A 106,759-nucleotide genomic window follows, 5' to 3' on the forward strand; every position below is an offset into this window, starting at 1 on the left:
TACTGATTATTTTCTGAACGGTCTAATTGATACAAATATATTATATGTCTCTGCATTTTCTTTATACCTTTCCTTCCACAAAACCAACCAAACAGTCTTTGGTCCTTAAATTACAGAATTTAAGATTCTGTCATCCCTTCCTGTCTCAGACCCTACCAACTGACAACTGTTTTTTCATAGGCAGAGGTAAAAAAATCTAATTGCAAACACTGCAGCCTAAGAGCATGCATTAATATAGCAATGCTCATTTTTGAAGTAAACAATCTCAACACACCATTAGTGGTTGGAAACTGGAGAGAAGAGATGAAGGGCACCATCCTACTTCTCCATTTGGAAGTGTTTCTCCTGGTCTGGGGTCCACACCCAAAGCCAGGACTTACACATCACATACACGATTGGGTACGTCTCGTTTTCCTGATACTCTACAGAGAGGTATGTCTGCACATATATGATGACGATCAGAGCTTGTGCATGTTTTCCTTAGCTTTTAATTTGTTCCGTGTACCCCACCTTCAAGGCATTACTTTACAACAGAGAAAATTTGTTTTTAGAAATAGCACTCAAATGTGATTGCTACCTAGAAGTTTGTCTCTACTGCTTTCAGTGTTGCATATGCTATTTTATTCAGAACCAATTTTAGCACGTTTTACAGGATCAGAGATGACTTTGCGACAATGTAAATGAAATCTCATTTGAATGCATTGAGAAGATAGTCATATGTCATAGTCAAAGGAAAGCCTAATGACAATTTTGTGTCCCGCAGTTTTTCGGGAAGCTGCCTTGTGTCTCAAAGTATAGGAAGCCCTGCTAGGGGAAAAAGAAATACTTTGATACCAGGCATGTTTCCAATGTACTTCCAACCATCTCATGAGGGATTCTGTAAAGTGGAGGTAGATTAGGTAATTTGCATGAGAAGACTGACACAATAAATACTGGTTTATATTATTTCCCCCAAAATTCAAAATTTTTCTCAGTTCCACCGCCACTACTCTTGCAATGCTTTTTTACATTGACCTCCTGTATTCTGGTATTAGCGCTTCCATAGGCACGTAGGCATCACTCGATGTGCATGCCAGCTCCCTGACTGTGAAAAGTACTGTATATAAATTCACCACAGAAGTTTAAAATTATAGTATTTTCACATTATAATTGCATTCAGCACCCTAAGATTAAAAAACCCCTATGAATTTGATGATTTACCAAAACTTCCAGCAAAGTTTCTGCTGACTTCTACCCCTCATGTCTTAAAGAAAAATAATATATTAGAAATATTTTACAAATTACGTAGTAAACAAATTTTTTTCTTATAACACAAAGATAATTCTTCACTTCAAATGTAAAACATCATTGAAATTATACATACTGGTTTGCAGCCTTGATAGCTAGATAGTTTCTTTATCGTCTGTTTTTTCTAGTTGTCTCAGAATACCTGACATGAAAAAGGGGTTTAAGCATCATGTACACATAAACATTTTCCTCCTATAGAATAGTTTTAAATAGGATTAATAACCTGAAGAGTGTAAGTGCAAATCATATTAAAGATCTTTCTGAAAGCATACGGCTTCAATTTTTTACTTTTTGGAAATCTATTATTATAATGATCTTTAATCACTACTCCTTAGTTCTAACACTTTATCTATTCATATTTTATTTTCATAGCACCTCTTGATAGCCAATAGTTTTTAGTGATGAAAACAAAGACAGAACAATTAAATACAATAAAAAATGAAGTCTTTATTCTTTTGGCTCAACTGTAATGTGGTTTACTGTTCTTTATGGTAATAGCATTTTCCTGCATGCAGTTCACCGACACACGAGTCAATATTTTTGTAAAAGGAGGAGTCAACATCAAATTTTTGCTTGTGTAAGAAACACAAAACATCCTGATGTGATCAATTATACAAGTTTGCTATTCAATTCCTGTGGAAAAAAACCATTGTGGATCCCATATTATAGTTAGAACAGTTCTAGTGCAGCATGAATCAACGAGAATAAGAATAGTCTATGTAAACAAACACTGGTAAAGATTTCATGAATAAAAAGACTACCTTGAAACTTCTGATGCAGGCAGTGCTAGAATTTTAAACAAATCTTCCCACCACATTTCAATTACAAGTTATATCTATTTGGAAGCAAGTGCATTTTGGACTCAGTTTGAAACTTATTTCACATTAAAATGTGTGCAAAAATACAGTACTAATAAAAAAGCAGAAACCTAAAGCTACCCCATTCTTTCCTTTGTTTCTTATTTTGTGAAGTTCTTGAATTAAAAAGTGCTATGGATATAAAGTAACAAAAGTGACAGTGACATCAACCTGAAGATAATTCTTATTTCTTATTTTATGTACAAAACGCTGAAAAATAAAATAAAATGGTATTTTTTACAATATTTATATCTTCTTAGAAAATTCTATCCATGTATTTTTCAACAGATTAAGCAGTTTGCAACATATCCTGTACAGTCTGACTATACACCGTACAGTAGTCACTTAAAATTGTAGAATGCAAAGCAAGAAGGTCCTAAATAGCTGCAAACTATTGCTTGATGTGAAAGAATGATGACCGATTGAACAATTTGTTTCACTTAACCACTGAGATATGGCTTCCCATATTAGACTTTTAACAGTGGAAGGAGTAAAATTACAGCAGCAAAGGCAAGAGAAACATGCATCAGTGATAGCTTCCAAACTATCTATAATGGTACAGAATACTTCATACTAGCTGTTGAAAGCTTGCAAACTACACTTACTGTGGTACATATTTGATGCAATAAATATTGTGCACAGGTCATTATTTGTTTGCTCAAACATGCACCACGGATAAAATAACTATTTACATAGACGGTACTTTTTTAATCAACACATACAATGTCAACCTTGCTGAGAGCAGAAGATGGCTAAACGATACTGCAGGGTGAAGCAGAACAACTTCATAACCCTTAAGTTTTGCGGGTTTTTGGTAAATTCAATTTCCCAAGTTCAGGTAAGCTGTTTTCTACAGAAAAATACTTAAAAATGGACTCTGTGTCCCTCGGTAAATTTTTTAATGCAGTTTGTTCAACTACAGTTAAATGACTTATGAAAAAATAAAACATCTGTTCTATTATTGTAGACTCTATGGGACTTTACAGGCACATTAAGATTTGTCTGGATGAGATACTAGATGGATACTGTTATTAAGCACCTCAAAATACAGAGCCACCCTGAAACATGGAAGTAGTCAGACTCTGCTGCTTTGTGCGACGTCATGTTTTTCCATGCATGAACTACAAGTGCAGCATGCCTTCATGCAAGTCACTTCTGTCTGTACATTATAGAGAATCCGAGAGTAGAACACCTGGTTCTCATACCCCCTTCCCCAACATAAAACCCATTTACAAAAATAGTCACATATAATAGTAAACAACCTGTGAATTAAAAAATGAGAAGTTCACCAACACCGATTTTTGTAAAAATATGGCGAATGTGGCTGTTGAAATGCAAACAGTGGATACAATTTCTGTACTGCGTTTCATGTTAAACACAGGGATTCATAGGTTCGCACCTTTTTTTCAACTGGTCCCTACAGTCTGATTGGCCATTTTATCTTCTCTTCAGCAGTGTCAGCTGGTAATAAAAACAACAACCTCCTGTCAAGATGTTACCCTGTTTTACAGAGTTGCAGTTTGATGACGAGGGGTCACTGTCTTGTTATAGGCACTGACCTTTTATATATATATATATAATTATATATATATTTATATATGTAAAAACCGTCAGTTTGGCATGTACCTCCTACAGGAGTCCTGTTGACACAAATACATACTTTCCCAGGCTGCAAACAGTTTATCACAAACAGAATTCTGTGTTACTTTTTACTTTCCCTGCTGTCTTTACCTTTATCTTCTTTTTCTGATTTGTCTTTTTCATATTTATCCTTGTCTGGCTTTGTTACACTATCATAGGATGGTGGGGAGGTTGTGGATGGGGTCATATCTGTTTTTTCTGGAGTAGAGTTCTCATTTAGTTTATCCATAATCATATCTTCTTTCATGGGCAGATCATCCTCCTCTTTACCTTTATCCTGATTAAATATACATGAAACTTTTTTGACTTTTTGTCTTAAAAGATGACGTCTGTAAGCACGCTGAATAATGACAGCAGATACTTCCTCCTGTTTTCGTTTTAATGTGGTTGTAATTGGTTCATAGGAGACTTTAGAAGGATTGGCTGCCATAAACCGATCTTCCATCTGTATTCTGAGGGCGTCCATCTCCCCACTTTCCCCCAAAACACGCTTTGTGAAAGCAAACAAGATGTCAAGGCAGTGAATTCTGTCACCGCTTACCATGGGCAGATCCATTGCAATGAGCTGGACTTTGTTTGGTTTTGCTATTAGAAGAGGAGGATCTAACGAAGCTGCAAAGTCTGATAGCTTACTGAACTCTATGAATTGTGTTGCATCAGGATCAAACTTCTCCCAGACTTCATAGAACATCTCAAAGTCATCCTCACTCAAGGGTTCAGCGCTTTCTTCAGTAGCAACACTGAAGTTCTCCAAAATCACAGCGATGTACATGTTCACCACTACCAGAAATGATATGATAATGTAGCTGACAAAGAAGAAAATCCCAACGGAAGGGTTGCCGCAGTCACCTTTAACAGAGCTCCCCGGATGATCTTTATGGGGGTCACAGTCTGGCTCCCCACTGTTAAGAATTGGGGCTAGCAAACCGTCCCAGCCAGCAGATGTGGTAATTTGAAATAGGCAGATCATGCTGTTGCCAAATGTTTCGAAGTTGAACATGTCATCAATCCCAACTTCCCTCTTAACATAGGCAAAGTTGGACATGCCAAATATCGCATAGATAAACATGACCAGGAACAGCAGCAGCCCAATGTTGAACAAAGCAGGAAGAGACATCATCAAAGCAAAAAGCAGAGTGCGGATTCCCTTAGCGCCTTTAATGAGACGCAGGATTCGACCGATTCTGGCAAGTCGGATGACTCTGAATAGTGTGGGGGATACAAAGTACTTTTCAATCATCTCGGCTAAAAACATACCTGTTGAAAAACAAGTTAAATTAGTAAAGCATATAATTACATTTAAAAGCCACTGCTAAAGATTTATCCTACAAACATTTTAGAACTTTAAGAAGAATATGGTATTTGAACAGATTTTAGAAACTAGCCATTCAGTTGTTTTTACAAAACGTTTACAGTTTGGTATGCTTTGGAAATCCATAAATCCCAATATAAATTCTGAAGTAATTTGCAGAATAATGAAAAACTGCATCAACTATATTTCTAAGTATTAATTGTATGACTACATATGCAGACACACAAATACACATCATCAGTCTTTTTTAGAACAAATTGATAACTAGTGCAGGTAGACTAGCAAATGCTGAGAACAGAAGAACAGCTTTCTGTTTAACTGTAACAAAAATAATCTCAGTTAATCTGAAGAAAGATAATATTTATAATAGTATTAAAATGCCATGTAATCAAGTTATGGTATTCAAAGAAAATATGTTTATGAAAATATGTTTAAAGAGAACTCCCACATGAAATAACGTGACCGCAAGTTTAGTATTAATAACACAGCAATTCCAAACATAAACAAACTGATAATAAAAAGGCTTCTTAGAACTCACTGAAGAGTAAAAGAATTGAGCATTATATTATGTGCCTCAAAGCAGAAAAATAACTGCATCCTGTTTCCATACAAAAATGGCAAAACCAATTTGCATAGTAAGGAGTTCTGAGAAGTTAAAATGACAGAATTTTTACTCAAGTTCTTTCAGATTTTCTGCTCTAGATAAAGCAAAGATTAGTGAAGCCATGTATTTATTACTCCATCTGCTTCAGCTCTGCTTCTCTGGTTGCTCATTCTAGCTCAGGCATAAAACCTCTCAGGATCAAACAAAACTCTGAAGTAAGCTGAGGGTTTTACCCTGCTGTCTGGGGTGCTTGCATGCTAGCCTAACAACAGTCCCACATGGATTTTGGTCTTGGATTTTGGATTGCAGGATTCTCTTCCTCCAACTGCCACTGTTAGTTTATATCAAAATTGCCTTTCATGTATGGGTTTGTTTCTATGCTGAGAAATTTCTACTGAATTCAGAATAAAGATCTAATTTCAATAGAAAAGTGAGAGTGTATGAAACCTATTGCTAAAACATTTCTTACCATACTGTTCAGTTATTTTATGGATAATAGGAAATCAGAAGAAAGAAAAATTGTAGTCACACTTTCTAGGGACAATGATGAACCAAAATATAAATAGACTTTACATGCCAGAATGTTTCAGTTTCTACAGAATTAGCCATTTCATGAAAATGAATTGCTCTTACCTACTATGGAGAGAATCACAACTACAAAATCAAAAATATTCCAGCCTATAGTGAAGTAGTAATGCCGAAGTGAAATCAATTTCAGGACACATTCTCCAGTGAAAAGTACAATAAACACCAGGTTAATCCAGTATAAAATGTTTTCCATGTCTTCACTCTGATCATCAGTTTCTACCATCATTGTGACCATGTTAAGGCAGATAAGTATCATAATACTGATATCAAATGCTTGTTTTGTTACAAAATCAAAGACCATGCCTTGGAATTTGTTCTGGGGGGGAAAAAATAAGATTAATTACAATATGCATTGGGTAAAATTTCTTTTTCAAAATTGCTACAAATTATTTAAATCTAGTATGAAGGGGATTTCGCATCTTCCATGAAGTCCTCCATTTGTATGAATTTTCCAGTTCATACATGTAAACACAAATTAAATAGAAATGCACCTGCTGTGTTTGTAAGCATTAAAGGGACAATTTCAAAATATGCATGGTGTATTTTTTTAAAGTTGCAAAGGAGACATTGCCACCCTGAACTAGTTCACTGTAAGCTTTTGAGAGACAGACTGTTAACTGAATGCTTAGCTTGGCAAAATGTGAAAAAACTAAGCCAGGGTCGGGGAGGTGGATGTAAGCAGGCTGAGAGTTAATAGCACCTCATTTGCCATAAAACTTACAAAGTTTTCAAGCCCAGAGTTCAGTTCTCTCTATGCCACCAAAACAACCTTTAAAACAGTATCTTCCATTTTTCAGCTATAGAGAATTTACTGATGGTTGGACAGGCCACTGAGCAGGTTCCACAATCCAAAGCAGAACTGCAGAGCTGGGGTCACCATCTGCCCCGGCCAAACCCTGCTCTGTAGCGCTATGGGAGCTCTGTGCATTTTATGGATTGTGCAAAAGGAATGTGAGAGGCAAAAGGACTTTTTTTTCAGGCAATGATACGGTAACTTGCCCCCATACAGCAGTTTCAGAGTCTTCCCCGATGACTGAAAAAGCCTGTGCCCTAGGGCTTTCATGTATCTTGACAAATACACTGCCACATTTAATTGTTCTAGTCAAACCAGTGTTTTGAAAAAATGCCACATAAAATGTCATTGCCATCAGCAGAGAGAAAATGAGTGGGAAAAAAGGAAAGGGAAGAATCCTCCATGTTCAGATTACAAAAGAGAAAAAAATTGGATTTCAGATGAATAAGGCTTTTCTTATATTACTTGGTTTTTAAGCTTGCAATGTAATTCAGCCTAAGGCATAACTGAAACAATCCCATTTTTAAATAAATGTAAAAATAACAGAAAAGATTTTTATTCTTACTGCTGGTCGAGGTATAGGCTTTTGTGGTTTCTTTGAACCCAATTTTTTCATTGCATTGTAGTATTTCTTCTGTTCTTCTGTCATAAAAATGTCTTGACCTCCAAAGTAAACCAAAGAGACAAAAACTGGTTACAATCACATATCTCTATTGATACTTATAAACAAAGATACTGAATAGTAATAATCACTCTTGTTCACATTCTCACAGAATCACAGAATCAACCAGGTTGGAAGAGACTTCAGGGATCATCGAGTCCAACCGTTGCCCTGACACCACCCTGTCAACTAGACCATGGCACTAAGTGCCATGTCCAGTCTTTTCTTAAACACATCCAGAGATGGTGACTCCACCACCTCCCTGGGCAGCCCATTCCAATGTCTAATAACCCTTTCTGAAAAGAAATGCTTCCTAATGTCCAACCTGAACCTCCCCTGGCGAAGCTTGAGGCTGTCCTCTTGTCCTATTGCTAGTTGCCTGGGAGAAGAGGCCAACTCCCACTTCACTACAACCTCCCTTCAGGTAGTTGTAGACTGCAATAAGGTCACCTCTGAGCCTCCTCTTCTCCAGGCTAAACAACCCCAGCTCCCTCAGCCATTCCTCGTAGGTCAGACCCTCCAGACCCTTCTCATCTGTGGCAAAAGCTAGGACAGACATAAAAATCCCCTTTTTGTCGTGATTATTAGTACTTTGGTAACAGAATTGCTTTACATACTCCACTCTTAATATTTAGGATGTTTTTTTGAGAGGTTCTTGAACTTGCATTGTTTGTGGTAGACCTCTGCTTTTTACTGGGGAGAGGGGAGGTAAAGGAGGGGGGCCTTTAAGAAGGAGAGGTGCTTTTTCTTTGTTCTACTAAATTCCATCAGTTATTACAGAGACACAAACTAATAAAATATTCCAATCCTCTTCTCTTGTTTTTCCTCTCGGGCAAATTTTGGCAAAATTGAGAGCTGACATCTATGATACCAAAGGAGAATTAGAAGGTATCCAGATGGTCATATTTCACAACCTCTTCTTCTCCCTCCACTGGGGCAGAACTTGAAGCACAAGATCCTGGAACTACTATGTGGAATGAATAGGAAAAAAAGCCAATTTCTCTCCATCTCAACCCATTTCAGGACATGGATCCAACAGCACTTCCACCACTACAATAACACTTTGTGTAGCCAGATACTTTAGTTAAGTTCTGCAGCTGAAACACTGATATCTTTTGAGGCAGCGTTAACAAAATACAAAGACTAAAGAGAGTACAAATGAAGATAATACAGTGTTTATTGTATTAGAATTCAGAAATCTACACTGCTGAGCTCTAGGACATGAAGGTAGTATAGCTAAGAGTTTTTATAGCTACATTTAGTTATTTCAATGTTTAGCCTTTTTATGAGTCTATAATAGACTCCAGCCCCAAATCCACATCGTACGAAGATGACATTGGATAGTTTACTAACCATGGACAGACATGTGGTGTCACTTGTCCATCAAACCCTCATCAAGTCAAACTGTAAGCTTTAATAATTTAACATATTTAATATGCAGAGCATATGTTAATTTATCATAAAAATTAAAAAGTAATATTTTATTAATAAAGTTATTGTGTGTGGGCCAAAAATAAGCATTTTTTTAGCTTTCTTTTCAGAATAATGATGAAGTACTTATCTTCTTTTTCTGCTGGTTGAAATTGTCTATGATGACACCAATGAAAAGGTTCAAGGTAAAGAATGATCCAAAGATGATAAAGATGACAAAGTAAAGATACATGTACAGGTTATCTTCATACTTAGGCTGATCCAAAACCTGCAAAACAGCATAGAAACTGAGTCTTAGTTTAACTGTGAGTACAGAATCAAATATGTGCTGGCTAGAATTTAGGGCTCTGTCACTCTGATCTTTGCTTCTTATGGTCAAGTTCGCACATATCCAACCCACTGATCTTCAATCTATGAAGTTATGTTCTCGACAAAGAACTTTGCTATTAAACTTGATATTTAATTTTAAAAATGTAACTGGCCTATATGAGCATAGAATAAATACTGAAGACACAACTCGTTTGAACTAGTATAGTACCATCTGAGTCCACAGACAACCAGAAACACCAGCTCATAAAGCTGCAAACTTTTCTGTATATCTTGTGGGAGGCTCCCGATGTGGAATTGTGGAGCTTTCACTGCTGTAGGCACTTAGGAAACTGCCCTGGATTATGGAAGAGAGGCATCCAAGCCTTGTTTATAGTGAGCATGTTTTCTTGGTACAGCTATGCACATTTACAACAGGCCTCCCACTCTGAGTGTAGCTTACCAAAAAAGCTGGAGCTTTACTAGTATAGTTTATTCAGTTGTCTACTTACTTAGAACTAGAGGACAACATGCACCAAGGGAGCAAGGGGAAGGCAAAAGGGTAAGAAAATGCACAGGCTGAGCTAATAGGAACTGTGCCCTGAAGAAAGGAGCCAAGCGGCTTGCAGAGCACAGTGAAATTCTCGACTTTAAAAAAAGATCAGTAATACAAAAAATCATCTCTAAGCTGTGTATCAGTGCCTTTTTCCAAAAGTAAATAATGCCTCAATGCACATAATGAGAGGAGGAATAAGCCATTTCATGGCAATAGTTAAGTCTGCTGTGGAACTGAGGAATTTTGGTCCAACTGCACCATAGACAAAAGGGAATCATTTATGACTGCTCCTCTGCTTTCTTCGCCTCTTGTATTTTTCCTGTGGTTTCCATTTTCTTTAACTACAAAACTATAATAACTCTTTGTTCTCTTATTTGTACTGTTATTTCTGAAAGATGTTAAAATTACATTCTTAAATCTTAGAGCTCATACAGGCAAAACAAATGGAGTCAAGGGACCATACTTACATTACGAGAATCCACAGCTGCGTACATGATATCCATCCATCCTTTAAATGTAGCCTATAAACAGAAGAATGGTGTTTACCTCATGCTTGTCTTGGAAAATGGCTTGACAGAAACATTGTTTAAAAGCTGAAGGCTAAGTGTCTTTAGGGCTTATCATAAACACCAGCACAGAGCAATGTTAACAGGTGACTCTTACCTTCTATTGCATGATTTATTCATATACGAGAATTGCAAGCAAATTCTAATATCCCACCATAGAGGACACAAGGTGTATTAAGAACTTCTATCAATTATGAATAATATCTCATATAAAAGTTATTTTCTGTGTATGAGCAAAGCAGATGTATTTGATATAGATTCAATGCAGCTAAGGTGATTTAGGTTTGAACTATGTATTTTTTCTCATAGTCAGCATAGCCTCTACTCTTTGTATTATTTCTGTAGAGCCATGGATTTATCCCACACTTTATAATTCCAAACCAAGAAGTGAGACACAAGTTTTCTAAATGAAAGAAACAATGAAAAATTACTTTTTACTGTTACAAGTAAACCATAGAGATATAGAAAGAGAAATAGAAATTAAGGAGTGGTGACTTACCACCTGAAGCAGAGAAAGATAACCAAGGCCTACATTATCAAAGTTAACCTTCACATTCTTCCATCGGGCAGTTTCATTGTTTTTTATGAGCTCCTCACATTGACTATAGTTGTTGATTTGGCTGATATCAAATCTCTCATCAGTTGTAGTGTTAACACAGTAGTAAAATTTTCCAGCAAATAGATTTACTCCCATGATACTGAAGATCAGCCAGAATATAAGGCAAACAAGAAGCACATTCATAATGGATGGAATTGCTCCTAAGAGGGCATTCACAACCACCTAGAGTACAAATGAAACCAAAGAGAGACCACGTAAGAACACATGCACCAGTATCTGACAAATGCTTCATCAGCCTTTCTTAAACGTAACACTCTCTTTTAATTCTACTATACGTGTTACACTTTTTTAATTGTTGAGAATAACAAGTAAGAAAAGCAGTATAGAGGAAAGATAAAATGTCAACATAATTAGAAGGAAAAACATACAAACAGTAGCAAATGGTAGCTTTAAAGAAGGAAAAAAGAAGAATAAAAAGGTAAAATAAACTTAGAAAAACAAACAGAAAAAATCAGCATTTATTAATTCTTTTTAGAATATTTACTTAATGTATGTCTGCAAAATTGTATACATAATATTTGTAATGACTGATTGGATCAAACACAACAAACTTTTTTGTATTACATGTTTACTGGAAAAACATTCCAAATCAATATTACTGAGCAGATTTTTAATTGAAAGTAATTTTAAGACTTCTTTTAAACAAAAGAAAACTCAGGGCCATATGCATGTTCATTTGGATGCTTATATATAAAATCAGAAAAGCAGACACTTTCAAACCAGGAAACTAGCTGAGTATCTGAACACAGAAAAGCCAGTAGTGTTCAGGTGAGTGGCAGATAAGACATGAAGAAGGAAGAGACTTGATTTAATTCCCGAATGAATTTTGGGGAAAATCAGGCTTCAGGAAAGAAAAATGTGAAAATTAGTTCATGTATGATGATGAACAATGATTAAAAACATGCCAGAATAAAAATAAAATAATAAAGAAAACAAAATTAGGGAGAAAGTAGGTCCATTATGAATGAGAATGATTTATTTAATGATGAAATCGATGAACTCCTAAATTAGTTAACTCCTAACAATATAAAATTTAATAACTATGGAGCATTGCTGCCAATTTTGCCAAAACAACTGAATCAGGTCCTTAGAATCTAATGAAGATTTTGTTTTAAAAATGCAGGACATTAGGTATTACATAAATGAGATTATTTATAATTCATTTAGTTTATATGATGTTAGTACTACAATAGATCCTCTAGCACACTATGCTATTTGTTTCTATCTGAAATACAAATATGTAGCTTAAGCCTGTTAAATATTTTGGCATTACGTTTATATCTACAATTAATAAGTACCATAGAATCAATTACTTGTAAAATTAGTCATCTAGGTAAATCACCTTTCATTCCTTCCTGTTTTACACAACAGAAAATAAAACCTTCGAATGTTAGAGTAGGTGATGAACCCCCACCATGTATACCATATAGTAGACTTGGGCTGAAGGAGAGAGAAATACTTGTTTTACTTTCAGGGCTCCATTCCTGCTAAAACAATACCTCTTTGGGGTGATACATACTTGGGACAATGCTAGAGATCCTATAGGACTTCAATGATATTGTTATGTTAAATTTAGGAGCTGGACCAAAGGAAGTTCCTTTCAATGTAAATTACTCTATGACTCTATAAAAGCACAGAATGGTGGATAAAGTCCAAATCTTCCATGCTTTTTTTGGCCACATATTTAAAATCACATGTTGTAATAAGTGTTTCCTAATGGGGAAATAAAAAATAATCAAAATAGTTTCTTACTCATACTAAAAATCTCCTTAGCAATACCTATGGTAAGTCAATAAGCAAAAATAATATAACACTTTATCACTCATCAGCCTGGCAGAGAGGATTCTTTGACTTGATAAATCTCTTCTGACTATTTCACCAGTGCTGTCTTATGCTGACAGACCTGTACTCTCAGCTTTGTCAATGACATGACTGTGGAATGCTACCAGGAGTAGTTTGACCTAAACAAATGAATAGTCTAAAAATAATGCTGAATTAGTTTAAATTGGAAATCTACAAACTCACTGATTTTAGTGGGAAGTTTGACTGGAATAATAAATGGCAACATCATTTTCCAAATATATATTAGTTATTATTTTTACATTATTTTTATTTAAAGTTATCTCAATTCTTCTACTTAAAAATATACGTAGATTTCTTAAATGTAATAATATCATCCATCAGGAATAATTATTGAGATATAAAGGGAGAGTTAATGAAGTGAAAATATTTGTCCTTAAGCTTTCAGTCTCATTACACCCGAGAATTCTGTTCCTCTTTCTGCTGCAGCTGCAGGTCCAGTTATGTTATTCTTTCTTTAATTGCTGGATTTCTACAGCTGACCTACTTTCTCTGTTTTTAGTCTGAGTCCTGAAGCTAGAGTAGGACCAGCTTGTAATACGAATCATTTGAAGGCACTCAAAACATACTGTTGAGCATCACTGAAAACACTGATCCAGACACCTCCTAGCTTCCACTGGTAGTAGGGGTGTGAGAAAAGAGAGCAAGGTCTGGCAGCAAGTGAAAGAAGGGAAAGCATTAGAAAGACATTAAAAGCATTGTTTACTGGTTAAAAAAAAGGTAGTATGTGCCTAGCACCATATAGCAGTGAGTGAGACTGCTTGGGACAGAGCATAGACAGATTAATTATACTCCCACAGGCTCCTTTCATGAAGTCCCAAGTGCAAATTAAAGTATATTTTCCCTAGCAATAGTAGTGGTGGGAAGATGCAGGAGAAACATCATGTTTTACACAGGGGGAATGTTTTCTATTAATTATTAGTTTGGGCAGGCACAAGTCCTGATCCTAGAGAATAGTATGGTGGATTAAAAATTTTAGATGTGTAGAATGGAATTTCTTGCCTGTATATAGGAAGTATAATGCTCACTGGAAGTAATTTTAAGTGCCTGTGCAAATACATGCACGATACTATATTGTCATATTTTCAGTTCATAGATATTAAACACCAATGAAATTACTATGACGTTATGAACAGACATCTTGAATTTCCATGTATCAGACCTTAAAATCTTCTCATACTAATTTCTTCACTAACTTGAGCTACTCTAACTTTAAAGACAATAAGCCTGAAATTAATTAATTTAAATAAGGCAAAATTCATTATATCCATAGGAAAATTTCAATGGTTAATTGCCTAACTATTAAAAATATAGGTCGCATTTCTAGTCTGAAGTTATCTAACTTAATCCACTACTTTTTATTATATCTTTTGCTAAAGTCATAGATCTCCTCCTTAGCTGTGTATTTTACAAAGAGGTACAGTTAGCAGATCAGGATCAAATCAGTAAGTAAAGATTACACCAACATGGAAGTTATGGGATTGAAAATTACCCATAAACCTTCATGACAAAGTGATTGTTTTTTCCTTGCCGCATTAAATTGCCACTTAAGCAATTTACTGTGCATATAAAATATATAATATTTTGTATTCAGTTTTTTTGCTCATCATTCTCATAAAAAAACAACAGTTAATGTGTTTTTTAGTGAGATACTATTGAGGTTTTAGATAGGCCTTATATCTGATATAAACATCCCAAATTTTCAAATTTGCTTCAGCAAAGTTCCAGAAATTTGTTGGAATTTATAACCTTTCATCAAAGCCCATTTTCTTTTTGGTTGAAGTCTTTTACTTTCCACACTCATAGAGCATCCCATTTCTTCAGAAGCTCACCAGTTTGTAGTTGACTTATAAGTTTGCTAATCAATTTATAACTAATGCTAATCAGTGATTGCAGTAGGGAGCTCACACAAGGATCCTTTTTAATTACAGCAATAGGATTTCAGCTCAGGTGCATCTGCTGATTCGATCTATGGCAATATGTCCAAGGCAGACAGATGAACCCTGAAGGTGTAAGTCAGACACCTTCTTGTGTCTGGAGCTAGAAATATCTGCTATCCCCAGCTGTTGACTACTGCCCCTAAGAGAACCATTTCTAGAATGGCAGAATATATGAGGTCTTTGTCCATTTCAGTGCACTAAAGAAGAGATCTAAACTAATCAATCTGACTTTGCATTGGAATAGACTGAGAGCACCCAGTTGGGCAGCTGAGGGTCTCAGCTGTGGTAACTGATATGGTGATAACAAACAGCTGGGGACAGTAATTTCTCAAATATAGCCAACTGTCAGCAAAAGTCTTCTGTCATGTTTTGAGGCCACTTAGTGCTCTATAGATTATAATCAACATTTTAAAATCAATATGGAAAGCAGTAAGCAACCAATTTGGGCCAGAAATCATAAAACAAGCTCCATCTTTGACATACTGGAAAAGTTGTCTTAAATAGAATGCAATAGTTCTAATCTGAAAGAGAGAAAGTATTTTAACACTGCCAATTTATTTATTAACGTAGGAATTCATTAAAAAACTTCTGAATTGTAACAGAAATTCCCAATTAATATTTACAGAATAGTAGATTAAAGGATATTTGATAGACTACGTGTGATATTCTATACTTGTATGAAATTCACATGTGCATATCTATGTGTGTATATGTGCACACACTTTTATGAGGAAGTATTGTTTTTTTTAAACTGTTCTGACTATAGCAGGATTTATTTGTATGGGATAAATTCAGTTTTGTAGTAACATTTCATAGATCCATGCAGCTGATAAATCCTTGGCCCTCCAGGAAAATATGAAATAGGCTGAAAGGCCAAGGAGCCTAAATAGGTGTAACAATGTGTGCAATAACACATGAATTCATATAAGCAGATGAAGCCTTTTGCTTATATGTTAGTGATAAATGTAAAATATATAGCATGACAGTGTAGCATTTCTGCATGGATTTGTCATTGATTATTCTGCATGCATTGTTTTTGTGTATGCATGCATTATTTCAGATTCTTTCATGTTGTCTTACCCTCATCCCTTCAAATCGCGACAAGGCTCTTAGAGGTCTCAAAGCTCTTAGTGTCCTAAGGGATTTAATCGCACCAAGTTCTGAGTAGCCCAAGGCATTAGCTGTTAAGCTAACCAAAGAGACCTACATAAAAACAGAAAGGCAATATTGCTCATTCATCTTGTATATCCTTTTGATACATATGGTGGGAATGATGTGTGCCCTGAACTTCTCAAGAAGATTCAAGGCTGGACCTCTTTCTCCAGGAATCCCTCTATAATGCAGAAAGATCTTTCAAGTCAGACAAAGCAGAATAAAAGTATATTCTAGGTACCTGTTGATGAAACCATGTTGGTAGAATGGTATAAAAATGGCTTCTAAATTCACATAAACCAGTCAACATTTGGTGGTATTTAAAGAAAAATGAAGTCACATGCAAAAAGAAAACTCCCAAAAGTTGAGTGAACTGGACTGGTCAATTTAGGTCAGGACTTCCCATGATATCTTCAGAACTTGATGAGAATGTAAAAGCTCTCAAAAACCACATCCAGACCTGGCCTTTGGTCAAATGTAACTTTCTAGTGTCCAGAAAATCTTATTCAACAGCCATAGCTACCAGTGCTGTTCAGATTTAACCAGACTAATCAAGACTGATAACCAACTGTGTGTTAGACAATGGTAGAAGCTTCATTGTTAGGCATATCCACACTTCATTACATTCCCTGTGACTCCTTTAACCACTTCATCAATTCTGGCTTGCATAACGCTGGTCTGGTCTGCAGGCAGATGAGTAAATAAATTAGAATAGCTGTAAAATAAACAATACAATTATCTCTCATCGATAATCCTTAGAAATGTATTTATAGTAAACCATTGGGAAGGAGTGGCCCTAGTAAAGAAAAAAAACCCAAACCATCTTGTTTCCCTCCATTTAATGCCCTTCCCTTCCATCCTTCCTGTTCTCTCTTAATTCTTTCATTTCCAAATTAATCTTTTTGCTTTGTTATCTCAATCCTGTGACTAAAGATTTTTTAAAAATGCTTTAGAGATTAATTTTTTCCATGTAAAAAATTGCACCAGAGTAAGGTTGCCATGAAAAACTAATAAAGTTATTTATAAATTTCACAGAAGTAACTAAAGCACCGATTATCAAATAAGAATTAAATATTTGTTGATAAATACAATAAACATATAATGACAATGTAAAGTATTGTCCACAGGGTCTCTGGAAAGCTCTACTGGTCATGGTAATTTGCAGATCTGGTAATTGAGCCAATAAATGTTTTACAAGGGTACAGACTCAACCACAGAATACTAACTGTGCATATAATCACGTTTTATCACAGGATCTGCAATGCTGGTATGGATTTAAAAGTTATAATGTTTTCCAAGCTCTGTAAAGACTTCACGGTATATCATATCATTGTAGTTTTAGGGAGATACATAGTGATTTCTACAGAATTCTGCTGCTTTTCAGAATGAGTGAACAAGTGACTCAAGACACATTCTTACCTTGCATTCCATGGGAATTACATATTTGGAACTGAGAGATACCCTGTTAGCACAGACAGATGTAGTCCGGCTATTGGGGATGGAAGGGAAATAAATGTCTGCTATATGGTTAAAGATCTGTAGACTTCCATTTATGCTACCCAGTACTGTGCATACATTGTTAAGCATGTAAACTTGAAATTATAATGCACTTCTCACTAGGTCTTCTTCAGACGATGTGTATCTGCTCCTTGGTGGTGCAGCCTTTCGAAAATCATTTGAGAACCCATTCTAAGGGAGCCCATCTGCAGTTCTCCAAGTGTCTCTTTAAGGTCACCCATGTGGTGCCATGAAAAGTGCAAGAGTACTGAATAGTACAATGGAACTGCAAGTTCCTAACAGTATTTTCCTTTCATATTACACAGAGTGAGTCACAGGACACTTACAGTAATTGATTAGAATGTTAGAAACCTTTAAAGAAATTGCTTTGAAATATTTAAATTCCATATACAGTAAAAACTGAAGAGGATGAACAGCATCCTTTCCACACTGCAAAAAAAAAAAAATAGTAAAAAGCATCATTTCAATAAAGCATTACAACTTCATAAAACTAGAGAATATCAACAAAACATCTCTAGTGTAATAAGTGTATTTAAATATTTTTTCTGTTCTTAAGAGAAGTAAAAACCATACCACAACAATAGTTTAAAAATAGATTTCCTATTGAATAGAACAGAAAGGTTATCCTGAAAACATAATATTCTGATTTTTAGAGCCTGTCATACAAGACATGAAAAAGAATACATACATCAACAATCAGGAAGTCCAGCCAGCACCATGCATTAGTGAAATAGGTTTGAAAGCCATAAGCCACCCATTTTAAAAGCATTTCCAGAATGAAGATATAAGTAAAAACTTTGTCAGCATATTCCAGCATGGTCTTGATAGTTTTACGTTGCTCTATGTATATATCTTCAAATGCCTGTGAAAAAAATTTTTGAAGATATAATTAAATGTCTTGCAGTGCGGTATATAGTAGCCAAGAAAGAATTTGAATTGGAAAGATATATGTGATGATAAAGCATATATCCTTCCCTCAAGCACAACTTCTGCTTTCACTCCATACTGTAGTCTTTTCATAAAGCTGGGTCCAAACACAATATTCAGCTTTCAGCTGAGCTGAACAGTGATCCATGAAACTTACTGTAATACCATTCTCCAAATCTCATTTTCATTCATTTCCATGGATAGCAATGGCTTATTGACATAAGGATTTCCTTTGTGGTAGCTACAACTTTTTATCAAAATTATATGAGGGATTTAATAATGACTCTGTGATATAGAATTTCTGAGGAACTAATAATTGAAACCAAACTATACACACTAACCCACAAAGCAATCCTGAACAGAGATTAATAACTCTCTTTTCAAAAGAAAATGTCTACACTGACAGTGGATCACTGTGCATTGACCCAAGTGTAGCAAGTACACTATATTTTGCTCCTGCTATGAGGAACTAATTACTTCAGTACTCAGTTAGCACACCTGATTTAACATCAGTCTGGTAAAATACCTGACAGAATCACGTTGGCATCTTATATTTCAGTTTGACAATTCAAGTTCCTGTTGATAAATTCCTAGCTCAACTGTGCTTTATTTTAAATGTGTATAAGACAATAAAAAAAACTATTATCATCAATCTGAAGACATATGAATACCAGTCTGATATACTAATTTCTTATTTCCATTAACACTACATTTTGAACTTGCCAAATAATTTGTTTCATAGCCTGTGAGCACTCTTAGGTGTCATACAATACATGCCAAGTACTTGTCGATAAATGTTGACATTAGAACATTTATGAATTGGATATTAAATTATGACATGTTACCCACAGCTATATAATCAACTGTAATTCTAAATGCTTGCTGCTTACAATAGACACAATAGTTCCACACTGAATTTACCAGAGCACCGCTGCTGAGAAGAATCATGAAGACAATGAAGGTCTCAAACCAGTTGTGTTCAACAATCTTATAGCAGGTTTTCCTAAGATTCCACCAGATTTTCCCTTTCCCATCTTCTACACTGACTTGACAGCATTTGAATCTCCGCACACAGCCTAAGTGCAATAATAAATTTTGAGATGTCAGAATAAGGTAAATATTTATTAGGAATCACAATGAACAGAAGTCATTTGGTTTATTTCAGTACTACTGCAATAGATGCTTGTAAATAAGTATATCCTATTTGAGGATTTTTGTTTCAATATTTGAAGTTAAAGCTTTGTAACTCTCATAATGCCTTCCAAGGAGAGAGACCGAGAGCACGACAACAGTACATCTATGGCAGTACCTCTCAAGGAGTTACTAATACACACAGAAAATACAACTATAATCATAAAGCTGCTTCTTGATTTTGAATAAAAATAGAATCCATCCCAAACCACCACAGTTAGGTCTAATCACCTTACATATCTTTTGCTTCACTTACCTTCTGTAAAACAAGCCTCTGGCTCCAGAGATTCTTCAGGTTCTGCTTCTGGCTGTTCCCCTTCTGGAGGTAGTCCGATATCAACTGTGCTGCCTTCTGATGAACTGGATGCATTTAATTTCTGTAAAAAAAACCCCACACAATTATTTTTTTCAATTTTATTTACGTTGAATGGAAGTTCATGTTTGAAATGCATACCAAAATATTTTGTGCGTATTCCGTGCTCTGACATTAAAATAATTTCTTATCTACAATCTATAATGCCAAATTGCTCTACTACAGGTGAGGTCACAAGATTAGAAACTACACCATGTGCATTTTCCCTATTGAAAATATTTTGATATTTTCATACAAGGAATTGCTGAAATTATTAGACTACTCTTCTGAGCCACATATAAGAATTCTGAAAAGAAATTTCAGTAAGTTAGGAATGGGTGCCTTCCACACTTCGTACTGTTTAATTATTCCAATCATGTGGCTGCATTTTAGATTACACTTCAGATATCATGTGTTAATACAAATAATTTTCCAACGTCATGACCAAACCAACAGCAAGCTGCACAGATGTATTTTCATGTCTCAAGTAAATGTTATTCTAACAAGTCCGTAAAGTCAAAAGGTTTGAATATAAACTTTTCATTATCATTGACATGAAAACACATGTTATGAGTTGTAAAGGATAGTTTAATTCTCTTTATTTCCAAAAAAGCAGCACATTACTTTAAGAGCAGTAGCTGATATTTTGCATTCTCACTTGCCAATGCATTTTCTGAATTTATTGTGCATTTTGAAACTACTTATTACATTGGTACAGTACACATACATGTCCAATCACTATAAAAGCCAGAAAAAAATCTTTACTTTTGAAGGATTAAAGTGAAAACAAATGCTTTTAAAACAATACTGTCATAAAACAATACTGCACCAATGAATCATACTGATAATATAATCCAAATCTTCAAAATGATTCTTTCACACCATCACATTATGTTGGCAACAGACAAATACGAGTACTGTAATAAGTAAAAGTAGTTTGATCACGGCATTCTATGACTCTTCTAATGTTATCACTATGTGGAGTATAACATCAGTAAAACGGCTGCATTGATAAGTAGCTAATTTTATAAAGGGAATGATGTAAGCAGATTTAGAATACAGTCTATAAGGAATTAATATTAGACAGAGAGATGGTCCATGGTAACATGAAAGATATAACTTTGCTGACACTTAAAACTTAAGTTAGAGGCATTATTCCTTTAATACATGTTTGAGAAGCTCCAAATTCTATACAGTTTTCTGTAAAGGAAATGTAAACAATATTAGTATGTGAATACAGAAAGTATTGTAAGACTTCAATAGAATTTTACATTGCAGACAATATTAAGTATGTTCTTCAAACAAAAATAAGATTAATTCCTTTCTCCCCCACTCTGATTTTATTGAATCACACTGACAATATATCGTGTTGTGATTTTCACGTAGGCTTAACTTTGATTTTTGTGTACCATAGTACACTATAGCCCACATTTTAAAGAAAGACCAAACAAATGGAAACATTTATTGTAGGGTATATTATGCACATAATTTCAGTGATATCTGAACACCCATTTCCTTTACATTTCTTTGAAAATCCCATCTTACATATTCATGTCTCATGTTTGTACATGAGCTTTAGCATCTATGAGGTTAGGTCCAATGTACAAAGACATGGATGCACACTTGTCTGCAGATTATTATTTACAAATTTCCCATTGCAACGTATTCAAATTATAGATAATGCACGGCAGTTTGGTCATTGTGGAATACTGCCTCTAAAATGGAGAAACTGGAAAGTATGCGGTGAATACTGTAGTCCTCAAGTAAGGACCACAGCATGTAAATATCAGTGGAAGTCAATCATCAGTTTGAGGAAAGGCCAGAAATACCATAAACACAAGGTACATTCTACAGAATTTATGTATGGTGTTAAAAATTAACGTTTATCAATACAGTACAGTAAATAATTTTTAAACGGAGAAATTACTATCTTTTGTATTATGTAGAGTTTTCTTAAAATGTTGCTTGCATCATTCCTATCTGGACAGCATTTCTAGCAGAATGCTGCAGTAGTAGCAGAGCAAACAAAAATTATGAACTGGTTAAACCATGAGTTTGAAAGACCTACTGTCCATTCTTTTACAGGAAAATGAAGAGTTCAGTAACTCAGATATTACCCAGTTAGTTTGATCAGCACATGTTAATTTTAAGAAGGGGTAATGAATTCCTTTTACTGAAATTGTGTTAAGACTAACAGTTAACTCAAGATGGAAGATTAGAGATATCCACTATAAGGCAAGATCAGGTAGAAAGGGTAGAAAATTATACAGAAGAACAGTCAATTATCAGGAACATCAGAAAGCCATCTTTATTTATGTGGGGCAGTGTGTATGGTGAGTTGATCTTACAAATCTCTTCTCACTGAAAATCTGGTATGCTTCTTTTAAAGAGCTGTAATAATAATCACAGGTGTTAAGCTAAACAGAAAAATCCTAAACTGAATCAACAGCAGCTGATACTTGAAACACAATTAAATGCCTTAACCCACTGAGAATTCAGTTACTCTCTTGTTGATGTAACAGAGTATTTCCTTAGCATACTGTTCTATTATACCTGAAGTTAGCTCCAAACTGATCAGTATACAAAGACGCATATTATAAAAGTTATTCAATATATTCAATCTGTAATAGCTCAGTATCATTTGGGGAAGAAAAAATTAAAAATTTTCAACAGAAATAATAACTTTTTTTGTTTGTTTCTTTGTTATTTTTAATATTGAATTTATTGTAAGGCATTCTGTACAACATTTATAAAATTTAGTATGCATTACAAACAGCTAAGAAGGTTTTATGATACATCTTAAGATCTTGCCAAATCAATTAAGTTCAGTATGCTAGGAAAACTTTTCAGTAACAATCACATATTTCCACAGCAAACTCCTGCTCTGGTATAAATCAGCTGACCCAGGGATGTATTGATTTCTATGTATTCAACACAAAATCACCTGGGAATGGACCATGTTATTGTTGATTATGTTTTGTCCATATTCTTTAACACATAGGAAGACTTTTTCTACGACTTACTGTGACTTGCCAGTTTTCACACATATGTAATCCAACTCGATAGCTAGACTACCTCTAATTGCAAACCCTGATATGTTAGGTACATAGCATATGTCCCAGTTCTTTACATTAACATATCTCAAAGTTACCTTTGTACCTGACAAATTCTTCTCTGCTCACCAGCATTACAAAAACTGGATTTAGGCAAAGCTACATACTTCACATATATACAGCTTTAAAAAGCTTTTTTAATTTTTTTAAAAAAAATTAAACCTGTAGAAACAAGATAATCATCAAACCCAAATGTTATATTTGATACAATAGTAAGTCCTTTTTAAGCCTCAGAATGTACATACTCCATCTCCTCTTCACAGAAGACAATAAGGGGACAAAAGTACTTACGTGGTTCTAAAACAGCAATATACTGATTATCATAGAGAGAGATATATCTTTTACGTCACACGTACCAACAGCATTGCCAGTCATGCTTTAGTCAGCAATACAGTACAGTATGAGATACAGATTTTAGTTTAGCTTTCAAGATAGAAACTGAAAGTGGAAAGCAGCTTGCCTATCAGAGCAGCATTGCAAAAAAGCAGCAGCCAAGACTAGGTCAGGAAGTTTTTGACATAATTACTTTCTGAACCTCGACAACATCTCATAGATTTATACAATTCTGCTTCACTTACAGCCAGGCCACTTTGAGCTTCTAACATTTATTTCTTTCTTTGTTTCCAAGATGATTATCTGCAAGTAGCTGAACAGCTCTTAGTTTAACATTTTTAAAAAGCCTGAAATTTCATGATTGGCCAGGATGCCACTAATAGCTGTTGAAATCATAATTTAAGGGACTGAAGGAGCAAAGAGCAGAACAGACATAAGCAGGAAGATGGTGCCAAGAGAAACCACCATTTTGGTTTTTCTTTTAATTTCCTTTCCTCCCAAATACCTGTGAAAATGTTAAATAATGGAAATTACATTGTTTCTATTTTCTCAGTGTTGTGTGGATGTCAGTATGAAAATGAGTTGTTCTGTGATATAAATGGCAATATTGTATCCAAATTTATCCAGTCTTTTACAGTACAGCTGTATCACCTATAAAATCGACCAAGTGGTAAATATAATTATAGTTCCACTGGTATAGTTAATTGGAATCTGAATGTCACTCTTTCTAGTGCTTATGCAGTCAGGCATAACAACTCTACTAGTTCAAAAAAACAGAACATTGTATATCAAAGCAAAACAATTCTGTGATGATTACTGTTTGCAAATGCTGCAAAAACCCAGGATCCCTAACTTATAGTCCACTCTGTACTTTATTGCTATTCATAATTACTTTGATCTACTTACGTACGAGCATTTCATAAATGAAAATATTTACAAGAATGTTGGATGAAAGCAAAAGCATCATAAGTAGCAGTGGAAATATTTCCAAAAGCACTCCCTCTGGAAGCTACTTTAAAAGGCTCTTTAATTCACACAAGCAATAGTGAAAGGATATTTCTGAAACACAGAAAGGGATTGCTGTTTGTAAAGATTAATTAAGCAAACTCCAATTAACTCTAATATTAACAACTTAATATCATCCACTATGAATCACAATATGCCAATACAACGTGACCAATTCACAAACAAACCAAAGCCTAAATTCTTCAGAGTATCTGAGGATTTTGAATAATAAATATTTTTAAATCAAAATACGACTTATGAAATAAATGATTCCTTGCAAAATATAAGACAAAAGCTATGCAATAAGTGTATTTTAACTCCACTGATTCACCAAACTGAAAGCAGCATCATACAACTATGGTGTTGTAAATATTGTGGCAAAGCTTAATAGGTGAGATATAAATCATACTGAAGCTGGGGACTGTTCGGTTCGAAATCAGTAGCTTATTTACTAGACTGCTGAACCTTATTTATTACTGATAAGATGAGAATAAGTTGAAGTTTCTCAAGGCAGACAATTATAGATGTTTGGGGAAGTAGACAATGTGTGAGCATAAATTAAAGAGCTATGGTAAGACTGAACTGGGACAGATCTTGCTATCAGTCTTCTCTTTGCACCTCTACACTTGTAAGTGTGGGCGTAAGTAAGAGCAGAAGTGATCTCTGAATGTTTGACCAGCCAAATACCAGTTTTGTATGACCTTTTTTAACCAAATGATGGCTACATGCTTTGACTGAGGAAATTACATGAATTTCATGCTTAATGGTGCTTCAAGTACTGCATATTAATCTCCAAAATAACTAAATGATTATACAAGTACTGAAGAAAAGCATTTCTAAGAAAAAAATTGTGAAAAATAAAAATGTGACTATTATGAGTTTGCAATTTACCTCCTTTATAAGCTAAAATACAATAGTATGAAAGTTTTCCAAAACAGCTAGCAGCCTTTCATTATCAACACAATTTACAGATGGACTTACATAAACTTCTGATGAGAAACGTAGCTTATGTGTTACATATTCTGTCTTCCTTCAAAAGAAAAGAAAACCCTTCAAAAATAGAATCGTGAAAACTTTACCATTGAGACTGGGAAAGGTACATAGCATGCACTGCAAAATACTATTGAAGTATCATGGAAAGTATAGCGTCTGAACCACAGAAATATTGGGGCTGCGGATCTCGCCTGACCATGCTGTGATGCGAGTCCTGTGACTCAGCAGAGAGCAGCTGTGCATGTTTGTATTTTATTGCAATGAATGGGACAGGATCATAGCTGAAGAGCATGCAGGCCAGTCAATATCCGTTAAAAAGTGATTATATAGTATATACATATAGATGTATAACTTGCTTAGGTAACCTGTGTAAAATTGGTGACTCGATGCTCTGCCTCGCTAAAAGGCACCAGAGCTGCCCGCTTGACTGATCCAGCTTGGTTCTACTCCTGTGAGAAGTAAGAATGGTAGGAAATGAAGTTCAGGACACAGCATCTCTGCTTTTTTTGCACTGAATACTGCTTAAAGTAAAATATACGTTATTAAAGTGTCTGCAATAGCATTAGGAGATCCCATATTTTTCAAGGCATTTAAAAATATCTTGTAACTTGGTATATCTTGGAGTAATTACTAGCCTAGAAGTTACACTTAGTATAAAAATCTAAGTATTACACAGCTATACATGCACTACAAAATTTTCTATATAAACTATCCCTGTCATACTTAAGGACCTAAAAAGGAAAAATTATTTTTATATCTTCTACACTGGAGAGCAGTAATGCAGCTCAGGTCCACGGACTTTTACGTGTATGACAACAGACTCAGCACAGTGGCCCCATATTTATTAATGGTAAGGTTTTATTTAGGATTTTCTAAGGATATTCTCTAATTCCCTTATTACATTGTATTCCCCCACTACCATTCTTATGGACACAGTGTTCTCATAATTAATTCTGGTTTAGGTTTCAGGCAATTTTCTAGAAAATTCCCTGTAAATTCACACCTACTAACATGTACAATATTGCATGTATTGTTTCTAGAAAGGCATAATCTAGTTAACATTTCCATCAAAATACTGGAAAAGATGCATGTTATAATAAAGAATTCACCAAACATTAATATACTTAATTAAAACTTGCTAATAAATCATAATTACTTTGTAGAAATTCAGTTCATTGCCCTATACCACAGTTAATACGTGTATGCATGTGTATACATAGAGAAAAAAAGCACACAAACACACAGTAATTAGCATCTGGCTATATTGTGCAGAGTGTTCTTGCAGTACAGGGATGCCTAAGCTGCCTTTCATTTGGGATACTGCTAATTGAACGTGGTTTGGTGGCAGTTTCTAACTTCAGTGCTTTTAATTTGTTGTATCAGCAATGAAGTGACTGACAGACTAACACCTGGCAACAGCAGAGTCATATAAATGGGAAAATATGAGAGGGAGAAATGCAAGGCACATTATGGCATGACAAAAAAAAGAGGAAGCCTTGAACAAAAAGCCATTTGTAGTCACTTTTTTAATTAAAAAAATGCCTTCTTTTGCTATGTATCATTTTCATTACAAGAGTGTTGGTCCTGTGACTAATAAGCCATCACTCTTCTCTATATCAAAAACCATGGTGGATAAGAATTATCTAGTGAAGAGTAGGAACTAGGATTAAGATTGAAAAAATGCACTTTTGCGATTAAAAATCTATGTGAAATTTAGGCACTTAAATAAGAAATATGCTCACAATGTCTTTGCTTAACTGCTGTATCTCTCTTGAAGGTGCCTGAAATTTGTTAACCATTTCCCTTGAATTTTTCATCTTCAACTTCTGCAAGAGTAAGAAATTTTGGTCCTGAATATGCTCAGAAAGTTTCAGGCTTGACCAGTCAGTACTGCTTGGCACTAGCTCATTCCTGACTGAATATGCATTTCTTTGTCTTATCACCTGATCAGTTTGCAGTTCCTGAAGCATGGTTAACACACACATTTACAGGATTAAGTGCCTCCAAGAATGCAATGAGGACACTGTTTTCTTTTAAACATTGTATCTGGAGCAGAAAGCCTGTCTTTTATAGTGGAAGCTTAATGACTGGAGCTTGTGTCTCAAATGTGGGATAATCGGCTTTAAAATTTTCCCTATAGGAATTCAAACTGCTATTTTTGTCACCTTGTAGAATAACCCAGTTGGGATCCTTCCATTGGGAAAAGGAAAAATCTGGCTAATGAAGACAGTGAGCAGTCATACCATCCCATTATGCAATGAATAAATAGATGCACCATTGTCACTGTGGTCATACTCAGTCCTGCTAACCACCAGCCTATAGGTTTGAATGAGGTACATCCTCCATCTCTTCTCATAATGCTCTTGTGCAGTAAATACTCAAAGATTGAGTGGACTACAAAAAGAAGCAAAAGGGAGAATGTTGATGATCAGGGAATTCATATGGGAAATTCAGGTTTCAGTCCCTATTTCAAGGCAGTTTCTACATTTTAGCCACTGACTATTGAATGCTAAAAAATTATAAACAGATTTTGTAACAGGGAAAGATTTAATTCTCAAAATAGATGCCTTATTCGTTAGACACTACCAAAAGTCATGTTTGCCTTCTTGCTACCACTGTGCAGTAAATCACAAATTATTTTCTGCACAATTGTAGCTTCAGCATAAGAAATGGAGAATACTCCGCTAGTACAGAACAGTCCTGTGATTACATTTTTTAAAACACACTTCAGCAGCTAATTAATCTAATAATTACTAATGAAAATATCTAAATTACTTATTTCTCAGTCATTTTAATAACATATAGTATTTAAATTAGTAGACTCCAATTACACTTCCAAATTACTTTTTGCAGAGAAGTTGCCAATTAAAAATTATCAGAGCTATAATCTATTTTGATAGAACTTCAATTAATACACATATAACTTCATAACTTTTAAAAAATAACAAGCACAGAAAAATTATATGGGACAATTTAAAACATGGTTCACTACTACCATGAGTAGTGTATCAGAATCAGTAACATTATCAGAATTAATCTGATATGGGTAGGAACTCAAAATAAGAAGTGAAGAGAGGAGAGTTTTCCTGAGTGCATACTTCTGATTGTACTGGGACTTCACAGTCAACATCTCAGACTGTATCTGTGTCCGAAGATTTTCTTTTAGTGTCATTCATACAGTAATATCATCTGAAGCATCATTGCCAGTTACGATATATCTGCAGAATAAACTAACAGTATCTTCTTTACACTTTCCAATCAAGCATTTAGAATGTTTTATGAAAAATTATAGGTTTAGGTTGATAGCACCCTTGAAAATTATAAAAATACTATACTAACTTTACAGACAAATACAGAACAACAGATGGGTATTTGTTATTCCACCAAGATAGCAATAAATATTTTGTGATGAAGAAATCCAAAGTATTCTGTTTCCTAGTACTAAACTTTAGCTTAAGACACTTTATTCCCAAACTTTCAGTACATCTTCTGGCTATCACTAGTTGCTAAGCAGGGAAAACACTGAAGGTGATAGAGGGACTTGAACCTGATCAGCAGGAAAAAAGAACAAACCCAGAAAGAACAGGCCTATACCAAGAAACTACGATTTACAAAAAGACAGAAAAATAACCTGTGCCATAACTGTGATATGCAATTATAATGGATGATCTCACTGATAGGTGGAATTTGACCAGATCAGCAGTAGAATTTGCTGCTCCTTTGGCAGCAGTATGTTTTGAAGCTGTTAACAATGGGATGATAGAACAATGGAACAGCAGAACAATGGAAGGATAGAACAATACAATAGCCCTGTGTGGTGTAAAGGTGCCTGAAGAATCTTGTCCTATGTACAAAGATAGAACAGAATCAACCAAAATCCTACATTCAGACCAAGAAACTTTCATATAATCACCCTCTTCGTTACACAGAACAATTAAAGTTTAAACTACAACAACTTCTACTTTGTTCTACAACCCAGCCATGGTTTTGAAGAGTAAGATAAATACTAATACAAACAATCTGCATAAAAGAAATATTTTTAGAAGCAAAAAGATAAGAAACAAGAAAATATGACTAAATATGTGATGCAGTCTGTACAAAAAAGAATCTCAGGGTGAGAATTACTAGAATCTTATCCATATTTATACCCTCAGGTTCAAGCTTGAGGAAATAACTTATGAAAACCTTTATGTTAGCTTACGTCTACACTGTAGCATGCAGTACTGTTCAAAAATACCCATGCTAATGCTGAATGAACTAGCATCAGTGCTAAGCATAGCGTAGACTTACTCCACTTGAGGTGGTGTGCCTCCACCATGTACAGTTGTGCAGGACAGGGCCCTGGGTTAAGACAATAATAATGACTTCAGCATCCACTGTAACTCACTAAGTGCTAGCTTGGATTTGTCCTTTTGGCACCACATTGTGCCAGAAAGAGGTACATTTTATTATGGTCACAGCAGGTAACAGATTCAAATATCTTAAAGCTTTAAAAATGACAATGGGTAGCCGTTTGAAAGGATCTTATACTGAGATATAAAGCTTCATAACTTTTTTTACCATAAAGCTATTACTTCACTTCTTCAGTGGTTCTGGTACTATCAGATGGATTATTAGTGATTTACATGAACTTGTTTAGTGATGCTGGTCCAGTATTCAAATGTACTTATGATGTATCTAGATGTATTTTGATTCTATCAAAAAGGTTAAAAGCATCAGAATGAACTGTTAATTTGACAGCAGACACTCCAGAAAGCAGACAAGAGAGTAAATAAACTGCACTGATTAAATAAGCATGGAGAAACTTGCACAAGCCCCACACATTTTGTAAGACTTCTGGTATCCAGGGCTATTAAATTGGTTCATTTTCTTGTTAATGATTTAACTAAATAAAATAAAATAAATGAATAAATAAAATAAAAATAAATAAATTTAAATAAATAAATAAATAAAAGTATTTTCTAAAAAATTGTCTTACTCATCTTGATTATTACTGTAAATGCAATACAGTAGTACCATCTCATTCAAAACCCGTAACCTTACATCAATTTACCTTAAATACCATTACAAGTATGTATACACTGTTATAGAGGAATTAAATAGAGATTTGAATTCAACACTAGTAACCTTAGGAAAAAAAGAAAAGCATCAGAGTATTTTAAATATAGAAATAGTCGTACCTCTTTGCTTTCTTCCAGGTCTGACTCGCTGCTGAACTCCTCTGTATTTAAATTTTCAAAGTCCGATTCCCCGACAGCAATGGGCACTGTCACAGTGAGACTTGGGTTGTTTATGAATGACATGTAATCACTTTCATCAACAACATATTTTTCCACACTGCTGCCTATGCCACTGGTAGTTCCATTCCCTTCTTTAAGATAGGCAAGGTTTTTACCAATTTCCACTATTGTGTGGTTGGAAATACAGCTGTCTTTTTTGTTGTTTAGGTCTTCAAGAGGTTTGATTTCATCTAAAACTTTCTGCTTTCTAACAAAGGCTTTTTGGATGAATTCACGCACTTTTCTCTTCACATAATCTATTCCCTTCTGAATCCTTGCCACAGCAATCTGCAGATTGTTCATTTCATTATCGTCGTCTGTAGCAGCAAGGTTATCTGAACTAAATGAGCTCAGCAGCAAGGCCAAAAAGAGGTTGAGTACCTAAAAGACAGTAAGGAGAAAATATACTGGATCTCTTATTTTTAAGTGATAAAAGTAATTCCACTATGGGTTGTTCAATATGACATAATTTTTATTTCATAGCTAGCGCTTTATTTCAACCCACCTTCCTGCTATTCTTTCCAGTCCATAATCCCTGTCCCCCATATTTTGTTATAACTTGCCAAAACCATTTTTAGCTTGTTTAACTTGACTAATATAGGTGAAAATCTGAGCTGTTCCTTGACTTTCTACTCCACACTGGAAGTAGTGCAGGTCTACTCCTCAAAATGGAGAATGACATGAGGAGGAAGGATACAACATGATGTAGTAATTTATGCAAGCTACATCTGCTGTAGTGTTCATCGGCGAGGGGAATGCAGGCAGACTCTAGTCTTCTACAGTTCAACAGACCATAGTTTCAATGTCTCTAATTCAGAATATAATAAACATATATTTGCCAAGAATGTATCAGTCTATTTTTGTTTTGGGCAGGAAAACTAGCTGATACAGAGTCCACAGATGTGATACACCTCCATTTTAGAAAACTATTTCAGACTTTCTTGCATGGCATTTTACAAACATACAAGAGAAATTTGGACTATGTGTAATTATGACGGACTATGTGCAAAACTAATTAAAAATCATATTTAAATTATATTTTTCAATTCTTCCTGTTCAAACTTGCAGAATATTTTAGAAGGTATACCACAGGACTCTCATATTAGTTTGGTTAAACTTGGTATTTACGCCTGTGGATAAGCATATTTTTAAAATTCATGGATGGTACAAAAAAGAGAAGGGATGCTAGCACTCAACAAGAAAGAACTACAATTAGGCATAACCATGGTAAATTGGTGAAATGATTCGAAAACAATATGGCATTTAATTCTGAAGTACTAAAGTGGAAATGTTGGTTACGAAAAATGAGAAGCATATATAGAGAAACTGGCAAGGTGGAAGCACTGCAGAAAAGGGCATATAGGCTGCATCAGAAAAGCAATGCTGGTACAGATATTTCATGTGTCATTTGGGGATATATCACAAGCAATGTTGGGTGTAAGACATAGAAGTGTAATTATTCCACATTATTCGGTACTGGTGTCTCTATCCAAAATCCTGCTTGAGAGGAATTCAGAGGCCAGTAGAAAAAGGGATAAGTAGTTTAGAAATCATCACCTATGAGAAAAAATTGAACAGTTAGGCTTATTTTGTTTCAGAAAGAAAAGACTGAAAGTGGAAACAGTAAGCCTTTAAGTAATATAAAAGTTGTCATGAAGACCAACTGTTTTGCATCACTATTGAGACCAGTCAGTTTAATTGGCTGTAAAAGGTGATTTAAGTTAGATGTTTTTTTAAAAGGCATTTTTAACTATAAGCATAATTCAGCACTGAGCTTACTAAAGAGGTTATAAACTTACTGCAGATTTAAAAGAAAAGGTAGACAAACATTTTTCATAAATGATCAAGGTATATTTGAACCTGGTTTAGAGAAAGGGCAAATGAATTACATGATCTCCTAAAGCCCTTCTCCAGCCTTCATCTCTGATTTCAAAATAATGAAAAATAGGAAATATGTTCTAATAATTTTAAAAAATCGCCACCGATTACGTACCACTAGGTTTCCAATCACCATGACCATCATGAAGACCGTAAGGCACATAGTTTGGCCTGCAACCTCCATGCAGTCCCACATCGTTTCTATCCATTCTCCACACAGCACTCGAAACACAATCAGGAAAGAGTGGAAAAAGTCATGCATGTGCCAGCGTGGAAGTTCACAGTCGCTAGAGATCTTGCAGACACATTCCTTGTAGCTTTTCCCAAACAGCTGCATCCCAACCACAGCGAAAATGAACACAATGATGGCCAGCACCAGGGTCAGATTCCCCAAAGCCCCCACTGAGTTGCCAATAATCTTAATCAGCATATTTAGAGTTGGCCAAGATTTTGCCAATTTGAAAACTCGAAGCTGCAAAAGAGAAGAATAGTATACAGTTATTCATGTTACTAATTGTAATGAAATTATTGCTGCACACTTCATATTTCAGTTACCCTGTGTCTAAATCATGTCTCCTGTAACCTGTAGAAACTTTAGTTACAAAATTTATGTTTCCAGTTCTTTGTACAATACTGGACATCAGCAGTCTTAAGTCCTGATTCAAGTCATAAGAAGCAAAAAATACTGTCTCTATGCTCATGTCAATTACATTGCAGTTATCACAAAGTCTCCAATTCAGACTTTGCCTGTTTTGATGACTTTAGATATTTATAAACAAGTTGTACTTGTTAGCCAAGTTGACAATACAGTCTTTCTCCCTTACTTAACTCTAAGAAAATATTACTAAAAATAAACCAGCACATATGAAATGTGGCCAGTTTAACAGGATTGTAAGTGTATAGAAACTTCCAGATCTCCTTCACCTTAACTGGCAGAGAGATGAAAGAAATGTTTTTTCTGGAAAGAGAAGCAAACTAGAGTTGTTAATGACAGGTATACAAGTTACTCCCAGGTATCTCTAGCTATCTTTTCTGCCATTTAAAATAAGCATAACGTGTCTTACAGTTTGTCATACAACACAGAGAAAAACAGACAAAGGAAAGTGTTATATTAAAGTACAACTTGAAACAGACAAAAATGAAATTATTTGGAAAGATACAGCAAGTGTTTAGACAATTGGAAGAGGAGAATACTAAAAGGAATCTAAATCTAAATATTATTTCATGGGATGAGACATAAATAAAATATATAGATGTGAAGTTAAAAATAGAATCTATTACTGAGGGAGAAGTCAATCCAGACAGATATTCGACTTCAGGCAAAATGCAATATAATGCTATACAGAGAACCAGCAAATGGATGAATTGAAACACCCTCTTTTTTTAAAGGTGTTTTATTTACCTTTAAATAAAAGTTAAATATTTTTTGCTTTATTTAAGGCAAAAGTTGAGCTTGATGACTAGGAAATCTAGCTTCATGTCTTTTACTGTGTAGGCCTTTTTAGAAGAGGATTCGAACATCAACTTCCATGCTAGCCTAGTCTTCAGCAAGACCAATGCTTTTCAAGTTCCTATTCAGGACAGAGTTATGTAATAACAGAGATACTATAGTGACTTCCGAACGGAAAACTGTTAGACAGAGGATGGACTCTTACAGAGGATGGTAAGGAGAAGGCTGGTAGTGATGAAAAATTCCTATCCAAAGAAAAATCTTAACACTACTCTCTTCCAAAACTAACCATGTAAGCAAACTGGCAATGGAAGTCTATCAGCTAAAATTGTCAAAAAACTTTTATTAACTAATCCGTTATTGACTAAGCGATTTATTAATCTTCAGTCACAGGTAGTGAGGACCTGTGGCTCTTGCATTTTTTATTCCCTCATCTAGGGAGAAAAAGACTCTAAGAGATACTACTATTAGAAAAAAGTTAATCCTTAAAGCACACTCACTGCAAGAACAGAACTGATGTTGACAATGTCTTGAAGAAGAAATAGACATTATTAAGATAATATGTAAAACAAACTTGATATAATAGATACATGCCATCTAGTGGGTATGCAATTTAGTATAAGTTCTTATGAAAAGGTCTTCTGTCTAAGCCAAATATATAATGTACAAATGAAAAATGCACAATATACCTGCATAAATACAAAAATATAACATAGAAACATATTTTACTTAGTATATTTACCAATCGGAATGATCGAAGGACAGATAATCCTTCTACGTTTGCAAGGCCAAGCTCCATTAAACTAAGACTCACAATAAAACCATCAAAAATATTCCAGCCCTCTTGGAAATAATAATAAGGATCCATGGCAATTATCTTGAGAAACATTTCTGCTGTGAAAATTCCAGTAAACACCTGCAAGGAAAATACAGTTTCTTACTCCAGTTTAATGAGAAAACATTAAAAAAATAAAACTAACAGTATCAACTTTTGGGAAGTTATATCTTCAGCAAGCAATCCATGATAAAGCTGAATAGCTTCTCTATATTGCCATACATTGGGGTTAGGAATGAAATTCAGATTTGAAGCTTACATATGCACCACAATGTTTAGTTTCCAAAGAAAAAGAAGTAAATGGGAAAAATGTGGTTTTTATCTAGCCTGCTAATGTGCATGTATAAATACAGATACACAGAATCTCTGCTGATTTTAATGCTCAGTTTTTCCTCCTTAGATGTCGTCTTTTGCTTCTAGGAATAAAGATAAGTTTATGAGAGAGACACAATTATTTTATTAAAAAAAAAAGCTATACTGAAAGTTGAGCAGAACTGTTCTTCTTCAGGACGACCTGCGGAAGGCACTGTCATGCCATTTCACCATTTCCTGGGGAGCTGCAGTATATCTGCCATGCTTACTGGCTCTTTGCCCTCTACAATTCCCTGAACACCCAGGACCACAGGAGGTACTAGTGAGGAGCAGAACAGGTGTGGGAATGCAACTGAAAGTTCTTGTGATCTGTAAGTATCCATCCAAGAAAAAATATTAGATATATTCCTTTAACAAGCCTCAATGACAGAAGCTGAAGGTTTTAAAAAACAAAATGCATATTGACTCAATAAATCTTACTATCTTTTGCTCCATAAAACAAGAGTGGCAAAATCCACAAATGTCAACAAAGAGGGATTCAGTACAGCTTAAATTTAAATTCAACCTTTCCAAGCCTATAAATATCTAGTCAACATTTTCTTTTAAACATATGTACATAATGTCACAGAAGAATTATTTAAGAAAAATGCATTTAACATACATGGTACATCATGAAACACTTACAAGGTTTCCTACTGAAAGCACACCACTAAACTGTTCTGTCATTGGATAGTGTTCCATGGCCATGAACAGGGTGTTTAGGACAATGCAGATAGTAATGGCCAGATCAACAAATGGGTCCATCACAATCAAATTTACAATATGTTTGACTTTCAGCCAGGGAGTACAGCAGTCCCATATCAAGCAAGTGTTAGCAAATTTATACCAGCATGGTGGGCATTTCTGTCTCGATTCTTCCAGTTCTAAAGAGAAAAATGAAAATAGCATTTTAAACATATTTCTCTATTGCAGTATCACCTGTCTATTTCCTTGAGGCCTAAATGCTGTTCTCCAAGGTACTGTTGATAAACTGTGTTGATATTGTAGACCTTTTGAAACCAAGGCTACTGTCAGTCAAAAGAAATTACAATGAAAAATAATCTGTCCTACTATGTTTTAAATTTAATGTAAAAAGAATCCTAAATATTCAATAGATAAAATAACCATTCACAAGCAAATGCTACTCAGGAAGCAAGATAGAAATTTGTCTTAGAAATCTGGCATACAGGCTGGGCAATGAGTGGATTGAGAGCAGACGTGAGGAGAAAGACTTGGGGGTTTTGGTGGATGAAAAACTGAATATGAGCCGGCAATGTTTGCTTGCAGCCCAGAAAGCCAATCTCATCCTAGGCTGCATCAAAAGAGTGTGGCCAGCAGGTAAAGGGAGGTGATTCTCTCCCTCTACTCTGCTCTCATGAGACCCCACCTGGAGTACTGCATCCAGCTCTGGGGTCTCCAGCATAAGACAGACATGCATCTGTTAGAGCGGGTCCAGAGGAAGGCCACGAAGATGATCAGGGGGCTGGAGCACCTCCCATATGAGGACAGGCTGAGGGAGGTGGGTTGTTTTAGCCTAGAGAAGAGAAGGCTCCAGGGAGACCTTGTTGCAGCCTTCCAGTACTTAAAGGGGGCCTACAGAAAAGATGGTGTAAAGGGACCCTTTATCGGAGAGTGTAGTGACAGGATGAAGCGTAACGGTTTTAAACTGAAAGAGGGTAGATTTAGATTAGATATTAGGAAGAAATTCTTTACTGTGGGGGTGGTGAGACACTGGCACAGGTTGCCCAGAGAAGTTGTGGATGTCCCCTCCTTGGCAGTATTTAAGGCCAGGTTGGATGGGGCTTTGAGCAACCTGGTCTAATGGAAGGTGTCCCTGCCCAAGGCAGGGGGGCTGGAACTAGATGATCTTTAAGGTCCCTTCCAACCCAAACCATTCCATGATTCTATACATAGAACAAATAAAACATTTAAATTTTTCCTCATGAAAGATAAACATTTAGAACAAATCTGAAGTCAGACAACTATTTAGACACTATTATGGTCCACATGTGCAAAACTGCTCATTATTACCTTCCCATTTGCTATTTGGGCCACAGTCATTTAAGTCTCAAAGTAATGTTTTGCCCTTTCTTACAAGTAGTTGCTTAATTCCATGATTCAGATCCATTGTATTTAGCCTTACAGAAAGAACAATGTGACCCTTCCTTTGTGAAACAGCATGTCCGGTGAATCGGTAGAAGGGGATTGTTCTACTGCTAGAAGCATAGCCTATTCAGTAATCTAAAAAGAGCTTTTACCCAAAAAAAATAACTTCTCTAAAGAAACACTGCATTGATCAATTGCTTTCTGCTTGCATTTAACTTGGAAGTTTGCTGCTTCCACCTCAAACCTATTAACATATTGAAAGCTTGACTGCTTTTCTAAATATATCAGTTCATCTTTTAAAAAAAATACTACCTCTATATACAAATCTCATCTTGTCTGTACTCTTCAGGCTGAAATAGCTGCCTTAAAACACCACTACTACTTAATGTAGCGTACATTTAATAGCACTTTATGGCATTGTCATACAAATATTCTGTGTTACATACCTTCCATTGTGTTTGTAAGCATGCTGGCTATACTCATTGCTCTTTGCCTTGCACTAGGATCTGTTAGGTAGTCCATAGGAACATGGTAAGAACTAGACCGTCGCTTTCTTAAGTCAGTTTCTGTAGTAGTGCCCTGAAAATAAAACACTGATAAAATAGCTTATTGATTGTTCATTTAATAAGAATTACACTGTAAATTATTATAAAAGTATAATGGTTTAAAACACTCTGCTGTCGTGCACCATGCTCCATTTATGTTGTGGTTTTGCAATAGACTAATGTATGCCTAACTTCATATATAGCAAATAGTCAAATACATCAGTAGGATTGCTCTTGTGCTCAAAGAATATGTTTTTAAGTATTTTGCTGAAACAGGGCTGAGACATTAAAACATATTTTCGACTATAAACAGGTTTTAGACTGTAAAAAGTTCCACAATGCTTTTCAACAAGTTCTGCCGTAAATATCTTTCTAATTAGGCAGTGAAGTCTTTTTTCTAAACATGAAAATGCACAGCCCCCACAGCTAGCAGTAAAAGCACAAAGACTAAGTGTATTTTCTTAAGATAACTCTTAATTTAGAATAAATTATCAATTTCCTAGCAAACGTTTTCAAACAAAATAAAAGAAAAAATATTTAATAATATTGACATCTCCAAAAAGAATAACTGGAAAAATTAACTATGTGACAGGAACACTATCACAACCCATGTAAGTTATACTATCAGTGTTATAATAAAAGTTTCATATATGGTCAGCGTGAAGTTAAATACTCATTTAATATATTCCATTAAGTAAATATAATTAATTTATAATTTTTTTTCATTTTAATATCCTGCCTGATACATGAATACAGAGTCTTCCAGTTAAGTCTTCAGTTAGCATAATGAATCAGTGGGTATAAGACTACACATACTACTTTTATTTGATTGTTTACTATGCTATTCTGTTAATTCCCAGTAAATTAGCATATATTTTCAGTTTCTACTTTAGTTTATAACTGGAATATATGAAAGGAGCATCCACAGTTTGGCCAGAAAGATAATCATTCACAATTGACTAAATTTTGTAGAAGCAGTAGCTGACCATACAGGGAGAGGACATCATGCCTGAGCTATTGCAGACTTCCTTACATTGCTAGCAGTGGCTGCTTTATCAATCATCACCTCTGGCAGAAGCTGTCCAGTAGGTGACATCAGAGCTGGCGGCCCACCAACTAAAGAAACTACTCCATTGCAATCCACAGTGCTGTGCATCTTCCCATTTGCTGGAAGTGGTGGTACTGTCCTGGATGACCTACTGGCCTGACTAATGTTACTGTTGCGCCGTTCACCATGTCTACGAGGAACAAAGAGAGAATCTCTTCTGCTCTCATTGTCTTCAAAAGTGCTGTGCTCATCATCAGCAAAGTCATTTTCTGATCCTACATCCTTTGCTCGACCTCTGAAGCTGAAAAGACTTGTTCTGCTATTACGCCTTGGGGAAAACAGGGAGCCGCGAATGCTCAGCAAAGACTGCGGGCAAATAAAAACAACGATTATCAGAGGAAAATCCTTTCAAATATAACGTTTTCATACAGGGGAAAAAAACACAGTGTTAATATGTCTTAAAGGGTAAGGTCATCTACAAAGAAATGAACTGGTACAACGTCCCCTCCTTTTTGGAGAGTAAACAAAGAGCACATAAGTGACAGACAAAGACTAGTTATTTTACTACTTTGGATATATGAAATCTGTTGGTTTAATTAGAGTAAAAGAAACTGCTTGACAGAATTGTTTCCTCTGCCATTCTGCATGTTTTATTACCAACTGTTCATAAACTGAATAAGCACATCTAGACACTATTTACCCCAGGTTGGCATTAGTCTGACAGGCTGAGTAAATAAAATTTTAAGCAAATTTCCTGTGACTCAGACTGCACACAGAGGTAGCTCCCAAATACTGCCTAGTTTAAAAAACATACATATTTTTTCAGATACTAGTCAAGGAGGCCACAATAAGGTTTTTATTTCTTTCTTAAAATCTTAACTATCCTGAATATGCAAATATATGCCTGTAATTTTGTATGAACATTCTCACTAATCTTCATCAGTTTACTCATGTGAGTAAATGTTCTGCTGTAGGAGGATCTTTTCAGGATCAGAGTCAAAATAATGTTCTAGTCTTGCAAATAATTGTACATGTTCTTAACTTTAATTCATATTAGTGATTCTCTTGACTTAATTGATTAGCATTAGCACCTGATTGCACCCAAGACCTCTATGAATAGCAGAGATGATACATAACAAAGTAGTGTCTTTGCTTCTCTTCTGCAACTTAGCTTTATGGACCTGAGCCTCATTGTTCTAGGTACTGCAAAATGCAGAACAAAAAGTCCCTCCGCAAGGAACTTATCATCTAAGTGTAACACAACAGATGGATACAAAGAGAGGGAATACAAGGAGGCAAAATTGATGGGTATGATAAACAGCGGTCTTAGCTCACCTGAAGTCACTTCCCTGTCAAGCTTTCTGTAGGCAGCATGGTAAAAGAGAGTTTTAAAGAGGGATTTGAGGAAAGCAATGAAGTGTTCTGTGGAAACTCAGGGGAGCTTCTTCCAAGCATGAGGGGCAGCATACCAGAAAGAGCTCAAAGAAACTAGTTTGAAAATTTAACAGGGGGTTATGGATGCTGGCATGGGTCAGCCAAAGCTGGGACTTGACTTGTTTACTGTAAGTAGACAAAGTGGGTTGGGAAGAACTTTAGGCACAGTATGTTTTATGGTATTAAAAAAATATCTTTAGGTAGATGTGTTTACTAGCAGATTAGGTAAAAACAATGAGACAGATTAGTGCTCTTTGCAACAACATTCTTGATGAATACAGCAGTAATTGGCATGTGGAAAGAGGTCCAAGTTAAAAATGATTCACAGTTGTGGGTCCAGAGTAGAGTTTAAAAAAAAAAAAAAGAGAGCGAGAGAAGGGAACTAGCAAAAGGCCTTGTGGAAATCCCTTAGAAAACTGTCAAAGGGGTAAAAGGATCTTCTAAAGCACAACTAAACCAGGAGAATTGAGAGGAGACAAAATAATAAATGTTAGGAAGAATAAGTTTTTAAGAAGAACATAACAGTCAGTTACACTGAAGGCAAGTGAAATGTCAAGGAAAATGTCAAAGATAAGATGTAAACCTGAGTTTTGTCTAGGAAAAGGTTATTAAAAACTGGTGAGTGGAATTTCTGTTTAGTGGCTAGAACCCAGCGTGAAAAGGAACTAGGGTTGGAAAACCAGAGAGGGGATTGTTAGACTGTCATATTAAACAGCTGTAAATGAACTTGGAGATGAAAAGGAGAGAGAAGCAAGTTGTATGAGGAATGCTTCATTTCTTACAAGATGGATGAATTGAGCTGCAGTTCAATAAGACTGCACTTTGAATGAAGGCACAAACAAGAATATGCACCTAAGGGATTAGATGGGTCTTCAACATGAAGTTGAAGTCAATGGATAGAGGTGTGAAAATTTGTATACGGAACAAAATGAATCATGAACTAACTAAATGTAGCAATGAAGTCTTACAGAGACTAGTTAGATATCTAACAACATAAAACAGTGGCAGACCAAGGCAGCAGGGGGTGGGGGGGGATGCAGTACTGTTAAAAAAGGAAGTACGTTAGGAAGTAAGTGGAAGGAGGCATTAACTTGATCGAAATAGGAAGCTAGAAACATTATATTCCCACCACAGTCTGGGCTAAGGAGGACAGTCCTTAATAAGAAAATATTGGATGAAGAGGTCTGAGCTTCTTTGAGAATGGGAGCTGGAGAAAGTGATACATGAAGAGAATATGGATGCTCATGATTTATTTAGGGATGAAACAGGCTTTTCAGAGACAGTAATAGAAGAGGATTAAAAAGGAAGGAATTAGTTTAGGAATAGTGACTAAAAGGAGGGAGAAAGCAAGTCATAAAGACCAGGGAGAATTGAGAAGGTGGGGATAAAAGGAAGAAGCATATTGAGGCACACAAAGGGGCAGAAAAAGGACAGAATGGATGTGAGATCTGGACTCGAAATGCTGAGGGGAGGGTTGGAGGTGGGCAAATGAAGAGGAGCTCTGACAACTGTAGAAGGAATAACATAACAAAACTATCAAATGAAATAAATGTCTGGGTGGGAGATGCAGATGGCACTCTGAGTCACTGGTGTTTCAAAGAGAACACATGCAAGGACACGTTGCCACAGATATTTCCACCTTCTTTAAGATAACACAATTAATGTTCTCACATCAATTAATCTGTAAATTTCACATGAACATTTATGCATTTTCTACTGGGTTTTTTTGCATACCAAATTTAGTACTTTTCTGATTTAAAACATGAAATTCCTTTGTATGTGTGCACCAAATTTTGAAGCCACTGATCATGCTGAATACATCCATCTTTTTGGGGAGATAGGTCCATTTTCATTAAGAAACTTGAAATACAACTCATTTTAATGAATACACATTATTTTGATTTTTCAGACATAAATTCAGAATAAAACCAAACTCTCTCCAGTTCTTACAGTATAATCTTTGGCTGCAAGTATTAACATGGTCATACTTTGATTTAAGATACTAAAGAATCTGTGTTATCTCTTGCAAGAACTGACCAAACTACTTTACAGGGTTTTGTTTATATGATGAGTAGACAACAAAGGTGTTTAAGAGGTAATAATACTATGGTACCTGGTGTGGGGAAGAGAATCTCTTTTCGTATGTCAGTCTATTCCCCTCAATGGAAAATCGGAAACCTTTCCTTTTGATGCTGTCCTCTGATTCAGATTTGTGAAATTCTTCCCCATCCTTCTCCTCGCCTTCAGATTGTTCTTTTTGCTTTTTTTTCTTTCTTCTATTCCTCCTCTCTTTAGCACTCTTTGAGCTCAGTTTTGATGCCTCAGAAGAACTTTCAGAGAATCCACCTATTCCATCTACTCCACTATAATCTCTTGAGTCAGCTGCTGCAGCTGCTGCTGCTGCCTATATGTACAAGCACATATGCAATTTACATTTATACAAACACACACCACTCACTATTTTAAATTTATTGCCATTCTTAAAAAAATTATTTTGAAATAAAAGCAATGAACCCACCATATCATAAGAAGTATATTTTGTGAAATACCACAGGAATCATAATTTGCCACTGCTCCATAAACCAGGAGTTAGAGCAGCCCAAGGGAAAACTGTGCTGTCAGAGAACCAAGTTAACAAGGATCTGTTTTAGACTGGAGCAATATGTTGTAATAGATTTTTTTTGTCTGAAATACTATGTAAAAGTAAAGAATCAAGGCTCAAACGACAGGAAAAATCACTGTTAACAGGAAGCAACACTTTCTTACACCATTTTTCTGGATTTTGCATACTCTGTAGTCTATTAAAAATCCGGTGTAACATCGCTTATCTCAGTTTTGCAAATCATAATCAGAGATTTGAGTTAAAGTGCAGGGTATTAGAGACTTGTTGCTGTTTGAAGTTTCAAACATTTGTGGAGCATTTGATCAACATTTATTTACAAGTTGTGGTAAAAAAAAAACACAAACCAACTAACCATCCATACAAAAATAAAATCCTTATTGCTGACTTTAGTCATGGGCTTACATGAAAGACATAGTTCAACTTCTACTCTATGTGGCCACATGCCAAGCAGCCATTATCAATTACCCTATTAAAGATTTCAGAGTCTTCAAAAATGAAAAGGAATTTCAAAGCAGTATGTAATCATGATGTCTGTACCACAGAAGCGTTTTCTCCAGTTTCTCCACTTTTTCCAGTTTTCTTTAAAACTGGAACACTGTGGCTTTCTGCTGTAAGAGCTGGGGAAGGAGTAGAAAAAGCCAAATAGTGCTGGAGCAAAATATTTCTTCCACAGCACCTACAATAGTTTTGCTTCTGTTACTTAAATAAGCAGAATTCCTGGGTTGTTTTTTTCCCACATCTCCATTTCACAGAACCACAGAATAGTTGAGGTTGGAAAGGAACCTCTGGAGGTCATTGTGTCCAACTCTCCAGCACAGACAGGGTCACCTAAAGCAGGTTGCCCAGAACCATGTCCAGATGGCTGTTGATTATCTCCAAGGATGGTGATTCCACAAGCACTCTGGGCAACTTTCTTCAAGTGCTCAGTAAAAAAGTTAATTTCATCTCCAATTTGAAAATCCAGTATTTTAGCTTATTAGTTATAATTTTTGTCACAAATTAACAGGTTTACTCAAGCCAGCAGAAACAGTGCAATGGAAAACATTAAAGATTGTTTGTAACACAAAGGAATTTATAAGACTGAAGGTAATATATTGTTAGGAGTAGGGAAGTAAAAGTATTCTCATATTTGGACATAAATCCAATCACAATCATGAATGGAAGAAGGAATTTTACTTTACAGGGATACCTGAGCTTCTTCCTGTTGCTTTTTCAGTTGTTCCAGCATTTGCTGAAATTCTGCTTCTTTCTGTTCTGCTTCTTCCATGGTTGCTTGATTCTGTTCTTCATAGGCCATGGCGACCACAGCCAGGATCAAGTTAATCAGATAGAAAGAACCCAGGAAAATGACCAAAACAAAAAATATCATGTATGTTTTCCCAGCAGCACGTAGTGTCTGGGGAAAAAGAGATAATACACATTTTTAGCAGACTTTTAAATACTATTGCATAATATGGCAGCATCTGTGTTATAATTTAGAAATGCATTATAGGATTGCTTTGTGTTAGCACAAGATCATTTAGTTACTTTTTCCATATATGAATAATATTATATCCTGGCTACACGTGCAAAAATCCAAGTTTTGTGTCTACTATGGTCAAGGTAAATAACATTCTGTAGCTTGAATACTTCAGAACTTCTATCAATGAGAACCTATAGTAGCAGTTGCTGCCCCCACTATACATCTATATTACAGCCTTTAAATCTAACCGTAGTGGGGCCACTAACCAGCATCTTACCTTCTTGTCTCATCAGTCCCAAACTACAATGCCACAAAGACAGTGCAGTGTACCAAATGTCATGATGCACAACATCACTGTCCTTCAGGTTAAGGATATGTGTATTTCGGAGACAAGATGTAACCTTTTCAAAGACAACATATTTGTACTAGACTGCAAATCACTTTAACTAGCATCTATTTACAGCATGTTTGGGCAAGAAGCTTTAACAAATTAATTTATTCATTTGTGAAAAGAAACAGTAATGCTTAACCACCTTCATGAAATAGCAGCTATTTCTTATTATGTACTTGAGTACCTAAATCATGAACGAGGCCCCTGTTGTTTTAGACAGCTTACATATATGAAATAAAAGATGATTTCTGTCCCAAAGGCCTTAGGGACACGTGAATGAAAATAACTATGCAAGTACTATGTAGTAATGGTATTGGTGATGGTGCTGTTTATTTTAATAAGTCCTCACCAGCTGGTAAAGATTCTCCCAAAAGTCCTGAGTCATCAATCGAAACAGTGACAAGAATGCCCAACTGAATGTATCAAAACTTGTGTAGCCATAGTTGGGGTTTCTACCAGCTTTCACACATATATATCCTTCTGGACATTGACTACAAAAGAAGAGGAAATGCTATTTTTAACAACTACTCTAAATTACGATATGCTATAGTAAATCACAAAATCGTTCAGGAGTACCAGTTGCTAATGAAATTATGAACAAGTAAAATTTTATTCTACATACCTAAGATAAAAATATATATCTTATTGGCTTTCAATTTTTAAGTCCATTTCCTAATGATATTTCAGTGCTTTAATAATATAACTAATAATAATCTACCCTTCCCCACAATTTGTCATATCAACACATCTCCAGCAGGACAAGAGAAGAATGTCAAATAGCATGGCTGATGATAAACAGTTGTCAGCAAGCTGCAGTAACATTTATGCACAGAACGTTCATGTGGCTACCTTTACAAAATTAGCCTAAGATGCTGAAGAAAGTGCCTGTGTAAACTCAAATCACATAGATGGTTATATTTAGGTATAGCTTCAGTTGCAAAACATCGGTATTTTGCAAATCTACAGTACAGTTGATACTAAAGTTGACCACCTGAGCTATTCTAAGTAGCTACTTATTTTTTCTTGATGCATTATGAAAAGTGATGACCATTTCCTTACCCTGCATCTGAACTATTGCCACACAGCAGAGCATCATTTTGTCCTTCCAAGAAGTAGAAATGATCTGTTTTTTAAAAAAAAAAAGTGATGAGAAAGACATCATTTATACCTAATGGAAACTGAGCAATGGTATAGACTTTTACACTCTAAAGAAATAAGCAGAGCTAACAAACAGTTTAACTGCAATATATAATGATCAGGAATGAAAAAGGCATGGAAAATACTGTTTTGACAGGAAAATGACCTTCTGTAGAGTCTTGAGGTTGGCCTTTCTTTAGAAAATAGAAAGGTAGTTGTACAGCTAATTCTCAGTAACGTACCCAAATGAATATGATACAATGGGTGGATTACCAAATTGTGTATATCAGTAAATGAGTCAACAAATACCAGGAAAACAAGACAAAGGATGAGGGCGATTCCCTGCCTTTGTTCATACATTTTGATCTATATCATGTAGTGTTATCCATTTATAATTATTTATTACACAGTATTTTATCCAAATATTACTGGAAAAAGTACTGAAATTTTTGCAGTCTGAAAACACAACACAACATGCACAAGAAATTGCATACTGGATCTTGACTTGAGCAGCTGAGGGAGAAACCAAGCTTCTATTGTACATTACAGAAAAATTATTACTCAAAATTCTATAGCAGAGGAATGTACTTCAAGTATCTGTACGTATTTTGTTAATAGGCTAACTATCAAAATGAGGTAAAATATAACCGAAAGAGATGGAAGTCTTAAAAGCCTCTAGCACATTCTTTTTTTTTTCCTTTGTTTTGCTTTGAGGCAAAAAGGGAAAGAAAGGGAAAACCAATTTGCCATCAATTCCTAGTTTGGGATTCTTATGGTAAAATGGGAATCTCTAGTGGAGATTTTTGGGTCAGGTGGCATATTAAGCTAAAGTTGCCAAAATTAGGTATGTTCTGGCTGTTCCCAGGAAGCAGATGGTTCCTTGAGATTCCCTGCCAGCTGGCACGGACTAGCCGAGGGCTAACGCTAAAGAGACAAGCAGGGAATTGCAGCCAGTTCCTACTGACTGGTTCTACTGTGTCACCGCCAGTATACGATAGAGACAGAATAAAACCTGCTTATTTTAAAGAAAGAGAGAGAAATTATACGCATTACTTGTGTATCTGCAATCTGTTCTCAGATGTCAGACAAGAAAATGGTGGATTTTCCGACATTCTGGTGCTCACATAGTCATGCCCCATGAGAGATCTAACCCCTGCTTAAAAAGTTTAAAGATGCAGATAGGCATCAAGCTGGATTTCCAAAATTGTCTGCTGGCCTAATGCACATTCTTAGGTAGCACAGCTCCTCCTCTGGTAAGCAGAGGATCCAGTTAAACTATCCAGTCATCTCAACTCTCAGCCCACTATTTAGGAAAACATTTAAATAATTATTTTTTCAATACAAAGATGATAAAGTAATAAAAATAGTCAATATGAGTTTATAAACAATATGCCATATATAAAACTATTCCTGTCTCCTGCCGACTTAATAACAGGACAACAGTCATGGTTACAAGTCCTAGTTGACACTTTCATAAACAAATAAAGGAGATGGTATGTTCTGGTTGGAATCATCACAAAATACTAGAAAAAAGATTCTCAGAGAGCAGTTGCCACTGGCCCAATATCAATTCGTAAGGACATCTTTCTGAAGATCCTCCAGGGATCTGTGCTATACATGGTTTTCATAACAAGATTCATTACCAATTCAAGACATGAAATAATAGAAAAAATGCATCCAGTATTCTGAAGACATCAAGCTAGGAGAGAACATGATTGAAATTTAGAATGACCTTTACAAACTGACAAGCTGCTCCAAAAGCAATTGGATTTATTTCAACAGAGGCAAGTGGAAAATGCAACAGTTCACAAGGCAAAATCAAATAAGTAAATGCAAAATAGACAGGATCTGGCCACAGCCACAGCTGTACAAAAAGATGCAGTGACTGTCATGAACTGCAAGTTGACTGTGAATCAACAATACAGTGCTGATATAAAAATGATGTAATTTTGAGATGTGTTAATAGGAATGTTACATATATGGCACATGAGGTAATTACTTCTTATTTGTACCTTTATTAGAGGAGTAAGTACCAGCTTTGAGCATATAATTAAAAAAAAACAACCCAAACAAAAACCAAACAAAAAAAACAAACAAAAAAAGAAAAACCAAAATCCCAGACTAATTGGAGAGCCCAAAAAAGCAAAAAAAAATGTTAAAATAGGTATAGAAAATGAGAAACACAAAATAGGCTTGCTTGCTTTAGAAAAGACCAGAAATAAAGAAGGTAACAGTTTTAAAATATAATAAAGACTAATATAAAGTAATCTACAATTATCTTATTTCTAAATCCACAGGAGAAGTAGTAATATATTCAGTCTGAAATTAGGAAAATTTAAGTCAGATATTTGTTGGGGTCCGCACGAGGAAGGAACTACAGCACACCAATATGGTGCTCTAGTAGCTTCTTTATTTTGGTTAACACACACTTTTATAACCTACATACTCTCTTATGTAACGGTCACACACTAAGCTATTGGCTACAAGTATTGTCCATAATCTGGCTGCGTGCCACCTCTACTGTTCTAATTGGATACTTACTATAAACTTAAGCAAGCCACATCCCTATACTTTCTTGCTATCTCATGCTGTTACATAACAGTGTACTGGTATGTTCTCTCTATAACTTTCCCACGGTCCAGGCCCCTACAGATATTTAGAAAAAACTTTCTATTTATGTGAGGCAGTACCAGAGGCAGCTAAAGGGGAATGGAATGTGTTTTTCAGATGCTTTTAAGAACAGGTTATCATCCAAAATCTTCTCCAATACATTTCTATGGTACTACAAGCATGCTGAGAAGATAAGTATATTATAGGATTATAAGGTAATGAGACTTGGATCCAAAAGCATTTAGCTGTTAAACTGAGGTTTCGTAACTCAGTAATACGGGCATCAATTACAACATTTATACAGACTTTATAAAAAACTAAGATTATGCCTAATTACAAAATTAAAACCCTAAATACACTAAAATATTAGGAGAGACTGAATACATTGGAGAGACTGAAGCTGTTTACCATTATGAAAGACAGAATAGCAATCTACTATAGATATGTTCAGAGTTGTTCTATCTGAATTTTAAAACAATTTTTGTTAACACAGTAGTGACATTAACTACCTAAAATGGTGAAAATACTGTATTAAGAGGTACAAAGGAGGCCAAAATGCTAATTTCTTGATTTTCCACAGATAAGAAACAAATCAAAAGATACATAATATGGCATCTAGTTCTTATTGTGCTAGAATAAGAAGCACAGGATAAATAACCAGTACTCCTATAAAGGCGTGCCTGTGCTGTGCAAGGGAGTGTGCTGCAGAGACACTCACCAAGTCCCAGAAGAAACAATGCAGCTGCACGTACATGCTATGGCAGGATTCATGAGCTAACTGACGTTCACATATGGATTTATGATACTGGGCATTATCTTACACTAATGTAGCTATATAATTTCAGATCCCATATTAGGACTGTCACACTATTTCAGGAGGCTTGAAGCTAGCAGGGGAATTTGTGCTTTGTGCTACAATGTGGATTTACTCTAGAAGTCGTATTCAGTAAAAGGTAAAAAGATATTTTAGTACTCAGTACAATATTATGAGTATGTTAAACTACATTATGACTGTTCTTTTATTTACTACACAAAATGAGTGCTTTTATGTCTCTTGGACAGATTACACCACTTTAATTGCAATGGAAAGATACTGATGCTTTTATATCTGTTTAAAAAAAATCCAGGAAATCAGTGATATAATTAACTCTTACTTCTGTCTTCGATGTACTCATCCCAGTTAAACGTTGTCATTGTTGTATTAATAAATGTACCATTTTCACCTATAGAGCTATTAAAGTAGGAAATAACAGTTGTTTCAAAAGTAGAATTGTCGGGAGGCCACTGCAGGCATTTATTCCTCAAGTTGCCCATGAACAGCTGCAGCCCTATTAGTGCAAATACACTCAGACAAAACACAGTCAGGATCATAACATCTGAGAGCTTCTTCACAGACTGAATTAGGGCTCCCACGATAGTCTTCAAGCCTGCAAAGAGAAAAGATTTTTATTATGATGTTAAACAGATACTAAATATACACAAAAAAATGTGATTTTTCCTGACAAGATAAAGATTTCATGCAAAATGACAACTGAGTCTAGTATTTGTGATAAAATAATTTAATGAAAAGCCTTGTTACTCGTGAAGATGAATGAAAAGCTGTAAGTTTATGCTTATTTTATAGTGTACAGAAATAAAAAGTAGAAAATACCAAACACATTGCTTATGCCAAAACAAGTGATTTTATTATTCATGCTATATCTCACCCTATATAGAAAAGCATCATTTGCTTTTGCTGATGCTTCTTGCCCAAACCTTTCTTATATGAACCTTTTAAAAAGTATTCTGCATTAGTAAACCCATTATAAAGACATTGTAAGTGCATATTTGAATGATACCCTCATAATAATCTTCTTACAATATAGGAGGGGTGATGGTTTGGAGAAGAAAGACATCTTTAAAACAATATCCCATGCATGGCCCATGCTATCCTTTAGAGTTTAATTTTTTATACATGACTTAAAACTGAATTAAGTTGCTATATCAAGTGCCTGCAATAAATGATAAAATTTGCATCAGTATGAAAGCTTAAAATTAACTTATATTTAAAACATGTAAAGGAAAGCTTGATGTCATAAGATGCAAATCATATAGGCTGTTTACTGCAAATATCTCATGCAAGAATTTGTTAAACTCAAAGGCTGATTTTTTTGAAAAGAAAATACAACTAATATAAGAAAAACAAGAATCAATTTAAATAAAATTACATCTTGATTCCTGCTTTTTTATTTTGTTAACAATGTGTAGCAAACAAGGCTTATGTTTTAATAACGTGAGTAGAGCCTTTGTGGAACAAAAGTCAGCCTCAGTGTTTAACCTAGCTCTCACCTGGAATGACTGATATTGTTTTCAAAGCTCGGAGAACTCTGAATGTTCTCAACGCTGAGACATTGCCCAGGTCCACAAACTCTGTCACATATCTGTAATAGGGGAGTTCACACACAAACACAATGACAGCACACAAATAACAGTTGGAGATACGAGGGGCCTAACACCTTACACCAGTTACTTCTTACCTGGAATTACAGAAATAGTTTTCAAAGCTCTCAATACTCTGAAAGTTCGAAGAGCTGAAACATTGCCTAGGTTTACAAATTCTGTTACATACCTGTAGGATTAAATCACAGTTACTCAGAATTGAGGCAGATTTTATCCTATTTGCTTGGGTCTTTGATCAAGACCTCTTCACCGTTCACCGTATTTTGCCTGTGTTATAAATATGCCTCTGACTCAAAAATTTAATTAAGTTTTATCAAAATAAACCACATTGACTTGATGTTTGAAACCTAATTTGGTCAGCTTATAGCAGGAAGTCAAAAGGATTCCTTTAATTCTGGTATGCAGAAAGGAGACAGGATGTGAACAGTTCAGGCTGATGGCATTCACAATCCTAACAGGCTGGCACACCATGCTGGCCTCTGCAGCACATTCTTAGTTAGAAATACTAAACTGTGTAAAAGAGGTAGAAGAAACATATTGAAACCGCAGGAAGTCCAGGCTCCAAATGTTCTGGCTGACAAAATATGAGGCAATTTTTAGTCACTAGTTTCATGCTATCATAAAGATTTTTTTATTAAAACAAAAGTAGAACACTTACGCAAATGTAATGACAGTGAAATCAAGCCAATTCCATGGGTCTCGAAGAAATGTAAAATCTTCTAAACAGAAGCCCCTTGCAAGAATTTTAATAAGTGATTCAAAGGTATAAATTCCAGTGAATGTGTATCTGAGGAAAATACGCAAGACAGAGATTATAGAAACACACACATGTTATCTTTACACATTGTGCTCTCTAGTTTCTTTCTTATTTTCTTCTCTTTAAGTGGCATAAGAATTTAATGGAAGTTACAACCAACTTTAAACATCTGCAGAATTTATGCCATAAGGAAGGAGGTATCAAATTATGATTAAAAGACTAAAAGACGACCCAAAACTTAAGTTCAAATTCTATAATCTATGCCAATGAGACAGTTGCAAAATTCCCGGTTACTTCATTGGTGCAGGTTTATGTCCAATCTGAATCCATGTTATAACAAAACACACAGATGGATTATATTAGGATTTCAGAAGTTTCCTCCAGACTAAAAACTTCTTTCTTCGTTATTTTTATGCTGAAATGTAGCTTACTACCATGAGCTGGCAATGTGCCAAACCTCATCAGTCCTCATTGACTTTGTCACAGAGTAGGTGTATCCAGTACTTCACCTTCAGCAAGACTGGCATAGTACTGGAATGAAACGAGTGTTTTCAGAACACCCAAAAGTGTTTGCAAGAACAACCAAAAATATTTACAAATGCCAATAAAATTCAGCTACCCATTCTGACTAAAAAATGTGGTTGAAATGTAAAAAGTAAAAATATTTAATTCTGGCATTCTGAGTCATCTCAATTTTCTATCTCCAAATGATGTCATCTTGAAATTTATTTTTAATGGAAAAGAATTCAAATTAAACTGCTTAAAAGGCTTGAACTGGTTTTCAGACTTGAGCCAACCTGAAACCAGTTTTCCAATGTGATTTTTTTCAGTTTGATTACTAAAAAATTTCTTTCCTGCACAACTCTACTCGACAGATGAGGCAGACTTCTTTTGTATAGCTAAATAGCACAATATAATGACATGAAGAAATATTCAAGCTAGCTATCTTTATTCATAAATATTTACTATATGCTAGACATCCTGAATACATATATGTTCATAGAATCATAGAATGGTTTGGGTTGGAAGGGACCTTAAAGATCATCTAGTTCCAACCCCCCTGCCACAGGCAGGGACACCTTTCCTCTAGACTGGGTTGCTCAAAGCCCCATCCAACCTGGCCTTAAACACTGCCAGGGAGGGGGCATCCACAACTTCTCTGGGCAACCTGTTCCAGTGTCTCACCACCCTCACAGGAAAGAATTTCTTCCTAATAGCTAATCAAAATCTACCCTCTTTCAGTTTAAAACCATTCCCCCTCGTCCTATCACTACTTGTCCTTGTAAAAAGCCCCTCTCCCGCTTTCCTGTAGGCCCCCTTCAGATACTGGAAGGCTGCTATGAGGTCTCCCCGGAGCCTTCTCTTCTCCAGGCTGAAGAGCCCCAACTCTCTCAGCCTGTCTTCATAGGAGAGGTGCTCCAGCCCTCTGATCATCTTCATGGCCCTCCTCCGGACTCGCTCCAACAGCTCCATGTCCTTCTCATGTTGGGGGCCCCAGAGCTGGACACAGTACTCCAGGTGGGGTCTCACAAGATTCTCATATTGAACTCAAAATGAGAATGCCTCCACTGACTTTAACAGCCCTATGATTTCACTTTTGATTACTGAAGATTAAAGGGGTACATTTCATCCAAATCAGTTAGGAACAAAGAAGCAGCAGAAGCATAAAATGCTATTGCAAAAATGAAGCACCATGAAGAGCAGTTGTTTCACACTGCGGTCTACAGCCTTGGAACTATCACAAAATATGCACCAACTGTATATCGGCACCAAGTAATTGACATCATATTGGACCTTTCCTCTTCCTATGGGAAGATTAGCCAACCACTTAAAACACTTTTATAATAGCTTATTTTTCATACAAGCTTTCCATTGTTAGATTGTCTTGGGTAAAGAAAGCTGCACTACGGTGAACACAGCCATCCATTAGACAATCCCTTTATCTGTAACGGTTATTGCAATAGAGATGGAAGAGTGTATTTCCCCGCATTCTTGCACAGACGTAACATAGAATGCAGTGGAAAATATTTATAATCTACTTTTTTGCACAGTCATAAGACTAGCTTCTCTTCTTACATTCCCCATCTAGTACTGCAAACAGAGGATGGACATTGAATAACTTCTAATGAGGCAAGTGTAAAATATATGTATTTAATATTACACAGAAGAAACTAGCATCAGAATAGCTGTTGAAAGGATATGCCAACAAGGCATCCACTGCTGCCTGTGGATGCCATCCTAAAATAAAATAATTTACAGCAGTTTATTTCAGATTACTGAATGTTATTCAAAGAAAATCCATTTAACTTACTCTACATTCTTTGTCCAGTCTGGAGGGTTACTCATGGTCATAAATACACAGTTGGTCAAAATAGTGCACATGATAAGCATGCTAAATAATGTAGGTTAAGAGTTAAGGAATGTAAGCCAGAAAATCTCATAAAAAGAGTATCAAATAACACACTGCTTTGGCAGATTTCCACTATCAGGAGCTATTTATCCCTCCCTCCATATTTAACACTCAGGGAAAAGCCCTGAATATGTTAAAGCTTCCACAGTCACTGCTTTGTAGCTAAGAGAGAACAATCACATACTAAAAATTAGAAAATGGGAAAGATATAAAAAGAACCCAACCCTTAATTTTAAATCATTTTTAGATTATTTTTTCTTTTGAATCAAAATGTGAAAATTTGAAGTAGTGGCTTCTAATTTAGTGCAATAACACAAAAAGCATTTGTTTTGGATGATCTAGACAAATCTGATCTACTTCATGCATACAAAACAGTGAAAAATACATTTTCTTCACTTTTCTCCTTTATGTTTCACCATAAAATTTGGCATGGATCAATATTTTTCCTTATCATTCTAATACATATATTGAAAGCTAGTTATCACATAGTAGGAGAGAACATAGGGAGATTTTAAGGAGAAAGTTATTTTATTACTGTTTGCTTTATATATGGCTTTTGTAATATAAATGTTGGTGGAGGGGAAGGCACATGATATTCTCAAAAAAAGAAATCTAAAAAGAATTCCAGAACAGGACCAAGTCATAAATAATTTCATTGATCTTAACAGAACTGCTCTGGATCTACAACCTTTCACACTCAGGACTGATGACATTTTAAGAAATGAAAATACAAGCACCAAAATGAAACCACACAGATGATGCACAATATGTCCACATGATGGCACCATGACCTAAAACTAGAAAGAGGACAAAGCTCTTCTTTCGAGAAGAGCTTTAGATTCTGTAACTAAAATGCAGGTTCACACCGTGCTCCTAAACAGAAATCCGAAGTAATGGGGTGGAAAGTACTGTGAGGTTCCCCTCTCGAAATCTTCTTTGCATGTCTACAATAATGAAAAAAAACTTCAAGCGACAGTAAATACCTGTGCCTTCTGAACTGTCAAACAACTGTGGCGTTACACTCAACAGTTCGTCGGGTTTTCTGCTCAGTAAATATATTTAAAATCCTTTATTCAGAATGTAGCATCTCACTATGTAATTCATATATGAACAGAGCAGAAGAGTAAGAAAGTTATTTTAAAAAAACAAAAAGTAACGTGCTATGAGTGTTTCACAAACCTGTATTTTACATAGGCTTTCAAAATCCTTTTTGATGAAATGTCCTCTCAGAGTTGCAAATCCTCACTATTCTTTCATCAGGGGAGAAATAACTAGCATATATCTTCCCACAATTTTAAACAACGTTTTTTTACCATTCTGCCTTCGGTGACTCTAGCTCCTCACCACCATCTCAGTCCCATGATCTTCCATTATTCCATGTAATTGAATAACACTCTATAACATGCTAAGGAGTGTCATATAATTGACAAATAATTATTTTGTAGTGGCACCTGCAGCAAGCAAACACAAAACAGGCTATGTAGTGTCATGATTGATTCTGAAGTAATTTGGAGGCTAGCCATTGATAACAAGATCCAACACATAACAACCATTGTAATTATCAGACTTCCATTATACCAAGATTGAAAAAAATCCTTTCAAGATTTATTCTACATGATCTTAGGATCCCTATATGTAACGCTACACAAACCTACTTTCAGTGTGCTTATGTTAGACTCTTGTAAAATGTAAGTGTACGAACATTTGTATTTATTCCTTAAGTAAGCAGACTTGCTGAAGTCAACGCCCTCATTGCTCATATCAGCATCTGGGATCAGAGCAGTGGGATGCCTATGATAGTCAGCTACCAAAACACTAGAAAAGGCAAAATAATAGATAGTCATTATGATCACTTAGCTTTGCAAATCTCTACCTTCAATGTGGAAATCTCACAACCTACTTGAAGAGTGAAATTAAAACATCTACAGGACTATGAGAGCATAATGTAATAATGATAACAAAATAAAATAGACAGGTAAGATACATATAGAACTGAGAATGTATACTAAAACAAGAAACCTAGGCTGTTTTATCAGCCTATCCTTCTGCAATTGTGATCTGAATCAGAAAAATGAAAAGGAATAATGAAACCATATTTTCACTAAATATTCATGCAAGCACAAACCTGGGATCAAAGATTTGATTTTTAACGCAAAGTGTCAGTGAAGAACTGAAAGTATTTTGAGCAATATATCTGCAGTTTATGAAAAATGTGGAGGAGGGGAAAAGATGAAAAGAGATGTGATGATTACAGGAAAAATGAGGGAAGGGAAAAAAATAGGTGGGGGAAGAAAAAAGACACAGGAAGAAATTGTAAAGGACGATGACTGGTTGTTTGACTTCTGATATTACTATATTAAGATCCAGCAATGAACACAAATGTAAAAAGGGAATAAGAAAAAGAACAGAAGACAGAAATAGTAGAGAGATGAGGGACAAAGCACTATAGATCATATTGATCCTGGGACATGTGCCAGAGAATGATTTAAATACTAAGTAACATCTGATTCACTACAGTTTTAGACTAACCACTTGGAAAGGATATGAATGTACCAAAATTTTAATAGCTATTTTTCTAAGAGGATTGAAAGGAGTTAACATGTACAGGGCAGAGGTGGCACTGAATCGGAAGATTGCCTTCCCTTTATTCAATACTATAAAGGTCTGTAAAAAGAAAGACAGAATGAAAAATAGCATTTAATAGATACCAAGTTACAAACAAGTTACAAGTTCAAACCCAGAATAATTTTCATTTCATCATTAATCATATTTGGTCAAACTCTTCTTCCATTTACACGTCCCCTAGAATCACAATCCCCTTGTCCAGTCCACACATAGTAGAGTCCAGCCAAATCACTATAATTAGAATTGCATGAAAACAGTTGAATAAGTTTATTTAGAAATCATAAGTAATCCTGATATTGCTAGCTGGAAAAGAGACAGGTATATAAGGTACAAATGTATGTAATATTTGAAGAATTAGTATACTTTCTGTACCTTATGATATATACACTGAGGAACACAACTTTAAAAAAAAATGAGAGACATTAAAACTTCAGCATTCCCTGAATCAAATAACCAGCATTAATTATCACATCAAAGTACTAAGACAATAGTACTACAAAGTGATCTAAATTTCAAGAGTGATCTTCATGAAAATAAGGAAATTGAGAGTGTTCAATAACCAGTTTTTCAACAGAACACTATTGTACTGGATAGTTTTTGCTGTATAACAATACAGAATAACATACTGCTTCTCTTTTCAACTATTTCTTGTGAGAGTTACATACCTGAAATTCTGTCAATTTTTCTTAAGTCATGCTTTACTTTTACCTAATACAGAATTCAATAATCCACATGTTTTCACTGTCTCTCCAGTTTCAACAATAATTCATGCATACTACCAACATTAAAAAGAGCATGTATAAATGTAAGTTTTCTTAAAACCCGGGAAATAAAGTAGAATAAAGCCTTTATTTAACATGCAGTAAGTTTTTAAATTATTTAGATTTCCAAGCATTTGGGGAAATTCCTGTCTATTTCTATCATCTCTTCTTTCTACACATAGGTGAAAGTTCATGCTCATTGAAGGTAAGGGGATCTAGCTAGCATTGTGGCAGCCCTAAAAAGCCCAAAGGGAACATAAGCCATGCAAACCTGGAGCACTGCCAGTAGCCATGATCTGCCTCAGCTGGAATCAGAGGGCAGCATTTGTAAAGATTATGCTCTACTTTCTGAGCATGTGTGCCAAATACAGCAGCTGAAATCCCGAAAACAATGCCCCGCCCCCTGCCTGAAATCATAAATTTTAGCTCTTCCACACTGAACATATTTGCATACCCAGATACCCATTGATTCTCAAGCCATACTTTGGTCCTTTACTGTAGTGGAGAAAGGACTGGTCAGTAACGTACTGTCTTTGCTACTATTGCTTTTCAACTCTATTACTATTCTGCCTGGAGTTCAAGAAAATCTGCCCTCAAATCAGAGTTATTTGTATGTTTTCTGTTCCCTTTACTCTGACAAAACCTCTGATGAAGCATCATTTGTGCAATGCTGACTCATCAAGACATATTAAAAAAATAAAATGGAGCCTGACCTAAACTGTTGTTCAAAGATATGCAAAGAATGCCAAGAAAAATAATAGGAGAAATTATGATTGCAATGCATGTCTAGTTTGGAATCTTACATCTCCCACTAGAAACCACTGTGCTTTTGGAAAAGATCAAGGCAACTGCTATGCATTCCTCATCATCAGGAACAAGCAATTCAGCAGGATTTTACTTCATTTCCACAGTTAATTGGAGAATTACTTTTCTAGTTTCCAAAGCATGATAATACGTGTGCTAACTTTAGGATTTCCAGCACTGAACTTAGATTTTTACTACTGCACAACTGGGAAAGAAGGAAGGAAAGGGATCAGCACTTTGACCCAAATTCCATTTGCCTTACTTCCAGAATTCAGCGGCGTAAATCACTCGACTAAAGGGAGCAGAACACGATATTTAATTGAAAACCTTGTTTTCAAATTTAACTCACGGTTCTCCATAGCATGAATTCAGTTTTAGAAATTCTGCAATGATCATTTAAGGTACAGCTGATTTTTTTTTTTAAAGCTGTTCTCTCTGTTCAGTTTATCACAGTATGCCTATATTGTTATTGTTTCAACATATTGGTGATGAGGCATACCCTTAATTCCTGCAGGAAATATCTTCATTTGTATTTTTTTACTTAGTTCAAGTTTGACTCCTAACAACTCTTGGGGATTTCTTTCCTTTTTCTTTGAAGTAGTTTTTTCGCTTTCATGGGTTTTTTTAAATTCACTTGTTTTCATTCACTAGCTAATTGCCACAGGAAAGAAAAGAAAGCACAAGAAAAAAATCATGAAGGCAGAAAAAAACATCAGTAATTTCTTCTTTACTGGTAGAATAACGATGGTGCAATACATATGATGCCAAAATCTGAGGGACTGGAATCCTGGAGGAAACCCAAGGCCATCTGGTCAAAAGTCTAAAGTTCAGCACTTTTGCACTTGGCCACAACATTTGTTGTTGTTACTTTAAACGAAAAGAAAATATGTGGGTTTATTTTTTAAAAAAATTAACATGTCTATAAACTATTTTTAAAATTACACAACATTCTGTTGACACTACAAAAGGAATTCCTACCTCCTCTTCATTTATTTCCCTCTTTTAAATACCTCCTCTGATAACAATCATAGAACAATATAAATCTGGATATTAATATTTTTTCACCCAGACTGTCTCTGTTGGATATATGGTGCCTCTATAGAGTAAAAATTGGAAGAGGAAGATCTTCGGCATATCCTGAAAAATTACCTTTACATACTTCCCTATCCTTCCCAGCAACAAGAGAATGCAACCTCGACTTTCCATGTGACAGTGAAGAAAGTTAGTGAGGAGGTGTCTAGCTAGCTTTGAGATGGGTTTCATAGTGAAGATGTGCTCCTTTCAGATCTATAATACAGCAATTAATAAAATAATAATTCTAAAGATAACCCCTGTGCTACTTCTTCAATTCTCCTGTGTGTAAAACAATGAAAGTTACAAATTTTAGTAAAATACCAGGTATATTAAAATAAACCTAAATGCATCTCTACCTACAGACCAGGTCCCACAAACTTTCGTTACTAACTTCTGTTCTTACAACTGAGATTTCTGTCAGCGAAATCAGCTGCTGGGGGAATGTATTATACGTAAAGACCAGGTCCAAAATACAGGAAATACTATGTCTTTTGAGAGGATTTGTTGTATTTTAATCTTCTTAAAGTCTGATAGAAATGTACAACACACTCACTTTTTTATTGATATAATATGGGTCCAGGTCTTCCAAGGGCTCAGACACCATTCCTGGAGGTATGTCGCCATAAATAAATGGCAGTGTCTTTCCTGCCTCCAAGTCACTATTTGGTTTTGGGCCATCTTCATCATCATCATCTTTGCGTTCTTGTTTGGATTTTTTAGCTTTTTCTTCATTGACACGCTGCTCAATAGCTGCAAGTGATTCTCTTGTGAAATAGCGGAAGCTGTCAGGTCCTGGTGGTACCAGCACTGGTTGTGCCATCTTTTCATCCTGCACCTCTTAAGTACTGTTTAGCCTCTCTCATAAAAAAGTGCTAAAAATATAAAAACCAGAAAAAAATTAGAGCAACAGACATAGCTACAAACAATGTAAAGGGATATACCTTCATAGAATTTTCTGTGGGACATCTTGTTAAATTCGACGATTGTCGTCCAAGAGGAGGTTGCTATGAAATGGATTTTTTCATTTGTTTTTATTTCAAGACAAACCATTTTCCTTTGCAGCTCGCGTCTTAGACTTGTCTTGAAGGTATCAATTCTTAAGACATTTAGTTTCAAATTCACTTAGTGCTTGTGACAATAGATTGCCAATTCTATAGACTATATAAAAAAAATGTCACATACAATACAATAACATCTTCTTGCCTTTATCAAGGGTAATGCTATCCGTTCCCATGAATAAAGTAGGAGGTATTTTCAACCACATTCACTGTGAGGAATCAACAGTTCTTAAGCGTTTCTGGTTCGGTGCTGAGGAGTGAGACTCCAGACAATTAATCTCTTTATTATCCTGAAAGCTGCACTTTGGACCAACCCTCCCTCTAGCTAGAAGGACCAGAAATGACTCCTAGAATCCACTACTGTGATGTGAGGCCAGAGGTATCAGTTGAAAGCAATGTGAGATGCTCCTTCTCTTCAGGTACAAATATGCTGCCTTTGCAGAGCTGCCAGCTCAGGAAACAAGATTCAGGCACAAGCACCTGTATTCAGATCCCCTGCCTGGCAACACACTGTGCACTGGAAGAATTGCTGAATTAAACAAAAATGATGTTTCATCATTACATACTGCACTTAGACCTTTTACGTCCAATACCATCAGTTGTATATATTTTTCACAATTTTCACTAACAAGAGCAGAACCATCTCTTCTTAATGTCTCCAGACAACTAGTTCAGTTAAAAACAGCAAGTGGAAAATATTCCCAATGCAAATACTTTGATCTGAAATCATAAATGGGATCTCTGCTGTAGCCTTCAAGAATTTCTCTCAAGAGTCCTTCTCCTGAGTAAGCACATTAAAAATATAGCAAATGCAATAAAAAGTAACAACTTCTGAGTAAGACAATATACCCAAGAAACAATTATCAAATTAAAACGATACAATAGTTAGAATACAATCAGCATGATCTTATTTTACTGTCTCGCTAAATGCACATACTCCAGCACAGGTGCAACAAATTCGTATTTTTTAAGCCTGCTAAATAAACTGCAAGACGATGCTTCCTCCTCCTTTTCAACCATATGCACATAGCCCTTTACACCTACACAGACATGCACACGCATCCCAGCTCCTGCAGGTCTCCCTGTGAACATGCTTTTCCATTGCAGGCAAATGCACCTGGTGCATTCTCTCATGGACGGTCTGTAAGCAAACTGCTGCTGGAAGCTGCACTGGCTAGTAGAAGCAGAAGGGTTAATTAGGGAAATGATAGTGGTCTTGCAGCAGAATCCTGTTAGATTTTATTGTTAATTACAGTGATAAAGAGGCATAATCCTGTTTTAATACTGCAGGAAACAATTAAAAATTCATTACCAGTGAAGAATCTTGCACTTAGGTGGGTTTGCAATGGCACCAAGGAAGACTGCAGCTAAAATTCCATCGTGTCTTTTCCTTTTTTTTCCCCTCTTTTTCTTTTTTTTTTTCTTTTTTTTTTTTTTTTTTTTTAAATTCTCGTTCTACAGACCACACCTAACTTCCCGCTGAAGGATCCTGGTTATTGAAGTCAAATCTGGCATTTCCTGTGCGAGCCTACTAAGTGCTATAACTCTTATTGCCACTAGATGGTAATGATATACATCCGTAATTTCTTATCAGAAATGGTAAAGAATTTTTCCATGCTCGAACACTCGCTTAAACTGAGACTCTGGGACTAGAATACACGATTTTATATAACCAGCCAGGTCTCAGGATTCTCAAAAATTCTTTTGAATATATAGCAGCTACTGCTGATGAGACCATAGCTGTTAAAACTGTGAAGGTGACACAGAAAGTAAGTAGGAAGGATGGCAAAGTAAGAGAAACAGAAAAATGGAGGTTGTGCAGGCAGTGTACAACCAAAGCAGCTGCTTAGACTGGATTATCGACAGTCTGGATTATTTTATGCTAAAGCTTGTATCAGTTTTCTAAAATAAATGTATACAATGTATTTGATGTATATTCTTTCCAAATCCAGGAAAGTCAGCAATGAGAGGGAAGGGTGGCAGTTTTGAGTGTTCACTGCAGTGATGAATTCCTGCACAGAAACCACCCACTGTAGCAGGGAGCAAGCCTAGATGGTCAGGAGCACTGTAAGCCGGACCCATGTGGCATCACCTTTGGGCACCGCTCCACCTAAATGCCATCCTACTTCTTTTCCCTTTCTGGCTTTCTCTGTATTTTCTGTGCTTACTGATTTTCATATTTTTTCTCCTGCTGCAATAATAAAATGCTTCTAGCCTCTCTCTTTCCCCACCATCGACCTTCTGCCCTTTCCTCTCTCTCTCACACATACCCAAATCTCTTTCAAACTTTTCCAGCACCACATTCCTGTATCTATAGATTGAGACCTTCAGGCAGTCATTTACTTCTGTCCCTCTGCCATCTCCTCTCCTTCAGCTGTGAAGAGGACTAAAGAAACTGTGGAAAGTAATAAAACGCAAAGGGTCACTCTAAAGTGAGAAAGTTTGGAGAAGGAAAGAACATAGTAGCTGAAGAAATGCTGCTGTGGCTTTGGAGAAAAGGACAATGAAGAGAGGGACAAATATTGATAATTTGGTTCTTTGGTACTTGTGGTGAAAGAATGAACAGTTTGACTGGATCAAAATAGTGGTTTTGAAATTTTCAGCAACTAAGAACAAATGTGTCGAATGAGAAATGTAATCTAACCACATCTGAAGTATTGATTTGGTTTTCAATCCTGTAAACATTACACAATATTTAAAAATAATGTTAAAAGCCTTTTTAGAAAAGCCTTTTATTTGATAGGGTTTTCTAATTTCACAAATAATTTAATGCAATCAATACAAATTTTGAAAAAAAAATCCATGTAACCATTTTTTTTTGTTAAAAAGCTTTGAATGAAAACTTCCGGCTGGCTCTAATTGGGACTGTGGTTTACCTGGAGCTGCTCTGCAGTCTCAAAATAAGAGGATTATGAGACAGCACAGATTCACAGAAGGGGTAAAGGGGCTTCTAGCTAAAAAAGTATTTTGATTATTTATATGTGTGGATATGTACATATGTGTTTATGCAGCTGTATATGAAAGTTACAACAAACCAAGTACCTGAAAAGCTGGGCTAATTCACACAATATGGAAAAGGAGCTTCATTCTGCCATTAATGGTATATTAAGTTAAAGTATCTGATTATTTGTTTCCTCTCATATGGGTCTGAAATTATCTCAATTTGATTTCCACCAGTGCTATACGGTCTACATGCATAGTGTTAGGAAGGACATTGAAAAGTAAAGACAAAAAGGAAATAGCCAGTGGGACATTGTATCCCATTGCCTTAGATGCTTGGGTCTACAGTCTTACTAGGCTGTAGGGTGAAAAAAATGAGTATTTTAGAGACAGAATAGGCAGGAAATGCAATATGATCATTGCAGTCTAAAAGAGAAATATGTATACTTCGAAAGAGGAAACCACACTAGTATATCTAGAGAAGCTAGAAACAGACCTTAAAATATATTAAAATAATTAGATACGACACAGCTATAGTAAATGTAATAGACAAAATTAGTAAAGATAGTAAGGGCAAATGATCACATCAAATCATCAATATCAATCAAAAACCAATCCAACATAACCTACATTTAAAAACTGCTGTTCAAACGTGGTGAAAATTTACCTAGAAAAAAAAATGGAATAAGAATAATTCTGGTAATAGGTAACTTCTAACTGCTGTCTTGGTTCCTACCTACAGCCATGGGTACATTTCATGAGTAATTTTATCACCACCGGTATCCACCTTCCCACTACTATGGCACATCTGAAAGCTTGAAGTAGACTTTGTCTTTTAATCATTTGGCAAAACACTCATGGCCTATATAAAGGGTAGAGTTGAAGAAGTGTTCAGTGTCATGTGTAAAGAAACTCTACGTGAGGGTGAATGATTTTTGACAGGATGGAGCTGAGAGAAACTTCCGAGTCTTTTCTTGGCTGTCTAGGAGCCCTTCGTCTACAGACAATCCTGATTAATAAAATCAGAAGGAAAACAGATTACAAGCTTCTCCTCAGAAATCTGTAAAAATTAACTGTCTGTTCAGTGTTAAAGGAGAGCATTAAAATGCACATGTGGCAACTTGCCATCAGTCTGTGGTTCTGTGATCCTTTTACTTTCCAGCTGTGTGTTCCTGTACTATATCAGCATTGTCCCTAAGTGCATGACTTTTCATTTATAGTTCGGAATTTCATCTCATTCCAGTAACACCAGTCATCAAATTCATCTAGTCCTTTCTATATAATAGCTTGCTCCTTCTTTGACAATGCCTCCCTACTTTGCGATAGGAGCGAATTACATTGGCATATTTCCACTTTCTTTGCTGAAACAATTAATTAAATTTTAAATAAAATCTGTCCCGAAATTATAATGGTGATGAGCAACTTTGACCAAAGTGCAGGTTACTGTGGTATTTGCTGGAGTTTGCAAAATATGTCAAAACTACGCTACGAACTTTAATCTTAAAAAAAATCTGAAGTTGATGCTCTAAAATGAAATAGTATTTTTTGCATTTAAAGAGCAAAGGTGGTAGAAGAGGGAAAAGGGAGTTTTTTCTTCTTGTAAATAGCATACATTTAATCAAGTACACTGAATATAAAGAAATTCCTGACACCTCTTCCCCCCCTGCTACTTAAAACATTATACTACTAAATTATTCACGGTGATCTAGATGACTGAAAATCATGTTTTCTAGCTTTGCAGATGACATGAAACTGGAAGGGCTACAGGTAAACAGAAGGACAGTATTAGAATTTAAAACATCCTGGCAAATAACAAAATAGTCTCAAAAACTGATGCAGTTCAAGAGATAAGAGTCCTAAGTTTTATATTTAGACAAGAATAAATAACTGAAAAATTACAGGATGAGGAACAAAACTCCACCAATAGCTCCACAGGATAAGATCTAGAGTACTTACTGCATCACAAACCAAGCATGAGTGAAAGCTGTCAGTCTTGCAAAAAATTGGGATTTATAAACTTGTGAAATGATCTTCTGCTCTTCTCTTTGGAGTAGTATGTCCAACTGGGGTACTACATTTCAAAAAATATGGGGGCTACCTAGAAAGAATTCAGACCACAGCAATAAAAAAATAACTTATGAGAAAACATCCAAGGAATTGTGGGATTTATTTGTGTTCTTTCTGTCCTAATTTTAGATTGAAAAGATTGATGGAAGACATGATGACAGTCTTTATATGCGTAGAAAGCTCCTCCAAGGAAGAGGAGGGATTTGTTTTCTTTTTATCTGGTATATAGGCAAAGAGGTTGTGGGGTTAAACTGCAGCAAAAGGGATTTGTTAGGAAAACCTTTTACCAGTGAAAATAGAGAACGAACGGAGCAGACACACCACAGTCACTCAAGGGCTTTAAGAAAGGCTAGGCCTTGTAAAAAGAAAGATCAGTGATGAGTGTGAGATCTGTAGCAAAACTGATCAGGATGAGAATCAAGACACTTGTAACAGGCCCTCACCGTTTTAGGGCCCTAATAAGTATAGGTTTCTCATTGTTTTGTGCTGCTCCATCAGTTATGTTTCTCCTCAGGCCCCAAGGGAGCAAAGGCTTATTGTTTATATACCAGAGAACCGGAAAAGTAAAGGGATTTTAATTTCAGTCACTGTTGGCTGAGAAAGTTCTTCACGAGTCAGTGGGGTGCAGGATAGAAAAAAGTGGCACCACATGCCAAGAACTTCTTTACACAGAAAGAGACAAGAGTGCCTAAGGAAGCATTAGTTTGGAATAGGAGAGATTTGCCCCCATTTTCTCCTTACTCACATCTCTCCTTCCAGTATTTTCCTTTTCCCCTAGCCTGACAGAAAGAAACTAAAACAATCAAGTTTAAAAGATTCATTTCATAGTCCATTCTCTTACTTGCACCTCCTATCACTGCTATTCCTACACATGGGTGAAATAAATGCTGGAAAAAACCCTGTTCTTTCTCAAAGGGCTATAGCCCTTCTGGATGTACCAGCACCCCATGGCTCTCCATGAAAGATTGTATAGTGTGATTGCCCTGTCTGAAGGCGGAAGGTTTACAGCTGGTGTAGTATCTCTGCTAAGATTTATGGTCTCACCACTCCACTGCTGAAATTAGTAGACAGCAAATAAAAATCAGTTTTCCTGTGCTTGAGGTTTGTGTGTTTCATACTATGCTTCATTGTATGTTCAGTAGTCAGAGCTCTGACAGAGGTCTCTTCATACAGTATCTGTGTTGAAATGTGAGATTTGAACAGTAGGTGTTTCTATACAACAAATTTTTCAAAAAGGCTCTTGAAAGAGCTATATAGAAATACAGCTTCCTACACATTGTCCAACATTTTAAATGGATGTACAACTAGCAAGTCACCTTTGAAAATGCGGTTTCTGAAAACCTTAAACCAATATATATGAGATAGTGCTGTCAGAAGGGACAGTCCCATTCTCCACCCACTCTTACTCTGGTCATTTCCCACTGTGCTGGCTTGAGCACTTCTGCACCTCTGCATTTTAGCCAGATCAGCTCACTGGTCTGGCTGAAAACTACAAATAAGTGGCCGGATTTCAGCCAGATCAAAGAGCTGATCCATCACACTACAGAAAAGAAGTTAAGAGGCTTAATACATACCCTCACTTATAGAGTGCAAAGGACTAGCTGACTATCTACAGGGTCTTCCAAATTTTAGTGCTTCTCCTATCTGCAAAGCTCAATGGGGCTTAAGGCACCAGAGTATGAATAAATGGATCTTCAGTGCTTGAATGCTGGAGCTGAACAGAGCTTTGACAACTGAACAGTCAACAAATATGAGCACAGATTCTGTACCTGGTGTAGAACTCAGTATATGTAGGATAAAAAAGCAAAAAGGTTTACTAAAATGCCCAAACACTAGCAAATCTAGGGATCAAATTGGGCTAGCATTGTGTAACAGCAGCCTCAAGACTGCTCTTCCAAGATCAAGAGATGATTCAGAATCACCCTCTGCCTTTCAACATGGACGTCAGGACATCAGAACAGCTTCTAATACAAAATGTACGGCAAGGATCATCTAATGTGAAAAGAGGTATACTGAGACCTCTATTGGGAAAGTTTGGGGGTTCCTTCAAATCAGTTTTCTCACCCTCTTTAAAACTTATTTCAGGGCACTGCCCATAGGGCTATAGTAAGATGTACTCCAAGGAAGTATGAAAAAATACATTGATAAAAATGAGTTTACAATTATCTTTACCTACTGTTAGCCAATAACTGGCAATGACTTGCATTTGGTTATAGTTACATACTCCATTTTCCTCTTTTATCAGAAATGGCCTCTGAACAATTGCTGATTTTCAAATGTCAGTGGATGAACAAAAAAAGGTATTTGTTTTTCTAGATAAGAGGCCCTCAAGTCCTTCTTCCTAGCATTAGAAAATTTGTTTTTTTCACTTGATGAAAATACCATTCTTAACTTTTTTTGTATACAGTGAAATAAGCTTTCTGCCAGACTCAGACATGCTCTTCCAGTGCTCCATGACCAGAGGAACAAAGGGCAATTCACACCTGAGAAAGATTCAAAACAACAGTTCAAGTTTCCCTTTACAAAAAGAGAAATATGCTGACAGTCTCCAAAGCAAACAGCAATGTGGGAGACAAAGTAATGCGAGAAGAGCATTCACCAAATCCCTAATGAAGCTGGTTAAATGATTAAGGCCTTTCAGCCATCTAGCTGAGGTGGGCTTTTCATCAAATCAATCTTTGTCCTGGTATCCATTGTGAGAAATGTATCCCCACAAGTACATTCTTGTATAAGTAAGTGTCAGGCTAGAGACACATCCATTTTTAGTGTGTTTGTGTGGGGAGAGTGACTATACAATTCAAAGATGTAATGATAACAGAAATGCCATATGTATGGGATGAGCTAGATATTTCCAGATGCCTGAATAGGAGAATGTGCTGACTACTTATGCTGTTAATAAAACATGCTGCGATTTCTTTCCTGACAAACCAGAACCCTGAGTTTAACATTCCCAGTATGGGCATTATGTAAAGATGTTTAGAATGAAATCTCCATTAATCTTAACTACAGTATGGCTACAGAAAATGTAATCATGTATAATTTATATCCTTTTGGATAAAAGACATCAGGTAGGAGATTTTAATATCCCCCTAACAACTGCCAAGCAATTTTTGATGAACAACATAAATCATTGACTCTGAACCTACTGACAAGTGATTGTGGAAAATACCATGCGTTTCCACTTTTATAGCCTCTTACTGACTTCTGTTGCAAACACAACCTATGAACAAAGCCATGCTTTTTCAGTTGTCTCTTACATAAGCCCAGGTCAGGCTCTGACAGCAAAGCTGGGCCAAGCTCCCCTCAGCTCAAGGACAAAGGGCCAAGGACCCTGCCACTTCACTAAACTGCTGCAACCAGCTGCCACTTCAACCCCGAACCACTTCCACCTGCTCCTTTTAACCTCTCAGAGCCAACAAGCCGGTAACGCGGGCGTTGCAGAAAAACGAGAGGGACGGCAGGGCGGAGTGCAGGCCGCAGTGCTGAGGACACCCGGCTGCCACCTCCCCAGCCCGCCTCCGGACGCCTCAGGTGCGGCAGCCAAGCCTCCGCCCTGGGCCTCGACAACCCCGACTGAAAAACCGGCTGGGGAGACGGGCGGGGAGCTGTTGGGTTGTGAAGGGACGCGGCTCTGCAATGGCGGCGGGGCTCGCCGGCACGGAGCGGCGCCGAGGGGAGGTTGCCTAGCAACCGGCCCGGTGGCTGCGGCCCCCGCGCTGCGGCCCGGCGGCTGCCGCCCGCGGGCTGCGGGGAGACCGTGAAAGGCTGCACCAGGCAGCTGAGTTTTTCCAGAAGGAAAGCTTGCCCTGCCTGCTCCAGCAGGACCTGGTCAGACGGGAGAAGCAGGAGGGGCGGAGAAGGCGTTTAGCGTAGGGTAGATAACGGCAGGGTTACAGAGAGGCAGAAGTGGCAGCGGGGCTTGCTGTGGAGAAGGGGGGCCTCGCTCCGCGGGGACGAGGTGAATCCGCCCGTCAGTCACCAGCTGAGGCCCTGGGCCAGCCCCAGCCCTGGCGAGAGAGGTCCCCTCTGTCCCCGAGCTGAGCAGGGACGGTGCCAAATGCAGGCTTTACCCCAAGGTGGGAAGGAACCGGGGGATCATCATCCCTCCTCCTGTTGAGTTTGTTTACTGTCTGCATCGGATACAGATAGTCAGCCATGCTGCTTACTGTCTGCCCGCAGCCAATTCTCCTTCTTCATGTGGGGGTGTTTGGTTTTTTTCTTTTTAAATAGGAAATGGTGACGGTAAAACCATAGAAACAAACGTGGAGAGTGGGGTGCTGGGACAGTTTTCACATCATCTTTTAAAAGATGTTGTCCTTATTTCAAGCTGTTGGTGTGTTTTTAAGAAAAAATAACCTCCTCCCCCACATGCCAAATAACCCTGAGTTTTAGGTTTGGTATATGTGAGAGATCATGAGAAGGTACGTATTTCATTTGTAACTTTGCAAAATAAACAGAGAGAAACTGAATCTAAACGGAGTATTCTCTAAATAGACCCGCAATTGCAAAGATAGTTTATTAGTAACAAACACAACTGCCTCTTGAGGAACTTATTTCTAAAACCAAAACACAACACAGAAAGCATGAGGACCATCCCACATGGGGGAAACAAACATCTCCATGGATAACATATGAGAATTTTCCCCTGGGAACTGCGCTGCGGCTGACAGGCTCCCTGCAGCTGCACAGCACCAGCTGCCGAGGGGACCCTGCAGGAGTTAATGCAGCTTGAAAGAAGCATTAACTCCCTGGATATCCATCAGCCTCCAAGGGCAGGATGCCACAGACAGTGTTTCCTCATCAGCACCACTCATGCCCCTGCCTGCATATCCTACTACATAGCTGCACCTGGAAACATACCAAGGTCTCTGAAGCAGATAGAAACAGCGAAAACCACAACTAAAAACATGACTCCCTTCCCCATGCGTTGCCTCCACCAGATTCCCTTTGCCACTGGAATGGAAGAGCTGGCTTTGTTTCAGGGAAGTGACACTTGAAATAAGCCAGAAGCAAAGTGGTTTCAGTGAATCTGGAAATTAAGTCATAGATGAGGTCCCATATTTACTTTTAAATATTCTTTTAGTCTTACGATGGTTTATGGGTTAGCAGTTGTTACTATATCCTTAGGGATAGAGTGCAGATGGGTCCAAGACAACTACTAGTTACAGGTTGTCATGTTTCATGATAATTACAGATGGGGCTGGCAGTACTGTGTATTACCAAGATGCCTGACCTGTCCAGTTTTCCTTTTATTTTTTTTTCCTCCTTTCCCTTGCTTGATTATGCCAAAATTCAAACGCTGGGGCTAAAATTTTCCATTTTTACCACAGGCTGATTTTTGGAGGAAAGCTGCAACTCAAATGATGCAACTGTTTCCAAGACAAAGCTATGGATGTATATTTCTCTTAAAAATTTCATAGCTGCTAATTTTCAAAGCATGAATATGAAGTCTTGCAGAACTTTTTGCAGAACAGCATTCTGAATTTTGGACTTTTCTGTTGGAGTGATATCTATAATACTTGAATATGCCCAGACTTGAAAAATTTCGAAAAATTAGTTTGCATATATTTGGAAGAATGCCCCAGAGGTTTACAGGTGTGAATACCAGAGATAATGTCTTTTCTGTTCATGTTTCAGTGTCCAGCGGAGGGGATTTTCCTGCAGCTGAAGTCTATGTCTCTGTGGACTGTGCTGACCTACGAGTGGGAATGCTTTCGTCTTTGTGTTCTTAATGATCCTACACATTGGTTATTAAAAAAAAATGCAGAAGGAAATAGAGAAGGAAAAGGGGGGAGGCACAAAGAAAGGGAGACATATCTGGGATTGAAGACTGGCAGCAGAAGAAACCTCCAGGGAAATGGTATGTGGAAGAACTGTCTGCCTGGATAAAGAGATTGTCTCAAAATTAGCTGTAGTAGTCCTGGAGGCTGGTTGGAGAGACAAAAAAAGCTCAAAGACTTTTAGATTATTATGACCAAGAAAATCATCGAGGTTGATCAGTTTGACCCCACAAGTGACCAGTTTGAACTCACAAGCGACCAGGCTTGAAGGAAAAGGCAAGGGGGGTAAGTGGGAGCCAGTATAATTGGGCAAGCTGAGACAGGACAAAGCAAAAAAGCTTGGACTGAATGGACAAGAGAGGGAATAAAAAGCCGAGGTAACTGGACTGGAATTATTTGGAAGGATGGACAATAAGATCTGAAAATTAGTTTATAGAGAACTATAAAGATGACAAGTTCAGACATCTGTGAAGTATATGTAAACTCTATTCAATAACTCCTAATCATTCGTATGGGTATCAATATGATTTCCCTAAAATTATGTACAAACTCCAATAAAAAACACCTGTTACTGCAGGAAGATGGACCCAAATGACAGCATATGCCAGAACTGAGATTGCCTTACTTTTGGTCCCTTTGTCAGTAGATACTATAATGCAACAGTCACTGTCTTCTGTAGTACACAATATGCGACTTGTTTTGGAGGGGACTCCCTTGATTCATTGGTTCTGCAGGAGAAGTCACTAGTGGGAAGGGGAAAAAGGACGATAACGACAGGGGCCAAAAGTACTGTCCATTGTGTAAGGTCTGTATGCTGTCTTGGAGAAGTGGATGTCACCTCTGCCTGTGTCACGAGTAAGATTCACCTTCTCTGGCGTCAGATGTCTGTTATCTGTAGGCATCCGCATATAAGACAACCTGAACTCCTTTCATATTCACTGGAGAAAAATGGGTCCTTTAAAAGGCAATCCTTCTGACCTATTTTAGATATCTACCTTAAGATGAGGCAAGTTGTGCCCTAGTAGTGCCTGTTTTTGTCCACGGACTATAAATGGAGAGAGATGAGACGAATCCTACTCAATACTCCGATACGACGGCAGGTTATTCACTCAGATCGCCCTTTTCACAGGTGACTGCAAATCACATGTCTAATTTCCAGAATGTAAAGGCAGCCTTAAATCAGTGTCTCGCAACTGACTGCTCGACTCTGCCACTTACTAACATACTTTTAATATGATTTTTAAAATGTGAAATATTTAGTGGAACCTTGTACTTCCACAATTCTTTACTAAATATCAGACACTTATTTTGCACCTATTAACATTATTCCCACTTTATATTTTGAGTAAAAGAACCATGTGTGGTTTTGGAAGCAGAATGACATTATGAAAATATATGTGGTTTGCCTACTGTATACTGAGTATACCTGTTGTAGTACTTAGCATATATATTAATCACAATAATTGTAATAGTTATTATTTATTACAGATCTGCCAACTGTCCAAAGCTTCACACTACAGGCATCTCCACAGTGGAGTAAGTATGTCTTTTAAATGAGGATGTCACCAGTGTGAGGCACATAAGGCTGGATGTATACTCAAAATTTGGCAACCAAAAAGGAAAAATGAAACCTAACAGCATGAAATTAGATCCCATGATGAATACTATGGTTGGTGACTTGTGCAGAACACAGCCAAGTGGTTATATAGCATTTCCCAGACCATCATACAGGAACCATTAGAAAACTTAAGAGCTACAGCTTCATGCCCCCCTGCCTCCCATGCAAAGGAAGACAGCAAACATCACCACTACTCCCTGGTGACCTGACCAGCATGTTTGTTTCTCTGGGTAATGAAAAGCTCAGTCAGATGTACAACATTAGGAAGCATTAAACAACTCTCTATTAAATTTAGATTTTTTTGATCTGAAAGGAAACCGAGTAGTTAATTGGCCCACAATTAAATAGAAATGCCATTTAAAAAACCCCTGAAACAGCTTGCCAGGCCCAGTTTCTGCTTGCCTTTTATAGTGCCCTGATAACCTAACTGTCATATCAAGACGTTAATTGAGAATATTCTGAACACTATAAAAACATCTTTGTGGATCAAGTTATCCTGAGGGACAAACTGCATATGGCAGACAGATGCAGCTAAGTAAGAGCAGAAAGCTAGTATCACTGTTCCATCAAGAAACTTGAAAGGCTTGAGGGAGCAACACAGATTCATAAATGTAGGATCAGAGAAGATCATTCTGAGTGTTTATTCTGACATTCTGCACAGTATGGCTTATAACAGTCCCTGATTTAACATCAGCCTTGGCTGGAACACACCTTTTTTAGAATGCCAAATTCATGAGAATCCCTTAATAAGTTACCCAATGCCCAAATATTATTGCAATAATATGGGTGCCTTATTATACTTAGACATCAGTTTCCTGGGTAGGGAAGTTAAGAAAACTTCTGTGCCACTTCTCTTTTTAAGGATGGGAATGTGCCAGAAATGGAAAGCTGAACAGTTACACCATATATCTGCCCAAAACTAATCTATTTTACCTCCTGCATTTTTTCCTAAGAGGGGAAAAGCTCATGAAACAAATCACAGAGAACCAACAGCTGTAAAGTTCAGTCACTGTCTTTGCAAAAGCAGATTCAATTACAAGGTAACTTTAAAAAAAGGGAGGTGAGGCTTGTTCGTTATAATATCATTTTATAACTATTAGGAAAAGAATGATTGCTCAGGATCATCTACCAAAGTCTGGGCTAAAATACAACTGCAGCCCTTTATAGCTGGGTGATTTGGAATTGAGGTTTGTTCAGCGGGGTTTCACAATTTACTCCAGTTTGGAATAATTTCCTAACTGTAAATTTTCTTTGAGTATATTCCATTTGCATTTGTTGGTACATGTGAATAAAGCAAGAGAGCAGATGTTGAAAACCTCCTCAGGAGAGTTTTTCCTTTCCCACTATGTTTGAGCCAGCAAAACAGGTTCCGATTAGAGGGAATACAAGAGCTCCCCAAGGAGCTCTCACAAGTGTTCCTTGCTCACAGTATCACCTGCGACCTGGAGCTGTACCACTGTGAGATCTTCCCACTGGAGCCATGCATGCCGCACTGCTCGCCTCGGTCCAGGAACACGGATACACATTTCAATATTTGTTTTACAATGGATTCTGCTTTTTTCCTCATATGAACTGAATCTGTGTACCCTCCTAAAATTTCTCTTTCCCCCCCTGCATTCAATTAATTTCCTCCATCAATCTCTCTTCTCTAGAATCCCAGGGGATATTTCCTTTCCTTATCACAGTTTCAGAGCTGTTTGCCCATCTTCACAATATTTATACCAGCTCACTCAATTTCTCCATCATATCCATCATCTTTCTCACTAAGGACAGATTATTTTGAGAATGTGTGAATCCTTAAACTAATTTGGAAGTGAGGTCAATACTGAGAAAAGCAATATAATCTCTTTCCCAGCAACAGGGAATGCTTCTGGGTTGCCAGCCTCTGCCGCTCCACAGAGCAAGATATGAGCGGGAGTAATAGCACCCAAGTGTCCTATATAACATTAAAGGTCATCATCTTCATACCCTCAGGCTTGCATTCAAATTTAATAATTTTTTTTTTTCTGAAGGATACTGGTGGAGTAGAGTAACAAATTTCTCTCTGTGCAAAGGCTAACCTGCCTTCAGCTTGGCTTAGAGGGCCGAAGCTTTACTTCAGATCATGTAATGCATAAAAACTACAGCTGGCAAAAGCACAAATATCTTTTTACAGTCACAAATGTTGCAAAATGCTGTGGAGCGCTTTAAATGTTAACTCTAACTGAAAATATTGTAAAAAAAAATCATTTGAAACAATAACTCTTGAAAAATGTTCTGTGACTGTTGCATATGTATAGCCAACGAAACTACAAAAGCAAACTGTTTGCAAGATGTAAAATGTTATTCTCTTGAAAAGTGACTCTCATAAACGTGGCCCAGTAACACTTACAGTCTCTTGCTTCCTAGTCAAATTGACTTCCTTAATAACTTTTAAGATTTGTGTCTTACCATTGCTGCTGACAGTAATATTGGGTGCTTTCCATTTTGTCTATTAGTATTTTCCAGAAGCCAAATTAAAATAAAACGTTAGCTCATCCTACACCCCAGTATGTTCAAAGCACATTCTCATTGCTTCACTAGGAGAATTTTTCAGTAGTATCATGATACCTAGGAGGCTGTCTACCATCAGCACTTTTGTGCTACTTCCCTTTCTATAAAATGGAAACCTGCCCCTGCACTGCAAAATCTAACCTGTGCGAATGCACTTGCCATCAGGATGCTTGTGCAGCCATCACTGAAATCTCAATCTGGAGACGATCATGCAGCATTTGCCCCATGTCTGCTTTCAGGTTAACACAACCACAGATGGAAGATTTTTTCATTCTGCCTGGTATCAGTACTTATCTTTTCGTTTCCATGGTTTCATTATTGACTCTCAGTAAAGAGAAAACATATGAAGCTCACACACTCTATGAATACACCTGTTATACTCCTGTGATATGACCTCGTGTGCCACAGTCCCAGTTAGAATAACCTCTCCAGAGACTTCCAGTGGGGAACACTGATCTGACAAAGCTTGTATTGTGGCCCAAGAGGCAAGATTTTCCACTGGTTCGCATTTGGTACAAGTATTTACTAATAAACAAAATACAATGAGTATAGTTAGAGACAGGCTGTCAAATGTCAAATATCTTGGGCAGAGTTCTTGTTTCATAATAATTGTGGTTGTATAGAAATTTGCCATACACTTCCTTATAAGCACACGTTCTGTTTAGATATTTGGGTACTACTTCAACCTTCTTTTTTTTTGTCATCTGTTTACAGAGCTAATTTTTAAACATCAAATTCAGACCACAGTGTCTAGGGAAAGGACATTTCTTTCTGACCTTGCTATATCTGTATGCAGTTTACGATGCGTTCAACTCTGGCCACTATTCTTCTCGAGATCACAGACTGTCAAATTTTTTCTGCATGCATCTGACTCCATTTTGTATACATATGTGGAATCTGGCTCCTAATATATCTGTGATCCTACCAAGACAAATGGGTGAGTCTGGAACATGGTGTATTGCTTCAGAGAACTTGAGTCAGACACCGAATTTCAGAGTGAGTCATTTACATTTATGATGAAACAAAACTACATTGGGGTCAAAGTCTGCTGAGGATTTTGCAGTTACAGTGAGGAGAGTGAGACATGGTGAGGATGGTATAGAAAAACAATAATGTATAAATAACACCCGTTCAACCAGTAAGATTGTTTCTACCCCACTCTGAAAGCCTGCTGGTAATAATTTAACTAAAGCAAAATTCACACTACTGTCAGAGGAATGACAGCAGTAGATGTGAATTATTGTAGCTTTAATTTAGGTAGCTCAGTACCAGTGACCAGAAAGCTGTGGAGTGATAGGCTAGCAGGCCAAATGAGTAACCAAAATAATCAGGTGGGTTTGTACGGTTCCATAAAGTACATTCACTGCCTTTGAAACCGAAGTACGAAGCTGAGAGCTGGCTAAACCTACTGCAGTCATGCTTTTTACTGCAGAGTTGAATGGTGCCCAGCTTTTTGTCTGGAGTGGGTCTTTCTAAACACACCCAAAAGCTGTATGTTACAATCCCTTTAAGAGCAGACGAGCAGCACTATATGGCATAAAAATCAGGCATCTCCTGTCATATGACAGGTCCACGTTAGACCACGAGAAGACCACTGTATGCAGTCTTGCTGTATGTTCGAAACCTGGAAATCCATCCTAAAATGCATGTCTGCTCATGTGATCTGTTACCAGTTCGTCCAAGTAAAGTAACTATACAATGCATGGAGCCATCACTATCTTATTGAATGTGATTCTCTTTCTTGATGGGGGAAGTTTGCATTTTTATCCCGTAATGGGAGGTGCCTGGGAGGATCTCCAGAAAGAAGGTGAGTGAGGACTGGCTAGCATTAGCAGGTCAAAAGAAGAATTCATATGGCCAAAATCAGACTCTGCCCACATTGAAGGGAAGCTGAGCTAAGAATCAAGAAGCAACTGTGATCGCAATTACACAAAACCTAAGAAAACTTCATATAGAAACAATCACTGAACTTCAAATAGAGAGACCTAAAAAATAAGTTATTGCTGATTTTTTTAAACTTTTTCCTATATAGTATGAACAGAGCTGACAGAGTTTTGTTTGCTTAGTAGTTTCCATCATGAGAATCTCTTTCAAATGCCTTCAGCTTTGCCAGACCTTAATTGTTGAGACTGAATTTGTCTATGCTGTTGGTCTCATCCTGGTTTCTTTCTTTAACGACACTATAAATGGTGAGATACTTCTTTCAAGGAAGTTAGAAAAAAAAAGCTTAACTTGACAATGCAGATCCATGTGTCCTCATGATAATTCTTATTTCTTTCAGCTTGAATGCTTGTAATAACAAGAACGTCACCATTTAATAGAAAAAGTACATTTGTAGTCTGCTTATTGGGAAAAGTTTGGAAGTATTTCACTAATTTGTAAGTTTAAAAACTAAAAGGAAAGAACAATGAATGTATATTGTTGGGCTTTTTAATAGGAAGATTAAAAACTATTTTTGTGATTATTTAATGAGTATGCTGGTAATATTGCAGCTTTAAAATGTATTTCCAGACCTTTTTTTGAGAACTTTTGCTACAATCTCTTTACTCTGAATTTTGTCAGGTAGGCTGCTCAGGCAATATAAGAGTTTGCCCTTTGTTGCTCCTGTTAAATTTATTGAAATCTGGCCATTCAGCACTTCTCTAAAATAATTTCTAAATATGCTCAGAAAAAGCTTCTTAGCGGCTTGCAATAAATACTTACAGAGCTGCCACATGTTGACTGTGTTTCTGCCTTCAGTGCAATTGGTAACAATAGCTGCTGAGGCATCAAATGCTGAAACTAGGAGCAGAAGCAAAGCCCTTCTGCTGGTCCCAAACCAGTAAGAGGTAGAAAGAGGAAGGAGCATGACTTAAATTCGAAGTAAGGGTAGAAGAAGGGACAATAGTAGGTTCAGGAGCAGAAATAAGACAGGTAAACTTGCAAGCCTGGAAACAATAGGAATTTGAACTCAATAACATGAACATAGTCATTCAATGTTTCTTTAAATTGCCCTCTTTCAGTATTTTGGTCCCAAACCTTCTTTACTGCATATCTTTGCAAGCATGCAGTGATTACAGTATTATTAATTTCCTTCTTAGTATTTTTTTATGATTCTTGTCTGTATGGTATTTAGTGATTCACACCATCATTTGCCTCCCCTCATTAACACCTCTTTGAAATGAGGTAGATTAGTTGTCTTTCAAGACAATAACAGAAGAACAGGAGATTCAGGCCACCATTGGCAGAAATGTCTTTTAAGCCAGCATTTCTGAGACTGGTAGGTGTCGGCAAGAGGAGAGGAGGGACAAGAAATGGATTCTTTCGAGTGGTTTCAGGAAGCATCTAGAAAGGAGGCCTCTGGGTTCCCCGAGGCCTGCTCACCAAGCTGGGGCCAACGGTAAAGGGTGAGGAACAGGGAGGCTCTGATGGATAAGAGGCTGCCCCTGCTCTGGGGGAGTACAGAACCAGGGTCTGCCGCTGCAAAGGATCCACACTGTCCTCTGGAGAAGTTGGTGTGACTGTGGCCTTAAAGCAATGGAAGCAACACAGTAAAAAGCTTGTTTGTGATTTTTGTGCTCCAGCCGAGAGGTGCATGCCTAAGAAGGGACTACAGTTGCATTCATTGGTGCCTAGTATGCTTCAAGCAGATAAACTATAGTAGATTTGCGTGTCCTCTCTGTCCCCTCGGGGGGAGAGTTCAGGGGCTACTCAGGGGTAGAGAGTGACCCAGGAAATCCATTCATCAAGGTCTGTGATGAAGAAATCGAGCAAGCAGTGCTGGCAGCGTAACTGCTGCTGGGCGCTTGCTTTGGCTGTAGAGTGGGTCTGCTGGTCTCTGCTGCAGAGATCTGATGCTTATACGTGTACGGAGTACACTTCAATTAGAGTAATTCAGATGAACAAAAATAGCAAGAAGGCTTAAATATCCCCTAAAATTAAGTTTCACAAAAGGTAGGGAGGGTGAACTTCCTCTTAGGGTCAACTTTCTCTTGAACTCCTCCAGAAACATCTGACTTCAGCCATTGCTACTGAAAGGTAACTGGATCATGCTTTGATATGATATGGCCATTTATGTGTTTGTATTTCCCAAAGACTAATGTTCACAATTAGTGTACTCAAAATCTGGAATTTTGAGTAGGAATGCAGCTGCAATATTTTCCTTTAAGGCTTGTAACAACTCAGTGGATTTTCTATAGGTTGTCTTTGAAGCTATATGCTAGTTTGGCTTACTAACTGCATTTTATTAACACTGCAAAATCTCTGTGATTAAAACAGTTATTTACTCCCTGAACATTGGTGAAGTTTAAAAATCAAGAGAACAGAACCAGGTACTTATCCACTTGCCTAACACTAAGAATGTGAGTCATCCCATTGACATGCCTGTTTGATGTTGAAGTGGGGCCTATGGACATGGGCTTATTTAATACATTTGTTACTGGAGAAAACTGCAGATCATTTGGACATGATTATTCATCTTTTTTCCAGATCTGTTCAAGAATGGATGATCCTTTCCCATCTAGTGAAGATATCTTCAGACACTGCAATGGCTGAGCCATACCCATACATACGTATTGTAAACATTGATCAGAAAAATACAACTAAGCAGGCAACATGCATAGATGGCAAGAACGTGTATGAACCTTCTTAACATTTCACATACATCTAAGGAATCATCTAAAGCCAAGGCAGCATCTAGCATTCAAATCCCAACAGGCAATTTTCTGTTGCTTCACTAATCACTGCTAAAAAAAAAGTTTACCTTTACACAGGTGTGTGAAAATTTTGATTCAGTACTTTCCTATTTACCACCTTATAATAGAAAGCAAAATGCATTTAAATTAATCACACATTCTTTTTTCTCCACATACTGGCTACCAAGTCCTTTGTCTGATCTGTGACACTGTAAGTCAAAGCATTTCTATGTTGTTTTTCCCAACTAAATAAATTATTGCTGTAATTAAGGGAAGGTAAGAAAAAACCCTGCAGATCTGAAAGAAGAGTCAGGGGGTGCTGCATAAGCTTCCCACCTCCTGAGTCATTCTGCTGTCTCTCTCGGTGTGTATCATGCATATAAAAAATAATGAAAATAATATTTTTCTTTCTCATGCAATATGGAATGAAGTTTTTACAATAAAAATTATTTCTTTTATATATATAAAAACGATTCACAAAACACATGTGTTTCATATGACATTTGCAGCAGTGCAAAACCATGTTTAGTCACAGACAAGTCCTCCATTCTGTCTTCCATCAGGGAGAGGCTGTTTTGGGAGACGAGGGAGGGGAGAATCCTGTAAACCTCCTATACCTCACAGAAAAAAAAAATGATGAATTTCAGAAGTAAAGAAAGCCTCTGACTGAAGATGGTATAAAGAAGCAACAGCACATTTCTGCATTAAAGCTGTGCAATCCCAGGGATGTATTCATATGCTTTAAAATACACTCCCATTTGTATTCTGGATACAGCACCAATATAATCTCCAGTAGAAAAAGAAAACACTTGTGGATGATCACTTCAAAACAACAGCAACAAATTACCACAATTAGGATGAAAAATACTAACTCAAAAGTAATTTTAATTATAAACCTACCATCTTAAACAAAATACGACCAGGGAACTCAAAAAAGCAACATTTTTTATTATTGTGCTAAGACCTAGTTAAATACTGTGAAAAACCCGTGCAGTGGCAAAGATGGCTATTATTTCCTTTCCTCTTGCTTTATTAATATTAATTGAAAACTAGGTGTGGCACCACAAGAAAAGAATCTCGGTACAAAACAACTGGAATTTGTTACCTAAGTATTTTAAATAAATATCGTGTTGCCTTACCTGATTAAAGGAGAATTACAAATCATGGCATAAGAAATATCCATACACTTGTAGATGATGGGGCTCCTTCTGCTGCAGGTTCAGGTTCCTGGGCAAAGCAGCTTGTAAAGTCTTTAATTTCACTGAAATGAAAAAGGAAAGAAATGAAGAACGAACCTCCCCATCAGAGCAACAACGGAACCTCTGCAGTATTCTGTAGTCTCCTCGCCTGCTTCTTGTTCTGAGATTCACTCTCTGAATCCCAGCATCGATCAAAAAATTGGTTGTGGGGGAAAAAAGAGGAGCGGGGGTCGGGGGGGATGAGGGGGAGGGAACCGGCGGCAGCGGTTACCTGCTAGCGCCACCTACCGGCGAGGAAGTGAGCCCAGCTGCACCCGCTCACAGCAACTGTATGTTAGGTTTTAATCGCATATTAGCCCTCCATTATACAGCTTTAAAATAAAGTAACCAGGTTAGGACTAATGAATGCTTACATATTTTTAAAAACTAGTTTGAGATTTAAACTGCACAACGTTTTTTTTATTAGTGAAGTCAGTATTTGGATACATCTGTTTACAAATAATTGCAGAAAACTCAAGGTTCTGCCAGATAACTTTATTTTACTATGTACTAACGCATATTATGTTTAAAAATAAAAAAGTCATTCTTTATTCAGAACCCACCACTACAAAATAGTAGAAAATATGAGTGCCTGCTTTTTCCCTTTTGGTTAATGATTCTGCAAAATATAAACTACATTTATGACTTTATTGAAAGCCAGAGGAAAAAAAAATTGTTATGTAAGACCAACTGAATGGATGCTTGGATTTAGCCAGGACTATTACATTATTGCTCAGTAAGGAGTTTTTATGGTGATCTGTTTTACCTATTTTCGTCCAAGGTTCTCTTCTGTATTTTATAGTATCTCAAAACTGCTCTTTGGTATTCTGGATACTATTAGTTATAAAATACTAATATGCAAGTTGATTGGCCCACCCCAGTTGTCTCTAGCCACAATCCCCATGATAATAACGTGGGATTTACTGTTACTAAAGGATGCCAGATGCTGTATAGCTGACTGCATCTACTTTTATCTATTTCCTTAAATTTTTCTATCACTTACACCTGCTCTATCACATCAAACAGCTACCAGCCGCCTGCATGGAGGGTTCACTCAACAATTCTCAGCTGTGGAGGAAAATTTCATTGCACCAAAGCATGGGGTTTGGGGGAGGAAAAAGTGCAAGAATTAACTAGGAATGGATCTAGATGGAATTTTTAATTAGGATCCACGATCTAACTCATCACAAAAATCACTAACGTCAACACAAAGAAGTTGCTGAAGAGACTGCCCCTTTCAGTAGCAACTCATATTTGTATCAGCGGAAACCATTCATCACGGTTATCACAAACCCTGGGAGTGTCAGTTCTTCAGGAAAAAGATCAATTTCTATGCTCGTTCAATCCCTACAATGGGATCTTGGACCATGAAAGAATGCCAAAATACTAAAATAGTTCAAGTAATGGTGATAGTAGGTCAAAATACCTGTTGTGTGAGCGTGGACTGAGCGTTTTAGAAATCCTATTGTCACAAAAAATACACTCTCCTTTGACCTTGTTTTAAGAAAATTTTGCTCTAAAATACTATTTCGTGTAAAAAATACCTTGAAAAAGGCTTTCACTGAGTAGTATTTACTGTCACAGCGGCAGTGCAAGGGCGCGGGGGTGGGCGCTGTCCGTGGTGCTGAGCGCAGCTTCGTGCTCCACGGAGACCGTGCACTCCAAAATGCCCGGAGTGCGAAGTGCGGGTGACATTAAATACTTCTGAATATACTTCGACAAATTTGTAAAAATATGGAAATGCACCATGAATGAATATAGGCCTACTACAGGCCTAAATTGGTGAAGCTGATATTCTAAAGCCTACTTTAATTAAGTCATTTATTGAATGTACTTTTCAAAAAACAATAATTTAATTGGAATATGCGACATTAACATTCAAGTATTAATTTAACCTACTTCGTAAACTAAACAAGAATTTCTATGTTATCTAAAAAACAAAGATAATTTGAATTAATAAAATCTGAACTATAAAAAATGAGATAAAAGTGTTACAAGAGATTTGGAGATTGTATGAATCCTTATTACTTATAATAATACTAATATATGATTCTTAGCTGTAGAGTAACCATTTAGTTAAAGGAGTACTGGCAAGAAACATGCATTTCAGCTCCATTATAAACACCATTTTCTCTCTCCCAAGAGAAACATTTATTCTTTTTTTTTTTTTTTAATTCTGTACTCTTCATCCTTCTACAGTCTATCACACTCTCACTTCTTTAACCTGTAGGTATATAACAATTACATCTTAATGGTAAAGCTCATTGGCAAAGCTAGCTTTGCTTTTCTATATCCTCTGTAAAGAGTACAATGAAAATGAGATATGATAATATCTCACATGTGCCACGATAAAATGCCATAAGTCAAAGACAAGAAAAACTTAACATCTGAATTTCACAGGAATTTTCTAAGTTTACATTTTCATATATAATGTGCATTTGTCAGTGGCACAAACTTGCTCAGTTACAAGTATGTGAGAAAATAAAGAGTTTTTCTATGAAAAATTCAGAAGAGCACTGTAAGAATCAAAAAATTCCAGTAAATATCTCAGAGCTAATTCTAAATCTACTAAAGCTCTCCAACACCTACAAACATGGTTTATTCATGGTTTAATTAATCATATTAATAGTAATTATATATGAATTTTAAAAATATCCATTGAACAAACCTAATTTTCTGATTTTTTTATTTAAGCGTCTTAAAACTAGCATAGCTAGAAGGATCTTTCCGCTTATTCAACCGTGCTGATAGAGCTTGTTTCTACCAGAAATTTCTCTTTGCCTCTCAGAACATGGCTAACAGTCATCTGCATAAAAAATAACCATTCTATTAAATCATGCAAAAACATTTACCCAGAAGAGATGGAGCAAAAGGTCAAACTCCAGTTTCCACAGCACATGAGATGTTAAGCCTAAGGAGCAATGCCAGTAGCTATTCTGGCTGACAGACACTTACCTCCGCCTGTCCTTTATATGCCTCAAAGAAATAGCTATTTCACATATTTAGAACCCTAATGTTTCCTTTTGTCATTTTTATCCATAAATCTTTTATCTCTAAAACTCTAGACCTGAATCTGTAAACTGCTAAGGCAAAAGACAGGTCTGCAGAGTGACCAGGTTCATGGTTCCTTGATGTGTCATCTTATTAAAAGACATAAATTAATCTCAATCAAAAGTTATCAGCCTTTGTTATTTAGTTCTGATGAAATCATAAAGCCTATCATTCTTGCCTTTGAAGTCTGAGAATCACCTTTGCAAATTACTCATTGAAGTAAAACTGAACTTTAAGATGATTCTAAATACAAAGCGTATTTTTTTCCGTGTCCCAGAGCTACTTTAACAGAAATTACCCTGGTGACTGCTAAACATCAGTAATCTTTTAATGTTGTTACATTCTTTCATATCTAAAATTTTTGCATCTGAGGTGTATTAGTAGAGGCTGCCAGTTTTTTACCTCTGCCTAAGAAGAAAGATAGCTTTGGAATTTAAAAGATTTCTGAACATTTCTCTATGTAATGAAAACTATGTGGTCTTGATAATTACTTTTGAAGAAGGGAATATTTTAAATCACATTCATAATATTTTCAAAATGTAAGGCCAGTCATTTCTTGGCTGCCTGGGGCTAACACTGAAGTCACTTTTAATGACCAGCAGTGAAGACAGATTTGAAAAGGAATGTGTACAACAGTTTTTGAAAGTACATATCACTTCCATCTTTGCTTTCTGAGGCATTAGTATGCCTATAGTCAGAACCATTAAAGCATTAACTTGTGCTTACTTCACGATTCAGTGCACCAAAGAGTTTACGTGTTCTGTATCTTTGTCATTCTTGGCCAAAAACAGATGAAGATAAAGTTATTTTCTTTAACATATTAAGGTCAATTGTTTGAAATTTTGTATTATCTCTCCCAGTGTAGTGTATTTTCACGGTTTAATTATAAAGGTACTATTTTCAGTGCAGATAACTGCGAGGCACACTGTGAGATGCAGAGAAACTTTCTAATGCAAAATCAACTTGGCAAGCATATGTTATTAAACAGAGCAATTCTTCTAGGCATTCCAGCTTTAAAAGACTAGCATATAAATAAATCATAACTTGAGGTTTGCTTAACAAAACCTCCCCTGTCTCCAAGTGATGATTACCTTTCATCTGACCAATTAAACCACATGACTCAGTAGCAATAAATGGAATGAAAACATATGAGTGCAATCTCTCTGTTTATAGGTGTCCTGGGAGAACATTATTAGATTTTGTTACTAGCTCTGAGAGCACTACTGCACTTGTTGCTGAGGTATCATTTAATTCATTTGTCCACCTCTTAAAATCTGTCTATCTGAAATTGTATTTGTTCACTCTGAAATTGCTTGCTTGCATTTTGTCTTTGTTTATTTGTCTTCTCATATATATATAGTAGATAGATAGTAGATTCTTTTGAACATGATCTGCGTCCTGTGAATATATAGTGCCTAAAATAACAGCTTCCTAGGCCTGGCTGGCCTCTTTGGACATTACAAGGAATATTAAATACTTCTTCAGTCTTGTTCTCTACAGCATGGTTGGCTAACAAAATGAATTTATCCTATAGCCCTTTCTGAAGTCAGGAATTGTTATTCCCATTCCATAGATGAGGAACTGAGAAACAAACATACATTATGTTCTGGAAGTTACACAAGAAGCTTGCAAGCCTTAGATACTGAATCCTTATTATCTGAGTCAGCACCTGCTCCCTGTTCTAACTCTTATTACTCACATAAATATCTAGTGTTTTTCAGAATCCTCTTAAGCTGTTGGCCTGTATATCTGTAAGCTCTTAAGGTATATTAAGTATTTATATTATATTAAGTATTTCCTTATGGATTAGTTGCCTTCTGTGACTCTCTTGTCTTATGCCGAAACAGACATAAAAAAAAAGTCTCATCATGCAAGATTAACAAGATCAGAAGGAATATTGCTCCTAGCACTGAGAAATTCCTAAACTACTTCTGTAGTGGAAGCAGATGCAGTGCCTGATACACGCTAGAGGATAGAAACATCTAGCACACATCTGGTGGGAAAGCTACTTCTTTCCAGTTAACCTATGGAACTTTTCACCAACTCACTAAGTAATTAATAATGACAAGGGAAGTTGGCTGTGAAGCTCCTGCAGCCGAGTAGTGCAGCAGCTAGACCCACCCCTAGCTTGAGGACCACTGGCATGAGAAAAAATCTTTTTATTGACCAGTTATTTTATTATTGTCTGCTGCTAATTATCTTGAACTTAGAAGTCTGTGGTACTGGCCACTGTTAGACCACTACACTAAACAGGTGTCAGTCTCACATGATGATCTTATTTATTCAAAATGTAGATACACAAAATCCCTACTCTTTCTATATATATACACAAAGTGTGTGTATACATACTGTATATATAATGTGAATATTTTAAGACATCTCTAAGCTGTATCCTTGTGTACATTTTGTTCAGCTCACAATAATTTTATAATTGTGATTGTAGTTCATCTGAATGACAGGAAAGTTGTAACTAGAGGTCAAAATTTTGGAAGCACTTAGGTACATATGGAAGGTGGTTGGGGTGGTTAATGCTTTGAGACTTATTTTTAATTCATTTTTACTAAAATGATGGAATTATTTGGACCGCATTGACTGTGGCCATTTGGGTATGACCTTCATATTGTTTTTCTACAAGAATAGGAGGGGTCTAACTATTACTTAGTAACATTAATGTTGAAATAATTTTGTATAATTATTGAAAGCTACAACCATTAAGGTACAGATTGCTGATCACATATCTTTATTATCATATTATTATAAATACCTTAAAGCAGATATTTTTTCAGATAGTATGCTCTATGGCCTGTTAAAATATTTTGATGGTCAAAGGCTTAAGTTCCTATGAAGTCCTTACACTTTTAAGTGATCTTATGTGAACGGAATATTATGTTATTACTGATGATACAGCAAGGACATGGAGTCCAGGCGTATCCTCAGGCTCCTCTTCACCTCAGAAAGTTCTGCGTTTCTGTTCTATAGCATTTGACTGCTTGCCATATTTTCTTTCCCAGTTATGAAATTTCACATGTGCAACCTTCAAGTTTTTGAATAAAAAGAAACTGCAGAAACTCCTTTGCAAGCCTACCACTGATCTTTCTGACATGTTAGACCAGATTCTCCCACTGCAGTTAAGTGTATTGCCTTCCCTAAATTTTGTTTACCACCCTAAGCATGAGTCAAATAAAAATAGATTCTTCGGTAAAAGTGCAGATTATTAGCTGTAAAGCCACATGTCAGGTGCATGGCTTGTAAATATGCGTTAGTAACTAGTACAAAATTTATTAAAAGCAGTTTTTTAATTCTGCACTCTAGAGACAAAAAGGAGAAAAAAAGAAAGAAATCAAAGGTGGAAAAGTAGGTTTATACACTTATATCAGCCAGTCTTGAACCTGAAGTCAGGTCCATCACACTTAGCTAAATACTGCAATTTAGGTCACTTTCAAAGGCTAATACAGGTAAGTAGTCAAAGGAAGAGATATGAAAGCATGTCTTATATTTTGGTGCCTTTAAGTATGTGTTAATTTGACAAATTATGAGTAGTGTAATGTATAGTGTTCATAAAAGTGCGTGAGAATTACTAAAGAGAATTATTGTCCAAAAATAATGGTATTAATGAAACAAAATATTTGATGTTAAAACAAGCTGATGACTGCATTGCTGAGAAGTTACATGTGAGCTACGTACAGGGTTTGCCCTTGTATGAGATCTCATACAGGGGCTGTATTCATTCCTGTGTAACACTTTAAAATTATTTTTTTCTGTTTGCAACTAAGACACTTTAACATTTCTGTTTCAGCTGTTTAGTTAAAAGTGCTTTATTCACTCATTACTAAGAGCATAACTGCACCCGGGGCAAGATTTCCAGACAAACAGATTATTTAGAAATGTCAGGGCTTTTCAAGTTATATTTTTAAATGTAATTTCTGAGGTGAACTTTCAGTGAAGGTTCATTAAAAGTTGTACTAATAATTTAAATTGAAACAAGTGCCAGGCTGGCATTGTTATAAATTACTGTTGTCAAAGCAGTCTATTTGTTGTTGTCTTTTAAATGACCACTTCTGATTTTCAGATCTGGCAGTCAACTGTTCAGTGGGATCTAGTGGGGCAGAAGAATGGAGGGAGAGAGATTTTGCATATATAGTATATATACATTTGATATACATAGTATGTATCACATATATACATTTTATATAAATTTATGGTGAAAGATCATTTTTCAAAATGAAATTTTCATGTTTAAAAATTCAGGTGTGCATGAGGGAGCTTGTTCCATGTAGATGGTTTGATGTATTTATAGTATAAATGTATATATATGCATATTACGTAGTTGTTTGTTTCTGCCCTGGTGTTCCACTGACAGATTAAAAAAGTGCTAAGGAATTCTTAAAAACATGATTCAAACTCTGTTTCAGTAAATAAAAGACTCTGACTGGTTTAAATGAATTTGAATCACTCTACAGACATTCCAAAACATTGATTACAGAAGAATATGAGACACATGTAAGCCATATTCATAAATTAATATTTACCATGACTTTGTGTGGCATGATCATTTCTACAACCAAAACTTGTATTTTCTGGATTTTTTTTTTAGTGTGAGGGTTGATCACTGAACTGTTTAAATCAATGACACAACATTTCTCTAATATCCGACCTACACCTATGAGAAAGCTGTCTTGGTATAGACAAATACATTATGTATAGTCATTGTGCCAACTGGTATATCACAGAAAATTGCAATCAATATAAGGACACTACCACAAAAATAGCAGTACAGTATTCCAAGAATACGTTGTTAAAAAACTTATCAGAGAATCAAATCTCTGAACCAACTCAGGTTCAAAACTGTTTTCTGTACATTCTTTTCTGTTGGAATTACACTGCTGGTATTAAGGACCATGCTTCCTGTTTTTTAATGAGGTTGAAATAGTTTATTATATAGATTAAATTTCTTTATGTTTCCAGGAGAGACAGATTCAACATGTATAACCTACCCTTAACTACAATGTTACTAGATGATGATTACATTAGGACTATAACATAAAGACGTTCTGAAGAAAACTTCCAGAGGCCACTAAGAAAAATTTTTAAGATTAAAATAAAAGAAATGCAGCATGTAAGCAAATGAAAGGCCTATCCAGTGACTGGTTTGATGTTCAAAACACAATACAGTTTCAAAACAATGTTCCTAAGCAGTTTAAAATCAAGACACCAGCTTCTGTTCATTTATGGGTTTGCTAAATTAACATAATCCTATGAAAGCAAAACCAATGCTTTAGAGACAATGAACTTTTTTTATTAAAAATACATTCCTTAACTTCTGAAAGTTTGAAAATGTAAATATTAAAATCAAAGGGAGAATAATTTTTTTTCTTATAAAACTGTTGTATATGTTCACACTGTCAATGTCTCTTTGAAATGAAAGGGGGGATTTGCTTGAACAGTGTGATCAGGATTGTCCCTGTGTGCCCCAGTTTTACAAAAAGAAATAAGGAAAGTAATGCAACTCCATTTGCAAACTGGGGTAACATCTCTTTCACTTAATATACAGAGATTATTCTGTTCATACAGAATACATACATCCTCTGAAAATGTATTTCTGTTTGCTGTTATTAGCCAAATTCAGGAATTTGGTATTTATACCTGTCAGGCTTAACTGAAACCAACAGGACTACTCAGAAACTGACACAAATGCTTACGGATTGTGGTTTAAGTATGCTAATTTAAATAGGGGTATCTGTGTGATATTAGAGAGAAGGGACATCAGCTGCAGGCAGTTGCCACCACTACTGCTGCTTTGTGTAGCTGTGATTTGGTAGCGGCCATCACACTGGATACGTGCTGGCTGCCCTGCAGTCCTCGCTTACAAAACAATGTGACCAGCAGGACAGAGAATGGGGCTATCTCTAGCCACTGCTGAAGAGGTACTTGAAGAAAATATAGGAGCTACCAGATAGCACAATATTCATTGTCTCTCATACTCTTTTTTCTTGTTTTGTGGAATAATGTTTGTTCATTAATTCCCACGTGACTGAACAAAGCTGGTAGCTGGATTTTAAATTAGTTGGGAATTATAGTGGTCTCTAACCCAAGGCTATGAGTCAATATATTGCACACACTTGCAGACATTGCTCAGCGTTTTTACATCTTGCTTTCCACAGACACAATACTTCTCAAACTGACATGCAGGATAAAATAATATGTTGCCTGAAGCACATTATTCACTCAATACTGTTGCCTGTGGACCAGGCGATGTCGGAGCCACTGCTCTAATAATTCTTCTGATGGCCAGAGGAATCCTAGGTAAGCAGATGTAAATCTGCACACGCCCAGGAATCCTGTCTAAGGGAAAGACTTTGAGCTATGGTTTTAACATAAGCATAGTACATTTTACGCACATCAAAGAAATTAACGTGATCCCCAAAATGCATGGTAGGATTTAACGAATAAGACAGTATCAAGATCATCAGAAAGTTCTGCATAACCAGTTAGGGGTGCAGTCAGTGGCTATACTCTCTTATTTACACATCCCTCTCTTCCCATGGATTTTTAAAGGAAGTAGCACATTTAAAACAAACAGCACATTTAAAACTAAATGCTCTGCTGAATGTATATAGACAACTGTTTTTAAATTTAATTATTTTAAGAAAAAGTCTTTAAAAGGGTTATTCAATAATCAGTGTGGTTTTGTTGATCTGTTCTGCTTCTTGCCTGGAGGAACTTACTACACAGGAGCTGTTTGAAGTGTAGGTCAGAATAAACTGGGATAAAGATGCCTCGTAAACGGATGCTTTGTACGTATTCATTATCTTTACCAGCAGGTGGAGCTGCCACGTTTGGTGCCGCATTTTTTTTCACTCCTTCTCCCCCTCCATTCCCCCACCCTTCACCCCCCCTTCTCCTAATAAGCTGTTTTCTGATATATGTTGGGTACCATAGAGTGAGACTGAGAACAGGAAGCGGAGACAGAATCAGAGAGGATTCTGGAAAGGTCTCTGTGTTTTCTTTTCCACTGAGAATACAGAAATTATAATTAATTAGTAAAGCTTTGTGGATGGAAATCTGGACTATTTCAGGAGGAGACATATATTATATTATTTTTGGATGCTGGGCTTTGCAGTGATTTGTCATTCTCTTTCAATCAGGTAAGCTGGCAAAACATTTAATTGTACCCATAATAAATCTTAGCAATATGATCTTTTTCACATTTTGGAATCGGATTGTACCCTCTGGTTTTCTGTTAAAGTAGAGCCACAGATGAAATGGGGAATTCAAAGCCATTTTGTACTGACTGATTGTGATGATGGTGTGATTTTTTTTCATTTTAACCTCGTTAAATCTGATATCTGGCCTCTTACTCTTAATGTGATGTTAGGATGCAGTAGTCTTTCTCGCAAAATCAGATCATTTTATAATCAAAGTATACTAAATTAATTCGTAGCATTTTATGGAAGTGACCTTGTTTCCTAAGAAGAAAAATCTGGTGATATTCAGGCTCAGGAACAGCAGGTCTCATAAGATTCTGAGCATCTCAGATTCTGAAGATCCAGGAATAAAATCTACGTGGTTTGTTACTGCTATTTTCAATATATATATTGTATTTGAAGAAATTCCCTTATTAGCTAGATTTTGTAAAAGATATATAAGGAAATATTTTCTTTCTGTGCCATTTTTTGCATGGTTGAGTGTCTGTGTGTATGAGAGAATGGGCTCACAAACTGTTCATTAACCAGAGGTCCACACTGATGATACAGTTCACATTTTGTCTGTAACATTACTGTCTAGCTTAATATATGCTTCTTAATAGGACTGTTTGGAGAAATCGGCACAAGAATTATTATATTTCTTCATGTTATTGTCCATTTATCTATTGTCTCTTTCATTGTTATTGGTAACAATTCAAGCCGTCAGTTATTAAAGGTAAAAGGAAAATATCTATTGAAGATCACTTGATATGTGTATTCTTTTATCAGTAGTGGTTCTACAGACAAATGTTCACATTAAAACTATATATGTTATCATAGTATTAATTTGGAAATTATTTCCAAGAGAAAACAGTAGAAATAAAAAAATACCAAAAAATGTACAACAGAATAAGAAGCCCACTGTTTACAAATCAACATCTCAATCCATACAAGAAAAAGAAAGCAGGACTGGGTCTCAGGTGGTACCCAGAATAGCAGGTGAGGCCTGTACCTGAAGTCATGATATGAAAGAATGAAGTTTTTAATTTGTATTTTTTATGGTGCCAAATCAATGTGCCTATGGTGTCCTTGTGTAACTTCAAAATAAATAAATAAATAATCATAAGAATGATGATGTTTGTTTTAAAAACATATCATGTTTGTGCTTTCATAATTGATTTGTCAAGAAAACAGTTTCAGAAGAAGACCTTTTAACTCTAACAGTTTAATATTAATTTTTGGTCTCTTGCACATCTCCATTTTGGGAGGAAAGATTGTTAAAGACTAGAATGTGAGCTGCTGCTGTAATTTGAAGCTTCATTGCACCTGTTAAACAGATATGTTGTTTATTAGGCCTTGATATTTATAAAAATTATGCTTGTGTTGTTAGCTTATGATTTTTCCCTCTAATAAGCAGAAGTTAAGAGCCCATACCATATGGGTGCAAGCTGGAACACAGGAGGTTCCACTTAAATTTGAGGAAAAACTTTACGGTGAGAGTGACCGAACACTGGAACAGGCTGCCCAGAGAGGTTGTGGAGTCTCCTTCTCTGGAGACATTCAAAACCCGCCTGGATGCGTTCCTGTGTGATATGGTCTAGGCAATCCTGCCCCGGCAGGGGGATTGGACTAGATGATCTTTCGAGGTCCCTTCCAATCCCTAACATTCTGTGATTCTGTGATTCTGTGATTCTGTGATACTGATTTTCTTAGTTGTGCCAATTAAGCTCAGCATTGTAAAGTTCTGTTTAGATAATGCTAGATGCTAGCAGAGGTAGGCACTTCCACATTTTCACTGGAGAACATGAAACAATTCCCCGTGTCCTCTCGGATTCTGTCAGAGTGGTAGGTTGCTCATTTCCCTTTATTATCAGGAAACCTGGAGTGGGGAGGGATCAAGGGAAAGGAGAAAGTGTAGAAAACATGGGGGTTTTAATCAATACGCTGATGACACATTTTGTGTTTTCACCTCTTTTTCTTCATCAGATAGCATTAGATGAGTTAACTTGTACAGACTAAGGATTTTAGAAGCCAAAAAGATGGTGGGATGTAAGATGGAACTTTCTGACTGATGGTATCCATTTCCTTCTGCTGCTCATGTTCTCAGCCCTATATAATTTGTTATATGTATCCTATGTATTAATTACATTGCTGGAGTCCCACAACTTTTAATGGATCAGAGAACAGCAGATACTAAGAGATTTCTTTGTACAAGGCAAGAAAGTTGTGACCTTGTTCTCTAAAGTGCAATTCATGGTCCTTTTTACCCATATGCTGTTCTTGCCATAAGGTGACAAATGAAAAAATGGCTTGAACTCTGCTTGAGTTAAACCTAAGGGAAAATAAATGCAAGTTTCTGATATTTGGTACTTTATTTGTTAATATGATTTATTTGTTGAACTCTGAAAATGACTATTGAAAGTTAAGTTTCAGGAAGTTACATTTACTCCGTTCTTTATCAGAAAATTCTAGTTAGAAGTTAGAAACTTAACTTTCAAAAATCTAATTAGCTTATTTGCCACTCAGTGTAACTCTTCTATATTTTTTTTACTTATAGCTGTTAATCAGTAATATATACTGTTGCTATTTGCAGGGAATATTTTTTTCCATCCTCACTTGAACAAATAAAAGGTTTAAAACATCATAATAAAATTGATGCTCGCTAGTTCAGACTGCATACAGCCACTCTGAGCTGTGGCTTCAGTGAGTCCATCAAATCAAATGTCAACCACCATAAAATCCATCTATAGGAAACTGCATCCTCTTTATTGGAAAGCTGCTGTTACTCATTACAGCTACCACTCCTGATTAAAAGCTCTGAAGCACATTGCCAATGGCATCTCTCTCTAAGTTTGGAATTGACTGCCCTCCCACAGGACTTTGATATTGGAGCTGGTATCTTACAACCAGTTCATCTGCTTTCATCAAGATTTTCTCTATGGACCACTGGAATCCCTAGTGTATTATTGTGATAGTGTTATTGTTTGATTTTTTCCTTGTCCTATGATGAGGTAAAGCAGAGGGACTAGGGATAAGAGCAGCTCTGGCAGGGACTGTATTACTTCAAAATATAAATACAGAGTAAGAGCACCATATGCTCTTGAGTAACCATAATGTGTGCGTACTACCACTGTAATCCTAAACAGGAGTAAGCAAGTTAAATTTTATCCCTTTTTATTCATATTTGAAATATACGTGTGGTGATCTTGGAAACCTGAAGGTGAATTTGCCTCTGTCTCACCTAAAACCACAGGATTTTTTTTTCGCAGATGGAGTTAACATGACACCAACTCGATTTCCTTGAGCACTGAAATTTCTCTACAATTACTAGTGCTAAGAGCATTTACTTTTGAATGTATATGTGATTGTGCAGAGGTGAAATAATAAGGATCAAGCTGGCAGACTACAAAATTAGGATATTAAGTCATAGGAATGAAGAAGCCCTACACATTTTAGAGAAGTTAACCTAACTCCACAGTGACAAAGAGAGACATTTTTCAACACTGATAAATTGCTCTTATTTGAACAGATACTTGAGTGTGTTCTCCATTGAAAAGCACTCTTTGGAGCGAAAGAATTCACTAAACCTAAACAATGTCCAAAAATTCAAGTTTCGTATGATAACTTTTATGTTACACAGAGAGAGAGAGCGTGCTTTGAAATGATGAGTGAAGGCATACACCTAACTTGCACTCTTACACCCCATCAAGGAGCAAAGCAAATTTCACTCATCACAAATAGCTTTGAATCTTTTTTAAAAAGTCTGTTTAACTTTATTTTAACTTAAAGCCCAATCATCTGTAAATTTTGTGTACAACAGATGAAAGTAAAAGTGCCAGGATTTACAGTAAGAAAGGCAATCTATTTATGATGTTCTCTTAGGTCTGATTGGAATAAACTTGGTGACAGAAATAAGTAGTTAATCTCAAAAGGGCCCAAGAGTCCAAGGTCAGATTGAACTGAAAGAACACAGAGGGCAATCCTAATGTTTACTTTCATTCAGATGAAATGTCTGAAAAAAACCTGTCACTAATATTTAAGGCCAAAGTGTTCATATGAAAAAGTCTAACCTGAGACAGAAGTTCTGACCAAAAGCAGTATTAAAAAATTTCAACCCCTATTAGGAAGGAATTTCTTCCTACTGAGTGAAGCTATAACTGAGTTTATTAAAGGAGTCTGCCTGAAAGGTTTTTACTAACAGCAGTTTAAGTGACTTGCCTTGTATTTCCTACATATCAAATTGCTTTAGTTTGTGTTGTAATAGGAAGAATTCTAGTAGCTGCTATGAAACTGACCATGATTCTGTAGTGTATATTACTTAAAGCTATAGGCCTCTAATTAGTACAATATTTGGTTAATGTAGTTAATTTCAACATTGCAACAAGAGACACCTTTTAAAGAGGTAGTAGAACTTGTACCTCATAGGCTTTGCTCCTTTGGATTTGTTACTTTTTGACTAGATCAAAATTTTACTTCCATAATCTACTTGGAAAACAGTCCAAACTTGGGCTTGGTTAAGTTTTATTGGGCACATCCTTGATGCCTGAATGAACGCCTTGAAGAAATCCATGTACATTTTTCATAGGCTGTGTTAAACTGCAGGTATAAAGCACTCTATTTTCATGTTGACTTTCTGTGCATTTTCCTCCTTCTGTAGTAACAATCACATTCAGCCAAGAATTGTGTGTAAGCCTCTCAGCCAGAAGTTCCAATTTTTCCCTTTCAGTTTCCTAGACAACTGTCAAAGTCTAAATACAATCCATTAATCGTGTGCTATGCAAAGTTTATTCTTTCATATTTTGTATTGATTAGTTTCTGGGGCTTAGTAAGACTAGGAAAGTAAGTGTTCTAACTGCATGATTCTTAATGATTCAGTTAATTTTTGTTATTTCTTTTTAGGTTCATAAGAAATATTTTCTGTTGCAAATACATTTTCATAAGTTTCCCTAGAAAAATTTAGAAAAGAGTATAACATTACAAACAGAGATTTCTATTTTTTTTAAAAAGCAAAATCGATACTGTGATGTATTTATATATTGCTAACTGATGTTTTATTGTGACTTCTTTAACACCTCCCCAGCAGATACTGGTGTACATTCCAGTGTTCCACTTGTCAGCACATTTAAATTTTAGTTTGAGTACAAAAATTATTAGGAATTAGTTGAATCTAGATTATGGGGAACATGCAACAAATAATTCTGAATCTGGACAATTAATTTTGTGGATAACCCTTGTTTCTTGTTAATCTAAACCCAGGTTAACATTTTTATAATCACTTAACACTTCAAATGTCCATAAGGTTGCCCACGATTTCTGTTCATTGTCTGGTATTTGTCTCTAACATGAGATTTCACTTAGTTGAAGACATCACTGGCATATTGTCCTCTAACGGTCTTTATAAGAGTATCTAATTTTGAATAACCCCAATTATTTTCTAAATCACATTTCAGATGGAATCACACATTTTGCCATGGGACAACGTGACAGTAATATGCAACTATCTTTTCCAGCTCATCATTACATTGAAAGGGAACTCAAGTGCATGAGGATACAGTTTAAAACTTTTTGAAGCAACATCAAGTCTCAGAATTTGAAGGATATTCCAACCACTCTTAAAATAAATGCTGATGCCATATAGGCAGAAGAGTTCGGGAAAGAGTCTCACAGGAAAGAATATATGTAGTCTGTCCATCAGGAATCACCTCTGACTAGGCCTGAGGTTTTACCTATGATTCAGTCTTAGAAGCTGAATCAGGATAACCTACCCCAAATAAAAATGATTTTGGTCAACATGATATCAGCCAAAATAATTCTCTATTGTCAACTTCAGCTACAGTAAAACTGTATAATCTGGACCTGCCTATGAAAATTTCTAGTCTTGGGGTGAGACCCAAAGACACTAGATAAAAAAAAAAAAGCTCGAAGTAAAACATTTTTTTCAATGTATTGCAAATATCTGCATTATACAGAAAAAAAGATGCTAAAAACTCTATAAGATGAGTTATTAATTGAAAGTCTGTAATGAAATTACTCTGACATGGCCTAGACCTATTATAAATTCAGGACACAGGGCTCACAATTCTGCCAACTTCCTTCCTTCAAATTTTGCTGTGGCTACCATTGATACTACTATTCTACCATGATGTATAGCATTAGTAGATACAAAGCTGCATCCCTTAACCATTGGAGATACAGCCAGTACAAACATACATTCGATATAATAAATAGGGAGATGGAGACTAGGCGATAGGTTTACATGTTGAAAAAGGTTCTTTGTGGCTGCCTTGTGCTCTAATTTAAAACATAGATTTATTGAAATTACCTGCATTTCTAGTGTTATTAACAATTTTCACATTAAAGATGAATTCCTCAACACACAGTAAATGTTAATTCCTCGACATTTTGCAAACCGGCAAATATTTGAACAACTGGCTAGAAGTTACACCCTCTCTTTTGAAAATAAGTGCTATATGAATGCTTAGTATTAGCGATTACTCTTTTATTAGGAAGCTATAGTATCCTTTTCATATTATTTTACAGCCTGCAAGCAACAGCACTTACACATTTTGCTTTTTGGCACTGTATCTGACCATGAGATCAGATTTCAGCCACAATGCTACTTCAGAGGCAGAATCCAGATGCACCCGACAGGCAAAGGGCTGGGGAAATCCCCTACGTACCTCCAGGGAAAGCTGCATTCAGTGGAAAATATGCATTGGTGGATAAGTATCATTGGTGGCGATATGAGAGTCATGATCCCTTGAGGGTAGTACTGGAGACACAGCTTTCAGATGTCTTCAGTGGAGCCTCTCCAGTAGTGACTCACCACAGTAAGATGTGCTGAATCAGTGCCTTACTCAAAATGACCAGGATATTAAGAGAGTTTGCTGTTAGCAATCGTCAGAAAGACTTTATGTTACATAATTAAACAAATAGAAGCTCTAATTATGGTACTACTTAATGTATCTTTGGGAAAATGTAATTCTAGATTAATAGTAACTAGTACTAGGTAAATTCTAGGTTAGTTTTTGAAATGTATTTTCTGTAGGAGTACTTGGAGATCTTCTGTCTTTATAAACTGGAGAAGAAGTGGTCTAGTGTGTTCTCTTTGACCTGATCTGTGTCTACACAGATGTTCTTTATTTTATCTACAGAGTTTCTACAGTGGCTGCTCATTCTGACTACATTTGGAGAAAAGTATTATTAAGGGCTACTTTGGCAGGACCAGAGACCTAGAAGAGAGGGATGTCTTCTTTTTCTTTTCTTCTCTAGGAATAAGAATAAAATAACAACAACATTAAAAAAGTATGAAAAGAGCCAGAAATATATCTAGTTCAAATGAGAAAAATGTCTCAAAGAGGTCTCAATCTCAATGACTGAAGACTAAAGTTTGCAAGCTGTAAGTAGACTGTTTAAATTTATTGAACTAGATACTCAGATTATTAAAGCCTTGAAGACTGAGGAAGCTATAGCCAACCTTTGGTCAGCTCTTGCAATGATACAATCTTCAAATTGAAGAACCTGGAGAAGAAATTGCCTTTTTTTGCTATTACATTGCTTGAGATGGAAGAAAAAATATGTCACACAGAGAAAAACACTTATACCAACATTTTTAAAGATAAATAACATGAAGACATGGACAACCAGGCAATCAGGCCTACTCAGCATGGGTTTATGAAAGGCAGGTTCTGCTTGACTAACCTAATCTCCCTCTGTGATAAGGCAACGCACTTAGTGGATGAGGGAAAGGCTGCAGATGTTGTCTACTTAGACTTAGTACAGCCTTTGGCGCCGTTTCCCACAGCATTCTCCTGGAGAAACTGACTGCTCATGGCTTGGACAGGCGTAGTCTTCACTGGGTAAAAAACTGTCTGGATGCCCAGGCCCAAAGAGTGTTGGTGAACGGAGTTAAATCCAATTGGTGGCCGGTCACAAGTGGTGTTCCCCGGGGCTCAGTATTGGGGCCAGTTCTCTTTAATATCTTTATCAATGATCTGGATGAGGGGATCAAGTGCACCCTTAGTAAGTTTGCAGACAACACCAAGTTGGGTGGGAGTGTTGATGATCTGCTTGAGGGTAGGAAGGCTCTGCAGAGGGATCTGGACAGGCTGGATCAATGGGCCGAGGCCAATTGTATGAGGTTCAACAAGACTAAGTGCCGGGTCCTGCACTTGGGTCACAACAACCCCATGCACCGCTACAGGCTTGGGGAAGAGTGTCTGGAAATCTGCCTGGCGGAAAATGATCTGAGGGTGTTGGTTGACAGCTGGCTGAATATGAGCTGGCAGTGTGCCCAGGTGGCCAGGAAGGCCAATAGCATCCTGGCTTGTATCAGAAATACCTTATTGCTCCCTACAACTACCTGAAAGGAGGTTGTAGCAAGGTGGCTGTTGGTCTCTTCTCCCAAGTAACAAGTGATAGGACAAGAGGAAATGGCCTCAAGTTGTTCCAGGGGAGGTTTAGACTGGATATTATGAAACATTTCTTCACCGAAAGGGATGTCAGGCATTGGAACAGGCTGCCCAGGGAAGTGGTGGAGTCACCATCCCTGAAGGTATTTAAGAGACATGTAGATGTGGTGCTTAGGGACATAGTTTAGTGGTGGACTTGGCAATGCTAGGTTAACTTGATGGATCTTGATGGATTTGATGATCTTAAAGGTCTTTTTCAACCAAAACGATTCTATGATTCTAAGAAGTATCCATATTTTCATGCAAATATAGACTGAATTAACTTCTATTCCTGGTTAAAGACAGCAAATCCAGTGGGGAGTAACGATACACTGTGCAGTTCCCTAAGTGACAGATGAGAACATTCCTGTTAGCCTGGGCACAGTTATCCTGTCTCTACTAAAGACTGCACTAGTCATGCAGGAATCTCAACAAGACCCATTTTTCCCTTTTAGTTAAAGCACGCAGGTAAAAGAATAAATGGAATTTTTGAAACTCACATCACTTAAAGAATATTCTTAAATGTGCTTTCGGTCTGTGTTAGGTTTTGTGGACTAACCCATGTTCCATCCTGTTTTTCCTACATCTCTTTGCTGATAGGTTGGAAAAATGTGTCTGTGAATATGTAGACTTATATTTCTCTACCGCAATTAATTTTGAGGAGCTTTGGACACAGGAACAAAGAATGAGAGAGTCTTTAAGAAACTTGAGTCTTGAAGAATCTTCAGCTCCCAAGGAGAAACTTTTTTTACTAATTCTATTTTCTGCTAGAAATGCAGCCTTTTTTTTCCGTGATAGCAAAAGGTCCAGTGGCTAAATTCTGATATTTGGCATTTCTTAGAAAAATAAAGGTAAGACTATCTTTTCTTCTCAGCCAGAAATAATGTTTCACTACATAAGATGGCCATTTGATATAGCGCTATATATCTTCACTAAAATATCAGTGAGAAAATGAAATTAACATTTTTAATGAGGTCTAGCTGTAGAAATTTGTATTACATGTGTTGTAGATATTTTCCATTAGAATTTAAGGATCTTTAACATTGGAATGTATTTGCAAAATATTAAGTAAGTACTGTATTCCAACTAGGTTGATGGGCTAAGAAAGAGACCCTTCCTCTTCCTCTTAAATTGCATACAGTTTTCATTTGGGCTTCTTCGAGTTTCTCCAATACTTCAAATATTAACCGTTGATCTCTTTTCACACCTTCTCAGAGGCAACTTATGGTGTTAAAGAAAATATAAGGCAGGCCCTCATTTAAAGAATTCTTAGAGGCTTTGGTCAATTTTTATAAATAAATAGGTCAAATGATTTATTTTGGGGGTTCTACAACTTACAGGAATGTATCTGAGGAATCCAGGTTCATTTCTTTACATAACCTATCTATCTTTACTAGGTACATCATATGTTGACCTTGATGTAAGAATCTTAATCCACTATTTCCACTCCTAGGTAGGAGGAGAGAAGAAATAGGAATAAATTAATTCAAAAGTGAATGTAGTGAGGTAGAGAGGGAAGAAAAGAAATGAGTGTGGAATGGCAGTGGGCAGAAACAGCCAAATAAGCTGGGGGAAAGACTATCTATAGTAATGTCTTGGTGAGAGAGAGCAGTATCCAAAGACATCCTCCCAAGAGGCAGCTTCTGCATCTTTCAGACATGTCTGAGATTGCTTTCCAGTCTCTAATCTAATTGGTTTTGCGTGTTTTCCCATATGCTTAGTCTTTCCCCAGTCAGACTGAACCTCATGTATTATATTCTGCCCAGATTTCCAAACCGTTACAGTACTTTCTCTTTTTGAGGTTGGGGTTCTTAATATTTAGTTAATGTGCTAACATTGCATGTAACATCCCTGGAGCACCACATTAGTATTAATTCATTATTATTTCCTGTATTTACTGTTCTTCAGTCAGGTTTCAGCCAATGTGAACTACCAATTCATATTCAGCCACATATCACTGCCCTATTCTAAATCCTTTTAAAGTAAGGTTTTACTAAGGAAATATAGTTTCTGTTACAAACATTAGCTGATTTTATACTCTCATAACATGTATTTTTGTCTTCTGTGATTTATTAATTTTATTAATGAATACCTGGTGATGATTTCACTATTTTCATTTTAAATAGTTACGTAACACTAATGCCTACAGGCTACTGAAGCTGACTGTACAAATCCAGATAGTCATTGCTACAGATAAATTATAGTCTAAGAAAAATGACACAATAGATGAATGATAAATGTTGGAAGGAATGGGAAAAAGGAAAACAAATCCTACATATTAGTCAGTTAGGACCTGTAAACACACATTATCATAGTTTAAATTATTAGATTACATTTTAAAGAGGTAGGTTCTGAGCAGGTGCTAAATGCTGGAGGCTCTTGTCAGCTTTGAGGAAGTCACTCCTTTCCTTGAAAATACCTACTTTTGTGGAACCAACATTCATGGATTCCTTGGTTTAGGACCCATGCATAGTTTTGACTGGATATATCTTTAGATATCTCAAACTCTGCATTGCATTCCAGTTACCACCTTGAATTACAGCAGTGGCATTTTGGGGCTCTTTTTTTTTTTTCGGATTTCTGTTTCATATTCAAGTATTTTTAAAGAAGTAAAAAATAATGTAAAGATGCTAGGAAAAACAAGGTAAATGTCACTTACAAAAAGATAACAATCTGTAACTGTAAAAAAATACTTCAAAGCATTTCAGCAGATAAGGGGACAGGTTTTTCTTCGTGAAATTAGCCTCTGTGCACAAATGCCATGAAAAATTTCAGTTAAAAAAAAAGCTGGGGGAAAAAAAAAGCTGAAAGCTGGAGAGGGACTTTTTACAAGGGAATGCAGTTTTTAAACTGAAAGAGTAGATTTAGATTAGATATTAGGAAGAAGTGAGACACTGGAACAGATTGCCCAGAGAAGCTGTTGATGCCCCCTCCCTGGAAGTATTCAAGGCCAGGTTGGATGGGGCTTTGAGCGATCTGGTCTGGTGGAAGCTGTCCCTGCCCATGGCAGAGGGGTGGGAACTAGATGATCTTTATGGTCCCTTCCAACCCAAACCATTCTATGATGATTCTATGAAAAATATTTCATTTTAGTTTGTTTTCACAACAAACTAATATTTACCTATCCTTTTTTTTTAGGATAAATTAAATGCAGCATTACCTAATTTGGAATTTGATCAGAGCACAGTAACTTAAACATAACTTAGCTTCACTTCCAGAAAGCTAATACTTGAATGTTGTAAAACAACTTCCCAAATACTAAGAGAGGGAGTTAAGATGACTCATTTCTTCACACTCTTCCTGCACTCCCTCTGTACTCCTTTCCTCCTCAGGACAGTGGTAATTTGAGTTGAGGTAGTTTTCTGACGACATCAGCACACAACAGCTACACTTTTTACTTCTAAAGCCGCAGAAAATAATCTCTAGCTGATGCTGAAGTGGAGCCATGGGCCGTGTTGTTTCTGTCTCTCCTACCATGGGAGCCCCACCTTTTTGATTTGGACAAATATCTTTATTGGCCTAATATGAGACAGCTAGTCTTATTAACACTAGTGATTTAGAGCAGAGTTTTTAATCCAGGTTTTAGCACCTGAGAGGCTATTGCTGTGCTTGGCACAGAGGAAGATATTATTCCCAAATTACAGTCTCTCGAATAAAAGAATAGCATAAGAAAATTAGGACAGTTGGTCATTTTACAGATTCCATTTGCTATCCTTGCACTTATTCCAGCCCTACTCAAATGCAGGTTTGTGTGCCAATGTTTCAGTTTTAATGGACTGAAAATCTCAGTAGTCAGCTTTTTCAAGGTTTTAGCAGGAAAATAATTCTAATGCCAGTGCTCCAAAAGCAGAAAAACCTATCCCATAAGAAACACTGCAAGGTTTGCTATTTCTCCACCTTGAAAATTTTGAAGGATGTGTGTGGACTGTTTCAAGCAGTATGCAGATAACCTGTTAGATAATCTGATGATTTTAATAAATAATAGTATCCACCTGGTTCTTAACACTATTTTCACTTTTACCATTTGCCTGATTTAAGATATCATAAAAACAGATACCTTCAGGCGACTTCTGGCTTTTTCAGAGGCACACGAAAATTAATTCGACATTGTTAGCACAGATGTTTCACTTACTTTCTGAGTCATTTTCTGTGTAAATGGTGAGAAGAAAATTATATTCAAAAATAAAATTTAACTAGTTATCCATGGACATAATATAATTAACTGAAAGATGCATAAAATTAAGAACATATGGATACCGTTTATTGCACAATCTTATTATTTAAAGGCAGGGACTGAAGGAAAACTGGAGAAGGATTTATGGAATGCAATGCTCAAATACAACTAAATGGATTTATTTGGCAAAAGCATGTCTTTAATAAATTGGAGCTTATTTTTTCTAATGAAATCTATTGAATTGTAGACCATTATACTTATGGTATCTAGGCCTAAATTATATTTCAAATACTTGTAATTCTTTTTGCTGAGCAGTATCAGGTACTGAGGGGCCTGGACCACATGTATTTTTGAGACTATTCCTTTAAAGATTGTTTTTTAATGAAAGCTATTCTGAAATTATTAGATATACAGAATTCTTTGTCTGAAATCTGCCCAGGATCATTCGTGTCCTGGCCATTTAGTTACTGGAAAACAAGTGATTTTAAACCCAGTGAAGGCAGAAGAAGGAAGCTATCACTAACAAATGAGTGGTTCATAGTTCAAGGATTGCAAAGAGCTTGTTCAGGGCTCAGTGCAGGGAACAGAATTACTTTTGTTTCATTGTTCTATTAAACTACTGCATGTATAGCAACAGTAACCAAATACATATTTGTGTGTTGTTCTATTAAGCTCTGTAATCTGAGTGAGAACACTTGGGGCATATTTAGTACAGGAAAAACCTTCTTGTGCAATAGCAGCAGCCAGGAAAGATATAACTGCACTAGACAGTAGTGGAGGCAGGACTCAAGTAATGTTTCCAACTTGTCAAGAAAACTTTTTTAAAGCATGTTTTATGACTGTCTGAGAAATACAGTGAAACCCTGTCATTCATTGGCCCCTTTGTGGACTTCTAGCAATACAAATAAATACATATATTTCTAGTGAGGACAATGTATTTTATTATAGCATTCATAACCGTGACTGTTACTGGATGAAAAGCAGTCTAACCAAATGCTCTGAACTATAAAGAGAAGACAGACCCACTGATGAGTGTAGGAAGGAAGCTTCACCTTTTAAGGCTGATTTCATAGAAAAGGCACCTTGGTCAACAACTTGAGTCACAGACCTGTAAAATGTGGAATAAAGGAATCAATTATTCAAAAAGACCAAAGCGAAACCTCAAACATCTTCTTAGTTTATTAATCCTGGATGGGCAACAGCAATGATTAAAGCAGTGTGAATTGTATCCAGAGAATGTGTGTGCTTTTAATTCTCAAATAAAGGACAATTTTGAGTTTAAAATCCTTATAATTGGGAGTTAGATTAATAAAAAACAGGTATCAGCAAAGGCTTGCACCTTGTACAAACTAAAAATTAGTAGCAGAAGTTTCAGTATAGCAGCATGTGGTAAGGTTGCCTGCTGGAGACTCTGGCTGGCTTAACAATTTATTTTTCAATTTATACTGCATCAGTACCTTTAGCCCCTCCAGGATCTCTGTGATTCTACATATTACATTAACTCATGGTCCTCCAGGCTCTTCCTTGAGAAAAGCTTTCTCCATGTCTACATTACAGTATAGTTTATTCATGAATTTATGGTCAGGTACCTTGGTTCTGGTCTTGTGTTACTTAGATGCTTGGTGCTATAATCTACCAACTAAATTATTTCAGTGATGACAGTGCTGATCATAGACACTGATGCTATGCTGTGAACCCACTCCAGCGATAAAGACTTGAGGTGGCATAGGAGCAGGTTTACCCACCGTGTCATTTGATTGGTAATTCAGATTTAGGAATATGCAGTCTCACTTTGTTCCTCCAGTTTTCTACTGTAGATTCTTCAAGCACTTTTTAACATCCCCCTCTACATTCATACAGGATTTGATTTTTGGGGGTCATTTGAAATGGAATCCACTATTTCATAAGATCATTACTGTGGCACTTTGTGTGTGTGTGATTTCTAGAAACTGCTCCAGATAGGCAAGAAGCTTTAGGAGAAAGACTATTGAATGAATGCAGATGAATACAATATTATGTCTCAAATCTGTGTGATGTGGCAACTCCAGGATACGGATGTTGCACATTCATGAGGTATTGTAGGGAAGGCTACATGGCTTCATGTACAGAAAACACAATTAGAGCTCATTTCAGGCAATGAAACTCACTTCTAAAATTGGGTTTCATATTTAAAATTATTATTACACTGTGCCACAAAGTTTTGCAAAGTAGATATCAAATAAGTCTATCATTTCATACTTGGTGACATTGCTGCTTAACCAGATCTGCCTGCCTTCTGCCATTCCCTGCCTCCAGCCACTCAAACCTCTCCACTGTGCTGTACAGTGCATCAGTTTTAAGCAACTGGTGCTGCTGCAGAAGGACTTGGAA

At 36.5% G+C, this 106,759-nt stretch overlaps 1 protein-coding gene across 6 annotated transcripts; it reads right to left on the bottom strand.

Annotated features, from left to right (window-relative positions):
* Nucleotides 1–3,846: 3,846 nt before the first annotated feature.
* LOC137667193 (sodium channel protein type 2 subunit alpha) lies at nt 3,847–60,465 on the bottom strand. Of its 6 annotated transcripts, none has more exons than XM_068407780.1 (26): nt 60,178–60,465; nt 56,906–57,024; nt 54,262–54,351; nt 51,852–51,980; nt 51,083–51,174; nt 49,909–50,181; nt 46,067–46,130; nt 45,357–45,498; nt 44,344–44,550; nt 42,645–42,935; nt 39,083–39,463; nt 37,951–38,083; nt 36,044–36,282; nt 34,955–35,128; nt 32,878–33,234; nt 30,786–31,265; nt 20,066–20,186; nt 19,540–19,694; nt 18,380–18,553; nt 16,102–16,224; nt 11,102–11,383; nt 10,504–10,557; nt 9,305–9,442; nt 7,648–7,752; nt 6,335–6,605; nt 3,847–5,042 (listed from the first exon to the last, which is right to left on the bottom strand). In XM_068407780.1, the coding sequence occupies exons 1-26, from the start codon at nt 60,442–60,444 to the stop codon at nt 3,847–3,849; spliced, it is 6,057 nt and encodes a 2,018-aa protein (XP_068263881.1). In that variant the 5' UTR covers nt 60,445–60,465. The 6 variants fall into 6 exon arrangements, with proteins under 6 accessions (XP_068263881.1, XP_068263879.1, XP_068263877.1 ...); XM_068407778.1 differs by having other exon boundaries at nt 37,951–38,097; nt 39,259–39,463; nt 60,178–60,444; XM_068407776.1 differs by having other exon boundaries at nt 39,116–39,463; nt 60,178–60,444.
* Nucleotides 60,466–106,759: the final 46,294 nt, after the last annotated feature.

This window comes from Nyctibius grandis, chromosome 9, assembly GCF_013368605.1.
Source record: "Nyctibius grandis isolate bNycGra1 chromosome 9, bNycGra1.pri, whole genome shotgun sequence".
Taxonomy (NCBI): Eukaryota; Metazoa; Chordata; class Aves; order Nyctibiiformes; family Nyctibiidae; genus Nyctibius; species Nyctibius grandis.

Excerpts from the sequence above, each read along its gene's own strand:
- LOC137667193 (XM_068407780.1), bottom strand. The coding sequence starts at position 60,444 with ATGGCACAACCAGTGCTGGTACCACCAGGACCTGACAGCTTCCGCTAT. Across the intron at positions 46,131-49,908 it reads TGAGTACATCGAAGACAGAA|ATCATTTCTACTTCTTGGAA; the intron begins GTAAGAGTTAAT and ends TTTAAAAAACAG. Across the intron at positions 38,084-39,082 it reads AAGCAGCCACTGCTAGCAAT|GGCACTACTACAGAAACTGA; the intron begins GTAAGGAAGTCT and ends TTTTATTTTCAG.